Here is a 144,179-nt window from a genome sequence, read left to right on the forward strand (position 1 = left end):
CTCGGAAGAATTCCCAACGGTTTGGTCGACCAACCCAGCCAGTTCTAAATGGCCTAGTCGACCGAACCTCAGAAAGTTGGGAAATCTCCTTCTCTTGGTCGACCAAGACCTCAGTTCAAAAGTCCCCTAGTCGACCGAACCATATGAGACTTAGTCGACCGAACTTGTTCTGGTCGACTGGACCTCTTGGGTTACCCTGATTTTTTTACCACAGTTAATATTTTTAAACTGGGTTAAAATATTTGAAAGGTCATTAAACTTTCCTAATTATTCCCAATAGGTCCCCAATGGTTATATTTCTAGGGTTGTCTATAAATACCCCCTCATTTGGGATAATTAGCATGGGATTAAAAATATTGATTAAGAGAAATTCTCTAAAAATCCCAAATCCTATAATACTCATATCCAATCCTCATTCACTCATGCTTACCTTCTTCGATCTCTTAAATCCTCTGTAAGTCGATTGAGTGTTTATATTTAATAGGTTTGCTCTCTCATTCATATTTGATTGATTTATTTTCATTGAGAACTAAACCTAAGTATTCTTAGAAGACTTTGTTAATAAGTCTATCCTAAGAAGACTTTGAAAGATCTTCTAAGATTTGCACCTTCATTGCAACATCTTAAGAAGATTGTATTTGTTTTTGGTTGCAAAATATTTTCAAAATACTTTCAAATATCTAGTGTGCTTTGTCCTGATAAATATTTAAAAAGATATTTGTTTTTGTGAGAAAAATCTTTGTTGCAATATTCATTTAGTTATATCTATAGTTGAATACAAAGATTAAACTCTTTTTGCAAACCAAACTTATACATTGCTAGAGCTTCATATACATATATGTATTAAGAAAACTTGTTGATTGAAATATATGAAGTGTGGCTAATATCTTTTCTTGAGCATTTATATTGAATATCTAGTGATACAAAGATCATATAGGTTTACACTCTCACGCATGAATTACATCGATGGTAAATCTATTTGAGAGTAGACATCTTAAGATAACATTGAGCTTACTTATTATATCATTTGTGGTGTATGTTAATTGCGCGCATTTGGGTACATATCTGCTTTACACGAAAGCACAATCACTGTACCATCTGAATATATACACATTTGTTGTATATCCAGGCACGGGCCTGAAGAGGGAGACTAGCCCTGGAATAGTCCCGAATTGGCTTAGACCCAATTAGGAAAGCTAGGTGCGTCGTTCTGTTAAGGCGCGTAGGTTGAGGTCGGCCCCGCTAATTGACCTGGTTAAGGTTGAGGTCAGCCCTGTGTTAATTTGACCTGGTTGTAAACGGTGCCGCTCCACCCTTAAGTGAGCTATTAGTGGAATCCTCTTGCTTGCGAGCTAGAGGCGGGGACATAGGCACAGTTGGCCGAACCCCGATAACATATCGTGTGTCTATTTACATTTCATCACTTTATATTTATCGCACGTATATGTTATTGTATGAATGACATGCATGATTTAAATTCCACGTATTTTACTTATCAGCACATTTGGAACTGTGTAGAAAGACCCTAGGTTACCAAAACTTATTGACTTCTGACTTAACCTAGGATAAAAGTTAAAATTTCCAATTCACCCCCCCCCCCTCCTCTTGGGAATACACCTTTTCTAACAATTGGTATCAGAGCCTCGTTGCATTAGACTTAAACGTTTTTGTGAAAAAGATCGCAATGGCTCAAATTGGTATGTTCCCATTCGATGAGGGTCAGTCACCCTTCAGTCCTCCTATGTTTTGTGGTGTTGATTACACCATGTGGAAAATTAGAATGAGCATTTTTATAAAATCAATGAATTGGAGGGCCTGGCAGGTGATTGTAAATGGAATTTGTATGCCTGTAGAAAATGATATTAATTCGATGCATACAAATTCACATGCCATGGACATGCTATATTGTGCTTTAGATATTGATATTCTTCATGAGTTTATGGCATGTTGTAGTGCACAGAAGATCTGGGTTGAGCTTGAAAAGTAATACGGAGAAACTCAGAAAAAGGAAACCATCACTCCAGAGATGGCATGTTCAGATGCTCAGGGAGTGGTAAGTGATAGGGATAGTGCATCAACAAAGCATGAGCTATATGATTCTCACTCTAGCTCGTTTGAGGATTCATGTGTTGAATGCGATGTCACTACATGTATTGAATCATCTGCTAAATACCATAATAATTCTGTTGATGATTCGTGTGATGATTCTTATGCTGAATGTTGTGTTGTGTCTCATGCTGAATCATCTGTTCATAATATTGTTAATGATGTATATGATGATTCTTGTGAAAAGCATTGCAGCATATCGTACGATGAATCATCTGAGAATATTTGTGATAGTCCTGTTAAACATGCATGCATTGATTCATTTGAATGTTATAGTGATAAACTTTGTGATGAATCATGTATTGAATCTTACAATGAAAGCATGCCCTCACATATAGCACTAGAAAATGAATCATTTAAAATGCGTAAGATTCTAGTTGGGATGTCTAAAAGGAAAACCTTTTTGAAAAATGAGAGTAATAGGTTGGCAAAGCAATTTGAAAAGTTAAAAGAGTATCGTGCCATCATTGAAAAGAAAAAGGTTAAGAAGATCTTGAAAATCATCTGCTTAGAGAAAGAAATAGATGATTATTCTAAAGCTGCTTCCAAAGTAAAATATGGAAAGAATAATCATAATAAACCCTTAAGATTCAAAAGAAATAAATTTTTTAAAAAGGGTTCATATTATAAATCCCATAATCATGCTTCTTCATGCAAACATAAAGTCAGAAAGCATACTCTATCACGCACATACATGACTTGCTTAAACTACAAAAGAAAGGGGCACACTAAACTAAATTGTTCATCTGGAGATACCCGTGGCTTGGATAAGAAAATGATATGGCTTATCATGAAAGCAAACCCCGCTAGTCCTAAGGAAAAATGGATTTAAATTAATATTACTTTATTAAATGTTTTCTTAGTTCCTAGGCTTAGGTTAAGGTGGTTGTGATGACTGTAGGGTTGGGAAGTGGTTGTTACTTATAATGAAAATCTTAGCATACGCACTCACCTATCTTGTTATACTAAGATTCTTTATTCATTTCCAAATGGACATAGCATCTATGCCTGGTATTTAATTCAAAATGCTTAACCCAGAAAATCACGAGTTTAAGCATACTTTTGTCCATTGCATAGAATTGAGCTTTAGGGACCTCGTCTTGCATAATATCTTTTTACCCTAATCTCATTAGTCAAGACCTGGTCATCACTCTAGGTACAAGCACTATTCATTAAAATTCCATATTTATTGTGTGCTTATTAAAAGTCATCATTCTCCATCAATATTAGAGGCAACCACTAAGGGATTCACATTTCATTGATAAAATCAAAATATTCCCTTTGAACCAAAAATACAAAAATCCTCTAATTTTGGTTTATCTCATCTATAGGAAATCCTTACCAAACCATGATCATATTCGGTAAGGTTTCACCTATTTACTTGTATCCTTGCTTTAGATTGTAATTATATATATAGGATACTTTCCATCCACCAAAGAGCATTGTTCACAACATTCACGTATCCTATATGCTCTTTGCCCAAGCATGGACATGATTACCTTCACAGAAATATTTTGAAAAATGTCCTGTCTATCCTAAATACTCGTTTGTACCCATTAGTGATTTAAATCTACAAAGAGTATTTATTTATAATCCCTTCACGAGCTCTCAAATCACTAAGACATATCCTTTAGAGCTTTGTGTACTTAGAGATGAATTGAATGGCTAATATGATTGCCTAGGTCTCAATCTAGATGAATGCATAAAATTTAAGTAGACCTATGCATGTGTACTTTTAAATTGAAAGTCATTCTAACTTGTGCCTTTCACATGTATTGAAATTCATATCAATAGAGGCAATATTGGTTTTGCTCACTTAAAGAAATATCTATTGTGACTTTTTGGTCCGCTCAGCCTATTCATCCAAGGCCAAGCATATATCATCAAAAATCTTAAAACACTTGGCTAAAGAGCTAGAAAGTGAAAAAGACATAAATTGAATAAGTGCATAACTGAGGGGGAGCATTTATCCTTCATATCTATATAAATGAAAATGCTCTCATATTCTCATATCATTTATGTCTTTGTGCCTTAATGAATAAGCATACTATATATTGATAGATAGTGATTTGTGATTATCTAGTACTGTGAACTATTATTGAATATGTTGCTTGATAATACTGGATTGCATGGAACTCCTTCTGCAAGGCTATTGCAGAAACTTATTTACTTGCATGCTTGTATGGAATGCCAACTGCATGGCTGATGCAGTATGTTGTGTATTGCATGGTGGTAGCATATATAAGTTCTTGCATGCTTAAACTGAAATATTTTGAATTGATTGCTTGAAACTATTAGGTTTTGGTACTTGAAAATTTGGGAAATGTTCGATTTATAGACGGCACGCTGCCAAAATTTTGACAGGATTTTTCCCAAACCAAAACCTTGTGTTAAGGATGATTATGATAATAAAAATGTTAAAATGTTTTTGAAAGGATGAGTGAAAACTTAAATTGAAATATCACATTTTCATCCTTGCGTAATCATCACATACTTGGGGGAGCTCAGCTCTTTCCTTATAGGAAGCACATAAATGACTTATATGCGTCACTTTTGTCTATTGAAATATTGAGGCTCTTCTAAAATCCCTGAACATTATATCTTGTGCTTAAAGGCTTATATTTTGATATGGAATGTTTGTGGTTCTTGAACTATACTGCTTGCCTTAATATATATTCTTTGATGCATCTATGGTCTATAGGGAAAACTATACTAATCAAGTGAAAAATGCGGTTGACAAATACTCAGTATAGTTGATTTTAAAGATGTGGATTGATAACTTATACTATTGAGCATAATGAAACTAATCTTTGGGTAGTATACGTAGCTAAAGAATCTAAGCATGTACTCAAATTGATAAGGGGGGCATCTGGAATTAAATTACTACCATGTTTTGCTTACCCATATGTTTAGCTTAAATATTGAGTGAATTCTCTATGGCATGTACTTTGAATGAAAAGATTTATTGAAAATCATAATCTGAAGTATGTTTATATTGCCACAATTGTTTGTACTTGCCATATGATCTTGCATATGATTGCTAAACTTTTAGGATCATTATGGTTTTGGTTTTCTGGTTATTTTTAGTATATGCTTTATTGACAAACCAGAAAATTTGTTTCTTGCTTGCATGACTTTTAAATTAAAGTTTCTATTTCTTCAAGCACCCCCAGCACTATTCTGAAAACATTAAAAAGGGGATGTATATATATTTATCTACACAAACTTTTGGCAAGATCAAATTTCAAAACAAACTCTTTTTCCTCTTGCCTCATTATTATTTTATACATACATGTTTTTCAAAATTGCATAACTTTGAGTGTAGTCTTAATTGACTATGGTGTTTTTAAAATGAAATGCAATATGCCATGCATATGCGTTGAATGATCAATATTTGTTGCTTACTAAATTTATTTGATAGGATGAATATATAAGAAATGCACTTAAGAGAACATCATCCTTGAGCTTAATTCAAGTAAGCGTGCATGAAAATATACATGGGAATCTATGTCCCAATCTTAGAATAAATCAGTAAGAACTTAATGCCTAAAATCTCTTGCATGCTAAGTAATACTAAGAAGAATGAACATATGATGGATGTGCTTAAATTAAATTCATTCTTGAGCATCAACGCACTTATTGAATTCTCATAATTAATGTCAATATAAGTAGATGCTTCCTAGACATTTCATAGTTTGCATAAATTTAGGGGGAGCTCTCAAGTAAAATTTACAAGTCTAAGAAACAAATTTTACAGTTGATATGTTTTATTGCCTTAGACTTTGTGAATATTGATTATTGCTTGTGTGCATAATTTGTATGTCTACTCCATGATGGCCTTGGACTTTACATTTTATTGCACAATCATATTGGGCTTAATTAGTATTGATTATGACCTATAATGGCCACTTCCTTTGTCCACTTTATGATGATATTGAAATTTATACTTGATCGCTGGACCATACTAAACTGTTTGAGTAGTTGTGGATAACTTGTTAGGTTTATAAACTCAAACAGGTCCTTTTTATACAGGATTTGTTTTGGAAAGTCCCATTTTCAAACGGCATGTCGCCAAAATTTTTCAAAAAACTTTCCGAACATATTGTGTATAAAAATGAAATTCTCCTCTTATTTTCCTACGCATACTTACAAGTTTATTTAGGCCCTTTTTGCTGTAGCCAAAAGGGGGGAAGTAAGCAAGTATTTGTCATCATCAAAAAGGGGGAGATTGTTGACCTTATAGGTCATATCCCTATTTTGATTATGACAAATACTCAGGTATTTAATATCTGCCGAGTTGATGTGCAAGAATTCTAATTGGCAGATCACAAAGAGGAACTAAAGCTTGAAGACCAATACACGTTTTTCAGTTAAAATATATATATTCAGTAGGGAAATTGGTCTGTAATATTAAATAGGTCTTTTGGTTTGTAATAAGCTCACACACATCACATATATGATTTATTACGTAAGCTCAAAAAAACCGTAAATGAGAAATGACCTTAGAAAGACCTTAGGGTGTACCCTTCGGTCGACCTTCAGTTGACCGACACCGGACTTTTTCGGTGTCTTCAAATTGGATCCCAAGTGACCCTAGGACACACACATTTACACATATGTTTGTTAGGCACTTGAATAGGGCTTGTATGTTTCGAAACGGGACCGAAATGCACACATGGTGCACTTTCGATCGACTAGCCAAAAGCCCTGGTCGATTGAAACCTCGTTTGGTCAAAAGTTTGACCATTTGGTCAACCAGCCAAGTTAGTTCAAAAAGCCCTAGTCGACCGAAAGTGCTTTGGGTCAAAAGTTTGACCATTTGGTCGACCAGCTAAGTTAGTTCAAAAAGCCCTGGTCGACCGAAAGTGCATTGGGTCAAAAGTTTGACCATCTGGTCGACCAGCAAAGTTAGTTCAAAAAGCCCTGGTCGACCAAAAGTACATTAGGTCAACGATTGACCACTCGGTCGACCAAAACTTGTTGTTCAAAAGGCCTTGGTCGATCGAAACCCTCCTGGGTCAACAGTTGACTATTCGGTCGACCAAGAACATTTGTTCTCCAACTACCTGGTCGACCGGAGGGTCCTCGGAAGAATTCCCAGTGGTCTGGTCGACCGAACCTTGGAAAATTGGGAAATCTCCTTCTCCTGGTCGACCGAGACCTCGGTTCAAAAGTCCCCTAGTCGACCGAACCATATGAGACTTGGTCGACCGAACTTGTTCTGGTCGACTGGACCTCTTGGGTTGCCCTGATTTTTTTACCACAGTTAATATTTTTAAACTGGGTTAAAATATTTGAAAGGTCATTAAACTTTCCTAATTATTCCCAATAGGTCCCCAACGGTTATATTTCTAGGGTTGTCTATAAATACCCCCTCATTTGGGATAATTAGCATGGGATTAAAAATATTGATTAAGAGAAATTCTCTAAAAATCCCAAATCCTATAATACTCATATCCAATCCCCATTCACTCATGCTTACCTTCTTCGATCTCTTAAATCCTCTGTAAGTCGATTGAGTGTTTATATTTAATAGGTTTGCTCTCTCATTCATATTTGATTGATTTATTTTCATTGAGAGCTAAACCTAAGTATTCTTAGAAGACTTTGTTAATAAGTCTATCCTAAGAAGACTTTGAAAGATCTTCTAAGATTTGCACCTTCATTGCAACATCTTAAGAAGATTGTATTTGTTTTTGGTTGCAAAATATTTTCAAAATACTTTCAAATATCTAGTGTGCTTTGTCCTGATAAATCTTTAAAGAGATATTTGTTTTTGTGAGAAAAATCTTTGTTGCAATATTCATTGAATTATATCTATAGTTGAATACAAAGATTAAACTCTTTTTGCAAACCAAACTTATACATTGCTAGAGCTTCATATACATATATGTATTAAGAAAACTTGTTGATTGAAATATATGAAGTGTGGCTAATATCTTTGCTTGAGCATTTATATTGAATATCTAGTGATACAAAGATCATATAGGTTTGCACTCTCATGCACGAATTACATCGATGGTAAATCTATTTGAGAGTAGACATCTTAAGATCACATTGAGCTTACTTATTATATCATTTGTGGTGTATGTTAATTGCGCGCATTTGGGTACATATCTGCTTTACACGAAAGCACAATCACTGTACCATCTGAATATATACACATTTGTTGTATATCCAGGCACGGGCCTGAAGAGGGAGACTAGCCCTGGAATAGTCCCGGATTGGCTTAGACCCGGTTAGGAAAGTTAGGTGTGTCGTCCTGTTAAGGCCTGTAGGTTGAGGTCAGCCCCGCTAATTGACCTGGTTAAGATTGAGATCAGCCCTGTGTTAATTTGACCTGGTTTTAAACGGTGCCGCTCCACCCTTAAGTGAGCTATTAGTGGAATCCTCTTGCTTGCGAGCTAAAGGCGAGGACGTAGGCAGAGTTGACCGAACCCCGATAACATATCGTGTGTCTATTTATATTTCAGCACTTTATATTTATCACAAGTATATGTTATTGTATGAATGACATGCATGATTTAAATTCCACGTATTTTACTTATCAACACATTTGGAACTGTGTAGAAAGACCCTAGGTTACCAAAACTTATTGACTTCTAACTTAACCTAAGATAAAAGTTAAAATTTCCAATTCACCCCCCCCCCTCTTGGGAATACACCTTTTCTAACATAGTCCAACCGCAGTTAGGCCTAGCCTTTAGGCCGCACAACCCTGATCATGGGGGGAAGAATGGCGTGGAAAATATCCTCAAGGCAGCCATGAGTTATAGACGCGGATGTATTGATTACCGAGGACACTCATGAGCTAGATGTGAAATGGAAATGAAATAGAAATGGAATGGAAAGGAAATGGAAATGAGAATGGAAATGAGAAATGAAATAGCATGAGTTAATAATTGAAATTAGGAATAGCTTCCCAAGAGGGGGGGTGAATTGGACTTTTAAAAAATTTCTTTTAATTCCTTTTTAGAATTCTTAAATTTATTTTATTTCTTTTAACCATATTGTGACTTTTTTGTTTAATTTGTTAAGCACTCAAGAACTTAGTTTCTTTATTTAATCCTTAACCATACAAACATCTAATCATTCAACCAAACCAATCAACTATAATTAGAAACCAAACAACCAAGCCAATACACAGCACTTATGTAATATAAAAACTCAAGATGGTTGTTTGTTTATATTAGCCAAATTTGAACCAAGTCTTGTATAAATGAATTTTCTTCTTCAATATGATGTGCAATATAAAATCCAATCACTCTTTCCAAATATTTAGAATTCAGATAAACTCTTAGTTAATTTCTATTTGGGATGTTTAACCAAGTAACATACTCCCGTATGGTTTCCGCAAGATACCGTTTAACCAACGTACTCCCTTTCGGTCTCCGCAACCCAAATCAAAATAAAACTTTAAGTTTACTTGATTCCCAAATATACGTAGTATATATGATTTTCAATTTAAATCATCCATGCAATTTAAATATGTACTGAAAATAAAGAGTAGAGAAAGAAAGAGTGAGAGAGAGATTTTTACGAGGTTCAGCTTATACCCAACCTACATCCTCGCCTTTGGTAAACCACCAAAAGATTTACTAAACATGTTCCTTTAACGGGTAGAACAAACCTTTACAACACTCCTTGGTTAAGCCTAGAGCCTGCCTTCTCCAAACGATATCCTCTCGTCCGGTCACTCCTTAACTAGGCTAGAGCCCACCTCTCTAAGCAATATCCCCTTGCTTAAAAAATGATCCAAACAACCCTTGGAATCATCAATATACAATATAAAGATCAAATAGATGCGTACAAAGAACTTGCTCCTCAAAGAGCTGGTTGGTACACGAATTACAGCACAACTAATATACTTCAAAATAAATCACAATATGAAAATTAACTTGAAGCTCAAGGAAGTATATCACTGATTAATTCTTTCAATGATTGAAAGATTTATAATTTGTAGCACAATTTTGATGGAAGAAGATCAGCTAAAACTCAGTTGAATTCATGCACAATAAGTGAGCTTGAGAGCAAAAGAGAACCTTGAGAATTTGAGAGCAATTTGAGAGAGACTTTGAATTTTTTTTAGAATTTGAATTCTTGGTTGTGTTGATTCAATGATCTTTAAGGCTTATTTATAGACTTTAAAAAGTGTATAACTTGATCCTCAAGTGGTTTGAAGTATTCCCTAAATTTCCATAAGTTTTGAGCCACAAACAACCCCATTTAAAAATTTGACCGTTATGGGAAAATTCATAACAGCCGCGTGACAGATGATTGTCCATTTTGGGCAGTCATCTGTCCAATTAAAATAAAGGGGCAGAAAGGTGACAGTCATCTGTCCAAACCCACACAAATGCCTCAAAGTGCACTGGCAGTCGACTGTCCAGTTCTTGAAAGTCGTCTGTCATGCCGTCAACTTCGAGCACCCTTCAGTTTTTTGGTCATGAAGTTTTCTATATAACTCCAAATTTGATGATCTTGGTGTCAAATGAAAGCTAAGATAAAATAATAAAACTTTTATGTTGAATACATTTTAAAATAAGAATTTTTTTATGGATAAAAATGCATATCAATTCAGATGTAGAAAAATTGACAGCATTTGAGAAATTTATCTTTTTGGTGTTTTTCATTCCAAAACTGATTCTAACCTTTTTAAAACAATTTTTGACCGTATAAAAATATTTTCTAAGTATGCTCAAAGGTATCTAGGTCTAAGACATTAACCTAAGAGCTTCATGCGTCCATATTGAAATTCTTTGAAGTACTTACATGAAATTTCCTAGACTCTTTCAAATTTTCAATCCTTGAATTCCTTGAGGTCTTTATACTTACTTCATCTTTCTTTGAGCTTTCCATGTTGATCACTTTAGCTTTCATTCCTGAAGATTTTTATTTAATATCAATGTTCTCATGATCTTCAAGTTTTAATCTTTAAATCCATGCTTCAAGCTTGATATAATCATCCTTATCTGAGGTACAAGCTCTCATGAACTCTTTAACCTTGCATTCTTCATTTAGTCCTGAAAATACATCACTTAACATAGCATGTTAAGATCCACTTGTTTTTTAGCATCAAAATATGATATTAATCCTTGTAAGGCCAACAATAATATAAATAATTAAAGTGAAGTAAAACACTCCGCCTGAGGGTTTACTAAGAAAGGTGAGTGCCCTAATAAGGTATGTAATCTTCCCTATTCTTGGGAACTTTACTAGTAAATATGGGTTGCATGTGAATGGATTTGGAAATGAAATTAAAAGCTTATGAAAGCTTGTGTTTTATATTTATATGATTATGAACGTTGAATTGGTATATTTTCTCATAAGATATTATCACTGAAATGGATATATATTATGATATAATGAAACTTATACTGCCACACACTGTAGATAATTTATTCAATCTTATTGAGATGTGTCTCACCCAATCATTTAAATATTTCAAGAAACCGAGATAGATCAGATGGTAGAGCTCCGAGATAAAGGGGAGCTAATACCTTGCATAGACAAGGTGAGTGTTTTGAGCTAGGGATGGAGGATTCCCCTAGAGCATTTTTTGTTTCTTTTCGGGAATGTGTATTCGTTGTGGTATGTATATATATAATGCCTTCTGATGTTAGGTTTGTGTATATGAGAATGATTGTGTACCTGGTACCCACTTCAGGTTAGGTTATGTATAAATGGTATCATAGGTGTTGACGTGGTCAATATGTGATTAATATATTTTATTTATATTTAAAAAAAATGGTATAAAAATCAAGGCATCACAATAACTTTCTAAGCGTTACGTCTTCATGTATTTGTTTTACTCTCAATATCTTCATGTATTTGCTTTACTTTCAATATCTTCATGTATTTGCTTTGACTTTCTTCATAACTCATATACTTCATCAAGCTCTTTTAGCTTTAAGTATAAGATTTCAAGCACTTGATCTTGGTATTTTATCAACACTCTTGAGTCCTGAAACTTATCTTAGCAAAACATGTTAAGTTCCTTTGGTTTGTTGTCATCAAAATAAGTTCTAAACCTTGTAAGGCCAACAAAAGTCATTCTAATTCACGCCTCTCATGTGTTCAAATTCGTAAGAAAAGATGCATAGTAGGCTTATCATTGAAAATCTAAAACACTTGGCTAAGAACAATAATGTATAGAATACAGTGAAAGGCCAAGAACTAAATGTCATATGAAATAAAATGTCAAATTAATTACTGCCATTTCATGTGTTCATTGAAGCTTAGACCCATTCAAGAATGGTTACTGTACATTCATGCCTCATCGTATATGTGAGACAAAACAATTATTGAAATTTAATTGATTATTAGTCATACTATGTAGACTAATAATCAATTAAACATGTTAATTATTTGTTTTACTTATGATTAGTGATGTTTGTATTTCAACCATTCTTGAATTGTCCAATGTGGACAGTTTAGGAAGTTGTATTTACATTATTGTCATCGTTCAAGCTTCGTAGATTGTCATTATATATTTCGAGCGCGTCTCTACTTGTGTTCCCTAGGTGCATAGTGGGGTTTCGTGACAATTTGTTAGTGATGGAAAACTAGCAACATGTTCACTTCCCCCATCTCATGTACTGGGGGAGCCATGGGGAGATGCTGCCAAAATTTATAATGACTATGATGAAGGAATTTGAGTAATTGACTACAATTTGAATGCAACATTCCTGAATGGGATAGGATCCATACCTTTTAGACAGAAGGTGGTTGATTTTAGGATTCACGATGCATGCATCACAAACATTTTAAGAATACGTAATTAACACCATTTACTTGAACATGTTATAGGGTAATTAATGAACATGGATAAGAGTTGGATGAACGCTCGGGGTAGGTTTTTGCTAGAATATGTGAAAAGGGTACATGATTTTATAGAGTTCGCGCATCCTCATACAGAAAAAGCTAGTAAAATAAGGTATCCTTACAAGAAAAACCAATACATAACATTCAAACACATTAATTTGGTTCATACATATTTATTAGACTTTGGAATGGAGCAAAGGTGCACAACATAGGTGTTCCACCGTGAAGATTATGCAATTCAGAGCAATGATGGTTACAATGAAGATGAGGGGGCAAATATAGTAGGTGGTGATACACGTTCAGAAGGGTTAATTGAAATGTTAGGTGACTTGCAAAAGGGGATTGCAGTGGATACGGACGATGTTAGTGTGTCACGTACTGGTGATGAATCTACTTTAGTAGGTACCATAACTTGCGATCCTAGTACGTTAAATCGACTCGTTAACCATTTTCTAATCTCGTAAGGGATGCATGGGTGCCCCTATATCCAAACTGTACAAAGTTCTCAAAATAAGAGTTCCTGATAAAGTTGTTTCATGCAAGGACAACGCATGGGTTATCTCAGAGCGCATTCAACATGCATATAAGCCTCATTAAGGCGGCACTGCCTGATGGTGAAACACTTCCAAAGTTCTTTTATGAGGTGAAGACATTCATGCATGAATTGGGTCTTGGTTACACTCCAATACATGTGTGTAGGTATGATTGTGCACTCTTTTATGGTGAAGATGAAAATGCGAACGAGTGCCTAGAATGTGGTGAACTGATGTATAAAACTAATCAGAAGAAGGCTAAAAATTTCCCCCAAAAAGTTTTACGATATTTTCTATTAATCCCGCAACTGCAACGATTGTACATGTGCAGAAAGACTGCTGCAGATATGAGATGGCATAAAGAGAAATGTCTCCAGAAGGAAAACACCCTTAGCCATCCAGTAGACTGGAAAGCTTAGGCTAAGTTTAATTAAATGCATCTATGGTTTGCTAGTGATCCTCGCAACATCACATTTCGCCTTGCTTCATATGGGTTCAATCCCTTCAGTAACATAAACAACCTGTATAGCATGTGGCCAATTATGATGATGTCATACAATATGCCGCCATGGCGATGTATAAAAGAGCCCTTCATTTATATGTCTTTTCTTATTCCCGAAATGAGAACACCTAATAATGATATTGATGTTTACTTGTGTTCGTTAATTGATGAGTTGAAATAACTATGGGAAAAAGGAGTGGAGACATTCGATTTGGAAACCGGGACAACATTTCGAATGCATGTTGCACTGTTGTGGACAATTAATGATTTCCCCGCTTACAAAAACCTATCGGGTTGGAGCACAAAAGGTTACTTAGCATGCCCAATGTGTAATAAGGATGTTGGGTCCTTATCCTTAAAGCATGGACGCAAGTTATTCTTTATGTGTCATCGTCATTTTCTACGACTTAAACATCCTTAGAGAACTCGTGGTGTCAGAAGCCTTAATGGAAAACCTGAACGAAGGTTGTAGCCAAACTGACTAAGTGGGGAAGAGATATTAAACCAGCTCATGTTGATCGGAGATGTGAAATTTGGAAAACCACCAAAGAGTAGAAAAAGGAAACGTACTGAGCGGGAGTTGAATTGGACAAAGAGAAGCATCTTCTTCGAGTTGCCATACCGTAAAGATCTTCCACTATGCCACAAATTGGATGTCATGCACATCGAGAAGAACATTTGTGAGAATGTGATTTTTACATTACTAGATATAAATGGAAAGACAAAGGACAATGCAAATGCTCGCCGAGATATTGAAGATATGAGAATGCAGCCTGGGTTGCATCTGATTCATGATGCAGACAAACTTCTCATGCCATCAGCTTGTTACACATTTTTGAAGGATGAGTTGCATCTAATTCGTGATCAGTAAATGTTTGCTTGAAGATAAATTGGAAAACTTGAAGAAAGAGTATAAAGACACTAAAGAGATGATCATTCGTTTGCGAGAGGATAACAAAGTAATGAGTGATAGGGAAAAGAGGAGGAAGGAGGGATTAGTGATGGGTTTTGGTGCCTTTAAGGAGTTCTTGTGAAGGTGAGAAGGAGGTTGTTGCTTATTTGAAGAATAAGATGAAAAATTTGGAGTGCGGGAAGTCGAGGCTGAGGTTGTGTTGACTTTTTGAGTCTAATTCCTATTTTTGATGCTGACAAAGCATATGTATCTTACCTGTGCACTGAGCTTATGAACAAGGTTAATTCTTTGCACTCATGGATGGTAAAGATACAGTTGATGCCATAAGGAACTCAATGCTCACACCATATGATGGCGTTTGAAAAGTCAACAGTTAACTTAGCTCTCGGGCGACCAAACCATTTTTGTGCTTATCTTCCACAAGCGCCTGAACCCTCTGAAAGGGACCCCTCACCAACTCGGGCTACCGAGGAATTTAGTTCAAAATAGGCCCCCGAGAGACCGAACACATGCGTTCGGGCTACTAAACCTAGGACCGAGCACTCGAACCTACGAAAAAATGTTTCTGACTTTTGTTCAAACTACTGAATCTACACTCAGGCTGCTGAACTATTTTTAAGGATTTTTAAAAATGAGTTTGGTCAGGCGACCGAACCTTGGTTTAGCCACCCGAACCTTGTCGGGTTAAAATTATTTTAACTGAGGTAAACACAGGCTAATTTGGGTTAATACTTCCTAAACATTTTAGAACTTTTCTAATAATACCTTGAAGGTCCCAAACGATTATATTTTTAACCTTGCCTATAAATATAGGCTCATTTGTGAAGATTAGAAATTAATTAACAAAAATAATTAGCCAAGAATCCTCTCTACACTAAAATCCTACTTTGCTCAAATAGCCTCAAATACTCATTCCTTTGATACATCTTGGTATGGTAAGAGTTTAGTGAGTGTGATTGTAATTGCTAGATAGTGCTAAAACTCCCACTTGCATGATTGATTATTGATATTATTTTTTTGGGAGTTTGGCTAAGTTTTATCCCAATGATTTCATATTATAAATCTTTGTTGGGATAGATTAGCAAGCTTAGGGGTCTTTGCATAGTTGTTGCAAGATTCCCATAGCTTTGATTTTTGTTGTGCAAAAATACTTTCAACAAGTTAAAATATTTTTCAAACTAGTAGTGTGCTTATCTCATTGAAGAAAATTTATTGAGCTAGTTTGAATATTTGATTGATATCTTTGGAATCTTTATTAGCTATTGAAATTTACTTTATCTAGTTTCAAGGATATTGCTTGTATTGAACACTCTTGAACATTCTTGCGATTATATCTTGTTGAGTGTGGCTTGCACAAAAATACACATCACTGAGCTTACATTTACCTATGTAGTTGATGTGCATTTGATTGATCTGTATTGGTACATATCTGCTTATCATAGAAGCATTATATTGTACACAATTTGTATTGTAATTCAATTGTATTCTAGGCATGGCCTAAGGGGGCGATAATCCAGCCCGTAAGGATTATTAGGGCATTCTCCGCCTCGCAAGGAGAATTTGTAAAAGTTGAGATCAGCCTTGTGCTAATTGACTTGGTTGTAACCGGTGCTACTCCACCCATTAAGTGAGCTTGAGTGGAATCCTCAAGCTTGCGAGTTAGAGGCGGGGACGTAGGCACAGTTGGTCGAACCCCGATAACAGTTCTTGTGCGTGCTCTTAATTTTCGCATTTTAAATTCTAGCACATGAATGTTTATATTTTACTATTGTGAATGATTGAGTTTATAATTGCATAGACAGACCCTAGGTTGAGTAATATTGTTGTTAAAACCAATTGACCTAGGCGATAATTTTTAAATACGCAATTAACCCCCCGCCCCCCTCTTGGGAATACACCAAAGCTAACAAGTTGAGGATTGGAACAAGCAGTTTGTGGAATTAGAGGCTAGGGTTTTGTGCATGTGTTGGAATTGTACAATTTATGTGTTTCACTTATCTCCTCCTTGATGTAGGTTGGAATTGTACAATTTATATATTTGATGTGGGAATGATGAACATGTTGGTTTTTGTTTACACTAATTGAAATATCTTCTAATTATACAAATAAAAACAGTAAGACTTTTTTTTCCTATCAATTTTCATGTGCATGTGTGTTTTAATGTGTGAGCTGGTTTCACATTCAAGTTGTATTTGCTATATGAACATTAAAACATGAGTCGTTTAAAATGTCATGAAACATAGACTGGTGTAATGTTCTAATTATGCTTATACATGTGTCTTATGTTGACAAATTATTGATTCTGGTTGTACTTGGGACAGACTATGATCTTACGTGGAGACAAATTTTTGAATTTTTTGCTAGTAGAAATGGACCGTAGTTTTCATGAGCAAAAGAATGTCATTGCATTTCTTTTGTTGACTTCTTTCCTTCTAGAAATTGTCCTAAAAATATGTGTTATTGTTGAGCTCAGTTGGACTGAGTTGCACATTTGTATGCTCTAGTTTTAATAAGTTAAGCTGTTTTGGATAGGCGTTACTCTTTAGCATGCTAGATATATGCACTCATGTCCAACACTTGGTTTATATTATTCGATAGTAATGGAAATGTTGGCTGGAAACTAGTTCAGGGTGTCTTTGGTTTTAGAAAACTTGGATGCTCATCTAATATTCATATTTGTCGTTGTATGTGGATGGCTTTTCATGTTCATGTTTCCCTTAAGTCATTTCGAGGATGTGCAAAAACTTTTTGTTGTTCTGCCCTATTTTATTTAATATGATGCACTGAAATGAACTTCTAATAATGGAAACCATTATTTTATGTTGTTTTTTTTCTTGCGAAGTTAGAAAAGCCCAATGGATGGAACTTTTTATTCATGTTATGCTAATAGAATGAAAGTGAAAATGTAACACATGGTGAGGTTTTATTTTGATTTTCAAGAATTATGATGACAAGTTTACACTTCTGTACATTAATTGACAGCTTTATACATTAGGATTAGACGGACTAGTTTTTCATGTCTTATTATTATTAATATATAAGAGGGTGAACTTGGAGTTGTATGTATAATCCAAGAAACTATTGCCTAATTTTTCTCATATCTTCTTCTATTTCCTCTTCTACATCTCTAACTTTACAACATGGTATCATAGTATTGATGTCCTCTAAAGCTGATTCATTTGAATTGATTATTGGACACTCTATTTTATGTTTTTTTCTCCTTATCTTTCCTTTGTTGGCTCCCAAATTTGGTTTTATGTTTGGTTTGAGAATTGTTTAGGAACACTATTCCTCTCAGTTAGGTTATGCAACATCCTTAGTTGTATGTTGTGTGTGTTTTTTATTGTCTACTAATATGAAGATCTTGTGCACTCATAAAATTCATTACTGGTTGGATTATTGTGAACTGTTTATTGTAAACAACCAAGTTTGGAGTATATCTATATGGAAAGTGTCCTATTTACAGACGAAATGCTGCCAAATTTTTTCTAAACTTCTATAATTTTGGAAAATGTAATTCTATGGACTTTCATGCATATCATTATTTTATTTTATTTTTTTTGAATCCTAAGGTTGTCTTGAGCACATTGAACATCTATATGATGCCAAATTCTTGTGAATTGCATGTTTTTGTGACTTGTAGGTTTGGGAAATATTCTATTTATAGGCGGCATGCTGCCAAAAATTTGTTAAGTTTTTTCCAAAATAATCAAAGTCATATACCATATTTGTGAGAATGATTATAGTGTGCTGAATGTTAAAACATTTTTGAAAGGATGAGTGAAGTTCAAATGAATTTTGAACTTCATCTCTAAATTTACTTTTGCATATGCTAAGTGAAATTTTTATCAATCATGGATTCATTTGCATTATTTGATTATTATAGTTGTTTTTGAGTCCTAAGGAAGTCATGTAAAATTCGTCGCTAATAGTTATTAGTAACGGTAGGTATAGCAACTAATTCAAAATTGTCACTAATACTAATAAAACTGTTACTAATACTATTAATGATGATTTTGTGATTATTAGTGACGGTTTTGATCCTTCACTAATAACCCTTTTTTTTTTTGTAGTGACTACCTATCAGGAAGTCGTGCATAGTGAGAAAAAGGGTATCTGGATAGGCGCTATACTAGAGGAGATAGAGTCATTTCATAAAAAATAGACATGGGACTTAGTGGAGCTTCCTGCTGAGAAGTGGACAATTGGATGCAAGTGGGTATACAGGAAGAAGGAAGTCGTTTCAGAAAGGGAAAGAGATAAGTGCAAAGCTCGCTTAGTAGCGAAGGGGTACTCGCTGAGGAAGGGAGTAGATTATGATGAAATCTTCTCCCCTGTGGTCAGACACACTTCCATTAGAGTAGAGTTAGGACTAATGGTGTAACATGATCTGCATCTAGAGTATATGGACGTAAAGACTGCATTCCTCCATTATGATTTGGAGGAGCTGATTTACATGACACAGTCAGAAGGGTTTAGCCAACTCGGGCAGGTGCACTTAGTCTGCAAATTGAAGAAATTACTATACGGACTAAAGCAGTCTCTGAGGCAATGGTACAAGAGGTTTAAGGCATATATGACCTGTTAGCCCTGTCAGCTACACTATTTTGGTTTATATGTTTTGATGATATTAACCTATTCGTTGTTTCTAGTATTTTCCATCCTTGTAGATCTTATCTAGTATAGGTACAAAGTGTCAGATACACAGAGTTGCCAAATCAGAAGCAAAGATCGGACCTAGTAGACATCAAATAGAAAAGATCGGAAGAACACTGACTTAGAAGCACCAAAGCACATCCCAGAGTTTTTATTGTGTATAAATTAAATGTAATAAGGGTTGTGTGAGTGAGTGCGTCTTATAACTCTTGCGGTGTGTGTCTTGCATGATTTCTAAGTAAGAGTTGAGCCATTGCATAAGCATACTAGGACACATGCGCATATAGGATCTACACAAAAGTAACAAACTCACAATTCATAGTTTTCAAAGTAAAAACAAAGAGGTTGTCAAAATAATCCTATACTCAATTAAGTTTTCAAAATGGGACAAGTGTTAAGTAATATATGAGTTATAAACATTTTCAAAACTTGGTCCCGATTTTAAAAAACTAGCTCTACGTCCTAAAGTCCTAAAAGTCAAGCATATTTTCAATAAAGGACATACTAAGCATATAAGATATCGAAACGAGTTTTCAAATATGTTTTCATAAAACAAGATATCTTATATTTATGGGTAAACTCACTTGGACAAGTTTTAATCTTTATTAGACTCAATATATTTCATATACTTTTGTCTAAGAATGTTTTAAGTCATTAAAACGCTTTTTGACAAGGAAAAAACAAAGCAATCGTCACTACCATAGTGCAACCTTAAGTCCTGAACATCTTTCGGTATTTTGGGCATAACTTTTTATAGAACTGTCCAAATGGGACGATCTTGGTGTCCCTGGAAAGTTGAGACAAAATTCCACAACTTTCTTTTTTATGAATTTTTCTAATTTAAGGACCTCGTCGACGAACACAGGGGATTCGTTGACGAGTCCAACGGGCAAAATGACACTAACGGGCGGAAAATGGCTAGTTTGCCAAATAAAATATTTTTCTTTCCCGCAACGGCTAGTTAATGGCTCCTAAGGCTCTTGGGCTATAAATATAAGTTATTAAACTTGTATTAACATGGTTTTGAAGGTCTTCGATCATTGTTAGTAAAAAACATCATTTTATACAAAACCTAGCACATTGCATATTAGTTCTTCATTACATGTGCTCATTCTCTCTTACTCACTTATTGTGTTTGATTCAATTTTTGAGAGAATAGTGTGAGGTTTGAGTTTTAAATCATTTTTGCTCATTGTAAGGAGCATTCTTTGTAATCTTCCATCTTCGTGTGAAAGGTTCTTTGTGAACCATGTTGTAAGGTTCTTTGTGAACCGAATTGATAAAGGCTCTTTGTGAGCGGTAGGGATTTGTTCCCAAGTTTGTAAGGCTTGCTCCACTACGGAAGGATCAATTATAATGGATGGTGGAATCCTTGCCTTGGTGCTAAGGCGTGGACGTAGGCTTGATGCCGAACCACGTAAAAATACCGGTGTTGTTCTTTCTCTCCCTTACACTCTTTATTTTATATCTTGTGCATGATTTATATTCATAGTGCAATATAATGTCTTGTATCTTGCAAAGAGTTTTTATTTTGTAGAAAAATACGTATTCTGCGAAAAGAGTCTATTCAAACCCCCTCTAGACTATATACTCCCGGGCTGGGGCAACCAACATGACCCATATAGGCTATAGGAGGTGTGAGTACAATTGTTGCGTCTATGTGAGGAAACTTATGGATGGGTCTCTTATATTTCCACTACTATATGTTGACGATATGCTGATTGCAGCTAAATACATGACCATGGTAAATCGGTTGAAGACTTTGTTGTGAAAAGAGTTCAACATGAAGTACTTGGGTGCAACCAAAAGGATACTTGGCATGGAGATTCACAGGGACAGAACTGCAGGGAGACTATGGTTATCTCAGGGAGGCTATGTGGAGAAGGTGCTGGAGAGGTTTAGCATGACTAATGCTAGGCCGGTGAGCATGCCTTTGGCGAGTCATTTCAGCTTGTCTACCGCCCAATGCCCAAGGATGGATGATGAGGTTCGTGATATGTCAAGGGTTCATATGCTAGTGCAATGAGGTGTCTAATGTATGTTATGGTGTGTACGAGGCTGAACCTGGCACATGATGTCATTGTGGTGAGCATGTTCTTCTCGAATCGGGGTTGATAGCACTGGGAGGCTATGAAGTGAAGGTACTTAAGGGGTACGACCAGTTAAGGCATAGTGTTCAATGCACAATAGAATGATCCATCGGTAGCAGGGTACGTGGATGCTGACTACGCAGGAGATCTAAATGACAGGAGGTCCACCACAGGGTACATATTTACCCTTGTGGGAGGACCTCTTTATTGGAGGTATGTGGTGCAATAGCTTGTGGCTTTATCTACTACCAAGTCAGAGTAGATGGAAGTGGCTGAGGCTGCCAAGGAAGCGTTATGGCTTACGGTGGTTAGAGAGCTGGTTGTCCAGTAAGGTGGAATTCTGCTACAGTGTGATAGTTAGAGTGTCATTTACTTAACAAAGAATCAGGTGTACCATACGAGGACAAAGCACATTGATGTGCGGTATCACAGGGTTAGGGAACTAGTTACTTCAAAAGAACTTCTTCTTGAGAAGGTTCATATGTCTGACAATGCAGCTGATATGCTGACAAATCCGGTCACAACAGAAAAGTTCAAGCATTGCTTGGACTTTATCAACGTTTCCAAGTGCTAGATGGGAGATGAGCCCAAATCTATTGTCCTGGGTGGAGCACTAGTTATGCTTTTAGATTTCCAAGGTGGTGAATGTTCACCAAGGTGGAGATTGTTGGGGATGTAACTCATATTTTGAGCGGAAGCGCATGTACCAAGGGAAGCTACGTGAAGCGAGGGGCTAGAGCATGAGAGCAGTTTGCAAACAGGATGATAACCGTCGAAGGTTTGGGCTCTAACCGTTGACGATTTCAGGCAGAATGCAGAGGTATTTTCTTTCTGCTCCAAACCGTCAACAGTTTCGATTTGCACAAGTTACGTATTTTGAATTCAGGGGCCAATAGATTGGGCTAATCAGAGGAATTTCCTCTAAGGATTGCTACAGGGATTGTTTAGATATGATCCAAGGTTCCCATACGTTTAGGGTTCACATATAATCATTGATTTGTAACCCTATTGTAGGCTTTGGCAAGGTTCATAGTGGAAAAGATGTTGTTGCTCCTGTGGATGTAGGCAAATTGCTAAACCACGTAAATCTTGTGTTTTTGCTTGTGTTTTTTATTCTTCTCATTACTGAGTGTTTACTTCTTGAGTATATTTCATCACTGAGTGATTGCATTGGTGGTTGTTGATTGATTCGTGTGTGATTGTGTGTTTCCGTTGTACATATCCAAGGATGAACAATAACAAATATTGTCAATGTTACTAATTAAATTAGGTGGTAGATCTAAATTCCAAGCCAGGCAAGTCGCACCTTTAAAATCAAAAATAAAAGCTCGGCCCATAATTGCATCAAAGGTCAAATGAAACATTATAATGGTTCTAAATTTCTCCATATTATTTGTTAGTTCCTTCATGTCATTTTAACTGCCCATCTAAGGTTGTTTAAAAGGTCCCAGAAAATGGTTCATCCAAGATGTCTTAATTGAATGGTAGTTGATGTTAGCAACTTGTTTCACTTACCAAGTAAATTTTTTTTTTTTTTTTTCTAATCTTCTTCTTCTTTGGATTTTTTTTTTTTTTTTTTTTTAAGTCTTCTTTATATTTGATTTGGGGATTTCCTGGCTCAGTACCTTACTCATCATCCTAGATATGTCACCATACATGACTGTCATCCTCGTCACATAGGAAAATGATGGTTATGATGTCACACTTTAAGCATCCCATGTCTGTCCAATCTCGTTGAGATTAGATATCATCATGGCAACTATTGTCGTAGCCTTATCATTTGCTCTGCTCAAGAGTATGAATATGAAGGGGTCTACAATTTGAAGATCTTTCATTCATATTTCTCTAGGTGAACAAAGCTCTATTGATACTTTTTTTTTTTCATTTAGATGGCCCAAATCTTCCATAAGGAATTGCACTTTCAGTCATACAACTTGAATCTTAAAATTATGGCTATGTGCAATTGAAGCCTAACATAAAAATAATTAAGTGGAGTGCAATTGCCTTATTGTGTCAGATCACCATAACCTTTCTCAGAATTTCTAACAACACCAACTATACTAACACAAGAATTTATCCGCTAAGTCAAATAGCTTCGTGATCTTAAGATAATAATGACATTTATCCAATGAACCTACAGAAGAAAACCAGCATCACCTTTGTGCAATAAACCTACGTTTTGACACATGATCAGTATAACATTTGGAAAATAAACTCACAAAATAAAATTTTTCTAAGAATGCTTCAACCTTAGCCCTCTAGTACTACCAAGATTAGAAAGAAGCAATGGAGTGGAAACAAGTTTCTTGGAGTCTCTAGCATATAATGGGTGCTTGATAACTTTCTAGTATTTGCAATTGTTGTTTTGTGCTTCCAAATAAGAAAAGGGCATTAAGCACAAAGCATGTCTATAGCCTTGGTTGATGAATTGTTTTAGTGTGAATGAAACTAACTATCATTAAGCCTTTTCAATATTTACATTTTAAGAACGGTTTTTGTTAATTTCTTTCTTTATGGGCCATACCAATTGGGTTTGTCTATGTTTGTTCACATGCATGATTTGTCACATAATATGTTTAAATGACTTTAGAACTCTAGTGTGCTGACTAATTATATTGACCATAAATATAGCTAGTTAAATCCAACCATCATTGCTATCCAAATTTTAAGTAAAAATTTTGGATAAAAATATAGGTGCATCCTTTTATTAAGCTAGGGAAAACAATTGGGCGAAGTTCAATAAATGTTTTGTCATCTATTTATATAAGCAATTGTTCAATATTGGGGCCAAAATGTTGCCTTGTCCATAAATGAAGCATGTCCCCATAAGGGAACTCCCTCATGATTTTGACCTACCTGTTTTGCAAACAAGAGTCATATTATGGCCACCATACTATAATTACATTGCGTAGTGAGCTTTATACCTCTTTCATGGAAATCTTATTATGCTTTTAAAGAAATGCTTATTTACAAGACAAAAGAAATAAAAAAAAAAATTATTTTATCATTCTTTTGATAAACCAAGAATGTACCAATTAAGTCCAATTGGACCTATGACTAGCTATAAACCTAGAACAATTGTAGCGCGCCCCCCCCCCCCCCCACCACACACACACACACACACACGAATAGCTTTTAGCAAATTAAAAAAGAACAATAGTTGGCACCGAGGTGGCTCTTAAGGAGAAATGCACTCAATGAAGATTATGGTCCAGGCATGTTCTCAAAGGTAAATCAGTAATTTCGTTGTTTATTATTGTTGTGAAATAATTAAAAAGTCTTAACTTACTTGTATATAAGTATTCAATGTCTAAGTTGTAAGTTCAAACAACTTATTCATCTACATCACTTATAAATCCATCAAAACTCACTTGACTGTTGAAGTGTAATGATTTTTCATATTTATTTAAGTAGCACATTATATTCACTTATTGAAGTACTTTTTATCCTACCATGCACTCTAATTTCCTCATGTCATAGAATCAATGAGTTTGTTTTCCTCATTTCAACTACATCATGAATTAGAATTTCTTGTAGGTTTCTCATCTTCACTCTTTGTACAACAAGCCTAATCTCCACTCAACAAGCCTAATCTCCACTCAACGACTACAATGCCAATGCACTAGCCACTTCTCCAAGGAATAAGCTTTAGTAAATGATTTATTTGACTCACCCATGTATAAACTCATTTGTATCTCACTTCCACTCTAGTATGAAGTACTTTTTGACTATTTCACAGTTTATTTGAGTAGCTTACACCATTCACTTCTTGAGATTGTTCACCGTTTGGTTGCACATTATAATTTTCTTGCACTACAGGTTGCCATCAAGCTCCTTCTCCCTATTTCAACTACTCTAGTTAAAGTACTATCCAATTGCTCATATAAAGATTCACCACAAGTTGTTCATCAATGCTCCTTACTAAACAGCTTAATTTTTTGTGCTTCTCATCTATGCTACAAGCATACCTGTCATGCATATAGTTTCTAGCTAGTAACACGGTTAGATTCAAAGTCACCTAGTATCACATGCTAATTGAATTTGGATTCTATTCAGTCACAAACTAAAACCAGCCTGATTAATGCAATCGAAATTAGTGCATCTTTTTGAGTTTTTTAAGTCACTCATTTGATTTTAACTTTTATCCATGTGATTAAATCTCATAAATTCTCAATCAAAACCAAAACTTGACCAATAGATTGTCTTTGATACAGTTTTTTGATCCAACAATATAAACTTCTTTTTGTGCTCCAACTACTTAATTTTACGTCATGTAATTTAAACTCTTCTTGCACATGTGTGTGTATATCTGTTAAAATATTTAATCTACTTTCTTGTTGCTCCCTTCTCAGATAGCATATATGTTATATATGGCTTTAACACTTGGCATTTCTATTTGAGAAAAACTTTATCTACTAGTTGCATCTATAAAAAGAAAAGAAATTTTATCCACTAGTAGCATTTTTATATGCAGACTATCCTTACAACCTGTGATTTTGGTGAACATGTGGTTGTATGCTTAAAAATTCTTAAAGAAAGTTGCATGATTGAGTCAAATTAGAATACCTAGATCTCCTTTACTTGTGATGGTCATAGGAGAAAAAAAAAAAAAGAAGAAATGCTTAAAGAATCCACGTTTAACCATGGTGGGAGATACTCCATTATTAAAGAATAGTAGTTAAAAAAAATGGGCACAAAGTGGAAGGAGGAGTCCCCTTGGACTGAATTATTGTGGTCGCGGTGTACTTGGGACAACTGGAGTGGGACCTTGGAAACTGCAAAGAGAGCTCTCCTGATTCACATGTGAAGGTGCTTAATAGCTCTCCACTTGGCTACTTTGGATTTGAGGTGTCCAATAGAAGACCCTACAATTAAAAATAGACCCACATATGACTGGGAATGATAGAACCATTCATGCACTTGATCTGCATTGTCTGGAAAAATTAACTCACAAAAACCAACATCCCTATGCATGCCTCTCCAAATCTATCTTGGATTCTGCTTGATATGTCTTTGATTTACAAATCCACTTCCCCATTGGATGACCATTATTTTATATGATAATTGGGCTCTCTCTCTCTCTCTCTCTCTGTAAAAAGTTAATATTTAATATTTACTGTTAAATAATTTAGTAAAGAATTAATTTTTTTACTTTTTTGATTTGAGAATTCTAAAGTTTATTGACTACAACTAAAGGGTTAGAATATGCAAGACTTGGCAACAAGCACGCATATATATATGAATTAAAATATTTGCTTGTGATCAATATAAAAAATATAGAGATGAGCACACTGCATATATATATATATATATACTTTTATTTGTGTGCATGTGTGTTTTTCATATCATGACAATTATGTATGGATACGAATTTTATACCTCGCATTATGGAAGGATTCTTTTATGGAGTTTTAAATTAAAGCATATAACTGTTTTGCTTAATGATTGTTCAAGCAACAAAAAAAATCCCACGAGTCACTCATTTTATAAAGAACCAACGGTATTCTAACACGTCATGGAAAGAGCTTAGGCGGATGCAATGGGCCTTGGCGCGCATGTGTGTGTTTAATGTTATATAAAATGATTTTCTTATAAGTTTTTTTTTTTTTTTTTTTTGACTCATCAACCATAAAATTTTGGCTTTATTCAAACATCACGCATTCCTAAATATATAGTCTCTTATATATATATATATATATATATATATATATTTTAATTAATATTTAGAGATTGATGTACTTACCGAGGTTAAATTTGTGGGTTTGTGTGTGTGTGTGTGTGTGTGTGAGAGAGAGAGAGAGAGAGAGAGAGAGAGGTTGGATAAAAAAAATATTTCATAAAATATAGGTGTCTAGCTAGTTGGCCAAGGATACCACGTTTAATAAAATAGTGCAGGTTGGAAGTAGGCTCAGAAACATTATTTAATGTCTTCTAATACACTATGCATATTAAAATACAGTATGAGATAATAAAAATGCAAAGACTGATCTCCCCACCAACATCAATTAACATTTTCTCTTTTTATTTTTTATTAACAAAATTATTATTTTTATTACTTCTAGCATTGCAAAAGGACATGAAATAAAAGATTGGTTATTTGGGAGCATGTAATTTAGAGCCATAAATTTAAATTTATATGAGTCGAGATAAAATATAATTTTTCCTTCTTTTAAGATCACACAAATTCAAATACTCCAAAACACCACCTTATGCCAATAAATTGAATCTCATTGATTTGTCAATGCTTTGTGTATTAGTTAGGGAGATGACATCATATTCTTCAACAGTGAAATATGCTGTGTTTAATTATGGATGCATAGCTGCTTTCAATGAGCTCGCCCATTGTTTACTGCATGCTTTCTTTTTCTATGCTCATGAATCTAAGAATTATCATTCTTTAAATATAGTTCAACTTGTGGTAAGGGTAAAATATGCACAGCCCACAGGCAACAGTGTAGTGCACGTGAATTCATATCATAATCTTTCATTATGTTAGATCTCATTGGAAGCCTTTGAATTAATGTACATTTTCAGTGTAGGGTTTGGTTTTATTTGGCCAAGCATGCAGTTTTATCCTTTCTTTTTTTTATATTTAAAAATATTTATACAGAAAAGAAAAACAAAAAAGTTCATTATCCTTTATAATACGCACGGATAAAGTTGGTCGGTAGTTTTTTTTTGGTCTTCGATCATTAAAAATAGTAACAATAATAGTAATAATAATTGTATGAAACTAGATAGGGAATGAAAATGCTTTCATCCAATATACCATATGCATCCAGAAGAAAAGCCCACTGCTAAAACACTAACACCCAAATTTAACCCAAGTGGCCTTGTCCAAGATCCATCAGGCATACCTTAGCGGCCTCAGCCAAACCAAACGATAAAATTTATAACTTTTTGGGAAATTGATTCCTGATAGTAATGGGGAAAAAAAAATGTAGAACGATCACAATTCCTTCTCTTGGGTATAGCAACAAAAATCACAAATTGCCTAGGCTTTCTATCAAAATATTTATGCATACATGTGGTATGGGTTCTAGGAAGATCGGTATAGGACTTCAACGAGCCACAGTTTACTTGCCAAGCAGGCATGGGCAACTCTTCGATCTAGAGGATCATCGATGATGTGAGATGAGATGAGTACTTACCACGGTTGTAGAACAGTGCTCTACCTGCTCTTGAAGCAGTCTAGAAGCCCGAATAGATACCTTCATACACCTAAAGGCAAACTAAAGGACTTCCTCTTCACACCATGCCGATCAAGCTGAAAAAGCCCTTCTATAGAAGCAGAAGTACCGCCCAACAACTAACCCAGATGAGGAAGGGGAACCCTTCATGTGCTAAACGCCCCATGGGCAGGACTAGTAATGTATGGGAGCACATTTTGGATTGATGGAGAGTACTCTAGCATTTAATTGACACTAAAGTTACCAACACAAACCCCCTCCCCTTCTCCAGGGCAAATAATGTCAAAAACTTTTATAATTATTCATTTTTTTTATACAAATATTACAAAATTATTTTAAAAAAATTATTTGCTTTTTATAATTCTTTCAAAAATTAAAATAAAAAAGAAAAGCTATTTTCCACGACTAAATAAGCCTGAAATTTGCTGTCCAATAATAGATAATATTCTGGTCATGAAGAAGTTTCCCAATAGTACTCTGGCTAACCAAATCAAAGCCTGAGCTCAGAAGATACAACTGTGAAAATAACCGAAACCAAACATAGGTCTGTACAACGACAGAGAGAGGCTCTGCTCCTTTCCAATTGAAAAGATGAATTAGGTTGAAACAAAAAAAGGACAGGGGCAGAGAGAGGCTCTGCTCCTTTCCAATTGAAAAGACACGCATTTTATCTAAATCTATAAAAATCCAAATCCATGTTTTCAAATGTAAATGAGAGAGACAGAGAGAGCTACTCGTGTTTATCACTGAAATACAACTAGGATTTCCCAAGGAAAATGGCCGCAAATCACAACAATAGAGCACGCACACACACTGCTAAGTGCTCAGATCCTAAAATTCACACGCAAACGCTAACTACATGGCACTAGGTAAACCAAAATGAGTTCCAGAGTTTGGCAAGATCATGTCTACATTTTGTCCATTTGTGTCAACCATTTAGTTTGTGTAACCTGCACTTTCAACTAAAACAAAAGTCAATTCTATAGCTAAAACTGGGATGTCAAGAGGACAATTCAACAAATATAAAGCCAGAGAAAACTCATACAACATATCGATAGGTGACGTAACGGCCTGCAGTCTCACTTGGCCGGATGATTTTCACAACTTGCCCACGTTTCAGCCCATAATATCTTGCAATTGGATCAGTCACCTGAATCCGAGGTAGCTAAATGCCGAAACACAGAAAACACAGAAATATCAGTTTTTTGCGGAACTTGTCATTGAGAATCAACAGAAATATGGACCACCACACCAATCTCTCATAACATTAAGGATAATAGCTCATTCAAAGTAACAGAAAAGCAATGGAAATCTTCATCTTCCAAGCCTATGATGATCTTTAATCATGATAGCCAGCTTACAGTGTTCAGCATGGATGGAAACATAAGGCACGACTATTAACATGCTTGTTGAGATAGTTCAGAAGGCAGTCTACCTAACTCTTACCTAAAGGGAAGTTCGTTATGCATGGAGGCATTCATAAAATATAATACTGTATTGAGCTAAGGTATATTGGAAATCAATTCCACCGCTGTTCTTCACTCCATATGAAGCACACTGGAAATCCAGTAGCCAACCACCTTGCTCAATTATAGACGTGTTCTTCTAATGTTACAATTTCTAAGGAAGTTCTAGAATCTATTCAACAGTTTTGTTCCCTTTGATTGCCTTTGTTTGATAAAATCTTGTATCTTCATACCCTAAGAAATCCAACAAGAGTAACGTCTAAATTGCACAAAACTCACCTGTGTTTCTTTGACAGTATACCTCTCCAACAAAGTCTTCTTCTCTTGATCAGTAAGAAGTTGATGCTCAGGAACGAGAACATGTTCTTTAATGTTCACCAACAACTCAGCCTCCTGCATCCACAGAATTGAATAAACATTAATCTCCTCTTTCTAAATCCAAGAATTAAAGATGATAAACCATACAGTAACTATAACAGCAATTATTGCATATGAAAGATGGCCCAAGGGGATAATGAAAACGAATAATAATAATAATAATAATAATAATCAAATTAAGCTGTATGGTACGACAATGCCTGAAAGAAACAAAAAAAATCAAGTGATGCAGCACAGAAAAATCTCCTGAAAACAATTTTAAAACTTAAATCAGGCAAAACAATTATCTTGATTCAGTACTCCTTCAGAATTTCTGTCGATGAGGTACTGGACCAGTTTTCTAGATCACCAAAAACTGTTTTGAGAGAGTCAAACATTTCAGCCATCAAGTAACAAATAATTAGAAGAGATAAAAGCATACCTGATCAATCAATTTTGTTTTTAAATATATGTAAACAAAGAGAAGTACAATATTTTGAAGTCTCCAAAAAAAAGTTCAGAATATTGAAAAGGCAAACTTTGAAAAGTTAGTGGTAAGATCAAGAAGTCCAAAAATCCATAAAGACAAAAGATTTGGTATAAAACATGGCAAAAATATAGAAACATAGAAAACTTCAAAAAGTATAAATAGGCAAGAAAGATCTAAAGCAGGCCATTAGTGAAGCTGAGCATATAATACTTTATATGTTAAGTTAGATCAAAAAGATGGGGAAAGGGACATATTTAAGCTAGCTAGAGCTGGAGAAAGAAAGAGAAAGAACTTAGGTAATGTAAAATGTATCCAAAAAAAAAATACAACAGTGTCTTGATTAAAGAGATGACATAAACGAAAGACGGAAAAATTATTTTAATAAGATATTTAATGAAAACCAAATAGAAAACCTAACATAGAATTAACAAATGAGGAAAAGGCTAATATTTTGAGATTTATTCACAAAAATAAGGTTAATGAAGTTAAGTTTGCACTAAAAAAGATGAATAATGGAATAAAGGACCCAAATGATATCCCAATTGAAGTTTGGAAACACCTAGGTGATAACAAAATTATATGGTTAACTTTTTTATTTAGCACAATTATAAAAAACTACAAAAATGTCAAATGGATGGAGGAAAAACACTTCGATACCTATATACAAAACTAAAGGACACATTCAAAACTCTAATGACTATTGTAAAATTAAACTTATGAGTCATAGAATGAAACTATGGGATAGGGTAATTGAGAACCAAGACTAAAATTAAAAAAATGGGTCTCAAAAAATCAATTTTGTTTTATACCTGAGATTGACTATAGAAGTCATACATATTTTAAGAAGATCAATGAAAAAGTTTAGAGAAAAGAAAAGGGATTTGAATATGATTTTATTGACTTAGACGATGACTATGATAGACACCAACTACCTAGGGAAGTTGGTGGGTTTTGAGAGAGAGACTAACAGACAGAGAGAAACTATGCAAATAGGCACATTGATGCCATTAAGGATAGAGTATGAGCTAGCACTAGGAGTGGAGGGACTCAGGAATTTCCAGTCATAATATAAGCACATCAAGGATCTAATTTAAGCCCTTATCTTCTAGCACTAGTGATGGATGAACTTTAGGAGCATACAAAATGAGGTTCCATGATATGTTGTTTACAAATGATATTGTCTTGATTGATGAAAGGGGTAGAATATAATTTAAATTAGAATTACGGAGAGACGCTTTAGAATCTAGAGGTCTTGGTATATATAGAAATAAGACAAAATATATGAAATGTAATTTTAGTCTTTTTTTTTAAGTAAAGAAACTTTATTAAAGACAAATTGGCATCAAGAGAATGCCTTTCAAGTACAATGCCAACACAACAAACTAAAACAAACACCAATCACTCAAGTACATCCCAGAAATCAAGAATAATAGGGAGGTCCCTCATGGGCAACCCACAATGCCAATTTGAGATCATGAAAATCCAATTATCTTTGACAACCTACAAAGAAGAAACTGTCCCATTGACAGCCCTTCTATTTCTTTCATTCCAAACTGCCAAGAAATAGCAAGGGGAATAAGAGAAAGGGCTCTCCTTTCAAGCTTGTTGGAGCAAATCCCTTTCCAAAGCCCAAATCTTGCTCTCAACCGACGCTACAATGACCCATTTCTAATTGACCAAAGAAGTAGCCAATCTCTAGAGACTCCTGGTCTAAGGGCAAAGGAGAACGATGTAATTCATAGATTTTGCTTCTTTGAGGCATAGGAAACACCTATTCACAGTAGAGATGCCCTTTCTTTGAAGGTTTTCAAGGGTAAGGATCTTCCTCATTGCGGTCTCCAAGGTGAAAAAGTCAACCTTGGAAGGGTTGCTATTTTCCAAATGGGTTTCCAAGGAAAAGAGTTGGTACACTCTGTTGAACAGCTAAGGTGGTTATAATAGCACTTGACTATGAAAGTTCCTTCCTTTCTCAAGGACCACTTAAGGTTGTTGGAGGAGCCTTGGCTTTGAACATTGTAAAGGCTGCTGTAAATATCAATAAGAGACTCAATTTCCCAATCAAAACACATTTCTGAACAGGGGAAAGTTCCAAAGGTTCTCATCGGTTAAGGGTCTCTAGTGATGGCAATGAGGGCATTTTTGTTGCAGGAAAGTCTATAAATAGATAGGAATGAAGTGCCAAGTTGGGAGCCACCACACCAAACACCATGCCAAAAAAACACATCCTTTACGTCTCCCACATTGAAATGAATGTGAGAAAAAAATAAGTGTTCCCACCCTTTTCTAATGAATTTCCAAACACTTGTACAATAACCATCAACCACCTCTCTAGACGCCCAAATGTAGTGATAAAGACCATATTTTAAAAACAATAGCTTCCATCAAAAATGATTATTCTCAAACATGAAACTTGACATTCATTTTCGCAAGAGTGTCTAGTTGAAGAGGGGAAGGGATCTAAGACCAAACCCTCACAAGATGATATTTAAATTCCTCTCATGTTCCCCCAAAGGAATCTTCTTTAAATACCTTCCAATTGATTAGCCACTGCACTAGGATGGTAAACAGAGACAAAATAAACTGGGAGGTTGGCTAAGGTGCTTTTGATAAGAGTGAGTACCACCCTTGGAGAGATATGTCCTCCTCCAGCCAGCCAGTTTCCTTTCAAATCTACCAATTATTGGATAACAAACACCCTTGTCTTTGAACTTGGCTCCCAAAGGCAAGCCAGGGTAGGAAATAGAGAAGCTTCCAAGGTTACAACCAAGAATTCTGCAAGGAAGGGACCACGATTACAAGGCCCCATAGGAATGATAACACTCTTGCTCAAGTTCACCTTCAAACCTGTGACTGCTTCAAACCCAAGAAGGATGCATCTAAGGTTTAGAATTTGAACAAGATCAAAAACAATAATATCATCAGCAAAAAAAAGGTAGGAGACAGGAAAATTATCTTTGCTCCTTCCGATGTTGAGCCCCTAAAGGCCACTTTCGTTTACCTTGGTCATCATGTGGCTCAAAACCTCCATAACCAAGAAAAATAAAGAGGGAAAAAATCTCCTTAGCTCAAACTGCATGATGATCTGAAAAACTCCGTAGGACAGCCATTAATCAAGAGAATGAAGTGGTGGAATGCAATGACTTATCCAATTGCACCAAATTTGCCCAAAACCCATCCTTTTGGGGATATAAAGCAGACAGTTCCAATTCACATGGTCAAAGGCCTTTTTTCATACATACCCAATTACCAAACTAATCCTCTTTTTCATCCTTTTAAATAGGTATCAATGACCTCATTCACAATAAAGGCAGCATCCATGATCATTCTACCTGTGACAAAGGCATGTTGGTGCTTCCCAACCACTTTTGAAATCGCCAATTTGAGTCTTGCTGCTAGAACTTTGGAGAGGAGTTTGTACAAGCTACTGACCAGGCTGATGGGACAAAAGTCTTTAATACTTAGAGACCCCGCTCTATTAGGGATCAGAGAGAGAAAGGTCGAATTGATGTATGTGTTGCTTAAGGAGGTCCAAGTGCTTTTGGAAGAAAGCCATATTAAAGTCATCAGATCCTGAGCCTTGTCCCATTACAACTCTTGAGAGCTGAATCAATTTCCTCTTCCTCAAAGGGCCTTTCCAGCCATCAAGCCATGGAGAAATTAAGATTTTTGAAAGACATACCATTAACAACTCATCTCCAAGATTCCTTCTCAGTATACAAATTTTTGTAGAAGCTGTATGTGCTCCTTTTAATCTCTCTCCTCCTCAAGAAGAACACCATCCACTTCCACTTTTATCAAAAAGTTATATCTACAATGCGCATTAGCCTTGCAGTAGAACAATCTGGTGTTCCTGTCTCCTACCTTCAACCAAAGGGCCCTTGATTTTTGTCTCCAGGCTATCTCCTCTAAGCTAATATCTCAGCAAGGGCTTCTATTTTTTAAGAGCAACTCTTTTTGCTCTATCAACTTTTAGACTCTCTAAACTCCTGATCTTCGAGCTCCGTTATATCATTCAAAATCTCATTTCCTCAAGAATGATATTGCCAAAGATGTTTTTGTTCCACCACTTCAGCATTTCTTCTAGCAATTTTAATTTAGTTGCAGCCACATAAATGGCCTTCCCTTCAATCTGCATGCTAAGCCACCAATTCTTGATCAAACCACCGAAACCTTCATGTAGCTATTATGCAAGTCAAAGAAGAAACAAAGAAGATGTAATGCAGAGTTAATAGGTTGGGTAAAATGGAGAAATGTGTATAGCATGTTGTGTGATCATAGAATATCCTTAATATCAAAAAGACAATTTTATAGGACAATTGTTAAAACCTGCTATGCTACATGGATCAAAATGTTGGGCAATTAAGAAACAACATATCCAAAAAGTAAAAGCTGCCAAAATGATAATGATAAGGTAGATGAATGGTACAATGTTAACAGATAAATTAAGGAATTAATATATCCACAATAAGTTAGGCACAGCACCTATAGAAGATAAGGAAGGAGCAGCTGTTGGTTTTTTGAGTCCAATCTCTATTTTGATGTTGACAAACACAAGTGTCTCATGTGTGTGGTTAGTGTTTTGAACAGGTTTTCAATTCAAAATGCACACACAGAAGAAGAAGATGGAAGCCAGAAAGGACTTAAAGCTCACATCATACTAGCGTATTCCATGAAGAGAAGAACAAAGAAAAAAGAAGACACTTGTTTATTTTAATTGTAATTGCATTTAATTTTTTATCTTTGGTCTATAATAATGTATGCATCTGCATGATATGGAATGAATGCTCAGATGATCATAGATTGACCTTAGGGCACCTACACTTCATACAAAACATTTTCATAAAAAGATAAAATCTTACAAAATTGAACTGGGGAGTCTCTGCCTCGTAAGAGGGACAAGTTGGGCTCAGCTTTGTAATTGAGCTGAGTTTACCTTACCCCATAAGGAAAGGTTGTGACGGCTTCTGCTCCGCCCATTTGAGTGAGCAGGGATAGTGGAATCCTTGGAGGGTATGCCCAAGACGGGGACGTAGGCTTGGTTTGGCTGAACCTCGATAACAAATATCGTGTGTCTCTCTCTCCTTATCTCATTTAATTATTGCACTTTTAACTTCCGCATGTGTATGCTTTCATTTATCGTTATAATTATTTGCATGCACACCTCTATTTAAATAAGATATGTTCCACGTGTATGTTTGCATTTATCGTTTTATTAATTTACATACACGTGAAAATGGGATATGATATGTGGTGACTTGTAAATGTTTAAATTAGCCAAAAAGTTTTAAAACCCAATTCACCCTCCCCCCCCCCCCCCCCCCCCTCTCTTAAATTTTGATTTTGACTAAAATTTTGAAGCTCCAAAAGTATAGAAATTTTGATACCAATTTTAATTTCGATGTCAATTTCAATTTTGATTTTTAAAAATGATGGAAATTAGTAATAAAGCATGGAATTCTTTTATGAAACTTTAGAAATAGTTAATAGACATAACATTGTATGTTCTAGGACTAGTATATTATAAATTAAATACAGCTACTTTAGAAATGGTTAATAGACATTACAATGTAAGTTCTAGGACTAATATATTATAAATTAAATACATCTATGTTGTGTATGAGGTGCAATAGTTGTAACATAGTATATGTATTGAACATATTTGTAATATAGTATGTATATTAAACATATTCAGTAATATAAATGAAATTCATTAATCAATTAAATATTGTTAGTCGTGGGGGCTACATAATTATGGTTAATATGTTTTGATGATATTAACCTATTTGTGGTTCCTAGTGTCTCCTATCTTTGCGGATCATGCTTAATACAGGTTTCAATGACGAATTCATGAAGTACTGAATCAAAGGCAAAGATTGGACCGAGTTGACAATCAAAGTAGGAAAGATCAAAATGTCACATACTCGGATGAACCCAAGCACAACCAAAGGAAACTTTACGTTGAATTATATGTAATATGGGTTGTGTGAGGTAGGAACATTTTGTAACTCTTGCGGTTTTGTTTCATTCACGATTTCTGAGCAAGAGTTGAGCAAATGCATGCATACTAGGACACTTGAGTTTATATGGATTTAACCTAAAGTCACAAACTCATCTTTCATGGGTTTCAAAGTTAATTCAAAGAGTTTGTCAAAACAATCATAAACTCAATTCTATTTTTCAAAGGGACAAGTTTTCAACATCTTGGTTTCATAATCATTTTCATACTTGGTCCCAGTCTTATCAAAACATGGTTTATGTCCTAAAGCCTCAAGAAGTCAACCATATTTTCATTAAAGGACATATTGACATATAAGATATCAAAATGAGCTTTCAAATGTGTTTATCAAACAAGATATCTTATATTCAATGAGAAACTCACTTGGACAAGTTTTAATCTTTAATAAACTTAATATCTTTTATATACTTTTGTCCAAGAATGTTTTAAGTGATTAAAAAGCTTTCTGGTTGGGTTTAAAACCCCAGTTATGCACCGATCAAATTTCCTGAACACCCTTCGGTATTTGGGGCATAACTTTTGCTAGAAAAGTCAAAAAAGGACTATCTTGGTGTCAATGGAAAGCTCAGAAAAAATTTCACAACTTTCGTGTTGATGAGTTTTTCTGATTTGGGGTAATCGTCGACGTGTGCAAGAAACCGTCGACAATTTCAGAGAGCTTAGAAAAACCGTTGAGGAGCATCATCTTGTAAAGCATTTTCTTGTAAGGTTCTTTGTGAACCAAACTTGGTGAAGATTCTTGGTGAACCGAAGGCTCTTGGTGAGCGTGGTAGGGATTTGTTCCCGAGTGTAGGGTTTGGTACCTGAGTTGTACGGCTTGCTCCGCCCGTGAAAGAGTATTCATAGTGGATTGTGGAATCCTTGGTTTGGTGCTAAGGCGTGGACGTAAGCTTGGTGTCGGACCACGTTAAATCTCTGGTTTTAAGCTTTTCTCTCCCTATACTCTTTATTTATGTCTTGTGCTTGATTTATTTTATATATTGTGATTTAATTACTTGAATCTTGCCAAGAGTTTTTATTTTGTAGAGAAATGTAATATACGCAAAAATGTCCATTCATCCCCTCCCCCCTCTGACTCTATATACTCCCAGCTGGGACGACTAACAAGTGCTATTCATTATAAAAATATAGATAATTTAGACATGAATGGTTAAATCAAATGTCGTTGTAAATTTAATTTTTCATATAATTTCAAAAGCCCTCGAAACAATATTTTGTTTCAATGAGAGAGAGAGAGAGAGAGAGAGATATTTCACTTTATGTCTAGATCACACATTTGAAATCCAAGGAAATTTCATTTTATAGTTAAAATTTAATAAGTTTCTCTAAAATTTGAGATTTCAATAAATTTTGGATTACTTGTTGAAATTTCAACAGAAATTATGTAAGACGGAAATCAGCTGTTGCTTCAATTTCAAGGATGATGGTAAGCAGAAATTTCAACGAAATTTTTAACAATTTAAAGGAAATTTTAGACTATATCTAAAGCATAGTCCAAATAGTGCACCGGTCAGGAGTGAGGTAATTACTGTTACTAGCAGTAGAATGGTACGGGTAGACCTAAGGTAACTCAAAATGAGATAATAAGGATTAAATAGACCTTAAATTGCTAGGGGAAATTGCCCACAATCATGTAAATGGGCAAAAAAAGATTCATGTATCCGACCCCGACTATTGGGGATGCTATTTGCATAGAGCTTTTGAGTTCTTTGTAGCATGACAAGATGTTGGACATAGTGGGTTTAAGTTGGTCATTTAGATAACACTAATAATCTTTCCAATTAGACAGTCAACAAATCCTGAAAGCTACATGGGGAAAAAAATTTCATGAATCTTCCTTAGTTCATTCATTTTTCTATTAATAAATTTTCAGCCACAAAGTAAGTTCAACATTTTCTATGAATTTGTATGCCAATACTTTGTATACAATTATTGGAATAAAATCACAAATAACATTATTGTACATGTTACCCAACTTCACAATATGCTAGTAGTCCGACTTTTAAGACCATTGTAAACCACAGCTCCATGTTGATTCAACTGGCAGGTCATCAATAATATGACTAACAAAAATAATGCATAAATATGTATATGCAATGCATAAACCTGTTGTCCTATACAAGTCCACAATAAACTACCACTATCTAAACAGATCATAGCTATGCAAGTTGAACTTGAACAAAATTGTAAATGTCAATGTTGTTCTACTAGCAAATAGAAGGACAAGCAGTAGCAGCAGTGCATATAAAAAGTGAATGTAATCCCGCTAAACCCCCACAACTGTGATTCCAACTTTGAAATACTGTTCTCTAAATGATCCTAGCCATTTATTCTAACAAAAATATAAGCAGTTAGATGACTCTTGTTGTCAAAATGGCACACATTTAAACAAATCAAAGATTCATGAGATAGAAATTAACAAGCCATACCCTAGTGAACATGTAGTGTCCTGATACTGCTGATATTTCAGATCATGAATTTTTGGGATAAGTAAAGCTGCAGATACTCAAGATATTTTCAACATGAAAATATTGCACAAGGGTTAGCAAATCCTAACCACCAAATTTGTCTTTACAATATCATGAAAGCATTTTTTTTGCACCTGGAAAACCTCTAAATTGAATTTCGAAGATATTTCATTTATGCATGTCCTGGCAAAAGGCGTCAAATTCTGTTGGACAACAAAGATCGCCCTGAAAACATTCTCTGACTTCATGCGATTCGTGTAAGTCTTCATTGTCTTAACACCAACCTTCTGCTCCTCTGGGAAGAAAACATAGATCTGACCAAGATGAAACCACCAGTAAGTTGAAAAACAAAAGAACAGAAAGACTAACAGGACAGCTGCATGCAAAACACAAAGCTCTGCAAACATGAAATTTCAGATTAAAAAAAAAAACTCAAATGAGAGGGAAAAGAAAACTACCACCTCTTATATTTATTAAGTCGTAGATTCAAAAAGTCAACATCAATATCTGTGTAATAGCATATGATTCACAAGAATACAAATATATATAAGCAACTCTAGGGCACTTTGTGTTAAAGATGACCAAAGACCAAAAAAATTGGGTAAAATTCCAAAGTTATAAAATATAAACACTTCTTTCTTCATTATTGTAATTTGTAACCAAAATAAAATTTTCAATTAACCGCAAACAAAATAACGTCAGCTAAGCAAAAAAGACAAGGACGCCCACTCCAATGAATGTGACAATATCCAACAATTAAACATGAACACAACTACACATATCAATTACAGTTCATCGATCCCTTGCACAAAAATACAGTTCATACTATGATAACAGCTGCAAAATAGTGAAGAGGATAGCGGATTTCTTTTGAGCTTGAAGGACAGACAATAGAATGCACAGCATACCTGGTCAGAGCTATCATCCCTCTTGGCTTTATTGATAACAAGATCTTCCCTTTTCATGTTCTCTCCATATTTGTCAATAAATTGTTGTTTTGTCATATTGATTTCAAATTCCCCAACAAAATAACCCCGATCCCTCAGCATTTGCATTACAGTTCTTCGGATTCTATATAGCTTTGTGACATCTTCATCTGATGTAGACATCTCCTTGTCTGGTAATCATGGGTAAAGAGCTGGAGAATTAGGCACTGCTTTGATAAACTAATGGAAACAAAATGGTTACAAAATGCCATGTAGAAAAACTATCGATTCTTCTTCTTTTTTTAACAAAGAAAAATAAGACCTGGTAATGCAGGTAAAAAACTCTTAACATATACAGGCTTCTTTCCCAAATTCAGCTTCAATACAAGAAAATTTATTCAATGAATTGTCATATTCTGAGTCACTACAATTCCAGTACGCACACATCTTTCTATACATGTAAGCAAGCAATAAATGAATAGATCAACCAAATATCACAGGAAATGTTTTTCACACTCCCCTAAATCCTCTGATGAAGAATCTCCTAGTATAAAAAGGGGGCAGGGTGAAATTGAGACAATTGCTCAGTAAAGGGCTTTGTATTCAATAAACTGTCATTTTGTCATATTAATTTCGAATTCCCCAAAAAATAACTGCAATCTCTCAGCATTTGCATTACAGTTCTTCAAAATCTATTTTGCTTTGATATATGTTCATCTGACATAGATATCTCCCTGCCTGGTAATCATGGGTAAAGAGCCAGTCAACTAGGCACCATTTTGATAAACTAAACAAAATGCCTTGTAAAAAAACAATAGATTGATTTTTTTAAAGAATAATACAGCTTGGTAATGTAGGAAAGAACTCTAATAATACAGGCTTCCTTCCCAAACTCAGCTTCAATTCAGTAATATTCCGAGTTACTAAAATTCATGGACATACAAATGTTTCTATATCTGTCACAAAGCAATAAATGGACAGCACATCAACCGTATATCACCCAAAAAAATTTCAATACATCACCCCCCCCCCCACCTAAACAAGGTTGTCAGGATCGGGATCTTATGCTGGATTGTTTTTGGCATTGTGGGGGTGGGGGGGGGGGGGTGTCCACAGGATTTGATTATAGGATTGGATCAAGGATCATAAGATTCTACATATAATGTAAAATAAAAATTAAAAATCAATGCATATGGAATTTAATGATAATTCTTAAGATCAGAAGCTTAGTTAATAAGTACAACATTTTAATAAATTGAAAACTGAAAAATCATAATACTAAGTAATAAATTCAGTTTTTAAGTCAGCCATGAATTACGCCAAAAAAAAAAAAAGATTCAGAATTTCAGACCGTAAGAAGAAAAAGGAGGAGGAGAAGGAACTCTCAAGTTTCAACTCTCAAGAAGAATAAATCAGAGTTTCAGAGTTTCAAACTACAATACCCTCTTCTTAGCTTTCAAAAACAAGAAGAAATCTCAAGTCTAATGAAGAAAAAGCAGGCTGCCAAGCTCTTCTTCTGCCTGCTGCTGCCAAAACAAGAAGAGTGGCAGAAAGCTAAAGAGCTCTGCTTCTCCTCTGCTGCTGCCAAAGGAGCTAAGGGCTGCGACTGGGGCTGCCTGCTGCTACTGAAGGACCTGAAGGCTGCAAAGCTGTGACTGGTGCTGCCTGCTTCTGCAGAAGGCTCTGTCGCTGAATGTCGATGGAGTGTTGTTGCCCAAAACAAATCTCAGGTCTTGGTTTAATTTTTGCCTAACTTTTTAACGCTTTGGGCTAAATGGGTCAAGGGAGACCCAATAAACCTATTTGGAAACTATAGAACTACATGGTGGGCATTATTTATAAAGCTCGAGTCTTGAGCAATTCAATTTCAGCCTAAGAAGTAAAATCCTATTGACCCACAACAATCCTATGATCCTACAATCCACACACAATTCTGCGTAATACTCATTGATCCTGACTCCCCTTATGATCTGGATTAAACACTAATTTTCGGGAGTTTAATAAGCATGCATCTGGACCCTCTATAAAAAGAAAATCCCAGTACCAAGAAAAGAAGACGAATTTGAGACAATAGACAATTGCCCTATAAAAGGCTCTGTGATCAATCCTTTTATTTTACAAAATTTAAGAACAGAATTGTATTGCCTACAAGTGAATGTATAAGCCTATAAGGAGAAAACTAAACAAAATTTCCAATAAGGTTGATATCTAAGCAGCAGTAATACCAACACACAACACAGACATGACATGATACTAACATGGCGACAAAGAAATTTTGAAAAACAAAAGATACAAATGAAAGCAATATTCTCAAGGAACGTAGCATCGAAGGAACAATGACTATGAAAATCACCCATCTCCTTTTGCAAATGACACTATCATCTTTCGTGAGGATGAGCCGGAGAAAATTCTTAATCTTAGATGCATCCTCCTTGGTATTTAGCAGTGTTTTAAAAGGCTCAATTGAGGCTCGCCTCAAGGCACAACATGCCTAAAACGCCTCGAGGCTTAATCTAAAATACCAAATTCCAAAAAGGCTAACGCATTTTTACAAAAGGCACGCCTTTTGCCTTTTTAGTTGAGGCTTGCGTGTTTTGGTTGTGTGATTCTCAAGTAAAAAGTTGGTTAAAAAATTTTAACTACATGTTTGTATAAAAGGAATCTCATAATATGAGTTGAATTCTAGAACTCTTGAACCTCAATCTTTCCAAAATAATAGAGTTGTATCTTAAATCATGAAAATAGTTTGAACTATGTAATAGTATAGCTATCTCTCGTCATGATTTATGTCACGTATTCAAGTTAGCAATTTTTGAATAGCCAACAAGTAGTTTGCAAAATATATACAATTTTTTTTTCTTACATTATATTTGTGATTTTCTTAATTTTTTTTATTTTTAAAATATATAAATTTATTTACATTTTTTTAATCTTAAAAATAAATTCTTAAAAGGCTTATGTCCCAATGCCTCAAGGCTTATGCCTCACCTTTCAAGGGTTAAAACGCCTCACCTTACGCCTTCGCCTTTTAAAACATTGGTATTCACTATTTAGGCTTAAAAGGAAATTTGGGCAAAAGTCAAACCATTCCAATGGGAACTTGTGATTGTGGATCTTTGCTTGCGAGTCTCCTTGGCTTTAAGCTCAGAGCCTTCTCTATTACTTATTTTGGCCTCCTCTTAGGAGCCAAGTTTAAGGATAAGGGTATTTGGGATCCCATTGTTGATAGGTTTGAAAAGAAACTCGCATATTGGAAAAGGAACCTTTAGTCAAAAAGCAGCAGACTCACTCTCATTAAAAGTACTCTGTCCAATCTCCCAGTTTACTTCATATCTCTTTTGCCAATTCCCAATATAGTTGCAAAGAGATTGGAAGGTTTCCAAAGAAGATTCCACTAGGAGAATACGAGTGAGATTTTCAAATATCATCTTAAATGGTGGGTGGTTGTTAAACAACCTTTGAAAAAAGGCAGCGTGAGCCTCAAATCCCTTATTATCTTTAATAAGGCCTTTTAGGGGAAATAGCTTTGGAGATTCATGACAGAGAAATCATTTCTAGAGGGATGTCATTGCTGTCAAGTATGGTCTCCATCATAATGGTTGGACCTCAAAAAGATTCAAAGGAAACTCATGATACATTAGAAGAGGATGGGACAAATTCTTCCCTCATCTACTTTCATGCGGGGAATGGAGAGAATGTGTTCTTCTGGCACAATATCTGTTGTGGCAAATCACAACTCAGCTAGCTTGTGACAAAGATGTGATCCTTAGCCAACACATGAAGTTCACCAGTTAAGGGATTGTTTAGAATATTCCTATGAATAGGAATGCTTTCAATTGGGAGCTTGATACTCTCATAGATTTTTTCAACAGTTACAATAAGATTAAGTTCCGGACCAATTTTGATGAGCCCAAGGATGGGAACCTCACAGTCAGCTCTTTCTCTAAACTTAGCTCCCCAACTAAGGTTGCTTTTTTCATATGGGAAGTCACTCTAGCATCACCTTGCACCGCCATCATGACACACTGCCTCGCACCACAGTCACCTCACAACGCTGTAGCCTCCCCCTCTTTCCCAAAGTTCCCTTCCCGTCCCACCCCCCCCCCCCCCTTTCCTTCTCTCTCTTGGTCTCATTCTCATTGCATCCCATCACCACCGCAACTCCCGTCACGAACCGAGCTTGTTCAAGGCATTATTCTTGCCTGTGACCGCTTGTCTCGTGCATTTGGGATGGGTTTCCATCATGTATATTTTAGTGTAGGTTTATTTTCTAGTAGTTGTTTCTCCCTATGCCAAATAAGACAGTATGACTCCTCAGTCACCTTGATGTTTCCTAGTGCCAGGATGAGAATTGCATGTAAGGCTCTTTAGGGGAAGGTGAGTGTTCATCAATCTTGTAAAACTCACTAGTTATTGTCAACGTGTTTAGCCTACTTGCCTCCCTCACTAAACACACAATGTTAACAGAGGTGTTGTTAATAAATTACGTTGATTTAATGTTTACTGCTTGCTTGCCACTGCTTTCATAATTGTTTACTGCTTCCGCTCATATTTGATTGAATGATAATGAAAGTGTTTCGTAGATGAATTGTGGTAAACAATAGGCTATCTAGTTAAGCAAGAGTGCTTAAGCTAGCGCCGCACGGTCCTTTCACAAAGGTGCGAAATAGTCTGCAAATAGTCGGCCCATGACACTTGGTATCATAGCCAAGTTAGTTGTTACGTGAATTCAGTTGCCTTCGTTATGGGATTGGGAAAGCTTTGGTAAATGACCATGGCACCAACCAATGCTGAGAGAATCAGTGTGCTGGAAGCACAGGCTGAGACGACAGCCAACAATGTGGCCATGGAGATGGCCCAACTGAGGAAACTTGTTGATGAAGTGATGGGATCACAAAAGCATCAAGCAAGTTTGATAGGTGAAATGTCAGAGGACTTTCACCACACTGTGGAAACTTTACACTCTCGAATGGCTAATCTGGATGCAAAGATGAATCTGATGGTTCTTGTTATGGGAAACTCTAATGCTCTAGGATTTAGAAAGACCAAGGTACCAGAACCCAGGACGTATGGGGGTGCCCGTGATGCCAAGGAGTTGGAGAACTTCTTGTTTGATATGGAGCAGTACTTTTGCGCTATAAGGACGGCCTCATAATAGGTGAAAGTAGATATTGCAACCATGTACTTGGTTGGTGACGCCAAACTATGGTCGCATACTAAGTACAATGAAACCATGGACAAGAACTGAACTTCATAGGCAAAGAGTTCAAGACTTGTCTACCGCACAAGCTATCGCAAAATGCTTGACTGACTATGCTAGTGATAACCCTGCTTTGTCCAAATAGTTTGGTGGAGGGGGAAACAGTGGAAAATCTTTCAAGAAGGGCAAACCCATAAGTGGAGAAGCCGACTATAAAGCATCAACTTCAAAGGAAGTTTCATCGTCTCAAGGGTTCAACACACCCATTGGAAAGAGTAAAATTTGAGACCCTCGTAGAGTTTTTGAGTGCCCTCACAAAGCAACACTTAATGCCTTACAGGCTTCCACTGCAGAGCAGGTAGTGGAAAGTGATGGGGAAGAGGAGGATACCCCGAGGATGGGTGCAATGCAGCAGGTGAACGCATTGGAAAAGCAAGCAAAAGCACCAAAAGTTACACAAACAAAAAGACTTATGTTTGTGGACTTAGAGTATCAATGGGAGGAGTACCCGCGCTATGGTGGATACCGGGGCTACTCATAATTTTGTTTCGCAGCCGGAAGCATGGAGACTCAACTTATGCTTGGAGAAGGATACAAGACGCATTAAAGCAGTGAATTTTGTAGCCCAACCTACTCTCGGAGTAGCCAAGCAAGTGACTATGAAGCTTAGACAGTGGGAAGGTCATGCGAATTTCACAGCGGTGCCATTGGATGACTTTCCAGTCATTTTAGGAATGGAATTCCTAAGGGGGACGAAGGGAGTGCTGATGTCTTCTACTGGTTCCCTGTGTCTGATGGGAGATCACCCTTACATGGTGCAAGCCGTTGCAACGAAAGAAACAATGGGAAGTTCCTTTCAGCCATGCAACTCAAGAAGGGATGAGAAAGGGTGAGCAGACATATCTAGCCACGATGGCGGTAAATGAAGAAATAGACCAAGAGCTAATGCCTATGACCATCCAAGCAGTGTTGGATGAGTACAAGGAGCTAATGCTGGATAAGCTGCCTCACAACTTGCCTCCACGACGAGCTGTGTAGCATGAGATCGAGTTGTTGCCAGGAGTGAAACCATCTGCTAAGGGGCCATATCAGATGGCGCCTCCAAAGCTAGCAAAGCTAAGGAAACAACTTGATTAGTTGTTGGAAGCGGGATATGTTCGCCCCTCCAAAGCATCGTTCGAAGCACCGGTGTTGTTTCAAAAGAAACATGATGGGAGCATGCGGATGTGTGTAGACTACTGCGCGCTCAACAAGGTGACAGTGCGCAACAAGTATCCTATTCTGTTGATTACTATTTTGTTGGATCAGTTGAGTCATGCCAAGTACTTCACTAAACTTGACTTGAGGTCAGGCTACTATCAGGTGAGAATTTCTGATGGGGATGATCCGAAAACTACTTGTTTGACGTGGTATGGGGCGTATGAATTCTTGGTGATGTCATTCGGGTTGACAAATGCACCTACAACATTTTGCACCTTGATGAACCAAGTATTTCATAAATACCTCGACAAGTTTGTCGTGGTGTACCTGGATGATATTGTTGTCTACAGTTTTACTCTGGAGGAACATGAAGAGCATCTACGGAAGGTGTTCAACAAGATGAGGGGGAACAGTCTATATGTGAAGAAAGAGAAGTGCTCTTTTGCTCAGAGGAGCATCAAATTCCTTGGTCATGTGATTGAGCAAGGTCATATCAGGATGGATTTGGGAAAGGTAGAGCAATTCAAGAATGGAAGATCCCAACGACTGTGAAGGAGCTGCGTTCCTTTCTTGGCCTTGCAACCTTGCCAACTATTATAGGAAGTTTGTAGAAGGGTATTCGCAGAAAATGGGTCCTATGATAGAACTACTGAAGAAGGGTCATGGGTGGAACTAGACTGAGATGTGTCAGAGAGCCTTTGATGACTTGAAGGATGCCATGATGAGAGATCTGGTACTTGCTCTTCCGGATGTCATGAAACCCTTCAAGGTACAAACAGATGCATCAGACTTCACCCTTGGAGGAGTCTTGTTACATGAGGGACATCCTATTGCGTACGAGAGTCGTAAGCTTAGTAAAGCAAAGTGGAAGTACACAACTCAAGAGAAGGAGATGCTAGCGGTGATACACTATCTCCGCGTGTGGAGGCATTACTTACTTAGGTCAAGGTTTGTGGTAAAAACAGATAACTCGGGAGTTAGCCATTTCTTCACACAGCCAAAGTTCACACCCAAGCAAGGCTGATGGCAGGAATTCTTCGCAGAATTTTATTTCTCCTTTAAGCACAAGGCGGGGTGCTTGAACAAAGTCGCGGATGCATAAAGTAGGAAAGCCGAGTTGGCGGCCTTGCAGATGGTAGCACACTTGAGTGTGAGGACTGTTACCATGATGATGCGGGAGCACATCAAAGAGAACTTAGCCAAAGATCCAATTGCGCAGAACCTAATGAAACTAACCAAAGAGGGGAAAGCACGGCAATTCTGGATGGAAGACGAATTGCTAATGACCCATGGTAGTTGGCTCTTTGTGCCACGAGCTAGTGATCCAAGGAAGACATTGCTGAGAGAGTATCATAATACCATGTGAGCCGGACATCCAGGATGGCAGCACACTTTGGCCTTATTGAAGGAGAGGTATTATTGGCCGCACATGTGTGATGATGTGGTTGAGTATACCCAAACTTATCTCACTTGCCAACAAGACAAGCTAGAGTGAAGGAAGATCGTAGGGAAGTTGGAGCCCCTACCACTACCGTCCAAATCGTGGGAAAGTGTCTCACTGGACTTTATCACCAACCTACCCAAAGTGGGAGATGCAGGATCTATACTTGTCGTTACAGACAGGTTTTCGAAGTATGGTACGTTTATACCTGCACCAAAGTATTGTTCGGCAAAGGAGACGGCACAATTGTTCTTTACAAATATTGTGAAGTATTGGGGTGTTCCCCAAGCCATTGTTAGTGACTAAGACTCACAATTCACTGGCAACTTCTGGACAGACCTTTTCAGAATCCTCAGTTCATAACTTGAAATCGCTTCGAGTTACCATCCACAGACAGACGAAGAGATTCAATGGACTACTGGAAGTGTACTTGAACTATTTTGTCAATGCCAACCAGAAGAATTGAGTGCGACTACTTGATGTGGCTCAATTATGTTTTAATGCCCAAAGGAGTTCAACAACCAACAAGAGCCCTTTTGAGCTTGTTATAGGCCAACAGCTGCTGTTACCTCATACAGTGGCTGAGCCGTACAGAGGAAAGAGTCCCAGAGCATACATCTTCACCAGAGAATGGAAACAGAATGCAGAGATTGCCTGAGCCTACCTAGAGAAAGCTTCTAAGCAGGTGAAGAAGTGGGAAGATTAAGGGAGAAGACTGCAGAACATAGGTGACTTGGTGCTTGTTAAGCTAAATCCTGAACAGATCAGGTTACTACGAGGAGGAGATAGGAGACTACTTTGCAAATATGAAAGACCAGTCCCCATCTTGGCCAAAGTAGAGAAGGCCTCTTACAGAATCGACCCTCCGACTTGGATGAAAATGCATCCTGTGTTTCATATCAGCTACCTCAAGCCGTTTAATGCCGACACCGACGATCCGAGCAGAAGTCACTCAAGTACAACTTGAAAGACGTGAAGTTGAAGATATCCTTGCAGACAAAGAGTTTATATCCTAAAGGAAGATGCGGCGGGAGATATTAGTGAAGTGGAAAGGCCTTGGTGACAAAGAAATCAACTGGATTTCTACGGAAGATATACAACCATTCGTGGACAAAGTAAAAGTGTACCTATCTTCAAAGTCTACGAGGACATCAACCGCATAAGTGGGGGAGCATCACGAGTCGAACTTGTTTAAGGCATTATGTTTGCCTGTGACCGCTTGTCTCGTGCGTTTGGGATGGGTTTCCATCATGTAAATACTAGTGTAGGTTTATTTTCTAGTAGTTATTTCTCCCTATGCCAAATAAGGCAGTATAACTCCTCGGTCACTTCAATGTTTTCTAGTGCTAGGATGAGAATTGCATGTAAAACTCTTTAGGGGAGGGTGAGTGTTCATCAATCTTGAAAAACTCACTAACTATTGTCAACGTGTTTAGCCTACTTTCCTCCCTCTCTAAACACACATCGTTAACGGAGGTGTTGTGAATGAATTACGTTGCTTCAATGTTTACTGCTTGCTTGCCACTGCTTTCATAATTGCTTACTACTTCCGCTGATATTTGATTGAATGATAATGAAAGTGTTTCATGGATAAACTGTGGTAAACGATAAGTTGGCTAGTTAAGTAAAAGTGCTTTAGCTATTGCCGCACGGTCCTTTCACAAAGGTGTGAAATAGTCAGCCCGTGACACCTTGCACCGCCATCATGACACACTGCCTTGCACCACAGTCACCTCACAACGTTGTTGCCTCCCCCTTTCCCAAAGTTCCCTCCCCGCCCCCCTTCCTTCTCTCTCTAGGTCTCATTCTCATTGCATCCCATCACCACCGCAACTCCCATTTCCAAATCTAAAAAATGCTATTGCATTTTTGATTAATTTTTAACCAGAAATTATGATGAATTATATAAATATCATAAAACTAAAACTATTAAAAGAAGTTAATAATAATATTATTGTTAATTAGCAAATAATAATTACATACTATTTTTTAACATAAAATCTTTAAAATATTAGTCAACGTAATATTAATTAATTCGTTAATTAAAACTTTAAAATTATTATTTTTAAAGATTTTATTTTATTTAATAACATTACTATCAACAATATTTAATAATTATATATTATGTCGTGTATTAAGTATTATCGCAAATTTAATAGAAATACAATAATTTTATTTACATGATAAAAAACATTGATAAAGCACTTGTAATAAAAAGTGAGTATACAAACACCACTTATCTAATAAATACTTTTAATGACCAATCAAAAATTACTTTGACATAAATAAACAACACTTTTAACTTTCAGCACTTTTTCAGTGCAACACATGATTTTAAATTGCAGTCGCGGGTAACATCGCGTAACGGTCACAAGTGTTGTAGGATGCGGGAGACATGGGTGTTATGTAAAGGGAAGCAGGCGTAACAGTTGTGAAATTTTTCAAGCATGCAAAACCATGTCAAATATGAAAAATAAGCATGAAATTCATTAATACATGATTTTTAATGAATTTTGACTGCTTTTATTCAACCTACAAATGCTTTTTAAAAAACAATATGATTTTTATATTAATTTTAGTGAGCTGTTTACAAAAAAAATGCATATTTTTGTCTAGTTTGCATTACTTTAATGGGCAAAAAAATGTACAAATGTAATTAAAATGAAGAATCAATTAATTAAAGACATAAAATTACTAAAAATGGCTCAATACTCAATATACACATACATGAATTTGAAAAAATGATTGGTATCATTAGTTGAATACATGAATACAATATTCCAAATTTATAATATAGCACAACTCACCACCAAAAAGTATGACGTGGAGGGTCTTCATAATCTGCATCTCTATCTTGATATTGGGATTGGGAATTATCTCCCCACCCTTGTGGAAATACATAGTTGAATATACTCATGCTTATGTTGTTTCGTTGTTGCTCCTGAAAATCTACTGGTGGTGAAACCCAACTAATATAGGAGGTGAATAATCTCCTCCTTAACCATATCCTGAATAAAATCCAAAAGTTGGGGCTGAGTTGTCTCTGGGTAGTGTGTAGAAGAAGACTCACTATATCCTCACCCACTAGAATAAAGATGAGACACATAATATGGATCATAGTGCTAAGGTGGTGGATATGCTGGATGAGATCCATATGATTGTGATGATGAATCATCTAAACCAAAATCACCAAAATTATGAACCACACCATATGAATCTTCAGCAAAATCACGATCTCGGTGCCGGTTACTTCTTCTAGTTTGTGCATCATGACTCCCGCCACTAGTAGCACTCCTCCTCCTGAGTTGTGAAGATTGGTACTCTGTAGGAATACCCAAAGTCTATAATGACTAGGAGGATATGTATCCCCTCCAAATGATGTCCTTGTGTCATACCCATAATCATATTCTACACCGCCACTGCCACCACCACCACCACCATCACCCCCAACACCACTGCCACCATCATCATCACTTGATGGGCTCAAACCAAGATTGTCATCACTTTGTGTATATTCAAGGCTTAAACTTGAATCATCCACATTTATTGGTGGTTGAACACCTCCTTCTGCAGTACCACCAACCTTTTCATCTAACCAATTTGAGGTGTCCTGACTGTCAAGTAATGGCGCCTCTCTCTTCTCTGTACATGGACTCAAAGGATCATCTTCTTCTAAAATATAGTCTAAATTAATAAACTATCTTCAATTTCTTATTGGCTTCTTCTCATTGTATGTCTTTACTTTAACCTCATGTTGTAATGCACGAAAACAAGTTTTTGTAATCTCATGTACTTCAATATATTTCTTGTTTTCGCATGAATGAGGCTAAAGGTGGTCCAATTTCGCTCATAGTTTGGAGCTAATGTGGTCTGGCTAAAAAACTCTTATTGCTATTCTTTGGAGCTCTGGAGCAAACGTGGAATAATGAATCCACCATTCGGCAGCACGAATAATTAAAAAGTTTTATGTCGGTATAGCGAAATTTTCAAAAGTCAAATTTGAACATAAAAATGACAAAATATATCCATTCATCCATTATTTAGCTATATTTACCAGGATTTGTTTGTTTCACTGCCCTTTGAGCCAATGGGGTTCCAACTATCTCCTGCCTATCACGATATAGCAACAACTAAAAAAGAATGACTGTGAAGTATAATTAATTGATTAATTAGATATATTAATATATATTCTAGAAATTATTACAGAATACTAAAATAATTCATTATTCAATTCAATTGAACCAATACTTACTTGATCAATAGCTCGAATTTGAGTATCTATTTCAGATACCAACTTGATTATCACTTTTTAAATCCTATCCATGACTTCTTTTAGCAACTTCAAGAGAGGGTGGGGCACCATAAAGAAATTGGAGGTTCAAAAAATATCCTAAAAGTAAATTTACAAACATATTAATCAATATTAGTGTTTTAGAATATTATTTCAGGTGATTTTCTAATTTTGATTGTATATGAAACTAGTATTATGAATTTGTATATTTTTAATTAAGTAATAGTAATTATTAAATCTATAATTTCATTTCAGATTAATGGATGAAATTGGAGGTTCAAAAAATATCCTAAAAGTAAATTTACAAACATTATCAGTCACTACTAAGACAACATTCTCCTATCCAATTTCTTCAACCCCCTCATCCATTAATCTGAAATAAAATTATAGATTTAATAATTACTATTACTTAATTAAAAATATACAAATTCATAATACTAGTTTCATATACAATCAAAATTAGAAAATCACCTGAAATAATATTCAATTGTTCGACTTGGCATATCAAAGACATCAACTAACTTATGAAACATGGTGTCTCTACTGCAGTAAACTAAAAATTTTATTATATGTTTTCTAGTTGGTCCTGACCAACCATCACACATAATGGTTACACTTCTCTCCTTCCAAATGTCAGCAAAAGAAAATATATAATCTTTCATTTCCCAATACTCCTGCTCTAAATAAACTTTAGATACCTTATAGGATGATGGACCCTTCACCCCCTTTCCAATGCCTACAATAACATCAAGCATAGGTTGCATAAATGGAGAATCAACTACATTTTCTAGATTCTGACTATAAAGGAATTTTCCAACTATTTTTCCTTATTTACTTCTTAAACCTTTCAGTACCTTACTGTTTATTTTTGGTTGTTTCGCACTATTGCTTCTTTCTAAAATAGGATCCATTGCCCTTAGTCTAACTTCAAGGGCATCAAGATTTATCAATTGTCATCCACTATCTCCAGCTTCTCGAACACTATAAGATTGAACTCTACTGAAACCACTGGGACGACCATTGCCAAAGCCACCTCTCTCTTCATAAATATTACCCCCTCCAGTTGTTCATGCTCGAAATCTCTGCCTCTCTTCCCATTGTTGTTGTGACCGTATGTTTTCTTGTCGAGCAAATCTCATTCTTTATTCTTCCGAGCCTTCTTCATCGTTCAAAATCCCCTCTAATTTAAGCTCCCACTTCTTGTTGCCTTTTTTGTTTATCTCTTTTCTTCTCGGGATATTGTTGTAGATGTTTCATTATTTGTTCCCTTGTGCACCACATTTGAGCATCCAATCACTTGACCTTTTTTATGTGTCAAGTGTTGTTTCAAGCGTGTAATGCCTCTTTTAATTATCTTCTCACACAACTTACACATAATAATGTCTGTTACCGTCCACCGGAGTACTAAAATGTCATCCAATGTCCTTACTAGGTAAGTTCTCATTTCCTTTCTCATTTAGCATCTTAATAGACTTGATTTGATGATCTCTACACAAAATCACAGAAAATACAAAGTTACAGTCCTTATAAAAAAATGAAAATAAGATATAATATAATTACTAAGTACTAAATATTCCTTCTAATTTTAAATATTTATTACATAAAAATAAATTATAATCTTTGGTTAAAAATAATAAGTAGTATTTATTTAAAATCTTTAAATAATTAAATTTTAAACTATTAGATATTTCATCTATTAATAAAATAAGAGTCCTAAAATAAAAAATATAGCAATTATTTATATACAATATATTTATTTAAGACCATTAAATTTATTTCTCAAATCTTAGCAATTAGGAATTAAGGATTTTAGGTGAACCTCATATAATATATAACATATAAATAAAGTTAAACCTGATATAATATATAAATACTATGCTATATAAATAACAAAAGCAATATATAATATACAAATAAAGCTAAACCTGATATAATATATAATTATATACTAGTTTAAGATTTAAGTAAACAAGAAGAGAAATTGAGAAAAAAAAAAAGTAACAAAAAAATACCTGAAGATTGAAGAGTCAAGAGAGAGACGGGTGCGCTGGAGGACTCTCGAAGAGTCCACTCCAAGACTTGAACTCTCGAAGACCAAAAGGGAGATGGGGCTGGCAGCAACTGGCGGAGCTCCTGCAGGGCTGGCGAAGACTCACGGAGCTGCTGCAGGGCTGGCAGTTACTCGCAGAGCTGCTGCAAGTCTGGCAGCGACTCGCGAAGCTGCTGCAAGGCTGGCCTGCGACTGGCAAACAGGCTAGGACAAAGCTTCAAGCCTTCGACTGCTCGAGTAGGGGGGAATCTATGCCTTCGATAGTTTGACTGCTTGAGGGGGGCAGATCTTAGCCTTCAAACTCGAAGAAATTGGAGAAATGGAGGGGGAGTACTGGCCGACTGCAAATGAAGGGTCCTTATTCTTCAGCTTCCAACAACAAATCAAAGGTACGATTTCTTGATTTCAGTCTTTGGAATGGTAGATCTGGCGAGGATAAGTGGTTGGGAGAGGGGGAAAGCAGGGAATCGTTAGAAAGTTGGGTGGATTTAATGGAGAAAATCCGAATCGAAGTGTCAACTGTCGTTATGGTCCATAACGGACTGTAACGCAGTGTAACGGATCGTAACAGCCGTTACGGCCGTGAATTTTTTTCCCACCAAAATATCGGTCCGTTACGATTTCAGCCTCCCAATTTTCCCTTACGTAACAAACGTTATTTAAAACCATGGTTCAACACTTATCATCACCACTTATTAAATTCAACACCTTCTGAGAAAAATACTTTTCATAAGTAGTTCCAAACGATCCCTTAGCCATGTCCATTGTAAAACAAAAGTGGGTCACTACAGCTATAGTCGAAGGCGAACTATGGGCTTGGAAAGAAATAAGATCAAATAAGGAAGAAAATAACTCTCTTATTCCCTTTGCTATATTTTTGGCCGGTGTGGAGAGAAAGGAACAAAAGAACCTTCAAAGGAACTATTTCTCCTATTCAAGCTGTCATGGACCATTGGATTGCTAGGATCTCTAGCAAGCATTCTGGGCTGGCTGGAAGGGACCCCTTTGTAATCCTTGATTTTTTCTCGATACTCTTCAGTAAGGGATGTTTCTCTCTTGTTGTTTCCTTTGTGCTTGGATGGCATTCCCTTGATGCCTCCGTTTAACAAAATTTCTTTGCTGAAAAAAAAGATACAACACTACGAGGATACATCATTTAATCAATGTAATACTAATATATATATATATCCGTATATATGTGCAAGTTTTTTTCTTCAAGATGCCAAATATTAAGGCAAAACAAATTTTAAAACAAATTGTAGGCATCATTCATGCACATTCTACAAATGAATTTCATCTACAACTATACATTCATTAGCTACATTCATATTAAAGAATAATCAACATTAAAAACATTGATCAAACAAAAATTTAAAAAAAAAAAAGAAAAATAAGAAAAATAACCAAGGAACATAGAAATAAATGAAGTATCATCAATAACGAAAATCATCCAAGTAAAATATAAAGGCCTCCCGGCTCCCAATGACCTATAAGCATTGTTAAAGGTTATTCTAGTCTTAAATATTATTGGTAAGTGTGATAGTATGTTAATTAGTGAGAGTTAGTAAGGGTATCATGGTCATTAGAATATATTCGATTTGTATTATAAATAAAGGGAGAGACCTATCTTTGAGTTAGGTCATTCATTTAATCAAAATCTCAACATGATATCAGAGTGTGATCCAACCTAACCCTATCACACACAGCCATTGCTGGAAAACACCCTCTCATCGCTGCCCTTCTCTGAACCACCTCAACCCCTCATTATTTCACCAAACCAACCATATAGCCAAAAACAAAACCCGTTGAAACCTAACCCTACAAAATCCCATCACCAGAAGGCTCCCCACGCACCGCCACAAGCCGGCATACTGCCAACAGTCCAAACCCACAAGCTGGTGCTTGAGAGTGATTATGGCCATTTTTTCTGAGTTTTCCTCCAGCATGTTCTGATTCCTTCCCTAGACCATATTATCAAGCTGTTGTGCATGTTTTTTGCTCAAAGATCCAACCTTTTCCGACCATGCAAACGTGGTAATCCATTAGTTGTTGTTCGGTGTTCATAAAGGCTTTTTTGTGAGTTTCTTGGAGCATTGGGAGTGTTCATAAGTTGATTGGTGAGGCTGTGGCAGTGCTATATCAGTTTATAAGTGGTTCACCTCATCCGTGGTTGTTTCGGTGCTTCACATCATTTGTGGTTGTCATGATTAGCTTTGATTGTTCTTCTTGTTTGACATTATTGTGGCTGCTAGTTTGCAAGTGTTGGGATGGAGTCTATGAATCCCAGAAACATGTTTCGTTCATCGTTGTCACACAGATAACAACTGAAAAATTGGATGGAAAGAATTATGTTCAATGGTCTAAGTTTGTTCGGATTTATTTAGCAGGATTGGGAAAACCTGACCACTTGCTCCAATCTAATCCTTTTGTTGAGAAGATAAAAGAATTGGGAATTCAAGAAGATGCCTTTATTGCTTCCCTCTTGTGGAATTCAATGGGGCCCCAAATTGCATGAATGTGCATGCATCTAAACACATGCAAGGAGATTTGAGATTATGCCAAGCTTCTATACTTTAGTAATACTACACGTATGTATGATTTATCCCAGTAGTACTTTAAGTTGCAATAGGGAGACAAGCGCATTGCAAATTATTTTGAAGAGATGAAATATATTGATGAGGGGCTTAACGTCGTGCAACCTATAACCATCGATGTACGTGAGATGTAGAAGCAAACAGAGCATATGACAGTTCTTCAAGTTCTAGTAGGCTTAAGACCTGAGTTTGAGGCAATCCAATCCTAAATACCTAGTAGTACAAAGTTCTCATCATTCGCCGATGTTTCTTCTCGTGTCCTTCATGCTTCCTTTAGCACACATTCTCTTGCTCTTGCATTTGGCTCTAAGGGGACAATCTTTGCCACACATAGTGATTCTAGTTCTCTACCAAACAAAAACACAGAAGTTATCGAGGTGGTTCAAGCGGTCGCAGTGGTAGAGATGGACGAGTTAGAGGCACTCCTCACAAGGTAATCATACAATTGAGCAGTGTTCGGATCTCCATGGTAGACCTTCACATGTTACCAATGCAGCTGCCACTGAATCCACACCTTTGGGGCCAAGTGGGGGGCAACGTACAATATCTATGTCGAAGAAAGCTTCTCTTCCCATCGCATCTCTAGCCCAAATAGGAAATCTCACAGCATGCTTGTCATCCAATACTTCTCGTCCTAATCCTTGGGTTATAGACTCCATCGCCACTGATCATATCACAGGTATATCTAATTTCTTTTCTACTCTTCAGTATCCTAGAAATTTACCCTGTGTTACTCATGCTAATGGATCCACCAAAGTCATCAACAAAACTAGGACTGTAAATCTCATTTCTTCTATTTCTCTTCCTCCAATTTTGTATATTCCCAAGTTTCCTTACAATCCTATGTACATTAGCAAGATTACTAAATTCATGAATTGTTCAGTAACATTCTTCCCTAATTCTGTGGTTATTCAGGATTTGAAGACAAGGAAAACGATTGGCGAAGGTTGTCAAGCTAGTGGACTTTATCACTTTGAGTTGCTATCTCCTTCTACCACTTGCACCGCTGCAACCACACCTCTCCCAATTCATTGTCGCCTTGGTCATCCTTTATGGGAAAAGTTCAAACGTCTAGTTCCTTATTTGAGTTCTATGTCTAGTCTTGATTGTGAGTCTTGTCTGCTAGGAAAGCATCATCGTGTCCTTTTCGCTTCTCGATTCAATAAACAAGCAGCAAGCCCACCCTTTCATGTTAGCCCATTATGATGTTTCAAGTCCTAGTAGGATTGTGTCCAAGTTAGGTTTCCAGTCTAAAACATTTTTTACAGACTAAGTTTCAAATCAAAGATTTGGGACCTTTGAAATACTTCTTGGATGCAAAAGTATCTAGATATCATATGGGAACTATTTTGTCACATAGGAAGTATGTTCTTAATTTTTTGGATGAAACTGGACTATTGGGATCCAAACCAGTCCATACACCCACGGATCCTAATAGCAAGTTCGTGTCATATATGGGTGATTTGTTGCCTAATCCTAGACGATACCGAAGACTTGTTGGAAAGTTGAATTATCTCGCAGTCACTCGGCCGAACAAATCTTTTGCAAGAAGTGTTGTGAGTTAATTTCTGGAATCACTGAGGACAAGTCATTGGGACGCAGTAATCTGTGTCTTGAGATATCTCAAAGGTGCATTAGGGCGAGGTCTTTTATATCAAGATTGGGGTCACACTTATCTTTAGGAATACATATATATGCAAATTGGGTCGAGTTGCCTTCTGACCGAAAAATAGACAACCAGGTATTGTATCTTGGTTGGTGGTAATTTGGTTTCTTGGAAGAGTATGAAACAAACTGTAGTTGCTAGGTAGTGTCTCGAATTAGAATATAGAGTTATATAGCTCACACTACTTGTAAACTTGTTTGATTGAAGAACATGTTGGAAGAATTGGGTTTTCCACATTCTCAGTGTATGGAGTTGATGCGTGATAATCAAACTGCTTTTCATATTGCCTCCAATCCGGTCTTCATGAGCAAACGAAACACATCGATGTTGATTTACATTTTGTTCGAGAGAAATTTGTGCAGAAACTCATTACTACAACTTATGTGAAGTCTACTATGCAGCTTGCTAACTGGCCTACCAAAGCTTCTTGTTTTTTTTTTGGGGGGGGGGGGGGGGGGGGGGACGGTGGTGTGCTTGTGTTAAATTTATTTGTAACAAGCTAGGAACATATGATAATTATGCTCCAAGTTTAGGGAGAGCGTTAAAGGTTATCTTAATCTTTTAGTATTATTATTAAGTGTGTTAGTATGTTAATTGGTGAGAGTTAGCAAGGGTATTGTGGTCATTAGAATGTATTCAATTCCTATTATAAATAGAGAGATCGATCTATCTTCAAGTTAGGTCATTCATTTAATCAAATCTCAACAAGCATCATTATATATTTTATATATTTTATAAAGACATAAATCAGAGGATATCACATGAGATATCAAGAAATTAAAATTATTTTTAATAAATAAATAAGTAAACGAATAAATTAAGGTGACACGGTGAGTGACTGCCTAACTGGTAGCCAAATTGGTTAGGGAGAGAGGCATGGGAAGGTAGCAGTTAAGCTAATATCTTTCATCAGGCAGGCAATCACACACTACCATAACATCAATTTAACCATAATACTTTAGTAATTAAACATATATAGATGGCAATTACAAAAAAAAAAAAATCAAAATAAATAAATATATCTTGCAAATTTTCAACAACCATCTTGCTTTTCAATAATCCTATCAAAAACAATACCAGCAATCATTTCTTAATAACAATTTTTTAGCAACAATTTTTCATTATTCAACAACAATTCAGTTTGTTATAACCCACTTTATAAAAAACGAGAAACAACTTTTCAATATCAAATTTTTTTAGCAACAATTTTTAATTATGTTTTTATAGCATCAACAATTTTTAAGTAATATTACAACCTTATTTTCAAATTTTCAACAACTCTATTATAAAATAACAGCAACAATTTTACAACAACAATGCTGTAAATCTAGTAAATAGCAGCAAGCCAGAACAAACATGCTCTTTCAGAGAGAACAATAGAACACTACAATATAATTTTGCTTTTTTAATATAATAGCAGCCAAACGGCAAGACTGCAAGAATGTTATCATACAGTAAAGCAACAGTTCATAGAAAAAAAATCATAATATAAAAAATTTCAAAATATTCAAATTGATATATAAACTAATAACAAGAATACTGTTTTTTTTTTTTTAAATTTGTTTATTGCTTCAATAAATTTGTCTTTTATCCAAAAAAGTAAAAAGAATAGTGCTATTTAGTATAAAACTAAAGCATAAAAATAATATTACTTCACTATATTTTTATATCTCCACTCAAAATTTCAGACTTCAGTTCAGTTTTTGATAGGCTCAGTTCAAAGAAATTACGGCTATGGCTCTCCATGAAATTTTAAGAAATTACAGAAGAAGAAGACAGATTACATGTGAAAAAGTTAGGAATTTTGATTACACTTGGACAAGCAGCCAGAGTCGGATGCTTTCTCCTTCTTCTTCTTCTTCTTCTTCCCCCCCCCCCCCTTCTCTCTCTCTCTCTAAGATGTTGATGGAGACAAAATTAATTGAGAAAACTATGAGGTGTTGAAGGCATCTGGGATGCTAGGAAGCACACAAAACAAAGAGAGGAGCTGAAATTCTGCCCTTTGCCTAATTTCCCTTCTTATATTTTAGGAGGGCACTACACATTTATGGCTTGTTTGGTTTGCAGAATTGAATTGGAGGAATGGAATTGGGTTATGAATGAAATAATTGTAGAAATGCAATGAAAGTGTTTAGTTGAAGGATGGAATCAACCTTGCAATGGAATGACAATCTCATTTCTTATATGTAATAAAACTAAATGAATGAAATTATATTAATATTAAATTTACAATAATGTCCTCAAGTACAAAAATATTTAACCCGACAAATTTATTTTAAGAGAACTCAACCCGCCTATATTAGTGGCCATTTACCCATTCATGTTTAATAAAAGTACTTATAACCACACTCAACCCAACCAATTAATTTTAGTAAGACCCCAAGCTGCCTATTAAACTTAGTAATTCTAATGACACATTAAATCCATAAATTATATAAAATTACCATTTTGCCCTTACAACTTTTAAATGACAAGTGTGGTTGATAAATCGCCATGACCCAGTTAACTTTAAATTAGCAAAGAACAATGACATGTACTTCACTCTTAATTCAATCTACTATTACTGAAGAAAAAACCAAGAGACATATTTGAATTATACTTAATAAAAAGTTCAAAACCCCTTGCATGGTATCCTTTGCGAGGGTTAGATTAGAAAACTATAGTACCAACAAGGGTTACCATAAGGACAAAATTGCATGAAAAGACATGGCCACTCCAATTGAATTCTACCAAAATGAAACTTCAATTTCCATGATGACAATTAATCTCATCTATTGAGTTCTCCAAAGCAATAATTCAATAGATAAAATATCATCATAATAAAACTTAACTGGCTAGAAACAAGCATAAGTTGAAGATACCGACATCTCTTAATTTAAGTCTTTCAAGAGAAATGAGATAAAATAAAATAAAATAAATCTATTCAAGAGTAACAAGCCAAGAACAATTTACCAACATCAAGTTGGATCATGCCACAAATGAAACCCTAATAAGGCAAAGGAATAAAAAAAAACAATAACATACTATGAATATAAGATAAAGTTGATAAACTAAGAACTAGAGACAGAGCTTCAAGCACTGTACAATTTAGTAAAAAATTTCAAACAGAAGAATTTTCACATTTATGTTGTCAAAGGCCATGTGGACCAAGCTTAGACCATTGAAGGTATATCAACTATAATACTTATAAATATATGGCTCAGAAACATAGTTAATTCTCGCTCTAAATTACTGTAAAACCTTAGAAGCCAGACAAGAATTGGTGCAACTGTTAAAGGGAAATAATTGAAAAAAAAAAAAAAACTACTACAAAAAACTATGCAAGTTAGAAAATCAGAAAGATATACGGTAGTTACAAAAACCCGGAAGTATGACTGTATAATTCTTAAAATTACAGGCCTGTGAGAAGCCCTGTGATTCTTAAAGTTAACTGCTAATCCATAATTCCATATACATATGACATTGTTGTTTAGGCAACAGCTTCAAGAAAATCTATATATCAGACCCCAGAAGCCATTAAACAAAGAAAAAAACCCGTAAGGAAAACAACATGATTCTTGAAACTACAAAATTGATCAAGTGAATGCAAAACTTCTACAGTAGAAACAGGGGATTCACTGGGAGGATTCCAATAACAAGTCCAGCTAGTGGAAAATTTGGCTGTGGGAAAGCTAACAAGTTAGCAGGGAAAGCCCAAGCAAAGCACAAACCAGAAACAAAAGACTGTTCAGCAAGGGGAGCAATGCTACTTTTCAGCAAGTATTTTTATGCACACCACTGGATGGACTTCGGAGACGTGATTCAATTTCACTCCCTGAAAGGGAAGTAGCATAAGTTAAAATGCTAGATAGCCGCTAGGAACATCCACTTGATATTTATTTGGTTATGTATATGTCTATGTACATATATATATACACATATATAACCAATACATGTATACAACAACAACAAGCCTTAAGTCCCAGTAGGTGGGATCGGCTAAATGAATCCTTTTCCACAAATCCCCTTGATCCAGAGCATTTTCTCTATTTGATTAAGGACTATTAAATCCTTCCTCACTAACTCATTTCAATTTATTTTAGGCCTACCCCTACCCCATTTTATGCTTGACATAATATTAAATTTTGAAGGTATTTTTCTACATTGCTGGTAGATATTGTAAGTTAATTATTTTGTTTTATGAACTTCAAAAATTTTCTAATCTTTCTTCTATTTGATCTATATTATTGAATTGCTGAAGTATTTCTTTTATATTTTCTATTTGATTTTCATAGTTATTCTTCCTTTTACTACTTGATCCTTTTAATAAAGTTTTAATTAACTTATTCATCTTGCCTAAAATTGTATTACAGATTGTTTAAGCCAACATCTATTGAACCTAATGCCTCTAGCGATAGCACCACCGGGACCACCCTACAACACAACGAAGTGACCAACAAATTTCCAAGGCACCAACGCTAGGCACCAACAGAAGATTCAATGCATTAACCTGAACAATTTGAACACAAATTAGGTTCCATAAATAAATTATTAGTTCTTTATAAAATTCAAAAGCAGTAAAATATATAAGATGGCTTTGATACCATTTGATGCTTGGATCATTGAAAATTAAAATTAAATATTTAATTTATAAAATGAAGAATTCAATGCAACTAAACTTAAATTAAAAATTGAAATATTTATATATTTTACAATACAAATAACTTAAAACTTACAAAATATAATTGAAACTTACAAAATATAAGGAGAATAACAACTTGCACTTCGAGGGATTGTTCTGAGGAAGCACTCAAAACAATATCTAAACCTTAACAAGACTTTGCAAGTTCTTCCTATACACACACTTTATTTATTTTAAAGCAATTGATCAATTATTTAAGGAATCTTTACTTTTCAAAGCATAATGATAGAACCTTAAAAATAGTACTTCTTACGGAAGCATGTGCTACTTTTTATGGAAACACATGCTATATGGCATCTTCCATATCAAAATAATGGAGCTTCTTTGATTGGTGGAGCATCAATGCTTTAGAGCTACATCACATGTAGTAACCCGACCCCGAAAAAAAAAAAAAGATATTTTGGAGAAGATATTTTGAAAAGAGATATTTTAAGATATTTATATATAAATATCTTGGAGGAGATATTTATTTAGATTACTTAAGGGCTAAGTTAGGATTTATTCTATAAATTCTCTTATTCTCTCTCATTCTCTCATTCTCTCTCTCTCTCTAAGATCCTTCGCCGTTCGTCGTCCGTTTCCAAAAACAGAGGGTATTGCGTGGATCAGAAGAGGAAACTCTACACTTTTAGTTGATCAGATCGTCGTTTCGGAGAGTTTCGGGTTTTCCCAATAATCGAGGTAGGAATCTGATCCTAATTTTGATTGGATATTTGGATAGCAGTAGAAAACATAGTAAGGTTATGTTCTGTGGTTTTAGGTTTTCGGGATCTTGGGTTGTTGTTTTGGACCATTTTCGTACGAAATTTCATTTCAAATATAAGGTAAGGGGAACTTGATTACAACAGCTATTTTGGAAAACTAAACCGCTAAAAAACTAGTTTATGTTATTATGTATGATTTAAATGCTTATTTGTGAAATTCTACCAAGTAGAAATGCCGGTTTGACGATTTTACGATTTTTGGTAAAAACGAGGATTTCAACGTGTGATCTCCAAATTTTACAAATATTGTTTGTTTGTGTTTATACTATAGTAGGAGAGGCTCGAATTCTTTATTTATTCAGTTAAATTATGTATATTAAATTTCTATCATTTAGCGGGTTTTTGTATTAAACTTGTGTGATATATGTTGATATGGGAATGAATGGATTTTCTATACTATTGATATAGAATGTGGGAACGAAGTTCCAAATTTGTTATATTGATAATGTGAATAAACTGAGGCTGGTAATACACCGAGCCGCATCAGTAAACAAAGAAGGGTAAACTGAGTGAAAAGACACCGGTTTGAACCCAATGCTATTATGTGAATTTGTGAAAAATACTGGAAATGCGCAGGTTATCATATTTGTATTAATTGAATTTATGATACACGGAACCACAGCTTGAGAGTCCCGGGGGGGTTGAAAAATACTTTCTTTGCAGGGTGAAATGAAACCACTGTTATATGATACGGCACGATATCGTAGCAAGATGTACACGTGCAACCACACGTACTAAACGATGTGGGTACCAAGATGGTCGGCTAGCAGGGTGAAACCATTGGCTAATATTGGGCCAATGGAGGCAGTCGGATCGTATGTAGGTACTCGACAGTGCCTGCACGAACAGGGCATTGGACGAGTATCAGTGCACAACCCGAGCCACGAGGTAAAACTGGTTATAGGGATATTTTGCTGTTGGTCATCTGATAAATTATTAAATAGTCGAAAGACAGATGTGGGAATTTTGTAATATGAATAATGATATAACTGATGCATTACTGTATTGAAAATATTTGATTTATATTCTAAATGTTGAATAAAAATATGCATGTATGCAGTCACACACTGTTGTAACTCCTTCTTCCTTACTGAGAGGTGTCTCACCCTATCTTACAACCTTTGTTTTCAGGTCCGTCCGTGCGTCGGTCCTAGTAGATAAAGGGACTAGGGAGGTTATTTTGGTTAGCTTACGTAAGCATCTAAATTTTGTACTAAACTTGATGAAAGTCCTTTTTGGAGGGTTGTAATATGACGATTACTTTAAGTCCGAATGTATGTAAATTATGGATGTATTAGTGAACTCTGGTATAAGGCTAGTAGTAATCCCAATGGATGTTTATGTTTTTCTGCGACATTTACATCATGATTATGTATGATTTACACTCGTATGTCCCTATTTAGGCCCAATTGTTTCCATATCTTGAACAGGTATAGGTATTTGATGTATGTGAGTGACACCTAAGTCCGTGTAAAGGGCCGGGTCGTTACATCACATGTTATGTTGAAATGTCGGTAGTTGCATTTGAAAAGGTGGAATTTTCAGCTTTTAAAAAGTTGATGCTAATGTAGAATCTTCAGCTTTTGAAAAAGTCTACTGGTTGAATTATTGCAATCCAAGAAAATCTTCCCTCTTTGACTAGTGGAGCATCAATGCTTTAGAGTTGCATCACGTGTTATATTGAAATGTCGGTAGCTACATTTGAAAAGTGGAATTTTTAGCTTTTAAAAAGTTGACGCTGGTGTAGAATCTTCAGCTTTTGAAAAAGTCTATTGGTTGATTATTGTGATCCAAGAAAATCTTCCTCTATTGAAGCATCAAATGGGTCTTAAGCATCTTAAAGATCATCTTCGAATGATGAAATTTCTTCGTCACTTCCAAAGGTTGAAAGGAATTCCTTAAGAATTGTCTTATACTCATCTTTTGAAGAAGCTGCTACTAGCTTAGCTTGAAGATGACACTTTGAATTTAAGAAATTAACTTGTTCTCCATTTATTAATGACTTTGGTGGAATTGAAGAATTTCCTGCTTCTTGAATTCACTTCTCGATATTGGCAGAGTTGAGACAATCATGGTTAGGCATGTTTGCCCACCATTTAATTCTAAATTGTCGAGCAAGAGTGTATGCAAAATTGAATTCTTTTACTTGAATATAACTCCTAGCATATTATCCATGGAACTTTGAACTAGACAAAAAACTTGTAGAGTGTTGCATTTAGATCTTCGATCATCATTTTCTATTAAAAGACTTGTAGGCTATCCTTGACAAAATCTGGGAAGATTTATTTGGTTGCACTGAAATAAACCCATCATTCATGAAATCACTTTGGGATTGTCTTCTGAAAAAAAATTTTAAAATGGAAAAACTAAGAGTGATTGAAATTTCCAAAATAGAACGTGTTATACCACGCATTTTTATTATCTAAGTATATTTTTGAGGTTAAAAAGTTTTTGAAAATTTTTTTCCCATACGTATGGATTGATTCCAGTCTTGCAAAGTTAAGATTTTTTGAATCTCGATTGTGCAATAGGCAACCCATTTTTCATTTGTTTTATCAAAATGTTTTTTGAGGAAAATGTATCCAGCGTCCACAAGTATAAATTGTATCTAGTTTTTTAAAGTAAATTAGTTGATTTTTGGTACTTTAGTAGGAATAAAGAAGGGTTTTATAATCTCATCCCCCCCCCCCCCAACCCCGAATTTTTAGAAAATTGGTTACTGTCCAATTTTCCTTCAATTCTTGTTAATTGTTCCAACATAGTGTAGAGTATTTGATTTGAATAATTCTGATTTTGAATATTTATAACATCTCTTATTGATGCTGGATTTGAATCCGATTTTTTTTATTTATTGTTTTGAAGGGTGATGCAATTAGTTCAGTATTTTCTATATTGAATCTAAATTCTTCTAATGGAGGATGAATTGATGTAGTAACTTTATAATTAGATATTTTCCATGTTTCAAAACATTACCTACTTAAAATAGTAATTGATTTATAATCAAATGGGGTGTAAATACATTCATACCATGTGAAAAAATCAATATTCCATTGAATTCTATTCATATATTGATACCATAGTTCTTGTAGCTCTTCTAATTCTTCTTGAGTATGTTTTGCAAATAGATTTTCTCTTTCTAATTTGTCATCCTCATCTAAGAATATTTATTGGAGTTCCTTTTCTTTTATTTGAAATCTTTCGCTTTCTTTTGAGATTACATATAAATGTTTTGGAACTTGATCTTCATCTAGAATTTGAGATTGTGTTGGAGATGTTGGGGATGACTCTTGAGTTGTTTGAGTTGTCTTTACCGAGTAGGTTCTTCGGTAAATAGATTTTGAAACATTTGGCTTGAAATTTACTGCTCTTAATTCATACTCACTACAAGTTGATCTTAAACTTCTTCTAGCTAGAGTGTAGTTGAATTGAGAGCTTAAAGATTTTTTCGAAGTTGAGGCTTCACTATTTTCTTTTAGGAATTCTATCATTATAAACCCATCCTCAGGGTCCTCAACTATCATTGGTTCTTTATTTTGAATAGCCTTGGGTATATGAAGGTAACTCCAATCCCAAGTGGTTGCTTGAGTTAATTGATCCCATGGAAGAACTTTTTGTACTAAGACTGATGAATTTTCATGGTTAGCTTGGAATATTACCATAATTTCTTTAAGTGATTGAAGAAGACATCCTACTTCTATTGAAGTTGGCATTGCCTTATAATTAACATTTTTTATCCTCAACATACATTCCAACTTTGAAGGTATTTTCCTACATTGTTGATAGATATTGTAAGTTGATTATTTTGTTTTTGAATTTCTTCAAAAAATTTTAATCTTTCTTCTATTTGATCTATATTATTGAATTGCTTAAGTATTTCTTTTAGATTTTCTATTTGATTTTCATTGTTATTCTTACTTTCACTACTTGATCCTTTTAACAAAGTTTTAATTAACTTATTCATCTTGCCTAAAATTGTATTACAGATTATTTAAGCCAACATCTATTGAACCTAATGCCTCTAACGAGACCACCACCGGGCCACCCTACAACACAATGGGCTGACCAACGGATTTCCAAGGCTGACCAATGCTAGACACCAACAAAAGATTCAATGCATTAACCTAAACAGTCTGGACACAAATTAGATTTGATAAATAAATTATCAATTCATTATAAAATTCAAAAGCAGTTAAAACATGTAAGATGGCTCTAATACCATTTTACGCCTGGATCGTTGAAAATTGAAATTAAATATGGAGTAATGAGTGCAACAGGAAAAGGCCCTTCAAAGGGCCAAACTTCTTCAAAGCAACAGGATAGCGTCAATATTCAATCAGCCGATGATTATGCTATTCAAACACCATCTCCATCTAAACCTTCAACCAAGCCAAATATACCTTTCGTCACCCTGTCAAGGTTTGAAATCCTCAACAACAAAACCACATCCCCTTCAACTGCCCTGTCAAATTTCTCTCAAGCCTTTCGAAGTATTTCTCAACCCCCACTTAATGCATCGACCAATTATTCCAAACCTCAATACATCAAAAAAGATTCAGTAATGGTCCTTTCAACTATTAAACTAGAATTTTCCATTAGATCAAACTCAGAAATTGCCCAAAAAATCTTTCCACCCAACTTCCATTTTCTTCTAGAGCTGAAAGACTCAACAATTCTACGTGTTTATACTTGTAAACATTGGATCCATTCTCCTCAAAAAACATTTTGATAAAACAAATGAGAAATGGGTTGCTTATTGCATAGTCAAGATTCAAAAAATCTTAACTCTGCAAGATTGGAATCAAAAATTTCTCAAAACCTTTTCAACCTCAAGAATATACTTACATAGATTATAAAAATGCATGGTATAACACGATCTATTCTTGAAATTTCAATCACACTTGGAAAAACAAAATTTTCAGAAGACAATCCCAAAGTGGCTTTACGAATGGTGTGTTTATTTTGGTGACACCGAACAAATCTTCCCAGTGTTTGTCAAAGCCAGCCTGCAAATCTTTCAACAGAAAATAATGATCAAAGATCCAAATGCAAAACTCTATACAAGTTTTTGTCCAGTTCAAAGTTCAATGGATATTATGCTAGGATTATATTCAAGAATTCAATTCTGTCTACTCTCTTGCTCGCCAATTCGGAATCAAATGGTTGGCAAACGTGTCTAACCTTGGTTGTCTCAACTCTGTTAATATCCAGAAGTTAATTCAAGAATTAGGAAATTCTTCAATTCCACCAAAGTCACTAATGAATCAATAACAACTTAATTTCTTAAATTTAAAAAGTCATCTTCAAGCTAAGCTAGTAGCTGCCTCTTTAAAAGAAGAGTATAAGACCATTCTTAAGGAATCTCTTTCAACCTTTGGAAGTTACTAATAAATTTAATTATCCAAAGATAATCTTCAAGACGCTCAAGATCAATAGAGGAAGATTTTCTTAGATTCAATAAATCAACTAGCAAACTTTTTCAAAAGCTAAAGATTCTACATCAACATCAACTTTTTAAGCCCCCCGTCTAGGAGCTCTTTAAAAAAAAAGTGCTTATAAACACTTTTACAAAAAAGTGGCATTTGGTGCACTACAACAAACATGTATTGCAATAAGTGCTTTTCCAGAACCAATGTTTTAAGAACTATTTAAGTGAATTTTAAGAAGCAATCTAGGATAGCTTTTGGCCACTTATAAGTAAGACAGTTCATAGGCGGGGTCAATTTTATAAATATAAAAAAATTTAGTGACTATTTTATAATTTAAAAAAAACATTAGAAGATAAACATATATTATTTTATTATACATTATAATATATTAATTATTAATGAAACATAATAAATTTTTGAAATAAAAAAGAAAAAACCATCTATGCATTTAAATTAATATTAAAAACTAAAATTAGTAATTTAATTAATAATATTATTTTAACATAAATTAATATGATAATTATATGTTATAAATACATATTAAGAACAAGATTATTATTAATCAGAAAATAATATTTTAATTTTTTACTTAGTAAAAATATTTAAATATTAATTAAAATAATAGTTAAAATAATTAATTAAATTGTTAATTAAAAATTAATCATATATTATTGTATTATGCATTATAACCTATTAATTCTTAATAAAATATAATTAAATTCTAGAATGATTAAAAAAACCATCTATAAATTTAAATTAATATCAAATATATTAATTTTTTAATTTAGTTATTAATACTATTTTTAACATAAATTAATGTAATAACCATATGTTATAAATATACATTAATAACAAGATTATTGTTAATTAATTAATAATATTATATTATTTTAGTTAATAAAAAATATTTAAATTTTAATTAGAAAAAAAATATAATTATCATTTAAATTTTTAATTATAAAAATATTAATATTCTTATTTAAATACATTTAAAAATACATATTAGTTATTATAATTCAATTCTAGATTAAACAAGAATTATTTATTAATTTAAATTAACATTAAATAAATTAAAATTTTAAATTTAAGTAATAATATTATTTTTATCATAATTCAATATGATAGTAATATGTTATGAATATACTTTAAAAACTAATTAAAAATAATAATATTATTTTATTTTTTGATAGAAAATATTTAAATTTTAATTATAAATAATTAAAATAATTACTAATGAAATTTTTAATTAAAAAATATTAATATTTGTAATTTAAAATATGTTTAAAAAAAATCTTATAGCACCCTATAATAAAAGTAAGTGTCCAAATACCACATATTTTAAACACAACCAAACATCCCTTAAAACTTTTAGCACTTTTCTAGTTCAGCACTTATAAAATTCAGCACTTTTTCTAAAAAGTACTTTTGCATTAGTGGTTCCAAACAATCCCTAAAAACTGAAAATTTCCACTTTTTCAAATGCAACTACCGACATTTCAACAAAACACGTGATGCAACTCTAAAGCATTGCTGCTCCACCAATCAAAGAAGATTATTTTGATTTTGATTTAAAAGATTCAATATAGCATGTGCTTCCATAAAAAGTGGCATGCGCTTTCATAAGAAGTATTATTTTCAAGACTCCATCATTATACTTTGAAAAGGAAAGATTCCTCAATAATTGTTCCAATTGCTTTAAATAGATAAGATGTGTGTATAAGGAGGAATCTTGCAAAGTCTTGTTAAGGTTTAGAGAGTGCTTTGAGTACTTCCTCATAACAATCCTCGACAAGCAAATTGTTATTCTCCTTATATTTTATAAGTTTCAGTTGTATTTTGTAAGTTTTAAGTTATTTGTATGGTAAAATATATAAATATTTCAATTTTTATTTATATATATGTGTATATATATATATATAGATATATGTATATGTATACATACATACATACATATATATATATATATGTGTGTGTGTGTGTGTGTGTGTGTGTGTGTAACATAACACAATATATACATATATATATACATATATGTATATACATATATATATGTGCGTGTCTATATATATATATATATATATATATATATATATATATATATATGACATATAATATATATAATATGTATATATATGTATATATATATAACACAATACATAATATATACATATGACATATAATATATATAATATAGTATATTTGTATATGTATACGTGTGTGTGTGTGTGTGTGTGTGTGTGTGTGTATTTGTGTGTTGATTTCTAGGATACTTTTGTCACTTGAAATTTTTACATGTGTTTGTTTTCATAAATTTGGGGCTGTCACGGAATTTGGCCCAAAAATAAATAATATTTCTAGCAGGATTGAAATTTGGAGTTATATAAGATCACGAGAAATTAATGGTAAAAATAAATAAATAAAATGGCACACACAAGACATAGGAGATTTTCGTGGTTCAGCAGTGTACCTACTCCACGGGCGAAAACGGATCAGAAGTATCCACTAAAAATAGCAGAGTACAAAATAATGGCAGCTCACACTCTCAAACCAAAAACCCAAATACACCCAATAATCCTCACAATATAGTATACAAATTTGGGTATACAATATTTATCAGAATATTACACTGATTTTGGGATGATCTCTTTGAACTACAAACATGCCTTTTTATAAGCATTCAGGCATACTCAAAAAATGCAAACCGCTGGCTAGCACATGAATCTACTGGCAACATGTATGGACTTCACGTCCGCAAGCAAAGGGCAAGTATGGGCAGGCATGGGCTAGCATGGGCAAGCATGGGCTTGGACATGAACAATAGATGGGCATGGGCAGCTCACTGCCCCATGCGACCTGCTCCAACAATTCTCCCCCTCCAGCAGATATGAAGAGAAAACTGCAAACCACAACTTCCCGTAAGGGAAAAAAAAAACTATTGATTCAATCTTCACCAAAAATTCCAAATAGGAATTAAGACTTGCGAACACTGATCAAGTTTGAGCAGTAATTGAACTTGATCGTCATAACAGGCTTTGTCATCATATCTGCTGGATTATCAGTTGTATCAATTTTTTCAACATTAATAAAATGGTTAGATACAATATCACGAACAAAGTGAAACCTAACATCAATATGTTTGGTCCGCTCGTAATACATTTGATTTTTGGTCAAATATATTGCACTCTAGCTATCACAGTAAACAACAGTTAAATTTTGTTGTAATCCCAAATCAAAAACCAAACCTCTAAACCAAATGGCTTCGTTCACTGCTTTAGTCAGTGTCATATATTCTGCCTTAGTAGTGGAAAGAGCAACAGTTGGTTGTAAAGTTGCTTTCCTATTAATAGCATATCCTAATAGGGTGAAAATATAACCAGTTAGGGATCTCCTCTTGTCCAAATTGCCTACATAATCAGAGTCCACAAAACCAACGACACTTTTAGAAGTGTCAACGCTACTACATTCAAATATCATACCAACATCTGAAGTACCCCGTAAATACCGCAATATCCATTTCACAGCCTATCAATGTCCTTTTCCTGGATTCTCCATGTACCTGCTAACAACACTAACTGCATGTGAAATGTCAGGACAGGTACATACCATGGCATAAACAAGACTACCAACAGCACTAGCATAAGGAACACATGACATATGCTCCTTCTCCTCATTAGTCTGTGGTGACAATTTCGTTGATAAGAGAAAATGCGTAGCAAGTGGTATACAAACTAGCTTGGAAGTTTCCATCCCAAACCACTCAAGCACTTTCTCAATATAATGTTTTCTGAGATGAAGAAAATTTTCCAGCTTGACGGTCACGGTAAATTTCCGTACCCAAAATTTTTCGAGCTACACCTAAGTCTTTCATTTCAAACTCATAGTTGAGTTAAGATTTCAATTTAGAAATTTCTGACATGTTATTAGCAGCAATTAACATATCATCAACATATAACAATAAATATATGAACAAATAATCAAAGAGTTTCTTGAAATACACACAACTATCATAATTACTTCTACAACAACCATGATCAATCATAAACGAGTCAAATCGCTTATATCACTGTCTTAGAGATTGCTTTAAGCCATACAGTGAATTTTTCAACAAGCAAACATGGTCTTCTTTTCCCTGGACAACAAAACCTTCAAGTTGATGCATGTAAATCTATTCTTCATGGTCACCATGAAGAAAAGCAGTTTTTACATCAAGCTATTCAAACTCTAGATCATATAAGGCAACTAAAGCAAGTAAAACACAAATTGAAGTATGTTTTACCACATGTGAGAAAGCTTTATTGAAGTCTACACCTTCCCTTTGACTATAGCCTTTTGCTACCAAACGTGTCTTGTACCTAGTATCCTCAACTCCAGGAATTCCTTCTTTTCTTTTGAAAACCCATTTGCAGCCAATAACCTTTTGACCCTTTGGTGGTTTAACTAGCTGCCATGTCTGATTTTGATGAAGAGACTCGATCTCTTTAGTCATAGCAGCAGTACGTGGAAGGCTCATCCTCTTCAATGAATTCTGCCCCAGACAAAGCATAAGCAACTAAATCTGCATAAGCATACCTCTCGGGTGTCTTAATTTGTCTGCGCTGTCTCCAAACAGCAATATTGTCCTGTTGCAGTGGTTGTGCTTCTTCATGTTGCACCTCCTCCTCCTCAGTAGGCTGATCTGTCGATGCTTCAAGCATCATCTTTGAAACATCAAACTGTAACTCCACCTGATGTTTGTCACTTTCACTACAACCTGTATCAGAAGAATCCTTTTTCTGGTGAAGCATAAAAGATTCATCAAAAGTGACATCCTTGCTGTTTAGAAACTTGGGTGACTTAGGATCAGGACACCACAACCTATATCCTTTCACCCATTGTCCATATCCAAGAAAGATGCATTTCTTGGCTCTAGGCTCCAATTTCCTTTCATTAACATGAGCATAGGCTGGACAACCAAAAATTCTTAAACAAGAATAATCAGTAGGTTTACCTGACCATAACTCCTTAGGTGTCTTACATTCAATAGCAGTCAATGGAGACCTGTTCACTAGATAACAAGCTGTGTTGACTGCTTCAGCCCAAAATTTCTTTGGCAAACCTACAGTAAAGAGCATACAACGTGCTCTCTCCAAAAGAGTTCTGTTCATGCGTTCTGCAACTCCATTTTGCTATGGAATGCCCTAGACTGTACGGTGTCGAACGATGCCTTCGTTCATGCAAAACTCATTAAATTCTCCTAAACAGAATTCTAAACCATTATCAGTCCATAAACATTTCACCTTTTTACCAGTCTGATTTTCTATCATGACCTTCCACTCCTTAAATTTTCCGAACAAATCATTTTTATTCTTCAAGGTATAAATCCAAACTTTATGGGAAAAATCATCAATAAAAGTCAGTAAATACCGAGAACCACTGAGAGAGGGAACTTGTAAAGGACCCCAAAGATTAGAATGGATATAATCCATAGTTTCATTGGTCCTATGCACTGCAATACCGAATTTAATTCTCTTATGTTTACCAAAAACACAATTTTCTCAAAAGTCAAGTTTGCCCGTCTTTTGTCCACAAAGTAAACCACGTTTACTCAATTCAGTCATGCACCTCTCACTCATATGACCCAAGTGCATATGCCACAACAGAGTAGTGTCTGAATCTGAGTCAACTAATGAAGAAATTGAAGCAAAGCCATAAACTGTATTGCCCCCGCAAAAAATAAAGACCATTTCTTCTATTTCCTTTTATCACAATTAGTGCACCTTTTGAAACTCTCAATACTCCACCTTGAGCTGAAAACTTACAGCCAATAGCATCAAGAGTACCTACAAAAATTCTTCTTCAACTCCAGAACATGTCAAACATCTGTCAAATTCCTTACAACACTGTCAAACATCTTAATTTGAATTGTACCAATTCCAACAATTTTACACACCATGTTATTACCCATCAAGACAGTACCTCCATTAATTGATTGATATGTGGTAAACCAATCTTTCTTAGGACACATATGATAGGAACAACCCGAATAAAGAATCCACTCATTTTCTAAACTAGAATCAGCAACGGTAACTGAAAGAACATATTCTGCATTTGAAGATTTATTTTCTACAACTCTGACAACAACGGAAGAATTTTCATTCTTATTGTCTTTTTGATCTAATTTGTTATTTTTCTTTAGTTTAGGACAATTCCACTTCTTGTGACAATAGAAGTATTCAATATTTTTCTTTGATCTAGATTTAGATCGGCCTCTATTTACAAATCCCTTATTTTGACTCCTCCCCCTCGCAATAAGACTGTCCCCAATTTCTTCGGTATTATTACTAGAAACCTTTTTCCTTAATTCTTGCGAATTTAAAGATGCCTTAACATCTTCCATACTAATGGAGTCTTTACCATAGACCAAAGTGGTAACAAAATGCACATAGGAAGGGGGCAATGAACATAATAAAATAATGGCTCGATCTTCATCATCAATTTTAATCTTAACATTTCTTAGATCCATATTTACCCAGTTAAATTCATCAATGTGTTCTTTAATAGGCGTACCTTCTTTCATCCGTAGTGTGTAAAGATTTTGTTTAAGGTACAACCTGTTCATTAGAGACTTCATCATGTAGAGACTCTCGAGCTTTTGCCACATTTTCAACACGTCGTCTTCCTCCACAACCTCGCATAAAACCTTGTCTAATAAATTGAGAATAATTGCACTGTGAGCCTTTTGGTCTACTTCTGGTAGCTCCGTAGCCGACACTGTTTTCATCAGAATGGTCGTTGTGGTCGAGACTGCCGTTGTGGTCGCAGTTGGAGCCTTGCTATCTGCTCCCGTTTCTTCAGGCAATTTTTCTCATGGCCAAAGTGTCTTTTGCAGTCCTTGTTGGCCTAAAATGGCATGCAATTTAACATGCCATAAACTGAAACTGATTTTGTCATCAAATTTCTCGATCTCATATTTGGCAGACATTTTGGGAAAACTCCAAATAGATATCAAAAAACTAAAAATAGCTCTGATACCAATTTGTGTTGCGGAATTTGGCCCAAAAATAAATAATATTTCTGGCAGGATCGGAATTTGGAGTTATATATAATCACGAGAAATTAATGGTAAAAATAAATAAATAAAATGGCGCACACAAGACACAGGAGATTTACATGGTTCAACAGTGTGCCTACTCCATGAGTGAAGATTGAATCGATAGTTTTGTTTTTCCCTTACGGGGAAGTTGTGGTTTGCAGCTTTCTCCCTATATGTTCTAGAGAGGGAGAATTGTTGGAGCAGGTCGCATGGGGCAGTGAGCTGCCCATGTCCATACCCATCTGTTGCCCATGTCCAAGCCCATGTCTGCCCATACTTGCTCATGTTTGCCATTTGCTAGCGGACATGAAGTTCATACATGTTGCTAGCAGATTCACATGCCAGCCAGCGGTTTGCATTTTGAGTATGTCCGAATGACTATAAAAGGGCATGCTTGCAGTTCAAAGAGATCATCCCAAAATCAGTGTAATATTCTGATAAATATTGTACACCCAATTTTGTATACTATCCTGTAAGGATTATTGAGTGTATTTGAGTTTTGGGTTCGAGAGTGTAAGTTGTCATTATTTTGTACTTTACTATTTTTAGTGGATATTTCTGATCCGTCTTCACCCATGGAGTAGACACACTGTTAAACCACGTAAATCTCCTGTGTTTTGTGTGTGCCATTTTATTTATTTATTTTAACCATTAATTTCTCGTGATCACATATAACTCCAAATACCAATCTTGCCAAAAATATTATTTATTTATGAGCCAAATTCTGCAACAGGGGCTATGTGATTGTTTTCGTAATTTCAAAGCTACATGTGGTGCACTTGCACATCAACCCTTTACAAAGAGAGCTCTTGAGATACCGAAAGATCCAATCATCCCAGTACTTGGGACTCTCCATAAACTAATTAGCAACCTTTTCAACAAATGATACACCAAGCTTGGTTATTGGAGTAGTAATATCAGCTTCATGTACTGATGCTTGTCTCCAAACTCCAGTCCATGGATAAATTCACATATGGATCTGTTAAAGCATGTGATTATTTTCATAATTTCAAAGGTATATGGGGTGGGTGCAAGTGATTGGCATTATAGCTTCACTACCAGGACAGTTTGTTTTCAGATTAAACAATTATATCACCATAATTTGCCTCAATTACATTAGCCCAGCCTACCAACTTCTGACCCAAAGAGCTTTGAAATATCTTAGATGCACAAACTAAACTATCTTCTCCAAACTCAAAAGTACTAGAGAATCCTCCCCTATTTCTCTCAAAACCCAGAATGAACTGACATCCCATATATTCCAGCATTAAACTTGTCCGGATCTGCATGGGATCAGCTCCATCTGCCTCAAATTTTGCAGAATCATACAAACTATGATCATCTAGTAATGCAGTCACATGGAACAAAATATGAATGTCAATGTAATCATTCTATTGTTGTGTGTATTAATTATCAAGCTATGTATGGAAATTTAATCATCCAATAAGCCATGTTAACAACTTATGATGTTAAATTCAGTTTCTTCAAGGCTAATCGTCACTACATTTGAATAATGAATATCTTAATGGCTGCAGCAGAAAATTTGCATCAAAGAATGGTGGGATTTAGAATTGCCCTTCACTCACTAAATTATCTGAAAAACATGTCACGTAAATAATCATGTATTAGATTAATTTGTTTTCTATACATACAAATTACATTGCTCACAACTTTGATTGAAGTCAGCATATAGTCTCCCGTTTTATGAATTGTGGGTTTGCTTAAATGGGCATTGTTTGCATTTGGACTCTGCTTTGGAAAGCATAATGGGAGCTATTTATTTGTATCACTATCCAAGTAAATAAAACATCTGGAACATCTTTGTTGTGTTGTTTCATTCAACAAAAATCTACCTATTTTTTTATTTGTATTCTAGATTCTAGTGAACAACTGGAATCCTAACTCTACGCCCCACCAGTAAACAAGCGCCGCCAAACATCATAGTACCATAAACAAACAGCTCCAAATGCTCGCTTTTGGAATCATGAACACCCACATAATAACAACAACAACAACAACAATAATAATAATAATAATAATAGTAAAACACTGTCCCTAGAACTGTAAACCTAATTCCAAAGGCGTACAATATGTTACAACAGGCCAGCAAAGATTACAAAACCCAGAGCAAGATGGGATTGAGTAAGGAGCAGAGACACAGACCTCGATTTGGAGTTTCTCCTAATCTGCTTCAGATCGCCTGGCGAGACCAGCGACCGTGAAACACTTTCTTCGTCGAAACAAAAATACAGAACCCGAAGCTGAAAGAGAGAGAAATTGAGCTCTAGGGATGAAAATGGAGTCCTAAGGAGAAGGCAGTCGAGCCCTAGAACTTATATACACCAGAAATGAACCGACGAAGATCCGACAAAAAGGAATTTGGAGAGATGAAGCTCCGCTAGCACGGTTATGGGGTTTCTGGAGAGAGGAGAGCTAGCGACTATAGCGGGGGCGGAAGAAAGGCTGCTAGGACTGTTAAAGAAATGCACATGAATACTAATTCCATTCTATTTGTTTTTTTTTATTTTCTTTTTTTGGAATTAAGGAATATCTTTAATTATATAAAAACACAAAACATTTATGTCCAAAAGAAATATAATCCATAGGGGATATTAGGATTGATTTAGTAACATAATGAGTAAATGAATTGAATTTTCTATTAATAATGAGCAAATATTACCTATAACTAAGTTGCATAAAAAATAATTTCTTCAATGATACGATATGATCAGGACTCTTTTAGTATAAGACAAAATAATGATAAAAATCCACTTTTTTCCTTGATGATACGGAGCAAGGCATCCCTATTTCGTATTGCTCAAAGCTTTAGCTTAATACACTCTAAGAGGCAAAAAGTTTGAAGTCTCTGAAAAATCAAAAATTTTGCAATTTTTATTTTACGATTAATGATGGTCGTGGAATCAAAAAAAAAAAGCATTATCACAATAGATAATCGTATTATAAGAACATTACATCAAAGAGCTAGAAGATAAACTTTGAGTCATAAATTTATCTTGAATATATCCATGGTCCTTCTCAAAAGTATTAAAATTTAAAAAAAAAATCAAAGAAAGAGTAGAACCTGCTTTATTGATCATTTGCTGGAAATTCTATACCTTTTGATTGAAAATTAGATCATTTTTTTCTTTCCAAAAATGCAGGAAACAAAAGTAATTGTATTGAGAATGTTTAATTTTTGTAATAAGCTCAAATTGAGAGAATCAATATGTTAAAGCTAAAATGGAAATGGAGAAAATGGAAACGAATTAAATAGAAACGAAAAATTAAATGGCCTTGAAAAGGATGAGTTGTAGATGAAAATGAGTCACGGAGGAGCCAGCTTTCATGCACTGGAATGATAATGCCCGCGTGCTAAAATAACCCATTAAATATCTCAATTACTCCCTTCCTTTCCTATCCTTTCAATATAGCTATATAATGAAGCAATTGTACGTGAATGTGAATATAGTGAAGTGAGTGAGTGAGGAGTGTGAGAGTATTGAAGGCGAGAGAGAGAAAAGTGTGAGAAGAGTTGAGTTGAGTGTGTATCTCCTCCTCTTGTTTTTCTCTCAGGTTATAGTATGTTCAGTGTGCTTCGTGGACATAGGTCAGATTAGACCAAACCACGTAAACCTGGTGTTCTTATTTTGTGTGCTTATTTTGCTTGTGTGTGTGATTATTGTTCCTAGATCCCTAACAAGTAGTATCAGAGGCAGATCAGAGCAAAGTCGCCAAATTAGAGCAAAATTGTCACATCGGAGCAAAGTTGCCAAATCGGAGGTCTCATGAGCTATATTGTACTAATTACTTGTCTAAGGAAATTTTGTCTAAGAAAGTGAGACTTAAGTGGTCCATTGTGTCCCCCTTAGTTCCTTGAAAATTTACCTAGTGTAATTTAGCACAATCATCATTGTGCTCCACTACCACCTCAGCAGACACGTCAACACAAGGCCCCAATGCCATGTCAGCGCCACGTCATCACTGGGCCCCACTTGCCACGGCAGCGCCACGTCATCATCGGGCCTCACTTGCCACGTCATCACCGAGTCCCACTTGTCACGTCAACAGTTAGTTAACGACGTTAATTAACGTCGTCAGTAACAACGTCAAAATATTCTGTTAAGTGGGAGTATATTCCATTAAGTTTAACGAAAAGCTGACCGATTTTGACCAGAAGGTTTGACCAGGTTTTCAGAGTTATTTCAAGTCCGTTTTTTGAACGACTTAAACCATTTCTAAAGTTTCCAGTCGTACTGAATCCAATTGTGTTGTCCATTTGAGCTGATTCCATCTCTAGATCGATGAATCAAGATGTCGAATAAAAATAGCTCAAAGATCGAGATATTTAACCGCACCAACTTCGACTTCTGAAAAATGTAGATCGAGGACTGCTTGTTTGGTAAGGAGTTGCACTTACATTGAAGGGAAAGCCAAATTCTATGAAGGAGAACGAGGGGGAGTTGCTTGATCGAAAAGTTCTCGGAGCTATCAGGATGACGTTAACAAAGTCTGTTGCCTTTAATATCAAGCACATGACAACCACCAAATTTCTTATGGATGCGCTCTCTAACATGTATGAGCAGTCATCAGCTGTCAATAAGGTACACTTAATGAAGAAGTTATTTATCATAAACATGTCTACAGGTAAAGTTTTAGTAGATATCTAAATAATTTCAACGAGCTGTCGGATCAATTCGCCTCAATTGAAATCAAGTTTGATAGTGAGATCTATGTTTTACTGATTCTTAGTCAGTTGCCTGAGAGTTGGAAAGGTATTATTACTGCGATCAGTAGTTCCGCAGTAAAATCAAAGTTGAATTTTAATAAATTCGTCAGCATGATTTTGATAGAAGAGATTCATGGAAAGGAAGCAGGCATGGCCAATCAAAAAATTGCGGTAGATCTAGGTCCAGGTGGTCTAAATCTAGAAATCTCAAAGGTTGCAGGGCACAAAGAACATTGAGTGCTAGAACTATGGAAAGTTCAGTCATTTCAAAAATCAGTATAAAGGTCCAAGAAAGGAATATGAGGCGAAGACAGAAGCAAATGTTGCTTCAGAAGAAGGTGATATGTTGATATGCTCTTTGGAGAGCAAGAAGGAGTCTTGGATCTTAGATTCTGGAGCCTCATTTCATGTCACTTGCAGTAAAGATTGCCTGGAGGAGTATATACCAGGTGACTTCGGTAAGGTATACCTTGGCAATGATCAACCTTGCAACATAACTGGTAAAGGAATTGTGAATATCGAGATGAACGAGTCAGTATGGAAGCTGAAGGATGTCATATATATTCCAAACCTAAGAAATAACTTGATCTCAGTTAGTCAATTGGCAGATGAGGGATACATCACAACATTCATTGGCGATGAATGGAAGATTTCAAAGGGTGCACTGTCGATTGCACGAGATAAGAAAAGTGGAACACTTTATATGACTTCTAATGCATGTATGTTTATTTCCATATCTGCAGGAAATGTCAATAGCAATATTTGGCATCAATGACTTGGTCACATCAGTGAGAGGGACTCAGGGCGATGCTCTCAAAGGGAAAGTTGAGTGATCTATGGTTAGTAGAGATTGATATGTGCGAGGATTACATACTTGGGAAATAGAAGAGAGTCAGTTTCTAGACATACACCGGTACCCCAAAGAAGGAGAAACTTGAACTAGTCCACTCAGATGTATGGGGACCGACGAACGTCTCATCTCCAGGTGGAAGGAATTACTTCGTGACGTTTATTGACGATCATTCTCGGAAGGTATGAGTTTACTTAATACAAATCTGATGTTTTTGATGCTTTTAAGATTTGGAAAGCAATGGTTGAAAATGAAACTGGTTTGAAAATCAAGAAGCTGAGAACCGATAACGATAGTGAGTATGATGACACCGAGTTCAAGAAATTCTGCTATGAGCATGGTATCATAATGGAAAGAACTGTACCAGGTATGCTTCATCACAACAACGTAGTCGAGCGGATGAACCGAACATTGACTAAAAGAGCTAGAAGCATGCGTGTGCAGTCAGGCTTACCAAAGTAGTTCTAGGCAGAAACAGTCAATACAACAACATACTTGATTAACAGGAGTCCATTAGTACCATTGGACAACAATCTACCAGAAGAGGTATGTAGCGAAAAAGAGGTGAGACTTTCACATTTGAAAGTTTTAGGTTGTGTAGCATATGTGCATGTTAATGATCATGTCAGAAGCAAGCTTGATCCAAAGTCTCGAAAATGCACCTTCGTCGGTTACGGTGAAGATGAGTATAGGTATCACATTTGGGATGATGAAAACAAGAAGGTGATCAGAAGTAGAAATGTGATCTTTAATGAAAAAGTAATGAACAAAGACAGACACACAACAGAACCAACAGAACTCGCAAAACCAGTTCAGAATGAAACAACCTATGTAGACTTGGATGATGTCCTAAAAGGTGTCGGGACACAATAGCGAAACACCGAGAATCCTTAGGCAGAGGAGACACAATAGCAAGTGTCGAGATTCCTTAGGTAGAGGAACCTGTGGAGTAGATTGTTGCACCACCGCCTCCTACTCTGGCTTTGAAGCTTAGGAGATCTTCTCGACAGCATGTACCAAATAAGAGGTATATGAATTATTTACTTCTTATAAATGGAGTAGAACCCGAATGCTATGATAAAGCATGTCAGGCAGGAGATTTGAGCAAGTGGGAGCTTGCAATGAAGGACGAGATGAAGTCCCTCAACTCCAACAAAACCTAGGAACTAGCTAAGTTGCCCAAAGGTAAGAAGACTCATCACAACAAGTGGTTGTATAGGATAAAAGATGATCATGACGGATCCAGGAGGTACAAAGCCCGATTGGTAGTCAAAGGCTTCGAGCAGAAGGAAGGAATTGACAACACTGACATTTTTGCACCGGTAGTGAAGTTAACAACCATCATATCAATCTTGAGCATTGTTGCCTCAGAGGGCCTACATCTCGAGCAGTTGGATGTGAAGACAGCATTTCTTCACGGTGATCTGATGAAACGACTTACATGCACCAACCAGAAGGATTCTCAGTAAAAGGTAAAGAGGATCTTGTGTACATATTGAAGAAGAGCTTGTATGGTCTCAAACAAGCTCCCGGGCAATGGTACAAAAAATTTGAAAGAGCTTGTATGGTCTCAAACAAGCTCCCGGGCAATGGTACAAAAAATTTGAAAACTTTATGCGCAAAAAAGATTTTCAGAAGTGCAATGCCGACCACTATTGCTACTTCAAGAGGTATCATTCTAACTATATCATACTATTGCTATATGTCAATGACTTGTTAGTTGCAGGACCAAATATAGGAGAAATCAAGAAATTGAAGCAGCAAATGTCAGAGGAGTTTGACATGAAAGACTTGGGTTCAGCCAAATAGATACTTGGGATGCGAATCTCCAGAGATAAGCAATAGAGAACGTTGCGGTTATCTCAGTCGGAGTATATTAGCGGTGTATTATAGAGATTCAACATGAGCAGCGCCAAGGCAGTAAATATGCCATTAGCCAGTCACTTTCGTCTCTCTAAGGATCATGCTCCCCAGACAGATGAAGAAAAGGACTTCATGGCTAAGGTACCTTATGCCTCAGCCATTGGAAGTCTTATGTATGTCATGGTTGGTACTAGACCAGACATTAGTCAAACAATGGAAGATGTCAACAGGTTTATGTCAAATCTATGGAAAACTCACTGGGAAGCAATGAAGTGGATTTTGAGATATCTACATGGCATTATTGATAGTGCCTATGTTTCCGCAAAGGAGATTTGAAAATTCGAGGATATGTAGATGCCGATTTTGTAGGTGAAATTGATCATTGCAGAAACACCACCAGATATGTGTTCACTGTTGGCACAACAGCTATTAGTTGGATGTCATAGATATAGAAGATTGTTATTTTATCCACTACAAAAGCTGAGTATGTAGCAGTGACAAGAGCTAATAAAGAGATGATTTGACTTCAAGGTTTGTTAATAGAGTTCAGAATAAAGCAGGAAAGAAATGTTTTGCGCAACAATAGTCAGAGTGCAATACATTTGGTAAAGAACTCTGCATTTCATTCCAAAACCAAACACATCGGATTACGTTATCATTTTATCAAATCTCTATTAGAGGATGGAGTGTTCACACTGAAAAAAAATCCAAGGTAACAGGAATCCGGTATATATGTTGACAAAGGTGGTGACTACAGAGAAGCCGAAGTTGTGCTCTTCATGCTTGAAGACAAATTTGAGCACATCATTATCTATATATTGGTTGAGATAGTATCTCCGTATCCAAGTGAGAGATTGTTAAGATGAAATGGAAATGGAGAAAATGGAAACGGATTAAATGGAAACGGAAAATTAAATGGCCTTGAAGAGGATGACTTGTAGATGAAAATGAGCCATGGAGGAGCCAGCTTTCATGCGCTGGAATGATAATGCCCGCGTGCTAACATAACCCATTAAATATTCCAATTACTCTCTTCCTTTCTTGTCCATTCAATATTGCTATATAATGAAGCAATTGTATGTGAATGTGAATATAGTGAAGTGAGTGAATGAGGAGTGTGAGAGTGTTGAAGGTGAGAGAGAGAAAAGTGTGAGAAGAGTTGAGTTGAGTGTGTATCTTCTCCTCTTGTTTTTCTCCCAGGTCATAGTATATTCAGTGTGCTCCGTAGACGTAGGTCAGATTAGACCGAACCACGTAAATCTGGTGTTCTTATCTTGTGTGCTTATTTTGCTTGTGTGTGTGTGATTATTGTTCCTAGATCCCTAACACAATACTGTTAAAAAGGCTTCACCAGTTAAAGAAGTTTTCCAATTTCATTTACCAAGGTGAGCCAAACTAAATTATTAAACACAAGGGTACTATAGGAAAAAAATGATTTATATCTTCAATATTTAAGGAACATAGAGGACAACTTGCCTCTTCCACATTTTGGAGAATATGGTGTTTTAGGAGATTGACATTGGCTGGAATGATATTCATTAGGAGGTTCCAAAATAATAATTTGAAAATTTTGTCATTTATTTCAATTTAAAGAATCTATTAAGCCATTTCTTTTTTAAAAACATGAAGAGATTTTTAGCTCAAATGCCAAGGTTTTTAAGGGTTTAGAAGGAGTTTATATGCCTACTTGACTTTAAAAAGGCCATTTTTTTGTTGACATCCATATCCATTTTATCTCAAAGGATGTAAAAGGAATTCGGACTTTGTCCAAGAGCCTGCATACTTCTCAAAGAAGGAGAAAGGAGCTAAAAATGTTTATCTTAACTCCTAGTATTTTCACTCCAAAGACATCTAACCAAAATATGTGAAGATGGAGACAATCCTAGAATCCACAATTCCTCTTAAGTGGAGAAGCAAACATTTCCCACATATCTAATACAAAATCTTCCCATAAGTGAGTTACCTTTTAAAATATGTTCCCGCCCCCATGACGCATAATTAGGGCAATTTTCTTTTCAAATAGACGAGGTAGGAAAATAAAGTTCCTCACAAGTTTTGGCTCAAAGAGAGTTCAACTTCTCCAAGATTCTCCAAACCTATTTAAGAAGTAACGCGTTGTTAAATAAATTGAAATCTCTAAAAGCTCAAGTCCCTAAGGGAAGTGATAAAACAAAGTAAGTCCTAAGAAGCAAAATGAGATTTATTTCCACCATTATATTTATTGCCCCACCAGAATCTCCTAGTTGATTATTTAAGGATTTACATGCAATAATTAGGATTTTCCAAACACTCAGTTCATAAATTGATAAGCTTGTACCCACTACTTTAATAAGAACACTTCTTCCAACTCGTGATAAAAGATTACCTAACCAGCTCCTAGGTCTTATTTTAAGTTTTTCATTAAGATTTTGGCAAGTTGTTACTTTATTCCTTCCAAAATTAGTACATGTACCAAGGTATTTTTTGATACTATTATCAATACCAATTCTTTTGCCATCATTTTTCTTAAAGCCCAAGAAGTCTTCGGGCTAAATTGATGAGCAAACTTGTTGCAATTGATTCAAAGCTCCAAAGAGTTCCAAATTAATTTCAAAATATTTTTAATCTAGTGGGAATTATCGGAATCTACTTTGGCCAAAAAACATGAAGCAATCATTTACAAAAACCAAAGGAGTAATTTTAGGTGCCTCTTTCTTCACTTTAATGCCAATAATCTCCCCCAAATTAGGAACCCTATTAATGACGCATGATAATGCTTCCCTATAAAGTATAAATTGTTGGAAATAATTTAAATTTTATTTCATTTTAGCACAATGAAACATCAAGGACTTAATAGAAAAAATAGAATACTTAGAAAGATGAAAGTTTACAAGGAATGAATTATAGCAAGGAGATTGCAAGGTGAAGGACAAAAACTCTATTATCCTAAAATCAAAGCCACCTTCAATAGTGCAGTAGGTAATCAAGGTACAATCTCTAGGATTTGATAGTGTATGCTACTGATGAATTGTATACTAAATCAACAACTCACAAACTAAACCCAATTTAGGCATAAGCTAATATTTTATATAGAGAAAGGAAGAAGAGAGGGAAGAGAACAACAATGTTAGGAAAAATATTAGACGGTTAAGTGTATCCTAAAATCTATGAGCTACTCCTTTTTATAGGCACTGTAGGAGAGTGTAAGAGGTGAACTGATTTCATTATCTTAAATACTAAAAAAATGAAAATTAAACCTTATAAATAATTTGGTCAAAAAGCCAGCTATTGCTACAAATTGAAATTAGTAACATCTAGCCAATGTTGTAAAATAAATTCAGGATTCTTTAGCCATTATTGCTATTGAAGATCGAAAAACCAATTAATCAATGCTATAAAAACCAAAAGCCAACTCTCAAATTTTAAGTTTGAAACCACAACTAAGGATGAAACTTTAAAACCTTAAAGCTGAAGAGTTATTGCTGGAAAAACTAGGCAATAATTTCATAATTTACATGCCACATCTATTTTTTTCAAATAAGAAAGTAAACTGATGTTTAGTATAAAATCCCTTTCATATTAGCTTAAAAATAAATAGATTTTGAGGAAAATAAGTTACATAGTAAAATAAGTGTCATGACCCACATAGGAGAGAACTTTCATTCACAACCAATGTAGGACTAGAGCTTCTATACAATTTGAAGCATACCTACATGTCCAACATAAATAAATAAGGGGATAGTGGATCTCCTTGCCTTACTGTCCTCTTTGCTTGAAATTCCTCAGTATTATGGCCACTAATTAAAACTAAATAATGAATTTTCGAGATACATTGGTTAATCCCATTGTATCCAACAATCTAGGAATTCCATTTTCCCATGGGTGTTTAAAATACAAGGTCATCCAATAGAATCAAACATGTTACTCATATCAAGTTTGAATCACACCCAGTTGTCTTTCCATTTTTTTTTTTTTTTTTGAAAATTGATGAGTTTTTTAGTCAGAAGAACGTTATTTTAAATCAATCTTCCTTTGATGAATGAATTTTGATTCTCAAAAATCAACTAATCAAGAATTGAGTTGAGCTTATCAGCTAGTTTTTTAGTGATGATCTTGTATAGGACATTACAAAAGCTAGTGGGTCTCCAATCTTTGAAAGATTGAGGATTGTGTATTTTGGGTAAGTGCTATTTGTTTTATTCCAGCACTTGAGCATATAACCTTTCTAAAAAAAAAAATGTAATGCAACTCTATAAACATCTTCCTCAGTAATATCCCATAATTTATGAAAAAAAAAAAAAACAGGATGTTGGAAAACCATCTAGACTAGGAGCTTTTAAACCACCTATTTGAAAAGTAGTGGACTTGATCTCTTCTATTGAGAATTCATTACACTGGGAAAGCTTTTGGTCGCCTAAAATAGATTTATCATTGGAATTAATCAATAGATACATATCTACTTTAGATGATCCACCAAAGGAGCTCTTTATCTAAAATTTGCTTAGGTTCCCAAATGTCTTTGCTATCCTCTGATTTGATAAACAAAATTCTCTTGTCTTTCCTTCTTTGTTTAACTAAAGAATGAACATTAAATTTGTAGTACTATCTTTGTGTAATGACCATTGTTTTTTAGTCCTTTGAGCCCATTTCAATTCCTCCATGAGGAAAATGATTTTTAGTTTCCTTTGTGATTCCCTTTGTTTCTTCTTGAGTTGATAAGTCCTAATCCTCTAGCAAGAATATGTTTAACCTTTCCTGGTTCTCTTTAATTTGTTTCTTAATATCTCTAACTTCTTAATTTTTCAGCGACCTTTTTTTTTTTTTCATTTTTGGTATGAGCCATCCTTATAAGTTTTAACAAGAACTCTCAAAGTACGAAATCCTTTAATAGAGCTCATCCAACTATTTTCACTCCATGCATGATATGTTCTCCTTTATAGGCCAATAATTTTCAAATTTGAAATGATAGTGTTTAAGATTTTTCCAAGACCATCTCTTAAAAGTATGGAGAATGATTGGAACATATTGTCAGAAGGACTTGTAAAAATGAATTTTTGAAAAATTATCTAGCTAATGTGGCATAAAATTAGGGCATTAACATGCCGAGAAATTGAAGCACAATCACTACCATAATAAGTCAAAAGGCAATCAAGGGCAAGATCAATTACAATTAAAGGATATATCAGATTCGACTCTCCTTGACAAAGACCCCCTTAAGGTCAAGATGCAGCCTCCCAAAATCTAGGTAGCGTTTGGTTCATAGTTGAAGTTGGAATCGTGTTGTGGAAATCGAGTATAGGATGTACAATGGAATAATTAAATTTGCAGCAAATGATGAAGCACCAAGAACACAAATTCATACACAACCAAAAAATCTGAAAACAAATAAAGAAAACAACAAGAGAATATACGTGGTTCGGCAATGCCTACATCCACTGGAGCAATCAGACCAGTATTTCACTATGAAATTGAAAATTTACAATACACTTCATGCAATGACCTCTCTATATACAAAATATACCCAGAAGGACCTATTTACAACCCCTCGAAGGTTTCCCTCCAAATACCCATCAGTCCAAACGTCCCAATTCAAAATTTGAATTCTTCCTTGTAGCTCAGGAGCACTCATTAATGAGAATAGGACACTCATCGACGACAGAGAGAAGACTACTCGTCGACTAGTATGACCACTCGTCGATGAGTCTGATTTCATGCTCTCAGTATCTCTAAGACTTTGCAATTTTTAGTCTCTCAGTATCTACTCATCGATGAGAATAGGACACTTATCGATGAGAACAAAACACTCGTCGACGAGTCACTGTTGCACTCTTCAAGAATTCAACTCATATGTTTTTCATCTTATGTTTATGAGCCCTAAGTATAAAAGCCACACATACAAATACAAAAATCTCCACCTTGTCGATTATATGCCCCTTAGGAGAACCCGAAAAACATATCTGACTGCTCTACCTTGAACTTGGATCACTTAGTTGAGTTTGTCTCCTTTCTATCACTTGGAGCCATGGAGTAAGTTCAAGCAATGCTTGAACTTTTCACTAGTGACGAGCTTTGTTAAAATATCTGCTATGTTTTCAGACGTGTGAACCTTCTCCAATACAAGCTCACCCTAAGTAATCAACTTCCGAACCCTGTGTATCATAACACTATAACATAATTTATTATTTAACATAAAATAATAATATAATAAAACAACCACCATAGCATCATACTTTATTACATAACAATATTTTATTCATTTTTATATATTATATCATTATTAAAATTTATTTTTATATATTTTTACTAATGATATTAATAATTAATATTTTATTTTATTTTAAGGCTATACATAACAATATCCACAATTATATCATAATATTCTATAATTTAATACTATTCTATTACTTTTTGTGTATTATAATATTATTATATATATAATATAAATATTAATAATGATAATTAAAATATTTTATATTAAAAGTATAATTGTATATTCATATTCAATGATGTTATAATATTAATATTATTTTTTAGATTTATGTAATATATTATATTATATACAGTATTATATTAATAATATTTTTTATATTTACATCGTATATATCTTATTATATTATATAAAATATAATATTATAATATATTGGTGCAAGTATGTTGGAATTGGTGTATTTTTGTTATCGGTGTTCGGCCAATTTTGCCTACGTCCCCGCCTCAAACTCACAAGTAAGAGGATTCCTCTAAGGGCTCACTTCAAGTATGGAGCGGTACCGATTACAATCAGGTCAATTAATGGGGTTGACCTCAACCTATAACTGCACCTTACCAGGATGGTGCACCTAACTTTCCTAACCGGGTCTAAGCCAATCCGGGAGTATTCAATAGGGCTAGTCTTCTTCTTCAGGCACAGCCCTGGAATATAACAGATTCACAATAAACTTTGCGTACAAACTATATGCTTCTCAATCAAGCAGATTTGCACCAATATAATCAACACACTACCAAATGATAAAATATGATAAGCTCAATGTAGTCTTAATATCTATTTTCAAATATTAATGCAAATATGACAATCAGTACGTGAGAGTGTGTGTATGAGGATCTTTGTATCAAGATAATAGTATCAATCACAATGTAGCAACAAAGATCTCAAGTACACTTCAAATATCTTCAACAAATATTTTTCCCAAAATGAACCATAGGAGATATTTGAAAATTGGTTAGTAAAAATATTATTTCACAAACAAAACGCAATATGAACTCTTGAGTATTGCAATGATTATGCAAAACCCACAAGCTTGAAGAAGTTTTCCTACGGAAGACTTATTTACTAAGTCTCCTAGAAAAACTTAAAGTTTACTCTCAAAATAAAAATATCTCGATCAACAAGAACAAATGAGACTGCAAGCTTAGTGAGAAAATAACAAGAAAACTCTTACTAGATGATTTCAGCAATAAGAATAAGTAAAAATGAGTGTAGGGAGCTTGAATATGAGAAATGGAGCTTTTGGAATTTTAGAAAAAAAAATCACTAATTGTTTTTGCTAATCTCTCTTTAATCTTTGCAAATGAGGGGGTATATATAAACACCCCTGAATTTTTGACCGTTTGGGACCTATTAGTCATTTATTGAAAAATTTAAATGAGGTTAATAAAAAATAACAGTGTTTTAACCTCAGTAAAATCTAAGCAACTCGAGAGGGTCGGTCAACCATTTTCGCGGTTCAGTTGATCGAGTTGCCAAGTTCAGTCGACTAGGTGATTTTTGAACTGTACGTTCGGTCGACCATCCAAAGGCGATTTTGAACCCTCCAAGGTTCGGTCGACCAGACATAGTTCGGTTGACCGAACTTCATCTACTTTGGTCGACCAAGTCATTTTGAACTTGGAGGTTCGGTCGACCAGGACGTTGGGGTTTCCCACGTACTGGTTTGGTCGACCAAAGTATTGCAGCTCATTTTGAGGTCGGTCGACCTAAAGGTCAAACTGTTGACCCAGTGGAGGTTCAGTCGACCGAAGGTCCTTGAGTATTAGGGTTGGTCGACCGAACATGCCAACTTTGGGAATTTTGGTCTTGTTCCTCTTATACAATGTCCTATTCATATGATGATTAACTTTAAGTCAATAGGGCACATTTTCATACAGAAATGAGGTCCTACCTACCATGTAGGTAAGGCATTAATTATTACAGACCACTGAACTTAAATTATTATAGACCCAAAATCTAAAATGCAATTATAATGAAAAACAGAAAAGTCTTCAGTCTTCATCTTCTTTACTGAACGAGATACGTCAGGTGAATGTATATAATCCATCTTGGCCTCTGTGCTCTTTATCCCTTATGTGTGATCTCAATCATAGACCTATGCACATGCTAAATACACACATAAGTTCCCCGTGTTTCGTTAGTATCAAAACAGAGATTGGACTCACAGAGTCAACAAAGTATTAAATATTTTTCTATGCCATATCAATATTAAAATTTCATATTATATATTTATAATTGAAGATAATAAATATTTAATTTAGTTTTATTTATTTTTAAGATTAAAACTAATAATATAATAAATCAATAATCATATTACAAGTATATCATAATATTTAGCGTTTAATATTGTTCTTTTATTTTTATATGTTATAACATTATTATATATAATATAAAATATTAATAATGATGATTTAATTTTATATTAAAATATATATTGTAATATTTTAAATATTAACAATGATATCGTAATATTAATATCATTTTTAAAATTTATGTAATATATATATATATATATTATATTATATTAATATGAATTATCATATTATAATAAATACTGTGTTTCGAGGAATCATAATTTGATTCCAAAGTAAAAGTCAATACTCAAAATGTAGGTAAAAGGGGGAATCCCATTCCTATATGGAATGGGAATCAGGATGGGAATACCGTAAAACAAACGTTAGGAATGGGAATCAATCATTTTGATTTCAATTCCTAGAGTTGATTCCTAATTACCGAACACTAGAAGGAGCCTTCAGACCTATAAAAGGGATACTCTAAGGAGAGGTAGAACATCTCATATCTACCAATTTCATATTGTTGTCATACTATTCATAACTTTCTCCTTTTTCCCTGGCTTAAGCATCGAAATAATCTCCCAGAGTACGTCTGAGGTATATACTTATAAAAGGAATACTCTAGGGAGAGGTTAGACATCTCATATCTATCAATTTTACATTGTTGGCATACCATTCATAAACTTCCTTTTTCCCTGACTTAGGTATCAGTTTTATCCCCCAGAGTACACTACAGGTACACACTTATAAAAGGAATACTCTAAGGAGAGGTTAGACATCTCATACCTACCAATTTCATACTATTGATATTCCATTCATACCCCTTCCTTTTCCTTGACTTAGGGATCATTTGGAATCACTTATTCATAAGTGTTTTTCAGAAGAAAAAAAAATACTGAATTTAATAAGCATTGATAATAAGTATTGAACTGGAAAAGTGCTAAAAGTTATAAGTAGTGTTTAGTTGTATTTAAAATAAGTGGTATTTGGATATTTATTTTTATTATAAGGTACTATATGACCAATATTAAATTATGATAAAAATAATATTATAATTAAATCCAAAATTGTTGGGTAAGGGTTTAGGCCTAGGTTGGTTTGGTTGGGTTAAGCTAGGCCTAATTGGGCTATGGGCTTAGGGTTTTAGTTCAATGAAGACTTGGTCAATTGGGCCAAGCCTAATAAGTTTTTATTGGTCCTGTCTGATTAATTTGAAACTGTGGTATTTAATTGGGTTCAAGTTGGGTCTTGGGCTAGGCTAAACTTACTATGCTATTAAGCCTGCATGGGTTTCTTTTTATAATTAAATTGGGCTATGGGCTTGCATTTGCTTAAATCAGTTGTGCCTGGGGGTGTAGGTGTATTAGGCTAGGTCTAGTTCTAGGTCTAAATGGATTCAAGTCAAGGTAAAAGTTCAATGGACCTAGGTCAAAGTTGGACCTAGGTCTAGGTCTTTGGGTCAACTGACTAAGATCCAAGTCAAGTTGACCTTAGTCCCTAGATTGGATCTTGGGTATTCAAACATGAGTTTGGATCCGGATGCGGGTATGGGTATACGAATCCTTATCTAAGTAAGAGTATTCAGATATGGCTTCTTTGAATTCAGATAAAACACCTTAGTTTTGTTAGGAATATTCTGGAAAGATCTCTGGATTTATTGATTTTTTTTTGTTCAAATTTAAATTTTAACTACAAAATTTTGAGTTCAAATTTCATTATGCCAAAAATTGGAATAAAATAATACAAAATTAACAATTACTTACCTTTGCTCCTGAGTCCTCCACTTTTCAATCTTCTCTTCCTTTTGCGCGAGCCTCTTGGAATTTTTTTCTATCAATCTTCTACCACTTATGCAATCCAAAACTTTTGTTCTTCTGCTTTTCTAATTCACTTTCTTAATTTCTTTAATGTCAATCACTCAACTTTTTCCTCACCTTTTCAGTATACAATCTTCTCCCAAATATTTTCCTTTTGAATTTTCTCTTTTTTTTTTTTTTTTTTTCAAAATTTCCTCCTCTTCTGCTTTTGTGTCTCCTACCCCTTCTAAAACTTACTATTTATAAGCCTGAGGGATCCATTCACTTAATTTTGATTTGATTAATCATAATTTAATTGATCAATTAAAATTAAATTGAATTGATCAATTTATGCTTGCATTAAACTATGTTTCACCCACATGTTACTTTTGTAAATTTCCACATGTCTAATTTTTATTTTTCCTTTCGTGCTTGTAGGTTTAAAGATAAAGATGCTGGTCCACTTTGCTTCATATTCTGTTTTTTTTTTTTTTTTTAATTTAATATTCAAAATTTCCCCATTTTTCCTGTATTCAATTTTTTTTTTTGTATTTTCTCATTTTATTGAATTAATGAATATGCACACAATCATGCCTAAATTCCAAAATTGGACTAAAAAATTACCCAAATGGGTACTAGAATTAGGCCTAAAAACAAATTTTGCTATACAAGCCCCAAACAAAATGAGGTGTCTACACTAGGGGTGAGCAAACGGTCAGTTCGACCAAATTCGGGTAATTAACCAAATTAACTGAAAATTTCGGTTAATTGATGCTGTTAACCGAACCGACCGAACTACAGAATCTCACCGAACCGAACCCGACCAAATTACCTTTTCGGGTAATTCGGTTAACCGAATTTAACAGAAATTATTTAAAATTAATTGCCAAAAACAGAATAAAATTATATTTTTTTTTTACCAAATCCAGCTTAATTAAGCACCTTATCTATTAATTTTATTAATAAAAATGATATTTTACTATTGAACTATAAGAGTAAAATTTATATTGTTACAGTGTTACGTTACCCACCGTCAGCTTAATTAAGAAACTCTTAATTCTCAAGAAAAAAAATTTATAATGAAACCATCAGAGGCCCAAATCTAACCAACTAGGATTCTTATCCCTACTTAGATAAAATCTAATCAATGTAAAAATAGAACCCTGCTTAGATAAAATCTAATCAATGTAAAATAAAATCGTTTGCATACCAAACTTGAAATTCTAATCAATGTAATCCTGAAATTCGTCCTAAAATAATCTAGAAAATCTTCCTAAAAAAATATAATCACAGACAAAACATGAAATTTAAAGGTCTACAGTGTCTACTTGGCTTTGAGTTCAAGAGTTCAAAGTCCCTAATATTATATTACAGACCAATTTAAATAGTTTGTGCAAAATAAAAATAAAAAACAAACATAAAGTATAAATTGTTTCTGAAAAATTAAATCAAAGACTGGGGCTTCAATGCTTTATACATCGGCTGACAACTACAATTTCATGGCTTCTTATATTAGAAACTCCCACTCTTCAGCTTCTTACATTACAAACTACCATTGGAATGACCACACAAAATGGATCTTTCCTTGTGCTTATTTTACCTGCAACAAACCAAAATAATGATAATTGATAGTATGTAATTTATATGACTTCCACCAAAACCCAACCCATTCATTTACTGCAAGCCCTTCCTACCATCCCACAGTAAGTTGTAACCTATAAATATATGAAAATGACAAACCATTAAAATTCTAAGTTTTCAACAATTTGTCAAAACAATAAATTATATATTGTCAATAATGATAATTGATAGTATGTAATTTATATGACAAAACACTTAAGCATAATCTCAATATGAAACTAACCCTTTGTCTTTCTTTGTTTGGCTTATTCACCAATTGTGGACTCCAATGCAACCTTTGACAAATATAAAAAATTGTATAGAAGCACTTGTAAGTTGTAATAATTAATCATTCAATGAACAAATGAAAAATTTTGACAATATATAGATATAATATTACATTTTTCTAGAATTTCAAGGTCATCTATGTCTTCTTCAACCTTAATTGGAGTATATGAACCCTGGATCCAATCTTGTGTACTGATAAGAGCTTGAACAATTTTAGGAGTCAAAGAACTCCTAAAGGCATCGAGAACACGCCCCCCTGTGCTAAAAACAGACTTTGAAGCAACCATAGAGATGGTTACTGCTAAAACATCACGAATCATATGTGAAAGGATGGGAAACCTTTGATTATTTAACCTCCACTACTCCAAAATATCAAAGCCCTCCACGTCCTTTTCACAATCCTCCCCCAAATACCTATCCAACTCTGATTTATTATCTCCACCTCCAATTTGAGTCTTGTACTTTTGATACAAAACTTTGAACTTTCGTTGCGCTGCTTCACCTTGACCAGTGGAGCAAGTGGAGCTTGAAGTTTCACTTCTGTTTGATTCTTCATTTTTAGATTGTGACAACTTCTTATACTCAGAAAAAAAATTCAAATGTTGTATCCTGAACCTTTTTCCCCACCAATAAACCTTTGTCACCTTCATACATCGTAGAAGGAGCATATTGCACAAATCCCAACTTACGTCTAGGGCCAAGAACAAATGCAACAAAAATCAACATATTCATTTTGTCAATGTTTCCCAGCACTTGTTGTATTTATCCTTCATTTTCATGCTCATTAAACTCAACTCCAGGTCATCACTATTTTCCCACTCTTTTAGAAGATAATAAATCCCACTAATTTCATCAAAAAATATATTACTTGTAACATACAAAGAACCTGAAACTCGTATAGTAAGTTCATAGAAGTGTTCCAAAAACATCACAAATTTTCTGACTATTTCCCAATCAAAGCTACTTGGTATGCCATCCCTAGTCTCAAGCTCAATTCTAAATGAAGGATCTTCATCCCTAAACCTATCAAAAGTCATTTCATATCTTTGAGCTGTGTCTAACATCAGATAAGTAGAATTCCATCGAGTGCTAACATCTAGGCATAACATATTTTTGTATTCTACTTTTTCTACTTCTGCACAACACTTGAAAATTTTCAACCTAGTAGGTGAATGTCTAACATATCTGACTGCATCTCTAACATGAGCAACTGAATCCCCCATTTCTTTCAAACCATCTTGCACAACTAGGTTAATTATATGTGCAATGCATCTCATGTGCAAGAATTTGCCTCCTAGAATATCTGTTCTCCAATTTGAAACTTTTCTTTTATGCAGGCAATTGCAACGTCATTTGAACTTTCATTATCTACAGTCATTGTAAACACATTATCAACTCCCCAGTCAAGCAAACACCTCTCAATGGCCATACCTATCTCTTCACCTTTATAATAATAAATTGGACAAAAGTTAAGGATCTTTTTGTTCAATTTTCAATCATTATCTATAAAGTGTGTAGTCAAACACATATAATTGAACTTTTGCAAAGAAGTCCATGTATCAATTGTGATACTAACCCTTTGAGAGGAGGTTTTCAAAAACTTTTTCAACTTTAACCTCTCTTCCATGTAAAGGCTATAACAATCCCTAGAAATTGTCCATCTTGATGGAATTCGAAAATGAGGGCATGCAACTTTTATAAGATGTTTGAATTCTATATTCTCTACAAATTTAAAAGGCAATTCATCAACAGTAAGCATGCAAGATAATGCCTTTCGAATTGCCTCTTGGTCAAATTTCCAATTTGTAAGAGTTGCCTCTGAGCCCTTTACATTTTTTTAGGCTAGTTGATAATTTAGTTGTGTCTGTTTTGTTTCTTAAACATGTGGATTTTGTGCACATCTAACCATATGATATCTAAGTGAAAACAAAGGTGTAGTCCCAAGAGGGGGGAGGTGAATTGGGTTTTAAAATTTTTTTCAAATCTTTTAAAGAATTTTTAAGCCTTTTAATTCTTTCAAATATTTCAAACAACAACCAAAAAATTTGGAAGCAAACAACCAAACCAAGATTAAAGTATACAACACTTTACTAAAGTAAGAACTTAAGATGATTGTTTATTTATATAACCCCTGTGGATATGAATTTGAACCAAGCTTTGTATATATGAAATCGTTCCTTCAATGCAAACTTCAACTCAATTCCCAAACAACTCAGAATCTAAAGAAACTCTTTAGTTAATTTGTCTTTGGGTGTTAACCAAACAACGTACTTCCTTTTGAGATTTCCGCAAAGTTTTGATCAACCAACGTACTCCCTTTTGGTTTCCACAATCCTAAATCAAAATTAAACTTTAAGTTTATTTAACTTCCAAATTACGTAGTTTGTATAATTAAGAAAATTAAATCATCAACGCAGTTTATATATGCTGAATGTAAAGAGAGTAAGGAAAAGAGAGAATGAGACCACGGTTTTACGAGATTCAGCTTATCCCCAGCCTAAGTCCTCACTTTTGACAAATGACCAAAGGATTCAGTAAACCAGTTTCTTTGCAGAGCAGAACAACACCATTTGCAAACTCCTTCCGTAGGCTAGAGCCCACCTCTCCAAGTGATATCTCCTCACTCAGTCACTCCTTCAATAGGCTAGAGCTACACCTCTCTAAGCGATACACCACGCTTAGCCAATGATCCAAACACCTTGGAATGTCAAAGAACTACAAGAACCACAAGATACAAGTTGTGTACAAGTATACTCTCACAAAGAGCAGATTAATACAATTTCAAAACTATATACTTCAGTGTAATTCAAAATATAAAGAAATTGAAGCTCGATTGAATTAAATCACCAAATTTATCTTCCTTGGATTGAAAGATTTAGACTTTGAAGACACAAATTCAAAGTTAGGATCAACAACAACTCAGTAGTAAAAGCAAGATGTGATCAAGAGAGTTTTAAAGCAATTTGAGAATTCTTGATTGCTAAAAGATTTTCTTGGTTAATAAAATCCTTGTATTGAGGGCTATTTATAGATGTTTAAAAGTTAATACCTTGTCCCCCAAGTTTTCTTGGAGTGTGGGCCAAGTTTTTGAAAAGAGTAGTGCTCAAGAAACCAAAATTAAAAATATGGCCGTTGGAATTTTTTAAGCACTGTTCAAGTGGCAATAGCTTGCCATGATCTAGCAGTCGCCTGCCATAGTTCAATCTTGAAACTCAGAAGGTAGGCAGTCGCTTGCCAAAGCACAGGTAGGTGCCTGGCTTGACCACCTAGTCGGCTGGCAGGTTCCTGGCATGTATGAATTATACTTGAGTTGGGCAGTCACCTGGCTTTTAGAAAACTGATTTTAACTTTGAAAACGTCTTCTTATTTGAGACCTTTATGATTTTAATTTTAAGAAAACATATTTTAAGGTCTTCATAATTGGTTTCTTAGTTTCTTTTTCTTAAAGAGCTTTAATTCAATTTATATTGAGTATTACATGAAGTACTTACATAGAGACTTCCTTAAGACTCTTAAACCCTTCAACTCTTGAAGTCTTCATGTATATCCTTGCTTTGAGTCCATCTTTTCTTCAAGCTTTCAATGTACTTTAGGCTTTGAGCACGTTCACTTTAATATGCATGCTCTCATAATCTTCAAGCTCTATTAAATCATCTTTGAATTCATGCCTTAAGTTTCATATGATCATCATTCTTTGAAGTATAAGCTTTCAATGAATCCTTGTGAACACTTGACCTTGCTTTCATCATTGAATTCTAAATTGACATTACTCAACCAAAATATGTTAAGTTCCACTTGTTTCTTAGCACCAAAATAGGATGTTAAGCCTTGTAAGGCCAACAATCTCTCCATTTTTTATGATGACAAACAAGAAGCAAAAATTAGAGTGTGCCTTAAAAAGACTCCCCCTTTCAATAAGCATCATCTTAACAATATTCGCAAGATTAATATCAATGTCAAAAACTCTTTTACAATCATGCTCATCACTTCATTCAACTTTATCAATCAATATCAAATACTTCTCCCCCTTTTGATATATATTATGTTCATGCTAAATTTTTGCTCAAAACTTCTCCCCCTTTTGACATCAACCAAAAAGAGTAAGAAAAAAAAAAGATTAAGTTCAAATAAAATCACATTTTGAGCATATCATCAAACATGCATATCAAACATATGTACACACTCAATTTATTATTTTTCAGTATAGCATGTGTAGTGTGTTTTAATAGTTATGTATATGAGTTGTAATGTCTTTACTAACAACATTTTCCCCCTTTTTACACTATTCAATACCAATTGCACTTTTGAATTATGATACCAATTAAAAATTTCATTAAGTCATGATATCAATTGAAAAGTTTATTAATTCATGATACTAATTTAAAATTAGGGAAACGATCATTGTTGATTCTATGAGTCCAATCCTGTTTTGATAATAACAAATCACTTGGTATATGATCTGTGCATTGAAATTGTTAATAGGAACAATATTTGGCATGCACGGAAGGCTAGAAAGTCATGGAAGCCATGAAGATTAAAGTATATACATCTGGGACAATCCATGGAACTAAAAGAGTTAAAAATGAAGATGCAAACGGCAAATTCAAGATTTTCATGAGAATGGGTATTTAGAATTGAATGTATTTACATATTTCATATGATTTAATTCGAAACTCAAAACATACCCTAGACCGACCTTAGGACTCATGCATTTCATGAACATCTTTAGGGGATATTTATGGATTTAGAGATTTTTTAAAATTTATGGACTTATAGATTTTTTAAAACCCCGAAAAATATTTTATAAAAGAGCAAAGAAAAGGAGCAAAGATAGATTTTTGAAACTAAAAATAAAAATTTCTTTAGAAGACTAAAGATTAAGTTCACTCGTTCGAAGAATTAGTCGAGAAACACAGAAACAGGTAGAAGCACACTAGAAGATTGAACCTTGACTTCAGTTGTCTGAACCCGCAACTTCAGAAGTTTGAACCCAAACTTCAAACGCCTGACCTTGTGTCCAGGTTAATTTTTCGAAGCTCTAAGGAACTTCAGTCGTCTGAGCCTTAACCCTCAATCGTCTGAAGCTGCAGGAAGATTAAAAATTTAATCTTTAACGAGAAAACACGCAAGTTATTTTTTAATCAAGTCGATCCAATGGTTAAGACTCATCCTAAGGGCAAGGTTATCTATAAAATCAACATCTAAACCCTAGTGCCCTTAAGATAAAGAACTTTTGTCATATGATTGAGTGTATTGAACATTTAGCACAACTTGGGAGAGCATTGAACACACTGTTGAAACTTTTGCTTGGGATTTCAAAGTTTATACGTCAAATCTGAGCTAAGGCTATCTTGATCTTTCAAAGGCATTCTTGCGATTGTTTTGCATTCAACTTGGTATTGAGGTTTGGTAAATCGATCTGTTTTTTTTACTACTTATTCTCAAAGAGTTTTGCATCTCAAAATCTATTATTGAATATTATTTGAGAGATTGGTCTTGAGTGTATTTATATACATATAGAGTGTTTTGACAAGATCACTACTTGAGAAAAGTTTTGCCATTGGATAAATATTTTTGATTCAAGTGTGTATTTATTTAAAGACTTGATATTTTTGATATTACAAAACCACTTGATTAAATATCCTAGAGTTCGTAACTATATATATTATTGAGGGATATTTTCTGAAAAATATTATATTAGGTTTTTGATATTTGGAACACACACATATATATATATATATATATATTCATATACAAAGATCATATTGTGTTTTGGATATTTGGAATAAAACTTATTGATCTAGATCTTTATAATATTCAAGACAAATTTTTTTAATAAGATCACATTTGGTATTCTTGCATTCAGTACGTTGAACCAAAACCCTAAGTTCTCCAAAGCATTTACTTATATACTTATTTTGGGAGATTTGATCAAAGGAAATTTTTTGAAGCATATCATTCATATAAGGATTATATCGTTACATACATACTGAGCTTCAAGTTTCATTATATGATATGTGTTAGGTTTTCTATTATACTCACTAGCTTTGTTAGAAGCAATATTGAGTTGTTTTGCAGATTTGAAATGCTATATTGTAATTACGGTTCGGGTTGTGAACCGGGTGAGGAGGAAGCTCTGCCTTTTGTAAGCAGCTGATGTAAGGGAAGCTCTGTCCCGTTTAAAGGAGCAGGGATTTAGTGGAATCCTTGAGTGCGTTGCTCAAGGCGAGGACGTAGGCCAGGTTGACTGAACCTCGTAAAAACTGTGTTTGGCTTCTCTCTTTCTTTAGTCCTTTTAATTTCCGTAACGCATTTCATTACTTGTCTTGCATGTGTGTATGTTGAATAACCCCACACGCACTTGATAATTAATTGGGTAAAATAAAATTCATTGAGATAATCATTTGAATTAGTATCAAACCCCTGCAATTAATTGATTAAATATAGAAATAGGGATTAAGTGGTAAATAATATTAAAGGTTTTTAAAAATACCCAATTCGCTCTCCCTCTTGGGATTATACCTAAATTAACATTTGGTATCAGAGCAGGTTTACATAGACTTAATTGTTCATTTGTAAAAAGATCACATGGCACACATCGGTGTAACTCCATTCGGTGAGGGCCACTCTTCCACTAGACCACCTATTTTTTGCGGTGTAAATTATACCAACTGGAAAACAAGTATGAGTATATATCTTCTAAATGTGGATTGGAAAGTGTGAAAAATTGTTTCCAAGGGAAACCATGTCCCTATGAAAGTAGTTGATAAGGTTAATGTACCCAAGACTGAAGATGCGTATACTGAAGAGGACTGGAAATTTGTGCAAATAAATGCTATCGCAATGAATCTGTTATTCTGTGTACTAGATGTAAATGAGTTTAATAGGGTAATGACATGTAACTCTGCTAAAGAGATTTGGGAAAAATTAGAAGTTACATATGAAGGTACTAAGGAAGTAAAAGATAGTAGGATAGACATGCTCACTAGTGAGTATGAAGCATTTAAAATGACTGTTGATGAATCTATTTAATCCATGTACACTAGATTCACACACATCACAAATTCTTTAAATGCTCTTGGTAAATCTTACCCCACTTATGAGTTGATCAGGAAAATACTCAAGGGATTACCACTAGTTTGGGAAGTTAAAGCTACTGCAATAGCAGAAGGGAGAAATCTCAAGGAGATATATGTTGATGAACTAATTGGATCGCTCATCACCTATGAGCTTGCAATAAATGAGAGGAAGAATGAGAAAATTAAAACAAAGAAAGCCACAACACTTAAGACATCATCTCATTGCTCTAGTGAGAGAAGTGATTTAGAATCGGATGATAACATGACACTCATCACTAAGAAATTTGGAGAGTTCACGAGAAAGAACAAGAAATACACCAGAAAATTCAAGGGCTCAAAAGCAGACAAGGGAGAGTCAAGCAGAAGGAAGCAAAAATATGATCCCCCCATGTGTTATAACTGTAGAGAATTTGGACACATCAAGCCAGATTGTCCCCAGTTGAAGAAAGTGTCTAAGAAAAAGAAGAAGAAGGCTCTAAAAGTGGGCTGGGACACACACAATACCAGTAGTTCAGAATCTGAATCTAGTGATGACGAGATTGAAAATCTATGTTTGATTGCTCATGATGACCACGAGGTACAATATTTTTGTTCTACTTCATCTTACTATTCAAGTGATTCACAAAATGAAAATAGCATGCTTTCTTATGATGAATTGCATCAAAAATATCTGTATACCCTTAAAATGCTTGAGAAAATTAATAAGAAAAACTTTGGTTTAAAATTAAAATTGAAAGAATTTTCAAAGTTAGTTGAACACCAAAATGAATCTCATGCATCTCTCATGAAAGACAAGGATTTGAAAAATGAGGAGTTCGAAAAGAATTTGAAAGATAAATCTAAGATTATTTGTAAATTTACTAAAGGTCAAAATAATTTTGAAAAACTCTTAGGAGCTCAAAGAAGTTCCCTAGAGAAGAAAGGTCTTGGTTTTAATGGGAAGGAGGATCTAAAATAGAAACATCTCTACATGGGATATTTTGTAAGAGAGTCAAAATCGTATGTTCCAACTAAAGACTATTATAGAAATATTACTTGTTTTAAATGTAAGAGGTTGGGTCACATAAAATTTGACTATCCTTTCAAAAATAAAGATGTCAAAATTAAGAAAGTCTGGAAAGTCAAAGGAGAATCTAGTATTAACCCCCATGGACCTAAGAAAATCTGGGTACCAAAAGTAGTTATTTGATTATGTCCTGCAGATGTGCTTGAGATCGTGCTCCTCGAAGGATAAGTGGTATATGGATAGCGGATGCTCGCGACATATGACAGGAGATAAAACTAAATTCATATCTATCATATCTAAAGATGAAGGATTCGTTATATTTGGGGATAACTCTAAAGGTAAAATCATTGGAGTTGGTAAAGTTGGTAAGGAACCTTCACTTGTCATTGATAATGTGTTGTTAGTTGATGGATTGAAACATAACCTATTCACTATAAGTCAACTATGTGATAAAGGTTATAAAGTCTCATTTGAACATGACTAATGCACTATAGAGTACAAATCTAAAAACAAATTATTGTTTACTGCTGATCTTCATGAAAATATATACACCACTAGCCTTGATAATCTTGCTTCTCAACATGTCACTTATTTTTCTGCAATAAATGAGATTAGCTGGATTTGGCATAGGAGACTAGGACACGCAAACATGGACTTAATATCTAATCTTGTTAAGGAATAATTAGTTAAGGGATTGCCTAAGACTAAATTCGTGAAAGATAAAATCTGTGATGCACACCAACTAGGAAAATAAGCAAGAACGAGCTTTAAGAAGAAGAAAGTAATCTCTACTACTAGGCCACTTCAAATGCTACACTTAGATTTTATTTGGTCCAAACCCAATTCAAAGTTTAGGAGGAAAATTATACGCATTCGTCATAGTTGATGATTATTCAAGATATAAATGGGTACTATTTTTAAGTCACAAAGATGAAGCATGTGAACAATTCATAAATCTGTGTAAGAAAATTCAAAATGAAAAGGGTTATACTGTCACTAAAATCCGAAGTGATAGGGGTAGAGAATTTAAAAATCAAAGCATGGAAGACTACTGCAATTCATTAGGAATAGCTCATAATTTTTCGGCTCCTAGAACACTACAACATAATGGTGTAGTTGAAAGGAAGAATAGGTCTATACAAGAAATGGCCAGAACTATACTTAACGAACATAAACTACCTAAGTACTTCTGCGCTGAGGCAGTAAATACCGCTTGCTATGTTCTAAATAGAGTTTTGATTAGACCATCTCTAAATAAGACTCCTTACGAATTATGGAATGTCTATAGACCAAACATGTCATATTTTCATGTCTTTGGCTGTAAATGTTTTGTACTTAGAGATAATGAACATTTAGGAAAGTTTGATGTGAAATCAGATGAAGGTATCTTCCTAGGGTATGCCTTAGATAGTAAAGCCTATAGAGTAAATAATAAACGAACATTAACCGTTATAGAATCCATTCATGTAGTATTCGATGAGTCAAATCCCTTCTCTAAAAGGACTGATGAAGATGAAATTGAGATAAATAAGGAATTTGAAAAACTGCCCATTACAAATGATTCAGAAAAGAGAAATGAAATTAAGGAACCATCTTCTGAAACTCATCAAATTGAAAATGAGGTTAATGAACTACCTAGAGAATGGAAGTACATAAAGAGTCATCCCATTGATCAAATAATAGGTGAACCATTACGTGGAGTTGCCACACGATCCTCACTTAGGAATATGATTAGTCATTTTGCCTTTCTATCTCAAGAAGAACCTGGGAATGTCAGTGAAGCAATTGAGGATGAATTGTGGGTGTTGTCCATGCAAGAAGAGTTAAACCAGTTTGAAAGAAACAAAGTATGAACATTAGTTCCAAGGCTCGAGGATAAGACAATTATTGGAACAAAATGGATATAAAAGAACAATAAAGATGAACATGGGATAGTTGTTAGAAATAAAGCAAGACTAGTAGCTCAGGGATATAACCAGGAAGAAGGAATAAATTTTGAAGAAACCTTTGCACCTGTAGCTAGAATGGAAGCCATTCGAATGCTTTTAGCCTATGCTACTTTTAAGGATTTCAAACTATATCAAATGGATGTCAAAAGTGCGTTTTTAAATGGCTACATAAGTGAAGAGGTATATGTAGAACAACCCCCAGGCTTTGAAAACCATAAGAATCCAGATCACGTTTGTAGACTAACAAAAGTCTTGAACGGTTTAAAGCAAACTCCTAGAGCTTGGTATGAGAGACTAAGCGGATTTCTACTGGACAATGGATTTATCAGAGGGAGGATAGACACAACACTTTTCATAAATTCTGAGAAAGATGACATGCTCCTAGTTCAAGTATATGTAAATGATATCATATTTGGAGCTACAAATAAAGACTTGTGCAATGAGTTTGCAAACACTATGCAAAATGAATTTGAGATGAGCATGATGGGTGAACTAAATTTCTTCCTAAGACTTCAGATTAAACAAGCGAAACATAGAATTTTTATAAATCAATCGAAGTGCGTTAGGGATCTGCTCAAAATGTTTAATTTGGAAGATGGAAAAATACTAGGAACACCTATGAGCTCTTCTTTGAAATTAGACAAAGATGAATAAGGTATACCAGTTGATGTCAAGCTCTATCGTAGAATGATCGGTAGCTTACTATATCTAACTGCCAGTAAACCTGAATACATAGATACCTGATAGGAACAGTGGAACTTGGGTTATGGTATCCTAAGTATACATCTTTTGAGATTAGCAGCTATTCAGATGTTGATTTTGCTGGTAGCAAAGTGGATAGGAAGATCACAAGTGGTATATGTCATTTATTAGGACATTCGTTAGTCTCTTGGTTTTCCAAGAAGCAGAATTCAGTAGCTCTTTCCACAGCTGAGGTTGAATACGTAGGGGCAGGAAGTTGTTGTGCTCGAACACTATACATGAAGTAACAACTGAAGGATTTTGGATTAAGTTATAACACAATTCCTATAAGATGCGACAATACGAGTGCAATAAATATCTCAAAGAATCCTATATTACATTCACGAACTAAACATATAGAATTAAGACATCATTTTCTTCTTGATCATGTGCAAAAAGGAGATGTAACACTTGAGTTTGTATGCACAGATGAATAATGAGCAGATTATTCACGAAACGACTTGCAGAGGATAGGTTTATCCAAATCAGGCATGAATTAGGTCAGATGCATAGTCGAGGGGTTGCCTAAAATTATATTAGATGACATAATTTAGGGGGAGCAACGTCACTTTTATATTCAAAATTGGTCAAAAATTTCATATTCGGCTTATTTGTTCCCAGTTGGTATCACATTTGTTAACATTTGACATTAAACTCATATCATGATAAGAGCATATTCACTTACACCTGTTAATCCTCATGTAATCTTTGAACTTTAGTGACTGTGTTTGCTTGTTCATGTATATGAAAATTGCCACACTGTGTATGTTCACATTACAATTTACATTCAACAACATTACTTTTTGTATTAGAAATGGGGGAAGTAAATTGAATTAACACAGGGAGACACATTTCACAGTACAATTTTTAAAATTTAATGGTTGAATAAGTTTAGAACTTTAAGATTTAAAAGGGGAGAAGAATATAAGGTTATGTCCACTCATGTCTTGTTATACACCTTTTTGTTGATGTCAAAAAGGGGAGAAAAATATCAATTTGTAGCAAATGTATGACAAAACTAATTGTGTATGATATTTCATATTGTTGCATATTTGATTGTGCTTATTTGAGGGGGAGCTTTGTTAGGCGTCACTCATTCTATATTTTTGCTCGTGTATTTGTCATCATAAAAAATGGAAAAATTGTTTACTTTATGAGTCTAATCATGTTTTGATAATGACAAATCACTTGGTATTTGATCTGTGCATTGAGATTGTGAATAGGAACAATATTTAGCATGCACGAAAGGCTAGAAAGTCATGGAAGCCATGAAGATTAAAGTATATACATCTTGGCACAATCCATGGAACTAAAAGAGTTGAAGAATGAAATGCAAGCGGCAAGTTCAAGATTGTCATGGGAATGAGTATTTAGAACTGAATGTATTTATATATTTCATATGATTTAATTCGAAGCTCAAAACATACCCTAGACTGACCTTAGGACTCATGCATTTCATGAATATCTTTAGGGGATATTTATGGACTTAGAGATTTTTTAAAATTTATAGACTTAGAGATTTTTTAAAACCCCTGAAAATATTTTATAAAAGAGCAAAGAAAGGGAGCAAAGATAGATTTTTAAAACTAAAAAGAAAAATCCAGAAAATGTTCTATTCAGAAAACAGAACTCCCTAACCAAAAGACTGAAGTGTCAACTTCAAAAGACTGAAGTTTAAGCTCAATCGTCTAAAGAATTTCTTCAGAAGACCGAAGATTAAGTTCAATTGTCAGAAGAATTATTGGAGAAACACAGAAACAAGCAAAAGCACACCAGAAGACTGAACCTTGACTTCAGTCGTCTGAATCCGCAACTTTAGAAGTCTGAACGCAAATTTCAGACGTCTGACCTTGTGCCTAGGTTAATTTTTCAAAACTCTAAGGAACTTCAGTCGTCTGAGCCTTAACCCTCAGTCGTTTGAACCTGTGGGAAGATTAAAAATTTAATCTTTAATGAGAGAACATGAGAGTTATTTTTTAATCAAGTTGATCTAACGGTTAAGACTCATCCTGAGGGCAAGATTGTCTATATAATCAATATCTAAACCCTAGTGCCCTCAAGAGAAAGAACTTTTGGCATACGATTGAGTGTATTGAACGTTTAGCACAACTTGGGAGAGCATTGAACAAACTGTTGAAACTTTGTCTTGAGATTTCAAAGTTTATACGTCAAATCTAAGCTAAGGCTATCTTGATCTTCAAGAGGCATTCTTGCGATTGTCGTGCATTCAACTTGGTATTGAGGTTTGGTAAATCGATCTGGTTTTTTTACTACTTATTCTCAAAGAGTTTTGCATCTCAAAATCTATTATTGAATATTATTTGAGAGATTGATCTTGAGTGTATTTATATACATATAGAGTGTTTTGATAGGATCACTACTAGAGAAAAGTTTTGCCATTGGATAAATATTTTTGATTCAAGTGTGTATTTATTCAAAGACTTGATATTTTCGATATTACAAAACCACTTGATTAAATATCCTTGAGTCCATAACTATACATATTATTGAGAGATATTTTCTAAAAAATATTATATTAGGTTTTTGATATTTGGAACACATATCATATATATATATTCATATACAAAGATCATATTGTGTTTTGGATATTTGGAATAAAACTTATTGATCTAAATCTATATAATATTCAAGACAAATTTTTTTTTTAATAAGATCACATTTGATATTCTTGCATCTAGTACGTTGAACCAAAACCCTAAGTTCTCCAAAGCATTTACTTATATACTTATTTTGAGAGATTTGATCAAAGGAAATTTTGTGAAGCATATCATTCATATAACGATTATATGGTTACATACATACCGATCTTCAAGTTTCATCATATGGATATGTGTTAGGTTTTATATTGTACTCACTAGCTTTGTTAGAAGTAATATTGAGTTGTTTTGCAGATTTGAAATTCTATATTGTAATCACAGTTTGTGTGACAATCCGAATAAAATGGAATTTAAATAATAAAGAGGAAGGGAAATGGAGACAGTAACAGAAGAAGGAAGTTGATGACATTGCACTTTGGAAGGAATAACCGAGGGAAATCATCAGGGCTTCATCAACGAATACAGAGGATTCGTCGACGAGGGCATAAGAGGATTCATCGACGAAGAAAAGATTTGTCGACGAGGAAATACCGAGAGAGGTTTTGAGCCGACTGAATTTTGTCGACGAAATTATTGAAGGATTCGTTGACGAATGACGTGACTTGTCGACGAATCCAGCTCTATAAATATCAAAAATCCGAATTTTAACTTCCAAACTAAGAAACCTCTCATCCTCTCTCTCCTCCCTTCGATTTTTTTCTCTCTCTTTCTCTCTCTTTCTTCGATTTTGGGCCAGATTTATGCCAGTTCGACAATCCGAATTCACCACGACGCTCCTGGGGAAGTTCTCTCCAAATCTGCCAAAGCAGATCGTTGGTGAAAGCAAGTTGGAATTCATCCCTGAGTTGAGGTAAGGCTTTTTAAGTTAAATTTAGTCTTACTGTAGTTATAGGAAATGATATACACGTGGAAATACTAAAGTTTAATACTAGGGGTTTTCCTTTTCAGGGTATTGATCAAGAAATTGTACGGGTGTTATACCAGGATATTTTAGGGGCTTTCTTAGTGGCCAAGTAAGGGAATAAACTAAAGCAGTTATTTTTCACTTAAATTACTATTATTTATGAGCAAACTGATTTCCTAAAAATATGTATGATATTTGAATATTATGGAATTAATGCACTTTTGGGAAAAATACTGTTATTATGTTGAAACGTGTATATATGTATGAGATGCCATAAATCGTGATTTTCAGAATACAATGCATAGTTTTATTCAGCAAATGTGTGGCATGAATATTATTTTACGTGGAGAAACATTATGATATGATAACGATATGAATGCATTATGATTTGAGAAGTTATGGAAGTATAAAGTACATTATGATTATGATAAATGCATGATAAAATGATTATTTTCAGAGAGACGTATTTATGTATGATTTCGGCGTGAGACCGTATTTATATATGATTTCGGCGCGATGCTGTAATTATGAATGATCGGCATGAGGCCGAATTTATGAAATGATTGGCACAAGGCCGTATTTATGTATTATTTCGGTGCGAGGCTGTAATTATGAAACGATCGGCACGAGGCCGTATTTATGAAATGATCGGCACGAGGCCGTAATTATGAAATTATGAATGATGCTATATTATCATGTACTATATGTTATCAGAACCTGGATGTTAGTTTAGTTCGGTTTAGGAGCTCGGTACCGTAGCCATATAGATTGGATATCTATGTTTAGAGTAGTGCTAACCACTCCACGAGGGGGTGGGAGATGGATAGTCGATGTGACTTTTAGTAGAGTGTGGACGTCCACCTGACAGTCCGGACCAGGGTGTGGCGGGCCCATCGTACTTACAGACATATTTGACTCAGCAGTGGTTGGCCAGCCATTGTTGGGTCCCGCCTTCGGGCTGCACAACCCGTCGTGAGGGGTAATACATGACATCGGCTAGCTATTCATCCTGGGTATGTTTTCAGTATTATCAGTTATAACAGATGTTTTATGCACGATATCAAGTACGAAAGTATATAATTATTCAGTATATTATGATAAATGTCTACAGATATATGAAATGTACTATATATGTATAATTGCCTTAAATGTTCATGTTGCCACACAACTGTACTTAGTTTATTTTCCCTTACTAAGAAGTGTCTCACCCCCAAACTAAATATATTTTTCAGGAAACCCTGAGTGACTGGTGGGTCATGGCTACCGTTGAGTTAGTGATATTACCTCGTTAGGAGGGTAAGATTTTGTACTAGGGTCAGAATTATTTTTTGTTTGACCTAAGAGTTATTTGGATGTTTATGAGGATGTATATAAATACAGTTTTATGATGTTATAGTAAACTCTGGTATTATGCTTTATGGATGGATGATTTAGATTTTATGCTTGCTGCTGCTTAGGTTTCCGCTGTGATTGATAGGCGTCTCATTGCCCACGGGTTAAAAGTCAACTTTTTTATTTAAAATGTTACATTTATATTATGGAATTTGAGGTCGTTATATTTTGGTATCAGAGCCTAGGATACTAGGTTCTGTAGACTATAGAGTGCAGTAGTAATAATACCAGAGTATAGGACAAGGGGATTTGAGGTCGGGTTTTGTAGTCTAGATGCAGGACTTCCGTGGTGGTTTGTGTGATTTTCTTGGGGTGACGATTTCAGGAAAGTCATTGTAAACTATCGTCGAGTTGGGTATCTAGGTTGTAGGATTGAACCTTGAATTAAGATTGGGAGTGACGAGTTAATTTGAAGAATATACTATATGAGTTGAGTGATATATATAGTGAAAGGGGTTTTGAGTTAAGTTACATGTTTTTCAGGATGGATCTTGGTGGGAATAGTGCCCACGCTAGTGGGAGTGAGGGTGCTGGACCCTCAGGCACTGCGGGTAATGATTTGGATGCCATCTTACACAGCGTGGCACAGCAGGTTATGGCAGAAATTGCCAGGAGTTCGAAGGAACCGGGGGTCCAGTGGCAGGCCACGGTAGTTTGATTGAGAAGTTTATTAAGATGAGTCCTCCGACTTTCTCAGGTGGGACAGATCCTACAGTTGCTAAAAACTAGGTGAAGGAGATAGAGAAAATATTTGCAGTGCTGCAGTATTTGAAGGTGCTGTTTGCCACCTATAGACTGACTGGGAAGGCCGAGAGATGGTGGTCAGCAGTGAGACTTTTAGAGCAGTAGAGGACTATACCTGTGGAGATGACGTGGGAGCGATTTAAAGAAATATTCTTCGACAGGTATTTTATAGCCTCGTCTAGGGAGGCTAAGATTGAGGAGTTCCTGAATCTGAAGCAGAAAAAACTATGAGTGCAGCAGTACGCAACTTCGCCCTGTACATCATTCCAGATGAGGTGAAGAAGGTACGACAGTTTGAAAGAGGCCCGAGGAGAGAAATATATAAGCAGGTATCGAAACTAAAGTTGCAGGACTTCGCTGAGCTGGTTGACCGAGCTACTATAGCCGAAATTGGTGATCGATTGGAAGTTGAGGAACAGAGATAAAAGAAGAGATTCGCACCTTCCGGTTCCCAGCAGGGAGTCGTCCGTGCTGCATGGAAGAGAGATGGCTATTATAGAGATTAGATATGACAGACTGGGAATCGCGATTTCCAGGGTATGCAGCCATCTCCAGCTTGCCCATCTTTCGGGAAGAGACACTTGGGGGAGTTTCGTGCCGGGCGAGGTGTCTGCTATAGGTGCGGGGAGCCAAGACATATAATGAGTGAGTGTCCGACATAGATGGGTGCTGCTCTTGCTCTTAGACCTGCGCGAGAAGGCTACTAGGTGCCACGTGGAGGCCAAAAGAGGAATATGGCCCCAGCCATAGTTTTCGCTTTGATGCCAGGCAACGCTGAGGCAGCCGGCGACGCGGTGATAGGTACGGTTAATATGTTTTCATTTAAAGTTATTGCACTTTTTGATTCTGGAGCCACACACTCGTTTGTGTCATTGGGGTGTGTTAAATTATGTGGGGCGAAAACGCAATCATTAGATGTTGAACTGTTAGTGGCTACACCGACCGGGTCAGCGGTGAGATGTAGTAGGATGCTCCGTGGTTGTCCAGTTGATGTTCAGGGGAGAATTTTATCTGCTAATTTGGTGGTGCTGGATATGCACGGGTTTGATATCATCTTCGGCATGGATTGGCTAGCAGCTAATTCTACTATTATAGACTATCGTGCAAGGGAAGTGATATTCAGACCTCTAGGGAAACCAGAATTCAGATTTACAGGGTCACGAGTGTAATCTTTACCTTAGATGGTCTCAGCTGTTTAGGCGAGGAGACTGCTCTAGAATGGCTGTCTGGGATTCATGGCTTTTGTGAAGGAAATGTCAGAAAATGAGTTAAAGTTCATTAATACGCCTGTGGTGAAAGAATTTACAGACGTGTCCCCAGATGAATTACCAGGTTTGTCGCCTGATCGTGAAGTAGATTTTCCCATTGGTCTACTTCTAGGTACAACGCTGATCTTTAAAGCACCGTATCGAATGGTGCCAGCAGAGTTGGCAGAATTGAAAGATTAGTTGCAGGATTTGCTTGATAAGGGCTTCATACGACCTAGTGTATCTTCGTGGGGAGCTCTAGTGCTGTTCGTGAAAAAGAACGACAGGTCTATGAGGATGTGTATAGATTACAGAGAAATTAATAAAGTAGCAATCAAGAACAAGTATCCTCTACCTTGTATCGATGATTTGTTTGACCAGCTCCAGGGCACTCGGATGTATTCCAAGATCGATCTCAGGTCAAGCTACCATCAGGTAAAGGTGAGAGTGGAAGATGTATTGAAAACGGCTTTCAGGACCAGATATGGGCATTATGAGTTTCTTGTTATGCCATTTTGTCTGACGAATGCTCCTACGATATTTATGGATTTGATGAATAGGATTTTTCATCCATATTTAGATCAGTTTGTGGTTGTTTTCATTGATGATATACTGGTCTATTCGAGGAGCTATGAGGAGCACGAGATACATTTGCGGCAGGTTTTGCAGATGCTTAGAGAGAAGAAGTTGTATGCCAAATTCAGTAAATGTGACTTCTGGCTCGAGAAAGTTGTGTTTTTGGGGCATGTTATTTCAGGAGACGAAATTTCTGTAGATCCTAGTAAGATTGAGGCGGTGTTGAACTGGGCTAGACCAAGGAACGTCTAGGAGATTAGGAGTTTCTTGGGGTTTGCCAGTTATTATCGTTGTTTTGTCGAGGGGTTCTCAGCTTTGTCAGAGCCTTTGACATGACTGACAAAGAAGAATGCTAGATTTGAATGGGTCGAAAGCTGTGAGTAGAGTTTTCAAGAGCTGAAGCAGAGGTTAGTCATAGCGTCGGTATTGATCATCCCGTCTGGAGGTGAGGGTTATACTATCTACAGTGAAGCGTCCTTGAAGGGACTTGGCTATGTGTTGATGCAGCATGGCAGGGTAGTGGCGTATGCATCTAGATAGTTGAAAGAATATGAAAAGAACTACCCTACCCATGATCTTGAGTTGGCTGTAGTGGTACACGCATTGAAAATTTGGAGGCATTATCTGTACGACGAGCAGTGCGAGATTTTCTCCGACCACAAGAGCTTAAAGTATTTCTTCATCCAAAAGGAATTGAATATAAGACAGAGAAGGTGGTTAGAGTTGATTAAGGATTTTGATTGTACTATCAGTTACCACCCAGGGAAAGTAAATGTGGTAGGTGATGCACTGAGCAGGAAGACTAGGGTATTAGCATTGAGAGTTATGGAGATCCAGCGTCCGATCATGATGGATCTAGAGAGACTCGACATTGAATTGATGGAGAGTAATACTCTAGTATGTATCGTCAGTTTAGTGGTACAACCTACTTTGCAGGAAAGAATTAAAGCTGCTTAGAGAGAAGATCTAGAATGAGTAGAGGTGGTGGACAGAGTGTAGAGTGGTTAGGGGGAGGAATTCTACATTTCAGATGACGGAGCTTTACAGTTCCGTTCCAGATTATGTGTTCCTGCTGATGCTGACATTATAAGGACTATTTTAGATGAGACTCACAGATCGTTGTATACGGTTCATCCCGAAAGTACGAAAATGTACAAGGATCTGCGAGAATTTTATTGGTGGAGTGGTATGAAGAAAGAGATTGGCGAGTATGTAGCCCAGTGTTTGACGTGCCAGTAGGTAAAAGTTGAGCACCAGAGGCCAGCAGCTTAGTTGCAGCCGCTATTTATCCTAGAGTGGAAGTGGGATCATATATCCATGGACTTTGTTTCAGGGCTGCCGTCGACATCATATGGCCAAAATGCAATTTGGGTAAAAGTAGATCGGTTAACTAAGTCTGCCCATTTTCTCCCTATCAAGATCAGTTATCCCCTTAGCCAATTGGCAGAGATTTACATTCAGGAAATAGTTCATTCTCATGAGGTGCCTGTATCGATCGTGTCAGATTGAGACCCGCGATTCACGTCACGATTTTGGAGGAGCTTTGAGGAGACTCTAGGGTCTCAGTTATCGTTTAGCATGACATTCCATCCTCAGTTAGACAGACAGACTAAGAGGATGATAAAGACACTAGAAGATATGCTCCGTGCATGTGTACTAGAATTTGGGGGTAGCTGGACTCGGTTCATGCCATTGGTAGAATTCACATATAATAACAGTTACCAGTACAGTATTGGCATGCCACCGTTTGAGGCCTTGTATGGTAGAAGATGTCGATCTCCTTTGTATTAGGATGAGATAGGTGAGCGGCGAGTTGTGGGTCCAGAGATGGTGCAGCAGGCATATGACAAGGTTCGACTCATCAGGGAAAGAATCAGTGTAGCTCAGAGCCGACAGAAAAGTTATGCCGACAATCGCCGCAGAAATTTGGAGTTTGATGAGGGTAATCACGTATTTTTGAAGATAGTTCCATTAAAAGGAGTTATGAGATTTGGTACTAAGGGTAAACTTAGCCCTAGGTTTATCGGTCCTTTTGAGATTTTAAAGAAAGTGGGGCCGGTGGCTTACAGGCTAGCTTTGCCACCTACACTATCCAAAATGCACGGCGTATTCCACGTATCTATGTTGAGGAAATACGTCCCAGATCCTTCTCATATTATCAGTTATGGTGAGTTAGAGCTCAGTGACTCGCTAGTCTATGAGGAGGTACTAGTGCAGATTCTAGACCGAAAGGAATGAGAATTACGTAATAAGAAAATTCCTCTGGTAAAGGTTCTATGGAGGAATCATGCAGTAGAAGAGGCTTCTTGGGAACTCGAGGAGCAGATCAGATAAAAATACCCACAATTATTCCAAGAAGTCCATATGTAAATAAGAAATGTGGGTAAATATGTAATGTTTTAGGTAGTATGAGATATTTTAGTTTTGGGAGAATTTTCTTTTGGTATATGTAATCTCCTAGAACTTGAGTTGTAACCACGATATTCCTCCACCATAAGTGAGGGTAAGTACTAAAATAAGTAGACCATTTTGCTTAAGGGATGATAAACTACATGAATAGTAAATTTCGAGGACGAAATTTTATAAGGAGGGGAGGATGTGACAACCCGAAAATGAAATTTAAATAATAAAAAGGAAGGGAAATGGAGACAGTAATAAAAGAAGGAAGTCGACGACGTTGCACTATGGAAGGAATAACCAAGGGAAATCATTAGGGCTTCGTCGACGAATATAGGGGATTCGTCGACGAGGGTATAAGAGGATTCATAGATGAGGAAATACCGAGAGAGGTTTTGAGCCGACTGAATTTCGTCGACGAGGACTGAATTTCGTCGATGAAATTATTGAAGGATTCGTCGACGAATCCAGCTCTATAAATATCAAAAATCTGAATTTTAACTTCCAAACTAAGAAACCTCTCATCCTCTCTCTCCTCCCTTCGATTCTCTCTCTCTCTCTCTCTCTCTCTCTCTCTCTCTCTCTTTGATTTTGGGCCGAATTTACGCCGGTTCGACAATCCGAAGTCACCATAATGCTCCTGGGGAAGTTCTCTCCAAATTTACCGGAGCGGATTGTTGGTGAAAGCAAGTTGGAATTCATCCCTAAGTTGAGGTAAGACTTTTTAAGCCAAATTTGGTCTTACAGTAGTTATAGGAAATGATATACACGTGGAAATACTAAAGTTTAATACTGGGAGTTTTCATTTTCAGGGTATTGATCAGGAAATTCTACGGGTGTTTGACTAGGATATTTTAGGGGCTTTCTCAGTGGCCAAGTAAGGGAATCAACTAAAGCAGTTATTTTTCATTCAAATTACTATTATTTATGAGAAAACTGATTTCCTGAAAATATGTATGATATTTGAATATTATGGAATTAATGCACGTTTGGGAAAAATACTGTTATTATGTTGAAACGTGTATATATGTATGAGATGCCAGAAATCATGATTTTCAGAATACAATGCATAGTTTTATACAACAAATGTGTGGCATGAATATTATTTTATGTGGAGAAACATTATGATATGATAATGATATGAATGCAGTATGATTTGAGAAGTTATGGAAGTATACAGTAATTATGATTATGATAAATGCATGATAAAATTATTATTTTCAGAGTGACATATTTATGTATGATATCAGCGCGAGGCCGTATTTATGTATGATTTTGGCGTGATGTCGTAATTATGAAATGATCGGAACGAAGCCGTATTTATGAAATAATCGGCACGAGGCCGTATTTATGTATGATTTCGGTGCGAGGCCGTAATTATGAAACGATCGGCATGAGGCCGTATTTATGAAATGATCGGCACGAGGTCGTAGTTATGAAATTATGAAAGATGCTATATTAACATGTACTATATGTTATTTGAACCCGGATGTTAGTTTAGTTCAGTTTAGGAGCTCAGTACTGTAGCCATATAGATCAGATGTTTATGTTCAGATTAGTGCTAACCACTCCACTGGGGGGTGGGAGATGGATAGTCGATGTGACTTTTAGTAGAGTGTGGATGTCCACCTGGAAGTCCAGACTCGGGTATGGCAGGCTCATCGTACTTACAAACATATTTGACTCGGTAGTGGTCGGCTAGCCATTGTCAGGTCCCGCCTTCGGGCTGCACAACCCGTCATGGGGGGTAATACATGACATCAGCTAGCTATTCATCCTGGATATGTTTTCAGTATTATCAGTTATAATAGATGTTTTATGCACGATATGATTTATTAACAAGTACGAAAGTGTATGATTATTCAGTATATTATGATAAATGTCTACAGATATATGAAATGTACTGTATATGTATAATTTCCTTAAATGTTCATGTTGCCACACAGATGTATTTAGTTTATTTTCCCTTACTGAGAAGTGTCTCACCCCCGAACTAAATATATTTTTCAGGAAACCCCGAGTGACCGGCGAGTCGTGGCTGCCGTTGAGTGAGTGATATTACCCCGTTAGGAGGGTAAGATTTTGTACTAGGGTCAGAATTATTTTATGTTTGACCCTAGAGTTATTTTGATGTTTATGAGGATGTATATAAATACAGTTTTATGATGTTGTTGTAAACTCTGGTATTATGCTTTATGGATGGATGATTTAGATTTTATGCTTGCTGCTGCTTAGGTTTTTGCTGTGATTGACAGGTGTCCCCATTGCCCACGGGTTCGGGTCGACTTTTCGATTTAAAATGTTACATTTATATTATGGAATTTGAGGTCGTTACAGTTCAGGTTGTGAACCAGGTGAGGAGGAAGCTATGCCTCTTGTAAGCAGCGGATGTAAGGGAAGCTCCATCCCGGTTAAAGGAGAAGGGATTTAGTGGAATCCTTGAGTGCGTTGCTTAAGGTGTGGACGTAGGTCAGGTTGGCTGAACCTCGTAAAAACTGTGTTTGCCTTCTCTCTTTCTTTATTCCTTTTAATTCCCACAAGCATTTCATTACTTGTCTTGCATATGTGTATATTGAATAACCCCACACACACTTGATAATTAATTGGGTAAAATAGAATTCATTGAGATAATCATTTGAATTAGTGTCAAACCCCTGCAATTAATTGATTAAATATAGAAATAGGGATTAAGTGGTAAATAATATTAAAGGTTTTTAGAAATACCCAATTCACCCCCCTCTTGGGATTACACCTAAATTAACAATCATAATATAAACATTAAGTCATAACACTCCTCCTAAATTTAATATATTCAGTTTTGCCACTAATTATGCTTTTTTCATCCCATGTTTCAAAACATTGATTCACATCATGTATCAAATATCAATATCATGTCAATATCATCAATGTCATACAATGCTCATAGATATAATCATACTTGTCATGCTCAAAAACCAATTGAACTTTTAGATTGTGATACCAAGTGAGTTTTTAAATTTTGATACTAATCAAAATATTCATGAATACCAAAATACTTTATAGATACCAAAGCCAATATCACATTATGCATAGCTCATGAATACCACTATAACTTCTATTATATCTTTCATAGCTCATATATACCAATATAATGAGCAGCAAATTTATCCATGTGATTCATCAATAGCATACATGGTCAAAAATTAATCTCATATCAAAATTCATGCTTATGCTCAATTGCTCAAATTTGCAACATAGTGACCATATACCATAAGTTAATTTTATATCTTTGAAGATTTCAAGATGTACACATGTAGTATATAGCAAATCAGCATAACATTTAAGTAGGGAGCATTTCATTTTTATTTGCTTTGCACCACAATATTGCTCAAGTTGTTCTCAAGTCTCTTATTCTCAAATGTCTCTTATTTTGTTCAAAATTTTTTCTTAAAATTTTCACGCAATAAGCTTGATTTTTGCTTTCTTTTGATTTCATATGGATTTCAAAACTTCATATTTCTTTCCAAATTTTAAAACTTTCTTAATTTAAGCTTGTATGAATTATCCTATGATTTTGGCCAACAATGTTATTTATTTGTCTCACACAAGGCTTTTTATCTAGGTACCCATACCTTCTTGGGTCCGGTAGGTTTAACAAGGGATGTTTCTTTTCCTCTCCATACTTGTTCAGTTTTCACACCCTTTCTTTTAAATGAACATTCAAACTTTATACGACCATTTTTCTTGCATAGGTAACATATGGTGTTAGTGTAGGCATTAGAAGATATGCTAGCATAATTTTTAGATGCTTTTGAAAAAAACCCATGTAAAGATCCTTTTTTTTTTTTTGTATTTTCAATCCCATTAAATCCATTGCCTTTTTTGTTTAAGGTCATCCTCTGTGAGCCTATCATTTTGTCAAAGTTTTTCTTACCTTTTGTGAAGTTGTAAATGATATTTTCCTTATCTTCAATTTGACTTTTGAGATTATTGATTTCTGAATTTTGTATATTTTTACCATTCTCTTGATTTTGAGACATTTTTCTAATCTTATCCTCTAATTCAAAAATATATATGTCTTTTTCATATTCCATAGAAGACAGAGATCGAAGATCTTCTATCAATTTTTCATTCTTGTTTTCTAATTTCTTGATTTTTAATTCTTTTTCTTTTTCAGGAAGATTTTTACCTTCTAATTATTTTATTATAGCTTTATACTTATTTTCTATTTTCTTGAATTTTGAATTTTTATCACTTTCAGCAAGCTTAATTGATTCAAGTTCTTTCATCACTCCATCATTCTTGTTTTTCAATGATGTGTATTGTTTAGTTACTTTGATTAGCATCTTATGTACTTTGAAAAAAATTATTTTGTAAGTCTTCATAAGATGACATGCTTTCTTCATTGGGTTCATTAGATGAATCATTACTATGTGATTTGGATGAAGAACATTGTTCTTCATCATCATCCCATGCCATGAGGCAAGTATAAGTAACCTCTTGGTCACTTGATTCACATTCCGAACTACTTGTATTATCCCAAGTAGTGGTTTTCATGGTCTTTTTCTTTTTCTTTTTAGAATATTTCTTATGTAGTGGACATTTTGGTTTTATATGTCCAGCTATGTTGCAATTATAACATATGAGGATTTTATTTTTTGATTTCTTTGTATTAGTTTCTTCTTCATCTGATTCGGAGTTTTGGATTCTTCTTTTGAATTTATTCTTCCTTCTTAGTATCTTTGCAAATTTCTTAGATATGAAGGTTAGTTCATCTTCATCCATCTCTTCTTCACTACTAGAGTTTTCTTTTGAAGCTTTGAAGGCTATAGATTCTTGGGCTTTGGTTTTACCATTCCTTTCATTCATTGTCATTTCATATGTGAGTAGAGAACATATAAGTTCATCTAAGGAGGTGTTTTTCAAATTTCTTCCTTCCATTATGACAGTGGCTTTTGGTTCCTATATAGGTGGCCACCCTCTAAGAATTTTTCTTATCATCTCATAAGTAGTGTAGGTTTTTCCTAGGGCATTTAGGGAATTTATTATGTGAGTGAACCTAATGTACATGCTAGTTATGGATTCATCTGGCTTCATATTAAAAGCTTCATATTCGGTTGTAAGCATATCAATCCTATTGTCCCTAATATCTATAGTGCCTTCGTAGGTTACTTCTAACTTGTCCCATATTTCCTTGGCTGATTTGCAAGTCATTACTCTATTAAATTCATTCATATCAAGGGCACAATACAATGCATTCATAGCACTAGAGTTTATTTGCAACATTTTATGATCTCTTTCGGTCATGTCCCTCTTTTCCTTAGGGATTTGTTTTCCATCTACTAATTTGGTGGGAATTATATCACCATCCATGACAACCTCCCAAGCTTTCCAATCCATGGTTTGAAGGTAAATTCCATACGTTGTTTCCAAAAAGTATAGTTCAAACCACAGAAATGGGTGGCCAAGTTGAGGATTGACCCTTTCCGAAGGGAGCTACTCCTATGTGTGCCATATAGATCTTTATATAACTACTTGTTAGGAATGTTATAACCCCGCTCTGATACCAATTGAAAACAAAGGTGTAGTCCCAAGAGGGGGGGGGGTTAATTGAGTTTTAAAATTTCTTTCAAATCTTTTAATGAATTTTTAAGCCTTTTAATTCTTTCAAAGATTTCAATCAACAACCAAACAATTTGGAAGCAAACAACCAAACCCAGATTAAAGTATACAACACTTTAGTAATGTAAGAACTTAAGATGATTGTTTGTTTATATAAGCCTTGTGGATATGAATTTGAACCAAGCTCTGTATATATGAAATTGTTCCTTTAATGCAAACTTCAACTCAATTCCCAAACAACTCAGAATCTAAATAAACTCTTTAGTTAATTTGTCTTTGGGTGTTAACCAAACAATGTACTTCCTTTTGAGATTTTTGCAAAGTTTTGATCAACCAACGTACTTCCTTTCGGTTTCCACAATTCCAAATCAAAATTAAACTTTAAGTTTATTTAACTTCCAAATTACGTAGTTTATATAATTAAGAAAATTAAATCATTGACGCAATTTATATATGCCGAATGTAAAGAGAGTAAGGGAAAAAGAGAATGAGACCAGAGTTTTTACGAGGTTCGGCTTATCCCCAGCCTACCTCCTCGCCTTTGGCAAACCACCAAAGGATTCACTAAACCAGTTCCTTTGCCGGGCGGAACAACACCATTTACACACTCCTTCAATAGGCTAGAGCCCGCCTCTTTAAGTGATATCCCTTTACTCGGTCACTCCTTCAATAGGCTAGAGTTACACCTCTCTAAGCGATACACCACGCTTAGCCAACGATCAAAACACCTTGGAATGTCAAGGAACTACAAGAACCACAAAATACAAGTTGCATACAAGTATACTCTCACAAAGAGCAGATTAGTATAATTTCAAAATTATATACTTCAATGTAATTCAAAATATAAAGAAATTGAAGCTCGATTGAATTAAATCACCGAATTTATCTTCCTTGGATTGAAAGATTCAAACTTTGAAGATGCAAATTCGGAGTTAGGATCAACAGCAACTCAGTAGTAAAAGCAAGATGTTATCAAGAGAGTTTTAAAGCAATTTGAGAATTCTTGATTGCTGAAAGATTTTATTGGTTAATAAAATCCTTGTATTGAGGTCTATTTATAGATATTTAAAAGTTAATACCTTGTCCCCCAAGTTTTCTTGGAGTGTGGACTAAGTTTTTGAAAAGAGTAGTGCTCAAGAAACCAAAATTAAAAATATGCCCGTTGGAATTTTTTAAGCACTGTTTGAGTGGCAGTAGACTGCCACGATCTAGCAGTCGCCTACCATAGTTCAATCTTGAAACTCAGAAGGTAGGCAGTTGCCTGCCAAAGCATAGGCAGGTGCCTAGCTTAACCACCCAGTCGCCTGGCTTGTTCCTGGCAGTCGCCTGGGACCTTATTGTCTACCATATTTAAATTCCAAAAGGAGCAGTCACCTAACTTTCAGAAAACTGATTTTAACTTCGGAAACATCTTCTTATCTTTGATCTTTATGATTTTAATTTTAAGAAAACATATTTTAAGCTCTTCATTGTGACGACCTGCTTAATTTTCCATATATATATATATATATTTGTTTTTTTTATTTATAGAAAAACCAATATAATAAATCCAGTAGATCATAATCAACCTGAACCCGTGAGTACCAGGGATATAACAGAAACACAAAACGGAAGCGTATGCAACAAGAAATCATAAAATCATAAAAACCCATAATACCCTATACAATATCATCCATTACAATACCAAAGTTGCTATATCCTCTATATATACATATATATACCACCCAAAAGAGTCCTAGGGTCTTTCCCACAAAATCCAATTAACCCTATCACAAAATACCCTTCAAAAGGGCAGATCGGTCGTAACTATCATAGCGGAGCTTTACCCACTCTTCTCTCATGGGCTCCTGAAAAGTTCATGAAATTTAGGGGTGAGACACCTCTCAGTAAGGGAAATAAACTAACACTAGTGTGTGGCAACATGAGTATTTATGTGGTATACATATAATCATAAACATAACCAGTAAAACTGTATATATATATATATATCATTTATAGGAAAACATTTTAATTAAAACATGGAAGAACATAAGGGTTTCCATAGCATAATTAATCTCATATAAATAATAATACAAAAACAACCTTGGTGGGTTAGCTGGCTGTTGTCATGTATTACCCCCACATGACTGGGATGTGTAGCCCGAAGGCGGGACTTGACAATGGTTAGCCGACCACTACCAAGTCAAAAGTAAAGTTTGTAAGTCCGATGTGTCTGCCAGACCTGGTCTGTACACTAGGGGCGCTCACACTTCTTAAAACTACATCGGCCATCCAATCTCACACTACTCCGTACAGCGGCGTTAACACAAGTATCATGATGAATCATGAACAAATAGCCTCGGTACCATGCAAGTGCTAGCCTAGACCAAGCCAACCAGTTTCTGATAACATATAACATATAATGAAACTATGATACATGGATATTTCATACCATTAATTACCAAATCAATATCATCATATCGTTTTGCATATATACGTATATCATGAAAATCATCGGCTCGTTTGCCAGCATTTCACATTTTATCATAGCTCGACCTGTACGCTGGCAAAACATATCCATAGCTCAGCTAGTATGCCAGCAACATATCCATAGCACGACCCGTACATCGGCAAATCACATGCATAATGCGGCTCGTACGCCAGAAAATTATATCCATATCATTATCATATTCCCAAAAAACAATATTTCATTTTAAATTCTACTCATGCCACACGAAATAGGTTTTTCGTATACTTAACATACCATCTTTTTTTAGCAGTATTTCTCAAATATAAAACATCTATAATATATATTTATTTTCTTCAAATCCAATGCTATAATAACATACATATATTTTCATGAAATAGCTAGCTTAGTTTATCCCCTTACCTTAGTCCTGAAAAACCCCTAAGAGAAATACTCTTGCACCCGCAGGGTTCTCCACTCAACATTCTGAAAACAACATTCCCCAAAACTAAAGTTCAGTATTTCTACGCGTACTACGCTTTCTACAACTGTCAAATAGCCAAATACTGAGTAAAAAGCCTTACCCTGAATCTGTGATGGTTTCCAACTCAGCCCCACCGATGATCCACTCCAGCAGATTTGAAGAGAACTCTCCCAGAAGTGTCGTGGTGGCTTCAGATCGTCAAACGGGCGGAAATCCGGCCTAGAAACATAAAGAGAAGAAGGAGAAACTGAAGGGAGAGAGAGAGAGAGAGAGTGAATTCTACGGCCAAAATAAGTTGTAAATCGCGTTTAACCACTATTTATACTGCGACCTTCATCGCCGAGTCATGTCACCTCGTCGACGAGGTCATGAAGATAACTCGTCGATGAGCTCTCTCCTCATTGACGAAATTAAGAGGCACCCAAAACCTCTCTAGGTATTTTCTCGTCGACGAAACATACCCTCGTCGACGAGCCCAATTGTAACTTTGTCGATGAACGCTCTGCGTTCGTTGACGATGCCTGCTACCTCCTTCTTTTCCTTCCCAATTTCTATTTCCTCCCTCTCTATTATCATTTAATTATTATAATTATTCGGGTCACTATATTCTCCCCTCCTTATAAAATTTCGTCTTCGAAATTTACTATTCTCGTAACTCATCATCCTTTAAAAGAGAAAGGGTCTACTTATTTTATTACTTACCCTCACTTATGGCGGAGGAATACCGTGGTTACATTCCAAGTCCTGGGAGATTACATAAACAAAAGAAAATTCTCCCAAAACTAAAATGCCACTTACTAACTAAACTTTACATGTACCTGCAAAAGAAATATTACCTATTTACTTACATTTTACTTGTCAAATCTCTTAGATTAAATGCAGATACTTTTGCTTCATCTGCTCCTCAGATTCCTAAGAAGCTTCCTTCACTGCATGATTTTTTTACAAAACTTTTACCTAAAGAATCTTCTTGCTACGTAACTCTTGTACTTTCTTATCCAGAATTTGTACTAGCATCTCCTCGTACACAAGTGAATCGCTGAACTCTAATTCACCATAACTGATGATATGAGAAGGATCTGGGACGTATTTTCTCAACACGGAAACATGAAATACGTCGTGAATTCTGAACAACAACATAACCAGTAAAACTGTGTATATATCATTTATGAGAAAACATGTATAATCAAAACATGGCAGAACATAAGGGTTTCCATAACATAATTCATCTCATATAAATAATAATACAAAAACAACCCTGGTGGGTTAGCTGGCTGTTATCATGTATTACCCCCACATGATTGGGTTGTGTGGCCTGAAGGCAGGACCTGACAATGGTTGGCTGACCACTACCAAGTCAAAAGTACGGTCTGTAAGTCCGATGGGTCTGCCAGACCTAGTCTGTACACCAGGGGCGCTCACACTTCTTAAAACCACATCGACCATCCAATCTCACACCACTCCGTACAGCGGCGTTAATACAAGTATCATTATGAATCACGAACACATAGCATCGGTACCGTGCAAGTGCTAGCCTAGACCAAGCCAACCAGTTTCTGATGACATATAACATATAATGAAACTGTGATACATGGATATTTCATACCATTAATTAACAAATCAAAATCATCATATCATTTTGCATATATACATATATCATGAAAATCATCGGCCCGTTCGCTGGTATTTCACATTTTATCATAGCTCGGCCCATACGTTGGCAAAATATATCTATAGCTTGGCCTGTATGCTGACAACATATCCATTGCACGGCCTGTACGCCGGCAAATCACATACATAGCACGACCCATACGTTGAAAAATTATATCCATATCATTATCATATTCCCAGAAAACAGTATTTCATTACAAATTCTACTCATGCCACACGAAATAGGCTTTTCGTATACTTAACATACCATCATTTTTCAGTAGTATTTCTTAGATATAAAACATCTATAATATATATTTATTTTCCTAAAATCCAATGCTATAATAACATACATATATTTTCATGAAATAGCTAGCTTAGTTTATCCCCTTACCTGAAACCTGAAAAGCCCCTAAGAGAAATACTTATGTACCTGCAAGGTTCTCCGCTCAATACCCTTAAAACAACATTCCCCAAAACTAAAGTTCAGTATTTTTACGCGTACTACGCTTTCTACAATTGTCAAATAGCCAAATACTGAGTAAAAAGTCTTTCCCTGAATCTGGGATGGTTTCCAACTCAACCCCACCGACGATCCACTCTAGCAGATTTGAAGAGAACTCTCTCAGGAGTGTCGTGGTGGCTTCAGATCGTCGAACCAGCAAAAATCCGATCCAAAAACTTAGAGAGACGGAGGAGAAACCGAAGGGAGAGAGAGGGAGGGAGAGAGAGAGAGAGAGAGAGAGAGAGAGAGAGAGAGAGAGAGAGAGAGAGAGAGAGGAGAGAGTGAGTGAGTGAGTGAGTGAATTATGCAGCCAAAATAAGCTATAAATCACGTTTAACCACTATTTATGCTGCGACCTTCGTTGACGAGCCACGTCACCTCGTCGACGAGGTCATGAAGACAACTCGTCGACGAGCTCTCTCCTCGTCGACGAAATTCAGAGGCACCCAAAACCTCTCTCGGAATTTTCTCATTGACGAATTGTACCCTCGTCGATGAGCCCAATTGTAACTTCATCGACGAGGCCTGCTACCTCCTTCTTTTCCTTCCTAATTTCTATTTCCTCCCTTTTTATTATCATTTTATTTTTATAATTATTCGAGTCACTACATTCATAATTGGTTTCTTCGTTTCTTTTTCTTAAAGAGCTTCAATTCAATTTATATTGAGTATTACATGAAGTATTTACATAGAGACTTCCTTAAGACTCTTAAACCCTTCAACTCTTGCAGTCTTCATGTATATCCTTGCTTTAAGTCCATCTTTTCTTCAAGCTTTCAATGTACTTTAGGCTTTTAGCAAGTTCACTTTAATATGCATGCTCTCATAATCTTTAAGCTCTATTAAATCGTCTTTGAGTTCATGCCTTAAGCTTCATATGATCATCCTTCTTTGAAGTATAAGCTTTCAATGAATCCTTGTGAACACTTGACCTTACTTTCATCATTGAATCCTGAATTGACATTACTCAACCAAATATGTTAAGTTTCACTTGTGTGTTAGCATCAAAACAAGATGTTAAGCCTTGTAAGGCCAACACTAAGTGTGCCCGTACCATTCTTTTTAGAATCAATACAGTAATCAATATTACAATAATGACACTTACCCTTAATTTCACCAGACTTTGTCACAAATTTAATGAAGTGATCCCACACTTCAGATCTTGGTCTCATTCTCTTCCTCATTTTTTTATTAGATTGAGTAGGAGGTTTAGTAGCACTCTCACTTGTCATGTTGGGATTTGAATGATGATGTTGGGAATTAGCTTGCGTCACTATTGCATCCTCCAAGTTTGGCACCTCCACCTCTATAATAGGCAAGTCATTGCTCATTTTCCCTTTAATATCTGAAAAAAAGGAAGGGTAAAGTCCATCATAGAAGAGCACCATTATGGGTCATAATGGGCCAAAATAAGAGCACCATGCCACCATCTAAAATACAAGATCTAAAATGATAACAATATTACAAATTTAAAAATATTTTCAAGATCTAAAATGCAGCGCTTAATTATTTTGAAAAGGTTGAAGTTTAAGAGTTTTACAAAATTTTTTCATATAAAAATATTAAAGTTTTTAACTAATTCAAACTTTAGATTTACACACGCAAAACACATGAGCCTTAGCTTAAAAAGTGCAAAAGGTATATTTTTTTTTGTATAAATGTGTAAGATTTAGTGTGTAACAGATTGGCTTTCTGAGATTTTTAGTTGAGACTGATTCTCAAGACATTTTATACTTTTATGCTAAGATCAAAATTAGAAGAAAAAATTTGACCCTAGCTCATAATGAGATTATATTCTCACAAATTAAATGTTATGATTAGGAATAGGAACAATTATTTTGCTTTACTGTTTTTTTTTTTTTTGGAAGATTACTCTTATCTTAGAGAGACATCATAATATTAGATAAATCATGTGTATGTACTAATCTTAATATGATTTCGCCATATATTACAACTTTTTTTACACATTATAAAATTTTTGTTTCCCTAAATTACCCATAAAAGTTTAATTTTTTTTTTTCAAGGATGTGCCAAAACTTTGCCTACTAAAAAAATAAAATATACAATTTCATATTTAATTATAGAAAAAAGTAAACCATATGAGATAATATATATTAATAATCATGATTACACCTTCACATTACTAAATTTGGATTGTAAAGCTAAAAACCATATGAGATAATATATACACCCAAAGAAAACATGAGCATAAAAAAAAGAAGTATAGAATGAACCTTGGGGATGTTGGCCTTCATACTTCATTACTGGTGTATAATTTTAGGAACTCATTTTCCCTAGTCCCCAGTCTACCCCCATCCTTTCCCATATATGTTTTGGGAAATTTGTAGTTCACCAAAAATAAGCAACTGTGGACAGAGAAGAGGAGAAGGTCGTCGGAGGTACTTGAGTGGCTGAGTCATTGAGTGAAGAGTCGTCGCCATGCCCACCGCGATGGAAGAGCCGAGGAGGGATTCGCGAAACTAGGAGAGCGGAAGAGGGGATTCGCCGTTCGCAAGGAAATGAGAGTGAGAACTGAGGTCTGACCGTCTGAGACTGAGAGTGAGAACTGAGAAGTGAGAAGTGAAGAATGGAGAAGGAGATGGTCCAATGGAAAGCTGCGGCGTAGAGGAACAGTGAAGTCGAAATGTGAACAAACGAAACCCTAGCCCTAAGCCCCTAAGCTCTCCACTGAGTCTAACTATCTGAGACTCTGAGTCCCCTCCGCCCTTTTTCCCCACAAGCCCGAGCCCCATATCCGGATATCCCTAACCCTAACAAATAACAATTATAACATATCATAATTTATATTTAAAATTTAATTAATTAATAAATCGGTCAATCGGTGAACCGAATTATTTTTTACTGTCAATCAAACCGAAACCGATTCACTGAATTTTTTGTAGATCCCAACCGAACCGACCGAACCGGGTTTTTTGCCCGAATCAAACCGACCAATTTCGGCCGGTTAAATTGGTTAATTCGGTTTTTCCTGAATTATGCTCACCCCTAGTCTACACTAGGGATGCAAATAAACCAAACCATTCGCGAGTGTAACGCAGTAGCCCACCAAGATAAGGGCTTGTTTAATTCATTCATTAACATAATTGAGTTATTTCTAAGCCTAGTTTTAGGATCATTAATTAAATGCATGGAGTCTAAACAAGGCTCAACTCAACTCAATGAGACTCATGAGAAATGCATTCACAGGCTTGTTAGGTACAAACAAGGACATCGATGTGGTAGCATCCCACACCAATCCATGTTTATGTATGTTAATTCCATAATTTTATCAAACAAACTTGCCTTTAGATTAAAATTAACCAAGACTTGTTAGCAAGCCCGAGTTTAGCATTAACTCACTTAATAATTAATTAGCATGGTTGAATAAATATATATCCAAACTTGGTTTAAACTCTACTCAGCCTTTAGAATTTTATTAAAAATTGAATAAGTAAAAGTAGGCATGGTAAAGCTCAACTCAAGTTGACTCAAATTCAATTAATACTTTAATGTAAAACTTGGAAGTTTCAAACTCATTTAAAACTTACTCGAGCTTATGATGGGGAGTTAAAATTTAATGAACAAGTTTGAAAACTTCACTCACATTAGTACATTTGCAGCCCTAATTGTATCCGTTTTTTCAATAAAATTTTTTTCCCTAGTTTCTTGTCTCAAATATTAGGTATGAAATTTGGTATTACAATGTCAAGAATTTAATTTCCTTTTCAAATGCCCTCTTCTATTCCTCAAGGAGGAAGAATATTAAATGCATATAATATGAAAGCTCAAAATTGATTTTTGCAAGCAAACAAATATTGTTGAAAGAAAGAGGATGGGCTTTTAGCAATGAAAATGAATATTTTAACACATCTTTCAAAAGTAAAAAAAAAAAAAAGTAAAAGAAAAGTTACCTTTTTATGCAAAGATCTATCTTAATAAAGAAAGCGGAGAGGGTTTTCAAAGAAAGAGGATGGGCTTTTAGCAATGAAAATGAATATTTTAACACATCTTTCAAAAGTAAAAAAAAAAAAAAGTAAAAGAAAAGTTACCTTTTTATGCAAAGATCTATCTTAATAAAGAAAGCGGAGAGGGTTTTCAAAGATATTTTTTGTTTGAAAAAAAGCCCATTGGTGAAAGGTAAAAATAAAATATCTTACCTACCCATAACATTTAAAGGTGTGAGTCAAAAACATCTTTTTTTTTTTATTATATAGGAACTCCAACCACCAACGAGCCTTTTGGATCCCCTGGTGCGGCACCAAACTTACGAATCAGCGTCCTCTGTCCCCAAGTCTCACTGATCAGGGTAAAGTCTGGATGAGAACACGACTTCTGTGCATCAGTTGGACGTTCAGTGAGTGAAACATTTTTGATTTAATTCAATTTTGTCCCTACCTACTTTTCTAGAGTAGATATATTAAAGTCTTACAATATTTTTTTATTTTATGTCATTTTTTTTCCACCTTAGTCTCATATATATAAATACATGGATAGAACATTTTCTTATTTGATCTGAATTTCGCCCTTACCTAACTTTCTAAAATAAGAATATTAAAATCTTACAACAACCATAATATCATGTTTTTTGCTTTACCTTTAGCACATATTTTCACCGAACAATGTTACATGCTTAAAAAGTTGAGCATGCTTGTCTTCTCCTTTTCTCTCCATGCTTTTTTTTTTTTTTCTTTTTAAAATTAAGGCAAGACTTGGACAAATTTTATTAGGTATATTTTATTCTTTTCCCAATAGAAGTACATTATGGACTTGGAATAATAATGTCCGAAATTTACTATTTTCCATCTTATATCGATTTTCATCGCTCTTAGAATTCGAATCCAAGACCTCCAAGAAGGATATCTCAAATTGTGACCATTAGAATGTTTCTTAAGAGAGACCAGTATGGGTTTTCAATTGACTGAAAAAAAAAAAAAAATCTCACTACTTTAGTCAACACCGGAGAAAATGGAATCCAACGTAAAATGTGCAAATAAAAATGAAAAATGCTAAAGAAAATTTTTCAAAAAAAAAAACTAAAAGAAAGACTTTCTTTTCAGAAAGTAAGGCTTATGCTATCTAAAATAAAATTGTTTCAAGTCAAGATGAAATTATTGATGAATTTCATATGAATAGAAATCAATGGCTATAAAAGGGAGCAGTCTCTTGTGTTAAAGGCAAGCACTTTCATGTATAAACAAAAATGCATTCTCTTTCCATTTCTAATACTCCAATGTGCCATTCAGCCTTTGTGATCTCTTGAAGAATTTCCAGATCAAACTTTGTGTCTTCAATTATGTGGTAAGTTTATCATCTTTGTTTTGTCATTATTCATTCTTTCACTTAATATCTTATGTATGTGTTATCTGCATACAATTTTCATTCCCTCTATATGGACTCTTGACTGTGTTTATAGATAACTTCTTTGAATTGTTTTTTGCAGGAACCAAGTGTGAGTGGTGAAGACCACTCCGCATGGCAGCCACGGTTACAGAGATGAAGTTCTTACCGGGCGGACGCACCATCCATGCTGTCCGGTGGAATGAACGAATTGGCGGCCTCACAACTTTGTGTTTTGAAGATGTCTATCTATTTTCATATTTTAATATAAATAGACAAACGGTTACCTGACATAGCAGGCCATAAAACTCTGTGTTCTTGGTCAAGGTAGTAATAAGAATTTCTTTTACTCTGTTCCAAGACACTGCTTCCTTTACATCATGTACGCATAATCAGAAGTGAATTTCTAGTTGTCTACACAACCTTCGTAGTCAACATTAGAAGATTCAATCATGTCAAGATGATTTAATTGTTTGTAGGTGAGCATATGATCTTTAATGCCCAGCAACTATCTCATTATTTTCTTTATAGCTTTTCAAATTACTCATTCCAAGATCATTTATGTATCTCCCAGGTACATCAATTGCATAGGCACTCTCCAGGGACGTGCACACTTGAGCATATATAAGGCTACTAGCTAATGCATAAGGAAACTCTTTCACATATTTCCTATAATCATCATTCTAAAGGCACTGATCCTATAAGAGGTTCTTACCCTTCAGCACGAGCGTAGCACAATTAGGTGAATGGAATTGCACATTAAACCTATTTAGAACTCTTCAACATGTCTTATGAGATAAGCTAAGAATATCTTGAGATTTGCTATAGTGAATTTATGTGCCCAAAACAAATGAGGGATCAACAAAATCCTTTATGAAAAAGTGCCGTGATTACAATTGCTTTGTTTCATGTAGAAGATCATAGTCATGACTAGCCAACAATATGTCATCCAAATGGAGTATAATAATCATGAACTCCCACTCACCTTCAGGTATATGCAGGGATCAGCACCATTTCCTTTAAACCTAATGATCTCATCAAATTTCAAAAGCTAGTTTCAACCCATAAACGAACTTTCTTTATTTGCACCCAAGATGTTCTTTATTAGCTAGTTTCATTGAAATGCTACTCCATATAAACATCCTCTAATAGTTCACCATTAAGAAAACTTGTTTTCACATCCATCTAGCGAAGCTTTGAATCAAAATAAGCTACTAGGGCCATCAAAATATGAAATGAGTGTTTCTTTGAAATTGGAGATCAAGAAGGTATCCATATGATCAATGCCCTTTCTTTGATTATAGCCTTTTGCCACCAAGTTGGCCTCATATTTTTAAATTTTTCACTTTGAAATCATGGTTGGTTTGTAACCCATTTATAACCAACTACTTTGCATCCAATTAATAGGCAACTCCACCAAATCCTAAACTTAGTTATGATCCATGAATGCCAACATATCACACCTAACATCCATCCAGTAAGATTCTTGAGGACTATCCATAGCCTCTTGGAAAGTATATATCATCAACCCTTATACTATATATATATAACATGAAATTATTTGAAATTTGTTGATCTTTGAACTCTCTAAGATCTCCTTAATAAAGGATCAATAACTTCTAGCTCCTAGCCCCTATCATGAACAAGCATGTGATAATTATCAATGCCCTATGGAATAACAATATGTTTTGTCAATGACATCACAATTTCTAAATGTGGAACTACATGCATAGGAACAAGAGCATGTTTCTCTAAAAAAAATATCTAATAGTGTGGGAAGGATGATAAAACCTAAATCCTCTTGAGCTAGTGTAGCTCCCAACATGAAAGTGTTTCAATCTAGGCTTCTTGCTTGATCATTATTTATAAGGAGAGTTAGAAATAGATTACTAGGTACTTGATTTAGAATACATGCAGCACCTCAGTACGTCCACGAGAGTGCGATTTCATTGATCTACTATGTAGAGACTTGGAAATATTTAAATAATAAGAAAAACAAAGAAAATATGAAAGATGGTTTGGTGTAGACCAAACCGTCGACGGTTTGGTAGGAGGAATGGTTTTCTGTAACCACAGCCCAATAACGGTAAAACAGTGAAAAATGGAAGGGTTAAAATCCTTAACCGTCGATGGTTTGGGAAACTGTCAACGGTTTCAGGTGGCAGTGCTACATAAAGGAAATCTTGTAGCTTGTTTTGGTTTAAAAACAAAAATAATCTCTCTCTCTCTTTCTCTAAACCTACGGAAACCCTCTCCATTCTCTCTTCGATTTCAGCTCGATTCGACGATCAGACACCACCACGGGGTCCTAGGAGCGACCCTTAGAAAATTAATCGGAGTGAAATCATGTTGTGGGGTTCTTGGGCACCACTCCAAAGTTGAGGTAAGGGTGAAAAATGTGTTAACTGCTTAAAATTTAACTGATTAAATGGAGTGTATAGGTTTAGGGATGTTTAAATGATTATAATTCTAAGGTTGAGTTGATTAAACTGGAAAAATGTGGTATTAGGGTTTTGAGCTCTGATCGTCGTAGGCATCGGTTTAGGGATCCTAGCAAACTCCTTCTTAGTAAGCAAGCAAGGGGAATAAATTATAACATATATTTTTGGGAATTAACTAGTTGAATTAAAGCATGTGAAAATGAAAATGATATATATGGTTTTGGAATATTATGATATGCATATTTTCCGATGATTACTATAATATGATTATCAGTCAAAAATTATGTGGCATGAGTAATGTGAAATAACAATTTTATATTGCGAATGTGATTTATACTGAAATAAATGATTTGCACTAAGAAATGATGTTATGAGATATACAGAGATTTTGTTATACATAAATGATGTTATGAGGTATACAAATATGTTTTTATACATATATGATAATATGAGATATATTGATATGTTTTATACAGATATGAAAGATATGAAAAACCTAGATATGTTTTATATAAAAATGATGAAAAGAGATATTCAGATATGTTTTACATGGAAATGATGATATATGTGATATACATATATGTTTTACAGAAATGATGAAATGAGATATACAGATATGTTTTACACAGAAATGATGATACGTGATATACAAAGAAGTGTTTATATAGAAATGATGATATGTGATATACACAGAGATGTTTTATACAAAAATGATGAAATGAGATATATATAGACATGATGAGAATTATACAGAAATGATGAGAATTATACAGACATGATGAAATATGAGTTAAATGTAGAAATGAGAACCCTGATGGACCAGAGATATACAGAGAGCATGGTACCGTTGCTAGCATATGTGTTAGTGCAACTACACGTCTTGTATAGAGTGTGGTGAGACAGTCGATTGGGCCTGTGAAGAGTAGAGTTACCCCCTGGGATCCGGACCAAGATTGGGTAGGCCAATTGTACTACAGACGTGTTTAGTTTTGATCTATCTTGGTAGGCCAACCACGGTTAGGTCTCGCCTATGGGTCGTACAACCCAGTCATGTGGGGTGAATACATGACGATGTGACATGAATATCCTCAGGATGGTTTCTCATTACAGATGCGATAATTGAATGTTATAATATAATAAACAACCATGAGTTACAGATGCATTGTGCTATATGCTGGTGGATACTCATGGACTAGAATATGAATATGAGAAATGAAATGAAATGAAATAAAAAATGAACAACCATGAGTTACAGGCGCGTTGTGCTATATGCTGGTGGATACTCATGGGCTAGAATATGAATATGAGAAATGAAATGAAAAATGAACAACCATGAGTTACAGACGCGTTGTGTTATATACTGGTGGATACTCATGAGCTAGAATATGATTATGAGAAACGAAAGCTTATGGAAACATGTTGATATATGATTATGAGAAATGATATGAAAGTTTATGAAACTATGATATATATGAATATGAGTACATATCTGTATGTTTTTCTCAGTTGATTTAATTATTTAAATGATTGTGTTATGATATAACAAAACTCATGTTGTCACACACTGTCAATAATTTATTTCGTCTTACTGAGAGGTGTCTCACCTCAAAGAATTTAAACATTTTAGGAAATCAGGACAGACAAGCAGAGAAAGCTCCGAGGTATAGGAGATCTTGTTACCCTAGTATTCAGGGTAAGTTTTTTAGAGTTGGGGATATGTTTTGTATAACCTCAAGAGTATTTTGTGAATTTTGGGGATGTATATATATATTTGTGTGTGTGTGTGTGTATATATATATCTGTGTGTGTGTGTGTGTGTGTTGAGGTTATAGCACTCTAATATTGTATATGGGACCTAGACACTTTGTGTATTCCACTGCATGGATTGTATGTATTGATGGACAAACTACCCGGTACCCCACTTCGGGTCGAGTCATATTGATATATGGTATCAAAGATATTGGATAGATTGATTATTATTGTTTATTGTATGAAAAAAATGGTAGAAAATCGAGTTGTTATAGTTTGGTATCAGAGCCTAGGTTACTAGGTTCTTCAGACTTCAACAGAATACAATACCAGAGTATAAGAATGAATCTTGATGAGAGTAGGAGATAGGTAGACTGGGATATGAGTCAGTCATTGTTAGAGGATAAGATTAAAATTTAGGGTTCTATCTTGCAACCTGGAGGTAAGAAATTCCGTGGTAGTTTTTTTTATTTTCCTAGGGCGACGACTTCAGGAAAACCATAGTAAACTATTGTCGGTTCTTGTTTTTAAGTGGTAAGACTGAATCTTAAATTGGGAAATATGAGGACGTTAAGATAAATGGTTATAGGAGAATATCTTATGGATCTTAGTTAGACAAGTGTATTAGTCGTGTTATGATCATAGAATTCTAAGACAGTTTTGTGCCATTTTCAGGGATGGACCTTGGGAACGGCAATACGAATACTCGTGGTGGTGATGAAGTAGACCCTTCTAATACTGGTGGCAGAGATTCAGATGCAGTGTTTTGCAGTGTCACCCAGCAAGTGATGGCGGAAATGACCAGGAATTCATGGGAACAGGGCTGCATGATTGAACAGTTTACATGTATGAATCCCTTGTCATTCTCCAGAGGGGCCGACCCATTTATGGCTGAGGATTGGGTCCAGAAGATTGAGGAGACGTTGGCAGTTCTCCCTTGTACCGATGAGCACAGGGTTTTGTTTGCTACGTTTAAGTTGATAGGAGAGACTAAAGGCTAATGGAGATCAGCGAGATTGGTAAAGGAGCAAAGGCTTGTGCCTATAGCCGTGACCTGGAGCCGCTTCAGAGAATTATTATTCGAGCAGCATTTCCCTACTGCCACCAAAAATGCAAAAGCGAAGGAATTCTTGAATTTGACCCAAGGGCACCTGACAGTCCAGCAATACGTAGCCATATTTATAGAAATGTCTTGATTTACCCCATACATGGTGCTAGAAGAGGAAAAGAAGGTGAGAAAATTCGAGGAGGGCTTGAGACAGAATATTTATGAGCAGGTCGTGGCATTTCAGGTGTAGACTTTTTCAGAACTAATAGATAAAGCCACAGTTAAAGAGACCAGCCTATAGAGAGGTGCTGGGGCACAGAGCCGGAGGAAGAGGCCCACGCCTCGAGATTTTCAAGCAGGGACCAGTCAAGGGCCTTGGAGGAGGCATGGGGTAACGCCCCAAAAATTCTGGCTATATTATATTTTTTTTCCCATTTTACTTAATAATCTCTAATACCACAAATTGTAAACAAAGTCAACCCGGACCCAAAGCAGGGTATTGCGGATATACTGGTTCATAAATACATATCAACTGTGTAACGAAAAACATGATATACTTGAACCTTATACACAATACCAGAGTCCCACTAACTTCATAATTATACATATACATCCCCAAAAATCCATAGAAATATTCTAAGAACTTACACAAAATCCCTCTTCTAACTCAAATAATTACCCTGTAGTTAGGGAAATACTTAAACCTCCTCTATCTCGGAGCTCGCTCCACTTGTTTGTTTGGGTTTCCTGAAATATTTGAATTCTGGGGTGAGACACCTCTCAATAGTGAGATAGATTAGCATCAGTGTATGGCACATGAGTTCTATTGTGTTATAAACATATACTGTACATAATCAATTACATCTGATAAATCAAGTAAATATGTTCTGTATAAATCTGAAGAAATCATATTTCAACATAGACATATTGTGTTAGAATAAATTTCTGTATGCATATAAATCTATATAACATTGAAATTTCTGTATGCATATAAAACGTTTGCTATATCTATATCATACTGAAATTTCAGTATGCATATAAAACGTCTGCTCTATCTGTATAAAACTGAAATTTATGTATGCATATAAAAATTCTGCTATATCTGTATAATACTGAAATTTCTGTATGCATATAAAACGTTTGTTATATCCGTATAATACTGAAATTCTCCCTAGGATGGATAGTTAACTGATATCATGTATTACCCTCATATGATTGGGTTGGACAGCCCGTAGGCGAGACCTAGCAATGGTCATCCTACCATGCTAAGCTAAAACATATTCGTCTGTAAGTACGATTGGCCTGCCTAGCCTGGTTCAGACTGCCATGGGGCACGCTACTACACTCGCTCAATTGACTATCCATACATCGACACTCTATTTGAGACGTATAGTGGCACTAATTTGAACTGATAGCTACGATACCGTGCTCTGAAACTAAACTAAGCTATCTAGGTTCTGCTAACATATAGTACATTTCATAAATAACTATAATATAACTGCTTCATGGTTTTGCGTGAAATCTACCATAATAATGTGTTGACCTTATAAGGCATATACCGTTTTGATTATGACAAATACTCTAGTATTTAATGGTTGATGAATTTGAGTGTAGGATCAATTGGAAGTTGCATATGGTGCACGCACATAGACTTGAAAGAAACAGAATACCCAAAGTGTTTATTTTGTAATTTGAATTTCATATTATTTAGGGTCTATAATATTAATTATGGTATGTAATAATTAACGCATTGCATGATAGGACATATAAGCTCAAAAGACTGTAGACTGACTATAGGTCCCAAATCATTACATGAAAAAACCCCCTATAACTTAGCATTAACAAATAAATGATTAGGGGTGTCTTTAAAAGGGTATTAGAGACTAAATTGCATAAAGTTAGTGTGTTTAGTCGACCGAAACCCAACACACAGAGCACTTCGATCAACCGAACCCTCCTAGGGTCAAAAGTTTGACCATTTGGTCAACCATCCTTAAAATGAACTTTAACGCCTTGGTCGACCGAACTGACAAGTGGGAAATCCCAACGCCTTGGTCGATCGAACTCACAGTTGTAAAATGGCTCGGTCGACCGAACATTCAACTTCGGTCAACCGAACTTAGCCCAGACGATCGAACCTCAGAGGTTCTGAAATCGCCTCATGTCTAGTCGACCATCATTGTAGTTCAAAAATACCCTGGTCGACCAAACTGAGCAACTTGGTCGACCGAACCTCAAAAGTGGTCGACCGATCCTCTCCGGTGGTCTAATTTTTACTGAAGTTAAATTGAATTATTTTTAATTAAACTCACATAATCTTTTTTCAAAATACCCAGCGTGTCCCCAACGACTATAATTCTTCCCAACTCTATAAATACCTCCTCATTTGCAAAATTAAAGGGTGATTAAGGTTTTGAGATTAGCCAAATTTCTCTAAAAATCATTTTGGCCAAAATCATTCATACTCCCATATTTCTTCAAATATATTGCCAAAATCCACTTCCTATATTTATCTAACCATTTATTTTGAGTGAGGTTGTTTTGTATACTCATACTACAAGCTCAAACTCTCCCTCACTTTTATTTGGTTGTGCTCTGATTTTTAGAGAGTAGCTTAAGGTTTTTCCCATAATATTTCATTCATAAATATTGTATTGGGAAAAACTCTTACTTGACTTAAGATCTTGCATCCTCATTGCAAAAGTCATAAGCTTGCTTTGTGCTTTGACAAAAATATTTTTAGCAAGCTTAACCCTACTATCTATTGCGCTTTACATTTGAAAATCATTATTGTGATATTTGCTTAAGGGTTATAAAGACCTTTTGATTATGCACATTACAAGCACATTATCTTGAAATCAAAATTCTTACTCTCACATATACACATTGACATACATATTGTTGAGAGTCAACACATTGACTAACAAAATCTCACTTGATCTTAATATCCTATCATATGCGAGTGCATAAATTGATTGAGCATAGTGGTACACATCTACTTAGTGTAAGAAGTATATCTGTTTGTACGCAAATTTGATTATTTGTTGTATTCCAAGCGTGGGCCTGAAGAGGGAGACTTGTCCTGTGAAAAGTCCCGGATTGGCTTTGACTCAGTTAGGAAAGTTTGGTGCACCATCCTGTTAAGGTGTTATATTAGGTGTCGCTCCACCCGTTAAGTGAGCCTTAGTGAAATCCTCTTACTTGTGAGCTCGAGGTGGGGACGTAGGCAGTATTGGCCGAACCCCGATAACATTTTTTGTGTCTTCTTTTAATTTTTGCTATTTAAATTTCAGCACTTGAATGTTTGTGTTTAATTATTAATTAAATTTATGATTGTATAGAAAGAACTTAGGCTTGTGTAATATTGCTGCTGGAATTTGAATTGACCTAGGAGATAAATTTTTAAATACCCAATTCACCCCCCTTTTGGGGATACACCAATTCCAACAATTGGTATTAGAGCCTCGTGGCATTAACTTAAACGTTTTTGCTAAAAGATCGGGATGACTCTCATTGGTGTATCCCCATTCGGAGAGGGACAATCACCTTCCTGTCCTCCATTGTTTTGTGGTGTTAACTACACCCACTGGAAAATTAGAATGAGCATTTTTATAAAATCTATGGACTGGAGGGTCTCGCAAGTGATTGATAAAGGAATTTGTATGGCAGTAGAAAATGATAGTAGTTTAATGCACGCAAATTCACATGCCATGGACTTACATTTTGATATTTTTCTTGAGTTTGTGGCATATATGAGTGCACAGGAGAACTGGGTTAAGCTTGAAAAGAAGTATGGAGTGACCTAGGAAAAGGAGATCGTAATTCCAAATGCTCCAAACCAAAATGATCAGGTAGTGGCCAATGATGATCCGATTGCATTGGTAGATGATGAGGTATATGGATCTGACTCTGCCTCTTTTACTATTTCATGCAATAATTCATGTGATGCATGTTGTGATGATTTGTGTGCAAAATTCTGTGATACATTTTATACTGAATCATCTATTGAATGCAATGATATCTCTATTGTTGATGCATGCACTGATTCTTATAACATTCCTGGTATTAAATATTGTGATGAACCATGCGCTAAATTGATAGATAGGAGTATGTCCTTGAATGAAAAACTAGAGGGAACTTTATCGAAAACACATAAACTTCTAGTTAGGATGGATAAAATGAAAGCAATATTAAAGAATGAGAATAAGAAAGTAGCAAAGAAATTGAGTGGATTAAGAGAATATCAAGCTGTTTTAGAGAAGAAGAAAATTAATAAAATCATGAGGATATCAAAAGAAATAAATTATTCAAAGGGGGTCTTTCATTAAAATCCCATCGTTAGAAAAACTCCAATGCCTCTTTTGAAAAAAATAGAACAAATAAGCAAAAACCTTTGTATGCACGCAAAGCTTGCTTAGGACTCATCGGTTTTGCTTGTTTATGTAGGAGTGCCAGAGGTTTAGATAAGGAAATGATGTGGGTGATTATGGTAGCTAATTCCATAGGGCAAGAGGGAGGAAGAGCTCAATTTGAATCTAAATAATCACTTTTCCTTGGATCACAAAACCAGCCATAGTGGGGTAGTGATGACCGATGGCTTGGGAAGTGGTTAAACTTAGAAATCCTACAAATAGATCCCACCTTAATCGACAAGTCATGTGTTATTCCCTTAAAGCCAGAATTAGGTCAAAATCGGGTGAAAATTGAAGTGTTGACTGAGTTTAGTCGACCATCCTTAAATGACCTGAAACATTCGGTTGACCGTATGGTTGACTTTGACCCTTCGGTCGACCAACCATTTTTGAACTAACGAACTTTTGTTGAGCAAACGCCCTTCAGTCTACCCCTTGGTCAACCAGACTTGAAACCGAACACTTTTCGGTCGACCAACCATTTTAGAACAAAATTCTCTTGGTTAACCAATCCTCGAAAATTGAAACGTCACATCAGGTTTCGGTCGACCACCCTTAGCTTCGGTCAACAAAACATACACAGATTGTGAAAAATTTGAAGCGTCGATCGACTGAAGTTGCCCTTGGTCAACCAAACCTCGTGGGCCTATATATATTATCCACGTGAAAAAGCTCATTTTCACCTCAAAATTGAAAGCTTTTCCTTTATTTTCTCAATCCTTCTCTTAGATCTTTACTCCAGCAACAAAAATCCTTCCACCATCCTCCATGGCCAGGCCAGATGATTGTGTTGATTCCTAGAAGATAGCCTATGCTTAGGACAACTGGTTTCTTTCGGAGTAGGCTAGGATCAGATACATTAGGGAGTTCCGCCCCAAAGAGGTCATACTAGGTAAGGTCCTCGATCTTCCATTTATGGAACAACATTTCAGCAATATCATGGATATGTTTAGATTTCAGGGGTGGGAGTCGCTCATGACATATCAGCCCAGTGGGCACTATCCCACTTTTGTTAGACTATTTTATGCTAATCTTGGAAATGATGGGGACGAATATTATTCCTGGGTTTTAGAGACCGACATCAAATTTGATGCTGAGTATTTATTTGATGTTCTTAACATTGGGTGGGGAGACTTTGAGTGCCTTGATTCGGTGACCTCTTGGATAAATGAATAGGAGTTTTCTATTGGGATGTTTGCAAATTTAGTAATAACCGACCCACTTGCAAACCCCAATTACCCTCCAAACTA

At 35.3% G+C, this 144,179-nt stretch overlaps 2 protein-coding genes across 6 annotated transcripts; both read right to left on the reverse strand.

The window, feature by feature from the left end:
• Nucleotides 1-29,553: 29,553 nt before the first annotated feature.
• LOC131157088 (DNA-directed RNA polymerases II and IV subunit 5A-like) lies at nucleotides 29,554-79,542 on the reverse strand. Of its 5 annotated transcripts, none has more exons than XM_058110970.1 (7): nucleotides 79,086-79,542; nucleotides 54,682-55,838; nucleotides 40,520-40,728; nucleotides 39,746-39,925; nucleotides 30,560-30,673; nucleotides 29,860-29,979; nucleotides 29,554-29,776 (listed from the first exon to the last, which is right to left on the reverse strand). In XM_058110970.1, the coding sequence occupies exons 3-7, from the start codon at nucleotides 40,718-40,720 to the stop codon at nucleotides 29,723-29,725; spliced, it is 669 nt and encodes a 222-aa protein (XP_057966953.1). In that variant the 5' UTR covers nucleotides 40,721-40,728; nucleotides 54,682-55,838; nucleotides 79,086-79,542; the 3' UTR covers nucleotides 29,554-29,722. The 5 variants fall into 5 exon arrangements, with proteins under 5 accessions (XP_057966953.1, XP_057966952.1, XP_057966951.1 ...); XM_058110969.1 differs by lacking the exon at nucleotides 54,682-55,838 and adding an exon at nucleotides 62,690-62,793; XM_058110968.1 differs by lacking the exon at nucleotides 54,682-55,838 and having other exon boundaries at nucleotides 79,086-79,539.
• Nucleotides 79,543-128,571: 49,029 nt separating this feature from the next.
• LOC131157089 (uncharacterized) lies at nucleotides 128,572-130,707 on the reverse strand. Its single transcript, XM_058110973.1, has 3 exons — nucleotides 130,177-130,707; nucleotides 129,048-129,287; nucleotides 128,572-128,894 (listed from the first exon to the last, which is right to left on the reverse strand). The coding sequence occupies exons 1-3, from the start codon at nucleotides 130,202-130,204 to the stop codon at nucleotides 128,824-128,826; spliced, it is 339 nt and encodes a 112-aa protein (XP_057966956.1). The 5' UTR covers nucleotides 130,205-130,707; the 3' UTR covers nucleotides 128,572-128,823.
• Nucleotides 130,708-144,179: the final 13,472 nt, after the last annotated feature.

The sequence above is a fragment of the Malania oleifera genome, chromosome 6 (genome assembly GCF_029873635.1).
Source record: "Malania oleifera isolate guangnan ecotype guangnan chromosome 6, ASM2987363v1, whole genome shotgun sequence".
NCBI classification, from domain to species: domain Eukaryota; kingdom Viridiplantae; phylum Streptophyta; class Magnoliopsida; order Santalales; family Ximeniaceae; genus Malania; species Malania oleifera.

Excerpts from the sequence above, each read along its gene's own strand:
- LOC131157088 (XM_058110970.1), bottom strand. The coding sequence starts at position 40,720 with ATGTCTACATCAGATGAAGATGTCACAAAGCTATATAGAATCCGAAGA. Across the intron at positions 30,674-39,745 it reads TCAATTTAGAGGTTTTCCAG|GAGGCTGAGTTGTTGGTGAA; the intron begins GTGCAAAAAAAA and ends CTGTGGATGCAG. Across the intron at positions 29,980-30,559 it reads ATACTGTCAAAGAAACACAG|CTACCTCGGATTCAGGTGAC; the intron begins GTGAGTTTTGTG and ends TTCGGCATTTAG.
- LOC131157089 (XM_058110973.1), bottom strand. The coding sequence starts at position 130,204 with ATGAAGTATGAAGGCCAACATCCCCAAG. Across the intron at positions 129,288-130,176 it reads TGAAGGCCAACATCCCCAAG|ATATTAAAGGGAAAATGAGC; the intron begins GTTCATTCTATA and ends CCTTTTTTTCAG. Across the intron at positions 128,895-129,047 it reads AAAGTCTGGTGAAATTAAGG|GATTCAATGATGAAAGTAAG; the intron begins GTAAGTGTCATT and ends ATGTCAATTCAG.